The following is a 144,179-nucleotide window of genomic DNA, read 5'->3' on the forward strand; positions in this document are numbered from 1 at the left end:
TTTCTGAAACTTGTCAAGCACTTCGTCCTCGCTATGAATAGGGTAAACCCATACCTTCCAAGTATCATCATCGACAAATGTGACAAAGTATTTCTTTCCTCCTAGAGATAACCCTATCATCTGACATACATTGGAATGTACTAACTCTAAGGGCAATGATTTTAGTGAAAGAGATTTTTTATGAGATGTTTGTGCATGCTTACCATAAATATAATGATCACAGTGCTCAAAATCAGCATGACGAAGACAAGGCAAGTAACCCAAATGAGAAAGTACTTTCATTCGTGTTTGACTTATGTGTCCCAACAGGCCATGCCACAAGGAAACACTTGGATGCTCGATCACGACAACAACATGGTCATGCACACTAGATACATGGAGAGGATACAAAGTATTGCTCTTTGAGCCTCTGGCAATAACCCTAGATCCTCTACAGATCTTCCATTTCCCATTGTCAAAGGTGGAATGAAATCGTCCAATGCTAATCAAGCTCTTCTTGAGTTGAGGTACATGACTTACATTTTGAAGAGTAAAGACAAATCCATGCTAAAACTACTATTGCACACTACCAATGCCTACAATGTCACATGCATAATTGTCCCCAAGATGGACAACACCATGTCAATCTCCTGTATAGTCTGTAAACCACTCATGGTAATCAAGCTCTTCTTGAGTTGAGGTACATGACTTACATTTTGAAGAGTAAAGACAAATCCATGCTAAAACTACTATTGCACACTACCAATGCCTACAATGTCACATGCATAATTGTCCCCAAGATGGACAACACCATGTCAATCTCCTGTATAGTCTGTAAACCACTCATGGTGGGGGTGACATGAAAAGAGACACCTGATTCCGTATCGGGTATCAAAGCACGTGCACTAAAACATGAAGAGACAAAGAATACATCATTCCCATTGTCACTCTCATGGCTGACTACATTCACCTCTTCAATCTTTACACTGCTCTTCTTAGTAGGCTAACTCTCTTTCTTCTCTTCCTTACGATCATCTGTCTTCTTGCCCTTCCCTTTCTCTTTTTTCCATTTATAGCAGTCACATTTGAAGTGGCCCTTCTTGCCATAGTGATGGCATTCAACATCATTACGTGATTTATTGTGTAACTTGCTATTAGTTTTGCCTTTTTGCTGTGATTTGCCTCTAGTATGCAAAGCACTAGAAGACCAATTGGATGCATTGTTCTGCCGATTCATTTCTTCCGTGAGAAGAGCACTCTCTACATCAGCATACAAAAGCATAGCATTAAAATTTCTCATAGCAGTCTTGAAGGTATTCCAACTCTCTAGTAGAGTGCAAAGCAATAACATAGCTTTGAACTCATCATCAATATTGAACTTCAAAGTGGAAAGATGGCTAAAAATGGAGTTAAACTCACTAAGGTGAGTAGACATTGCAGTACCCTCTTTCATATACAAATCCATGAGTTTCTTTAGCCAGTAGACTTTGCTTACATCACTCTTCTAGACATACAATTTTTTCAGTTGCTTCCAAATGTCATAAACAGAATCCAACCCTTCAATGTTAATAGCAAGGCATTAGAAATCGATAGCTCATTTAGCTCATCCCAGTTGCCCTGTTCTACATCAGTTGGTTTTGTTCCCTTTACTTTAATTGGCATTGCTTGCTTCTTCTACAACAAGATATTATAGCACTGCTTTTGCCAAACTGAAAAGTTGTGTACTCCTTCAAGTTTCTTGATATGCATAAGATGATTGTCACTGCTACTAGCCATGATTCACATCCAAATAACTGTATGTCAGTAAATGAGAGCTAATGCCAAGCAATGGAAGCTCCAAAATCCACTCAATAGTATATTAGGAGTATCCCCAAGTATGTAGCAGTAAGAACATATATCATTTCATTTCCCAAAATGCCTCAAAAGCATTCAATGACACTAAACATACCAATTTCTTGACAAAAATAGAGTGCAGTCCTGAAATTCTTGACAATACAAGTGGCTATCCTACAATTCAGGAGTGCAGTCCTGACATTCAAAAAAATCAGTCCTGAAAATTCAGAACTAAAATAACCTCTCAAATTGATTGAGATTGAGCTCCAAAGATCATTCAAAGCTGCTCAAAACATCACCATAATGTTCTTGCATAGAAACATATCAAATTTTTTGACAGTGAGGTATGTTGTCTTGAATATGTAGGAAACTGTCTTGAATGTATAGCAATAGACTTGTAGGTAAAGTTGATCTAAAAATGAGCTTTAGTCACTGCTCAAATGCATTCCAAAATCAAATCAAAGCATGTAACATCAGCCATAAGCATGAATACATGGTTTAGAATGCTCGAGACCAAGTCTAGAAGCAAGACATAATGCATACACAGTCAAATCCAAGCATGTAACATCAACCATAAGCATGAATACATGGTTTAGAATGCTCGATACCAAGTCTAGAAGCAAGACATAATGCATACATAATCAAAATGTCATTCAACCATGTTATTCCAACAGCCAAATCTCTATCAAAACAAAGCAAAATGATGACTCTAATCACCCCAAAATGATTTCTAATCATGGACATAACATCTCCAAGTCATATAGCACCAAATGGGCATCAGGTAGTCATCACATAAGCAAATGATAAGTATTATTCACTCAAGAAATAGTTGCTATCCTGTTTATTACAGATCTGAATACTGTGTGTTTCAGATCTGAAGTTGAATGTATATCAGCCCGAAGTGTAATACTACACTTCAATGCTCAATGCTAAGTATTAGATACAAAGTCTAGAGCACAACCATGATGCCAAATGAAGAGGAGCAACTACTATAGGTCCGAAGCATGCTAAAAACCAAATTTGCATGCCCACGCTAATGACGCCTTCAGCCTTGAAGTGATTGGAATGTTGGTCCAAGTGTTGGGACGCTTCAAGCTTCAAGAAGAAGCTTCAAACCTTGCTATCTTTCTTGCAAACTCTTCACATTGAACTCTTCTTCAAATTCAAGCTCTTGCACCTGAAGAAATGCCAAGCTCCTAATTGCCTGAACTAAGTTGTGATATTAGTTGTTGAGTTAGCTGCAATGGAGCTTCTATGTAGAGATGCAGGTTGAGAGAGAGAAGAGATAGATACACACGATTTGTGGTATTGAAGAGTGTACCTCAATAATGATTTTAGATAGGTATAATATTATGTATTATGTACAACATGGTCCTTAGGTGCAGACACAGGCATTGCCCTTTATCCCAACAATGGGAGGTGGCTATGAGGGGCTAGAAGAACAAGGCCATCTCATCAAGATGCGCATGATGGCTATCAGTAGCAATAGGCAAAGCCTTACCAATCGACATGCAAGGGATGAAGAGGCTATCAGTGGTGATTGTCACAATCCATAGGGAGGGTAATACTTCTCTAGGTGATAGCCATTAATTATAAAGGGATCATCAAAAGCATCACGTCTTGCACTTGGACAAAGCCATTAGGGTTGATAGCAAGCACCTTATAGGGGCCTGTCCAGTGCTATTGTAGATAAGGATTAAAGAAGAGGACATTCCAAAAACTACATTCAATACAAGGTATGGCCATTATGAGTTTATTATAATGTCTAGCTTATTCAACCTCATTATTGCTTTGTATTTCCTTGATATTCTAACTTCTTGAAGATTTCTTGACCTTCAACATTCAAAATGGAAAATTCCAAACCTCCCTTTTTTAGCATTCTTCTATAGTTGCCATCAAAAAACAAAAGTGGTGTCATTTCCTCGTGAATTTGAGGATGTGGGATCAACTTTCAGTTTATAATAGCTGCACATTTAGTACGCTTTTTATAGGTCAAAATGTAAGCCAAATTAGCTCTTGGAGTATCCTCTTTCAAATGAATAAATTTGAATTTCTATAGAACCGTGAGGAAAAGATCCCTAAACAAAGCTCATAAAGTACATTAATCTCTACATAGGAGGGCAATTGACTACAAGGTTATAAACAAGTATATCCTTAGATTTTATTCGAAATAGAGGTCTTGAAGAAAGTGAAGTTCATTATAAAGGAGAGAATAGAAATAGGTGAAAAGATAAAATGCAAAGCCTAACAGCTACAATAGTACTCATGGACAAAGAAGGGTCATTGTACTCATAAGAATGGATACAATGATGTTTAAAGTAAACCAATAATAAATCATTTGTGGCATTCATGTTATTGTAAAGATGATAAATTAGAATCAATATTTGAGCATAGCAAGTGAAAATGGTTGCATATAAGGTTAAGATATATGTGCCCCTCATTACACATGTAAGGAAGTTGAGATGTTTGCCTTTCAACTACAACACATTATTAACTATTCAGAGACTATTCCATTCCTTTATACTAGAGTTTGGTTCATGTGTACTTGCAAGTTCGCCCATAACACATAACACACACACAATGCACCCTAAAATATCATGCAACTAAGAAGAGACATGCATGTCTTATAGCTATTGAAGCACATTGATCATGTATCGATTACATATATGTATCTATAAACACTACAATGATATCATTAGGTATTTCAATTCATACAAATAGCATTAAAACTAAAGGGCAAAGTGGTTCTACACATCATATAGTAACATCAAAATTGAATAAGAAAGTAAAATGAGTGAAGGAAGAGTTTTCAAGGTTAGGGGTGGCTACTGAGCTTAGGGAGACTTCATCTAGATCTTTAGAAGAATCACTAGTACCTTCTTGAAGATCTTGAACAATAGCTAGATTAGGAGCTTCTCAAGAATGAAGGCTACAAGTATATGGAAGAAGGGGAGCTTGAAGTGCAAATTCCCCAAGGATGGAGACCAAGAGTTTGGGGATATCAATGATTTACTACAATAGCTTGCTCAACCAATCGTGTACATCATACAAAGATGGTTATAGAAAGTTTTAAAGAAGGTCAAGCAATATGCATTTGCATATGTAAATGCCACATAGAACTTGGCATCTACTTTGTTGAAGCCATGGATGATTTCTTTTCTAGCACTAGTTGGCCACTATATTGAGGGTTGATTTGACAGTGACCTTTTGCAACAAGTGAGATATTAAAAGCCATGCATTTCTACATGGCTTCTTGTATACCCCTATGCAAGAAAATTTTCATGCCTAAATTTTGAAGCCATAATGCCCTACTTTGGACAACTAGCTACATTCTATTCACATGATAGATAGTGAACCTGATTAACCATACAAGAACTAAAGGTTGCAAGGAAAAGGAGATAGGCAGGGTGAGTGCACAAATTTAAGTTTTTGGGATTGTAAAGCACCATAATTTCATGTGTGCATACAAACTCATTAGGTTAGAGGGAGGAAAGGCTCTTGCCATGTTTTGGAGAAGGGGGGTAAGTGCACAAAGATGTTGTGTGTGAAAGAGTTGTGAAGAAGGTGTATGCTTGGAATATTTGCAAGACTTGGATTCTAAAAATAGTGATGTCAGCTACCGCCTACTAAGACATCATTGTTATTATTGTTGCCATCACCATCGTCATCATTGTTCTTGATTAGTGCATCATCATGATTAAATTGAGAGACCATGGTATTTCTTGCAAAATCTATGATGCTTCCAACATAAGGTCTTTCTTTCTCTCATCTCTTTTTTTTTTGGAATGGCTTCCAATTTCTCTCCTTATCCATAGATATCAAATGTGTTGCATTCATTCCGTCACTTCAGATGATGATGATGCCATTGGCATGCCAAAAATCAATAAGTGCTTGTAGCTTATTATCTAACAAGGGGGACTTGATTTCACTTTTTTTTTCCTAAACCTACAATCCCTTGTTTTAACATTGGAAAGTGAACCAAGGTCTTTCTAAAAAGATTTTCTATTTGGCAACAAACTATTCATCTCTTTTGTGACAACTAGTAATGCCACCATGTGTGCTAATTCCACCATGACCAAAGTCTAACCATATCTTTTTTGTTCAAGAATTTTGGTGTAAAAAAAAAGCTAACAGCTACACACTTAATCAAGCCTTTTTATTATGTCTTGAAGATCCTAGGAACAATGAATAATTTCACTTGTCACAGTGCCTCTTTGTGTTGTATGAGCATGTTCAGTATCATGTTGTTCCCACAGTGCCTCTTTGTGTTGTATGAGCATGTTCAGTATCATGTTGTTCCCACAGTGCCTCTTTGTGTTGTGTTAGCATGTTCATTATCATGTTGTTACCATTAATCTTCTCATATTCCAAACATTGTAGTATAGCTTAGATCATGTTATTCCCATTAATCTTCTCATATTCCAAACATTGTAGTATAGCTTAGATCATGTTTTCCATTGCTATGCTAATCATGTCTACATATAAATGATTCATATACTTGTGTGTTTGAAGTCATGTTTTCCATTGCTCTTGAATGTGTCTACATTCAAGTGACACATATACTCATGTCTATGAAGTGTTAAATAAGCAATACCTACTTCTACATTGTACATTGTAACACTCTCAGATATTGGGCCACTTAGATTGATATACAACTAGGTGTTTAAGATGTATATGCAGTGACTTTCATGGGTAGGATGATGACACTTTAACAACAATAGGAAGCATCATTCTCATCATAGTTTCCTACCCAGGACATCACAACAATTAAGGAGTTGAATCCACAAAAGACTCAAACTACGAAGCCCATAGAGCCTAAACTCACTAAGCCTATAGATCCTCAACAAGTTAACCAATCGAATACGTAGCTTGATGCTCCCAAACTGCCTCAACCTAGTACTGCTAGCATTTCAAGACCCTCACAAGCATCTAGCAGCACAATAACAAAATCAAAAACCATGCCTATCACTCAAGAATCTAAGCCAACCCCTCCCAATCCATAGAAGCTGCAAACATCATTGTCATTATCATCAGTATCAAGGTGGTGTAGGTCAATGCACGTAGGATGCAAGGCCCTCCATGAAAACCAAACTTTACCATCTTTGCCTTTGTGATCACACATCATTGAAATTTGTTGCATTGGAAGGCTAATGCAACTAGTACTCATCAATTGAGCACACTTTACAAGTAAGATGCATCCAAATTACATGATAACATAATGCGGCCAATGATTTATTTTCTTGAGAATGATCTTATGCTTTCCTCTATGATTTTTGCATTTGTATAGCTTGGGATAATGACTACACCAAAGCTTGGAAGATATTTTATCTTAGTCTACAAGGTTTGGAATAGATGTTGGAGCTGCAAAAAAATTAGCTTTTTTGCATCATGCCCAATCTACAATCATGCACATGGATGACACTTCAAACAAGCTCACGATATAGCAATGCAAATAGTGACACAAATAGCAATGATTCTATGGCGATGATTTTACCAATGTTTTTAGCGATGGTAGGGAGAATTTATCCATAGACTAAATACATCACTAGAAATGTTGGTATAGACTCTATACATTGTAGTGAGAGAAAGAGGTGAGATAAATGAGACTTTAGAAGAGAGAATGCAAAACCTACCACTGATGACCATCATGTCATTTTAACTCTAGCTAACTCATGGAGTACCTCCATTTTTGGAGGGACTCCCCATCAAGCAAAAGTTATGATACAAAAGTGAAACCTGCTTAAGTAAACCATACATGCACTATACTTGTAAAAGTAGAATTTGCCTAGGCATATCATGGCTCTTAGTGTGCGATTACACTATATCAATATTCTCTCTTTGATCTCTCATTTTTAATGTCTGATTACATGGATCTCTAAGCGCCCCCCAACAACCCCCCCATACACACACATCACACATACATGCAATGAGTAATGTGTTTTGAAGTATAGCTCTCTCTCATGTAGGGGTGGTGAAAGTGTGAGGGATGCAGATCAACCAAAAGCTTTAGTTTCTCCATGCATGGAAGAGGATGAATGAATAGCACAAGTGATTAGAGTAAAGCAACAATTAGCAACCTAGAGTTGTCTCCACTTGCTAGGAACATGCAATCACCTATTTTCTAGGAGTGGATTTAGGCAAAGCATAAATGGTGGGTTTTGAAGATGTCACTACAACAAAATTGAAGCAAAGACATGGAAGGTAGACATAGCAAACCATGTAAAGTCATGTGTAAAGATGCATAATTTTTCATTCAACAATTGTTAAGATAAACACATTTATAAATATGAATAAAAGCTTCAGTAAATCCAAGGAAATAAATGCATAGTATAAATGCTTGTGTTTTTAAAATATCATGCACTATTTTTTACTTTCCCCTTATCGAATGAACTTTATGAACCTTCGAAGAGAAGGACTTGCTTCAAGCTTAAAAGCTGGAGTTTCTTGTTTTTACTATGACAAATCCTTGTTCCTTGTTGTATACACATGGAAATAGCTTTGTGAACAATGGGTTGTGCTATTTTTGTGTAGAGCAAACCTGGTCTTTATAGTTGCTAAAAACATGTAGCTCTATTGAATGTGATTATTAGCAGGCTTGTAAACACATGGAAACGACTTCATGACTATGATGGTTTGTGCTATTTTTGTGAATAGCAAATGCGGTCTTTATAATTACTCTAAATGCCTATAGCTTTGTTGAATGTGACTATTGGTGGGCTTCTAAATGTGGCCAATGTTTGCAAGTATTCCCATTTGTCTTAATGCTATTTACAATGCGTGTTGAAGCAAGGTTGTTATCACAAATCAAGATGTTTCTCTATAGTCAAAATATGGTTTCTATCATTTGCGTAAATGCACTTTGGGCTTGGTGAACGGGACTATTGAATGGGTCAATAAACCCAATTACTTACTATTCAAGGTATTTCTAATTTTTAAACATGATTTGTCCACATATATATATGCACATCCATATACTTATGTGTATGTATACCTATGGTCTGATATGTACCTACAAGTATACATATGCATATGCATATACCATGTTATGCTACATGTACTTATGGGTATAGTATGCATATGTATATACTATGTTATCCTACACATATGTATAGACACACATATAGGCTATACATGCATTGATATGCATACATGTGCCTATACATATATGCATATGTATAACTATGAGTATATGTATATCTATGAATATATGTATGTCTATCGGGAAACATATGCACACATATATATTATGTTATGATACGTGTACATATGGATATGCATATGCATATGCATGTGTATGCATATGCCTATATTCTGTTATGTTATGTATACATATAGGCACATATATATGCATAGGCTACACATGCACCTATGCATATACATGTGCTTACATGTATACGTATTTGTATGTCTATGTGTATACATATACCTATGAGTATATGTATGCCTACAGATGCATATGCATATGCATAAGCTTATATATGTGTATGCGTATGTGTGTCTATATGTACCTATGGGTATATGTATACCTATGAACATATGTATACATATACATGCATTGTGTTATGTGACATCTAATTATGGATAAACGTATGCATATGCACATGTGCTCACATATATATACATATACGTGTGAGCACATCCACCTATACGTATGCATGTGCTCACATGTATATGTATCCATGTGTTTGTGCACATGTATATCTATGGGTATACATATGCATATGCATAATCCTATGTGTACTAATATGTTATGTTATGCCATTAATACTATTATTTTGAGTTTTTAAATATGTCTCTCTTCATATTAATGCAAATTTAATGTGATGGGTGTCATCATCTTGCGATTTTATTTGTTTTGTGAGTCTAGTATACAAACCAGATTGTGCAAACACTATCATCTCAAGATCTCAACCATGAGGATGAGAGGGCGATAGAATGATGTGGTTGAAAATAAGGCCTTCTTTGGGCATCCCCTACCCCAAATGAGTTATATGAGCACATGACCACCCCTCACCCTTCTCAATCGCAAATTCTTGCACACTCCCTAGTTATTCTAGTAGTATTAGCTTTGCCATGCAAACCCTACATGTTCTCCATCGTAAGAGCTATCCCATGAGAGTCGTACTAGTAGCCAGAAGTGTAAGCACCAAGGTAAATGTTGTTTTGGTAGTAGTTTGATGGAGAGCTCCTCTCCACATCAACATAGAGAGAGAGACTAGTAGAACCCAGCAACATGAAAAGAGGGGGATAGAACCCCAGCTAGATGTGTACCACCAACTAAATCCTAAGGGTGGGTCCTCCAAAATGCTATGATAAAGAAGGCCGTAAGCTACTTGCATATGGTAGTACATGCAAACTACAGATACTGCTTTTTAGCCTTTGAAAACTAGGACTCAAATGCACCCTAGGCAACCATTGCTACAGTGTATCAAAAGTTCCCTAAGCCCATGCATTTGAGGTTCACAGACCATTGGGCTCGAGAAAGAATCAAAAAGGCCATTTCTAATAAGAGGATCAAAACAAATAGCTTTGAAAAATAAGAGGAGGTTAAAGCAAGGCTTAGATCCTAAGCCAGTGCCCATTACTACACATGGTCAAGAGTGAATGGAAGCTCAAAGAAGGGTGGAGCATGGGGTCTTCAAACCACAACAAAGGAAGGCACAACGAATCCAAATGGAGCAATTTGGTTCATTTGCATTTTGGGTTACGAGGTGTTGATACGTGGGAGGCACATTTTTTAAGCATCTAATTTTTTCTTCTAGTTTTTATATGTGACTATGTGCATTGATTATTTCTAATAGTCATGGTGTTTTCATTTTGCAATTGAGTAGCAAACTACCTACTAGCTACGAAACAATTTATAAGCATCATCATAACATGTTTGATATACAAGCACACTGTGGAAAGCAGGCATCATCATAGAGCAGTAGTGGAATGAAATCAGCCTGCAAAGAATTTGTTGAATCATTTCTTTTGTTAAATTCATTGAATGTTTTTAATTATTCTAAGCTTGAATTTTCCACATATATAGGGGCAACAATGAAATGAGGTAGTTGGAGAGGGAGGGAGCAGAGTAGGGGGTGATGTAGAGAGTGAAGAGCACAATGATGAGGAGAGTGATGGCAATGAGGATAAGGAGAGCAGTGAAGACAATGATGAAGAGGGAGGGACTAGTGGTGATAGCTCTTCGGAGGATATATGGACTTTGATGTACATAACATGATCTTAGGTACTACAATCCATTATAGGTGGTTTCAAAATCATGTATATATGTTTTATATATCTTTAGTAATATAAGCCACTTTTTGTCATTTCTATTGTATATATTTAGTTTTCTCAATCCATGTTATTGTGCTATAGTCTTTTCTTAATATGTGGATTCAATTTCTAAAAGTTAAGACTCGACGAGTATGGAGAAAGGGATTGAAAAAAAACCAAGGAGTTGCTGGTTGTAGAACTATGACTAGAGCCAAAGGTTTGCAAAACCAATAACTCCCTATTTTTTTCTACACAAAGTGCATTCATAGTTGCATGAAATGGCATGTGAAAATTGCAAATGTGTCACATTTTGAATTACCATTGAAGTTGTCATGAAAATTGCAAACGAATTGCATTTACAAAAGTGTAAAAAACCACGCTTATTCTTTGGTGAGTGAATCAATTCTAATTTGAGTGAATGTGTGGAGGGGGAGAGAGAGAGAGAGAGAGAGATTTTGAAAAAGTCATTGAGGGATAGCTTTAGATTGCGTAAGCGATGGACACTGTGAGAGACATTGTGCTAATGGTTGTGGAATAACGTAGCTTGGAGTCAAAACATAAAACTAAATGTTATTGAGTCTCGATGAAAATGTTGTTGGTGTTTGAACTAAGATGCCATGTTGCTTAAACAAGAGGGCATGAATTGTAGCGAGCAAGGGAAATGATGAATAGACAAGAGGGTTGAAGGGCATTGTGGGCAGTTCACTAAAGGCCCAACAAGGGACCACTATACACATATGCACACAAAGCTAAAAAGAGAACCCTCCACCCAAAAAAATGCCATTTTCATTATCCTATAATATACACAAACATGTAATTCCAAAACCGATCTTACATATAGACCTCTAGAGAAACTCTTGGGCCCCACATTCCACATGCTTATAAACATGACATCTAATTCAAGTGATATCCATAATTCCATGCTTATTTGTGTTGGGTTAGGAGGATGATTGAGCAAACTTTAAACTTTTCTAGATCGCAAATGAAAGCTTAAAGTTCCATGTTTTTCAATGCATGGTAAGAATAAGAATTCAAGCCTCTTAGACAATGGCTTATATCTTGGGTGCCACCCAAGGTGGTACAATTATGTTCTCAAATATGGTGATTGTTTGGGAGCATTATATTGTTCAAGGCTGATTGGGGATACTTGAAAATCCCTATCGTTAGTCTTTTATGCTTTGGATGTGAATAGATGTATGCAATTGCTACATGAGATGTGAGGCCTTGGGTTGAAACTCACATACCTAATAGACTCAAACCATTAAGCTATGATCCCATTGGCATAATTATTTATGTTTTATCATGCTTCATTCCTTCAATGTTGATGGGCACTTGTTACCATATCTAAGAAACACATGTGGAACGATTTAATCCTTCATGAAACTCAACTTTCCTTAATTAATTTGGTACAGAAACATTGTGTATAACAAATCTATGGCATTCGATATAATTATTGCATCCTTGGTATATTAGTGTTTTTGTTTTTGCTAGGGTCGCAAATAAGGTCTAGTGTCAATGAGGAGCACCAATGACAAACATACTATTATGGTTCTTAGATTTGATCTTTTGGTATTTTTGATTTCTCAATCCAGATCTTGTGGCTAGCAAAGAGACTGGTATAAATTTGATTGTGATACATTGATCCTCTAAGTTTCTCACTCAATCAAGTTATTGATATCCAAACTTTGATTACCATATGAAGAAAATCTTCATAGTAGAAAAAGTAGCCCATAAAGTTAATGCTGATGAGTTTTTATTTTAGAGATAGGAATAGAGAGAGAGCATGTGAATATGAGCACCCACAATGACACGCTCTTGGAATATATCATAACAAAGTGGCATGCTAAGAGGAAATGTGTTTTGTCTCATGAACTAAGAGCAAGTAAGTAGCTTGATCCCCTTTTTTTTCATGAGTGAAAAGGGAAGCAGTCACATGTTATGTGAGGAGAAACCTACAAGTTGCTACATTCCCAAGAGCAACAATCCAACGTGAAGGCCTCCTATATGGTCAACTTCTATGTTAAATCCTTGGTCATCATAAATTACATATAGACATCTCACTTAACTTTGCATGGATATTAAGACATCCTTTCTCTTTTTTTAAACAAATCAAACAACACTATAGTTCACCCAAGGAGGAGTTCTATGTTAAATCATACATCAAGTATACACATCTCAATTAATGTTGCATGTATATTAAGGCATCCTTTCTCTTTGTGTAGACCGATTGAACAACACCATACTTCACCCCAAGGACTTCAAACTTATCCCTTGTATCACATATAGGGAAATACCGAATAATACAATGTCATTTTGAGGTATTCCACCTTACATATTGAGCCTTGCAACCCATGTGGCTAAGGAACTCTACTTTAGATATTGAGCCTTAGACTAGCTAATAATTGGATGAGAGCTTGGGGCGATGCTCCAAGAAACTAATAACATGGTGAGAACTTGGGACAATGCTCCTAAGGTTATATAATGTCTCTTTTGATTGTACAGAAATGAGGATGTGGAAGACAAAAGACGTATACTTCATAAGTTCTTTAACCTCCTCACCCCCTAAAACATACTCCATGTTTAACCATGTTAAGTGTATATGCTTAGGTGAACACTACCCCTTCCCTCACACCAATTATACAATCACATGCACCATACCCTTCCCTCACACCAATTATACAATCACATGCACCATGTCCTATTAGTTTTGTTATAGCTACCTCCATTAAAAGCACCACTTGTTGATAGAGGTATATTTTATTTGCAAAACATTTGTAATGCTTATGGGTTGCTCATGTATGTTGAAGATGCACTTTCCATAATCATCTTGCCCTGTGATCATGCATATTACATTTACTATTTTGTCCATATTGCTACTATGTGCAAGGATATGTGCATGAACACTAGATATACTCAAGATTTTTTGCATGGCATGTGGTCCTTCTTATTCTCAGAGAGACATCAAGTATCCTAAAACTTTAAATTTGATGATGCTAAGTCATGGTGTACTTAAGGCTTCAATATTTCATTATTGTGACCCATTATAAGGTAATGTAGATACTTAAAGCTTCCAACTTTAAATTAGTGATATCTCTGAACTATGAAATATTCAAGTAATTTGAAAATGAAATCATGAACCTTCAAAGTTTTGATGACTTTGAACCATTTTATAATGTATTTTAAGCATCAAGATTTCTGACTCTAACACACCATTTATTTTAAGTAATTAAAGCTTCCATAGGTTTAGTAGTGGCTACCATTGCCCTATTAGTAGCTACCATTGTCCTACTACTCGCTATTATTGTCTTGCTAGTACATATCCCTACCCTAATAGTAGCTATTGTTGTTCTACTTGTAGTTGCCATTGTCATGTTGGTAGCTACAACTATCCTACTAGATACCAATACATGCTAATAGCTACCTCTATCCTATATATAGCTATCTTGTTCTTCTACTATTTAAAGATTCAATATTTGATGACTTTACTACATGACGTAATGATGAAGTACTTAAAGGTCCAACATTTAATGACTCTAATACATGATGTAATGTAAGTAATTAAAGCTTCCTTAGGTTTACTAATGCGCCACCATTGTCTATTAGTAGGCATCACTATCCTATTAATAGGTACTACCACTTTCTTACTAATAGATGCCTCTATCCTAATGGTGGCCACCATTGCATGTTGGTATCTACCTATGCCCTATTAGCAGCTTCCTTGTTCTTTGCCTTTGCATCCTAGTTCAGCATCATATTTTCTTGCATTTTCCTCATGTTTTGTTTCTTAAAGACTAAAAAGGAAACAATGCCCTAAAATGAAAATGGAAATGATACCCTAAAATTGCAAAATAATGAGACAAGTAGCCACCATGGATGAGCTCTCAAGAACTAGGTATTGTCTCCTTGGAAGTGAGGAAAAGCTAGTGTCTCCATGCCCCTCCACACTTCTAGCCACACTTATAGCATCCCCATGACCTATATCACCTCGTTTTGCATGTACATCTGTGAGCACCATTGCATCCATCATTAGTGACCCCAACCATTATTCTACGTATCCACATTCTAAAATGACAACATGTCGTACATCTCCCATGCTTGCCCTCTTCACTTGAGCATATGAGGCATTTCATTAGGCTTTCGATTGTGAACTACTAATTAGATTTGTGAAAAAACAAAGGCACCTGGTTTTAACAAATCCTATCATCAGAGCTATGTTGAACTATGTGGAGCTATATTGTAAGTATGGGCACATGTGATATGAGAATCACATGCACAAGGGCTCCACACATGAACCATTTCTAGTAGTTTCCTCCCTTAACAAACACATTGGATAATTTTTGTGTTATCTAAGAATCCTCCATTATAACTTTTTTTTCAAATGATTTCTTTAAATACTTTTCAATGGTCAAACTATTTATACCATATGGAGCTCACAAAAAAAACATTAGGGTATTTTGATAGTTTTATCAAGCAGCCCTAGTTATGAATGAAGGGTTCATAAAAGAGTGATAGGGAGGGGCCAATAGACTAACACTCAAGGATGCATTACTTTAAGGTTTTATAAAATCCAAAATGAGAAATTTTACATTGGTCAATTTATTAACTCACATTGTGGGGATGAAATGTAAAGGACTAGGAAGATATTAATAATTTGGAAAAAATGAAATACTAGCTAAACTTGCTAGGTATAAGATGTAAGAGATAGGATGGCTTCACCATCCACTAATAGGTATCACATTACTTACAGTAATCATAGGTATATTTATGCAATGTTGGCCACCAATAACCTACAAGTAGAGCTTTTCTATTGGCTGCTTCTCCCCCAAACTATGTGCCATATGGCTTGTCATGGTAAGCGTTCACATGATCATCCTTTCTTTCATGACTACTTTATTCATCGGAAACAATAGAGCCGAATGTTCCATATAGAACTTGAAATGGGTTGACATAAGGTAGTGCCAAATTTTCTCCAATGCAAACTCTATAGCCAAATACTCCAACTTCATTACCATATAATCTCTCTCCTTATCACTAACTTTGTGTCTTATATAATAAATTGTTTGATCCAGCTTTGAAGACCCTTCATGGTAGAGAATGGCTATCAAGCCTTCTACTAGTATATTAGTGAGCACATGAAATTTCTTCATCCAATTAGGAGGCTACAATATAGATGTTTCAATCAAGCACTATTCAAAGTGTTGAAGGCTTCTTCACATTCAAGTGTCTATGCAAATTTTACATCCTTCCTCAAAATATTATATAAGGGAGTTGCCATTGAAATTTATATTTTTGAAAAAGTGATAGTTTTCTTGGGATCTACAATTATTGACCAGCTTTTTAGAAGTTCTATATCAAAGAGGTCTCTATTTCAAATAAGACTTTTACAATGATTTAGTTCATTGTATTTCAAACCTATTTTCCATGAGGAGAAGTCTAGTTTTGGCAAGTGCATCCCTTTTTGAAGATATCAACCACTAGTACATGCACAAATCTTTGGGCCTAATGTCCACCTCCCAAAAGTAGGCTTTAATTCATAATATCTCAAATGAGAACATCTGCACATTTGGGAGGATTTGACAATCGTATAATACTTGTAGATTGAAGAACTTGAGTGTATGCATGTGGTTATGTTGTTTTAGTGCTTAGAAGAAATGATATTAGGCTTTACAAAGGGACTCCAAGATAGGAAAAGAATAGTTGTTTTGGCCTCAAAAAGTGTGCATCTTTTTGAAAATTTTGCCTTTTTTGGGGATTCAAAGTAATTTACCACCTTTTTAGAAATCCTATATAAAAGAGTTCTGTATTTCAAATAGGAAGTTTACAAAGGCTTAGTTCATTGCATTTCAAACCTACTTTTCACAAAAAGAAGTTAAGTGCATACTAGTTGGAAGATATCAACCACTGGGACAAGCACAAACATTTGGGTCTAATCTCCACCTCCCAAGATTTTATGTGATTTTGATATTCAATATTGCTTAGTAAATATTGCCTAGGATTTCAATTTTTGCAAATCTTGGTTTCTTAAAAAATGGATATCTTGCTTTAAATGAGTAAAAGTTAACTATTGCGCTAACCTTGATGGTGGAATAAATCTACAAAATTATGATTATGGTGATTTTGATGGTAAAAAATTTGTAGATTTGTGAGATTGATGGGTCAATAAGCTAGTTGTGTTTAAAAACATGATTTTTTGAGGGGCATGTGTATACTATCAATTGAAAAAATCATGTTTTTAAAGACAAGGATTGATAACATCTAATTTTGTATCCTTATTCACCATTGTCTTAAGAGATGCAAATGTGATTTCTTATACTACTTTGTCTTCTTAGTATTTTTATTTTCATAAAGTACAATGTAGGACTACATCCTTGAAACTTTATCTAGAGCTAAAATAGAGCATATTTAAAGCCATTTTTTAGGCTTTTGGACCTTCTAAGCTCTATTATGGGATGTCAAAATCACTAATATTTGTAGTCTTTAGTGTTTTCTATATAGATACAAACTTTTAAACTAGTCATGGGATACTATTACATCCAACTTATTTTTGTTGTCATTAACATTTGATTTTTTGCAAAGCAATCAATGAAAATAGATCTTGTAAGTCCTTGCAATTTTTCTCATTATTTATTTTATAAAGTCGTTAAAGTATAGCAAGGCCAAAATCAACTGCTAGGAAGAAAAATTATGATCCTAAATGTGATGCCTCATATGTTGGGAATTAAAGACCACATGTGCCTAGCCACCTACATTTACTTGTATACAATACCCACAAACATATACATTGTAGTTGGTAGATGCCCATCACTAGGCAGGTCACACATTGTGACTATTGGAGAGTTCCCACACAACGGCCTCTCTCTTCTTGCTTGAATCTCCATAGTTCTTGATCCTTCTTGCTTTTGATTGTGCTTCCACTTCTAGTTCCACCTTTCAATTAGTATCAAAGTAGGCATTCAAGGAGCTTCATCGGCGTTTACTTAAACTCACGAAGAAAGATTCATTTGTAGCTTCCATGACAGCTACTCATTGAGATATCCATTAGTCCCGTTGCTTCCCCGATCACTTCCATACTTTCTAGCATTGATCACAACCTTTCTTTGGAACTCTTGAGCTTTGCCAAGTGAACATTGAGCTTAGTAGCATCAATAGACAACCATCATCCATCAATGTGATCTACACCTAATTTGTTTCCCTTTTTCTTAACGTTTTTCACCTGTTCTAGCTCTCATTATTCACTCTATGCAAGATAGATCTACTATTCAGACTTGCTGTCTACTTTGTGTAGGACTAGAGCTACTATTCAGAGCTATTGTTTACTCCATGTAGGACAAACTTGCTATTCACAACGTGCAAGATAGACTTGTTATTCGGTGTGTTGCAGACAGACCTTTTGTTCACTATGTTACAATAGACAAACTTGTTATTCACTATATTGAGGTAAGGTTTACTATTTATTATATTTAGGATAGACCTATTTTTCACTACTGTTTAGGATAAATCTACTATATATGATCAAGGCAAGCACTTGAAAGGTGAGAAGGATCGAAGCTTGCTTGGAAGAGCTATGGGTGAGACAACAAGAGCAAGAAAGAGAGAGACCAAATGGGAACCCCAACAGTCATAATGTGTGACCGAACCTTCCTTTATTCAAACTGTCACTAAACAAATAAAGAATAAAGTGACGATAATGGGCACCCGCTACCTGCAGTGTGCAGTGGCGGGTACTATCTCAGTGTAGTAATACACGGGCGGCTAGGCAGCAGCACCTTTACCCCCAACAACCTCCCACTTAAAGGCGAATCTACCCCATTGAGGAGTGGAAAAGAAAAAGGAAAGACAGTACAATGTACACATGTACAATAGGATGAGGAAAAATGTCATCTCTTCCAACGCCCATCAATCTCCTGAGGAAGGCAAAGCGCTCAGTAATAAGGCTTTTCATGAGTAGATCAGTAGGATTTTTGTCAGTGGAGATCTTGACAAGGTCAATAGACTTGTCCTCCACAACCCCACGTATGAAGTGATACCTCACCTCAATGTGTTTCATCTTCGCATAGAAGATCGGATTCTTGGCTAGCTAAATAGCACTCATAGAATCCGAATGTAGCATAGGTATAGAATCAATCTCAAGGTCATGAACCAAATGGCCCACCCATATGGCCCCCTTGCAAGCCTCAATGGCTACAACATACTCAACCTTAGTGGTAGAGAGAGCCATACACTTCTGAACCTAGGCTGAAGAGAATACCGGGCAAGCTCCAATGCCTTTGCTTTGATACTAGTTGAAAGGGAAGTGAAACCTAGGAGGAAGAAGCTTGGCGGTGAGAGCTATGGCGAAATGGAGAGCAAGAGCTAAGAGAGAGAGAGAGAGAATCAAAAGTGGGAACTCCAACAACCACAATGTGTGGCCAGGCCTTCCTTTATTCAAATTGTCACTAAAAGAATAAAGAATAAGTGGTTGTGACGGGTGCCCGCCACCTTCAGTGTGCAGTGGCGGGTACTGTCAGTGTAGTAATATACGGGCGGCTAGGCGGAGGCACCTTTACCCCCAGCAGTCGTCAAAGAATACAAGGATGAAATCATAAAGATAAGGTCTAAATATATCTTGCATTAATCTATTGAAGGTAGCATAATCCAACTGACATTACGATAAACTCGTAATGACCGTACCTTGTGTTAAAAGTAGTTTTTGGGATATCTTCTTGCTTGATTCTAATTTGGTAATACCTTGTAGTCGATTGAGTAGTTCATGAATCCTTGGAATCATATACTTATTCTTGATCGTTACCTAATTTAGCCCTCGATAATCAATGTAGAGATGGAGAGTCCCATCCTTCTTCTTATAAAATAACATCGGAGCTTCCCATGATGAGTTAATACGTCTAATATATCCCTAATCTAAGAGCTGTTTGAGTTGTTCCTTTAGTTCTATGGCTTCCAGAATGGACATTCGATATGGTCACTTTGCAACTGGAGCAGCTCTTGGTACTAACTTGATTTCGTGGTCGACTTCTCTCTATGGTGGAAGTTTAGTCAATTCTTAAGGAAATGTGTCAGCATATTCCCTAAGCCACGATAGTTCATCTTCGGCTTCTTTATCCTATTCAATCTTATTTAATTTGATTAGGTATAAACCTTTAACGATTCTAGAAACTTTTGCTAATTGAATCTTTGGTTTCACTGCTTCTCCTTGTGTGGTCACTTGTTGTCCTACAAGATTCAAGAATGTGACTTGGCCCTTTTTATAATGAGTATGAGCGTCATTGGGGATTAACCAGTCCATTCCTATCAGGCACTCATAGGTTCCTAGGTTCATCACTCTGAATTGCATGTTGGTCTGATTGCCACCCAGATTAAACTCCACCTTACTTGTCTATTGTATTGAGGAAACTTATTTTGCATCAGCTAACTTAACTATCAGCCAAGGTGCATACATTGTGTCTATGCTTAGTTTTCTAGCACACCTTGGTGATATGAATGAATGTGTGCTTCCACAATTAATCAACATTTTAAAGGGTTTACCGTTATAGGTTGATGGTGTTTGAATCACTGAGAACTATCGATTTGGTCCCTTCTTGTTGAGAGAGGCGTGAATTCTCACTCTCTCCATGTTAGTTTCCAAAGTGGGACCTTCATCATCGTCTACTTTCTTGAGGGTTATGCCGGAAACTCTTCCTCTAGATGTGGTTGTCCAACTCTGGTCGTTACAGAACTTGCTTGGGCGTTTGTTTTGTTTGAGTTTTGGGCATCACCTTTGGATGTGGCTAGGTTCATTACAATAATAGCACTTGAAAGTATCCTTATTACCACCAGTAAAGTTCTCCACTGCCGATGTCTTAGCCCTCTTGCTAAGAGTATATTGGAATTGACCTTGGGCTCTTTTTGCATAGCCCCTAGTTATATTTTTGTTTTGGATCTTGTTATTCCAAGGCTTATTGTTTCTTGGTTTGGACTGGAGTTCCTGTACAATCGGTCTTGCTCTTATCATGCGTCTTGGAGGTCGGATGGGCACATTGCTTCAAGCCATGTGTTCAGGGGATCATCCAATCCGTGGCAAAACTTGGATACTTGCTACGCAATATCCATAAATGGTGTATACTTGAGAAGTGTTACAAACTTCAAGTAATAGGCTTCTAGTGTCATTCCAAGTTACTTTAGACCAAAGAACACATTCATCTTTTGCACGCAGTATGCTGGTGGGAGATATCGGCCTCCCACTACATCCTTTAACATGTCCCAACTAATAGATGCTTTACAGATTGCTTAGTCTTTACACCATTGTTTCCACCAAATTTAGGCTTCTCCTGTTAGCTTTAACTTGCCAATAATTGCTTGATTAGCTAGGGTAATTCCAACAGCAATGAAATAATCTTGTCAGAGAGAGAACTAGAGAGAGAGAAGACTGCAGAAGAGAGAGAAAGAGAGTGACAAGGAGAGAGAAAGACTAGAATTGGAGTGAGAAATACAAGAAAGAGAAAGAAGCCATAGAAGTTGTGAGTAAGATGGGAGATAAGGACAATAATTGTATTAATGTGCCAAAAGATAATAAAAATTTACATGTCCTCTCCTTTTTTACTAATGTCAGTGTGACATGGCATAACATCAATATTATTTTACACTAAATCCTTATTCCTAGCTTCTTACAATCCATCCCTTCCCAAAAGTTTTTGCCCTCAAAAACAAACTTGAAAGACCAGAAAAGGATGGATAGACCAGAGTACTACTTTGTTTTTTACAGCTTTACAAATGGAAAAATGAATGAAAAATGACCAACTTATGGACTAAAATTGAAGAACAAGAGTAGGTCTGAGCTATAAACATGATCTGGAATACTTCAAAAGTATATGGAGCCGTAAATTCTTCAACAAATAATCTCAAAATGAAGTAGACAGCTTGCTATGTAAACATACCTTGTTGGACCAAATCTGCCATAACTTCTAGTAGAAGTGTCCAAATGAGGTGTGCCATATATCAAAATGTAGCTCTTGAAGAGTACTTTAAGTTCATGTAGATAGCTTAATTCTGAAAATTAGGCACAATAAAAACTGTTCTAAAACAACATTCTATCCTGATCATGTCTGCACCAAAACTAATTCCATAATCAATAGGCTTCAGCCACTAATGTATCCCTAAAGAAAGGAAACTCATCCAATATAGAATCAGGCCTCCAAGAAGCTTCCTCAGGTGGTGAACCTCTCCATTTGATCAAATATTCCATGATAGAATGAGATCGAAGCTTCTTCTCATGCTAACCTATAACAGCCTCTAGGATGTACTGAATAAGACCTTCTTCATCAATTATATCCACTGGATCACCATAGAAAGGCTTGAGCTAACTGACATGAAAGACATTGTGAATCTTTATGGAAGAAGGAAGCTCTAATCTGTATGCCAAGTCTCCAATGCGCTTTAGGATCCGGTAGGGGCCATAAAATCTATGAGCAAGCTTATTACTAGATCCATCTTTTAATGTAGAGTATCTAGACTTGGGCACCTTCAGTAAGACCGGCTCTCCTTCTTGGAACTCTAAAGGCCACCTCTTTTCATTAGCATACATCTTCATTTAGGCTTGAGCTTTCCAAAGATTCATCTTACATTGCTGAAGAAGGGTTTGCATTCTTTCCAACTCTTCCTTCCCATGAGGGTTGATCCTTTCATTAAAGATGATTGTGGGTAAGGGCACCTTGTAGCCATAGAGAGCCTCAAAGGGTGAAACTCCAATACTAGCATGGGTAGAGTTGTTGCAAGCAAACTCAGCCAAGTGTAACCAAGAATCCCATGAAGTTTGGACATCATAGCAGAAATGGTGAAGATAAGTCTCCGACCATTTATTAACTCTTTCTGTCTGTCCATCAGTTTGTGGACGATAGGCCATAGATGGAGCCAATTTAGTGCCCATAGATGTAAATACCGCTTGCCAATAGTTACTCACAAACTTTGAGTCTCTATCATGAACAATTACTTGCAGTAATCCATGTAGTCTAAAAATCTGCTCCATAAACTGACCGCCCACTTGAGAGGCAGTAAATTGGATCTTGGTTGGAATAAAATGGGTTGCCTTGGTGAGTTTATCTACCACCACATATATACTATTCCATCCCTTCTTAGTAGTAAGCAAGCCAGTAATGAAATCCATAGTAATGTGAGTCCATTTACCTGTAGGAATAGGTAATGGCTATAACAAACCTCTTGGCTTATGGGTGTTATCCTTATTCTGCTGACAAGGCATACATTTCATGACAAAGTCCTTGACATATTTCCACAGTCCTTTCTAATAGAAACTTTTACTGATCCTATCACAGGTCTTGGAAACTCCTAGATGTCCAACTAAAGGTGAAGAATGTAGTTCCTCCATAATTTTTTGTGTACAAGAAGAGGTAGAAGGAATTACAATCTTGCCTTTCAACCAAATAAGGCCATTTTTAAACTTATAATGTGAGTTTTCTTCCATGAGACCTTGCTGTAATTTCTGAAAAATATGGCTGAATTCTTCATCCAAAAGATAAGCCTTCGGTAGTTCTTCAATCCAATCATTATGCAATTCAGTCATGGCTGAAACTTTGCAAGCCCACATACAAGAAAGAGAATTAGCCACTATATTGTCTTTGCCCCTCGTATGAGTGATGTCAAAATCATAATTCTGTAATGTAGCTACCCACTAACGTTGCTTAGGAGTAAGATTGAACTGAGTAAGAAAATACTTAAGAACCCTGTGATCACTCTGGACTCTGAATCGACTACCATACAAGTAATGGTGCCATTTCTTAATTGCATGTAGGATAGCCAACATCTCTTGGTCATAAACATTCATGTCCATTTCTTTATCTGTAAGCTTATGGCTCTCAAAGGCAATCACTCCATGCTCCTGTAACAAAACAACCCTAGTGCCACGGCCACTAGCATCACATTGTATGGTTAATTCTTTGGAGAAGTCTGGGCATACTAAGATAGGAGCAGAGGTAAGGAGTCCCTTTAACTAATTGAAGCTACTATCTACAAGAGCTCCCAAAAGAAAGCCTTATTATTCAACTTGCTAGTCAAAGGAGCTGGAATAGCTAGATAAGACTTGATGAATCAGCGATAGAATGAAGATAGATCAAGGAGTCCTCTAAGAGAGGTAGTAGTAGTGGGTGTTGACCAATCTTTTATACACTGCACCTTCTTGGGATTAGCATGTATCTCTTTTTCGCTGACAATATGTCCCAAGTATTCCACTTCAGTCTACATGAAAGAACATTTCTTCTCCTCAGCAAAAAGCCTATGATGTCTCATACATAAAAAACCCTCCTCATATGTGCTAAGTAATATTGTAAAGTCTTACTATAGATCAGAATGTCATAAAAGAACACCAAGACAAACTAAAAGAGGAAGGGCTGCAAAATCTTATTCATTAGGCTCTAGAAAGTAGCCAGAGCATTTGTAAGCCCAAATGGCATCAGTAAGAAATTATAGAGCCCCCAATCAGTCCTAAAAGTAGTCTTGACTTCATCACCCTCTCGCATGCGAATCTAATGATACCCTAACCTCAAATCAATCTTCATAAAGATTTGAGCCCCCTTGAGCTCATCAAGCAAATCATCAATTCTAGGTATTGGATACCTATTCTTCACTGTGATCTTATTAAGATCCCTATAGTCAATGCACATTCTGAAAGATCCATCTTTCTTTTTTACTAACAAAATTGGAGATGCATAAGGTGAAGAACTTGGATCAATGAATCCCATCTCAACAAGTTCCTTGATTTTCTTGGCTACTTCCTCTCGTCCACACTTAGATAATCTGTAAGGTGGCTTATTGATTGTCTTTGAGTTGGGCTACAAATCAATAGGGTGATCTACTGCTCTCTTGGGAGGCAATGAAGTAGGCACCTCAAATAAATCCCTATACTCCTCAAGAAGAGTTGTCAAGGCTAGGTGGTTTGTTGAATTATTGGACTAATCTTGCGTCTCTTTATTCAAATGCAAAACAAATATTTGTGAGCGCCTCTTGTACTCCCTTTTGAGTTGTTGAATGGTAATAAGCCGAAAATATGATCTACTAGGAATTCCCTGTAAATGGATGAGCTGTCCATTGAAAATAAACTCCATATACAATTGTGAGAAATCCATAGTGATCCTACCTAATGCCATCAACCAATCACAACCGAGTACAAGGTCTATAGGCCCCATTTCCAAAGTAATCAAGTTTACTTTTGCTTCAAAATTTTCAGCCAGCTGTAAAGAAACATGTGGGCATATCTGTGTGCTAATTTCTTCTCCACCATTGGCCACATGAACTCTAATAGGTTGCTGTAAATCTGTGGGAATATAATTCAGCTTGTCCATAATGGACTTATTCACAAAACTATGGGTACTACTATCTATCAGAATGAACACAACCTTTCCATGAATGTTACCCTTCATACGAAGTGTATTAGGGCTCTTAGAACCTGTCCAAGCATCCATGGAAATAGAACAACTAGTGGTAGCAAGTGGCTCATGACAAGTCCCACCTGGATCAAAAGGAAAAGAGCTGACTAGATCATAGAAATACTCTTGCCCAACTTCTTCCTCAAGATCTTCATTTTTAGCATTGAGTGCAATTGCATTAGCTTCATCCATCTCATCTTCAAGATCCTCAAAAACTAACATACTCTGAAGATTGGGCTTGACATTTTTATATATACACTTTGAGGCATGATCAGGTGTATACTTTTTTCCACGCTTGAAACATAAGCCTTTCTCCTTTCTTTCTTTGTAAAGATCCATAGGAATAGACTTAGGATTCATGTTGGTTGAAATGGATTTAGGCTTGTTGTCCCCTTGTTTGAAATCAACTCTAGGACTGTTTGATGTCCTGAAATTACTTTGAGGTCTAGAAACATTGAATGGTGGATAAGTTGGCACCCTTAAGCTCCCATTTGGCACATGATTGTTGCCATAAGTGTTACCAACTTACCCCTGTTTAAAAACAGTCCTTGGCTATCCAAAACCAAGCTGAAATGAAGATTCTCTTCTATATTTTCTTCCATAGCGCTCCGCAAGCTCAATAGCCTTAAAGAGAGAAGTAGGGTTTTGTGCCATGACATCAGCTGATAAAGATGGCTCTAAACCATATATGTACTTGTGGAGCTTAGCCTCATCACTAATACTTTCTATATACATGGTTAGATTGAGAAATTGGTTAGTGTACTCTCTTACACTTAGGTCTCTTTGTTCCAAACCATACCATCTCTGTGCCAAATTTTCTTTTTCAAGAGGGGAGACAAATACTTCAGCCATAAGTGCCTTGAAAGCTTCCCAACTCTCTACAAGTATGTTTTCCCTTTTTATATACCTCCACCAAGTATGGGCAAACCCCTCCAAATGTAAAGAAAAAAAATGAATCTTCATGTCATCAGTTTTGGAGAATATGTCAAAGTAAGATTCCATCTTAGAGGTCCACTCCTCTAAATCAAATGGTGAAGATGACTGACCATTAAACTTAGCTAAAATGATATTATCCTTTAGCTCTCTTTCATGGAATGGTTGCTGTCCCAAAATAGACTAATCATGAGTATCATGCATTGAACCTCCAATTTGAGATGGAAATCTCCCAAGAGGTGGCTGAGAACCACTATGCAATCTTCTTGTTGGTAGAGAACCCCTAGGAAGTTAAGTATTCAGCCCAAAAGCTTAAGAGTTGGCTCCATTCAAACTGCCCAAATAGTCATCATGCCTTTGTGAAGTCTCACCTACTTCATATTGGCTATTTGGAATGCCTCTTTGTCCAATAATTCCATGACCATGACCATTTTGGCTAGATGGTTGAAGTGGGATTGAAGGCTCACTGTTTGAATAGGCATTCTCCTTGGCTTCTTTAGATCCCATTTGCATCTACATCCATTGGGAGAATTGAGCCATAATTTGAGTATTAGATTCCACCAACTTGTCAATAGAAGCCTTTTTTTGAGTCGTTGAATCTACTAACTTCTCAATGGAAGACTTCATTTGATCAATAGACAAAACCATTTGCTCCATTCTTGATAATAGGGCCTCATGACGTTCTCTATGCCTTTGTTCATATACGCACAAGGTATCATTGAGTATAATGATTTCCCCTTGTTGTTGAGGCTCTTTAGGGCTCTCTTGAGGTACATTATCCAACATGGAATCTCTAATTTGCTGAGCATAATCATCCTGGACCTTATTTTTACCCTTATGCCCTACCATAATAGTGTAGTCCTGCAGTACCCCCTGTTTAAAAAATGGCTATAACTTTTGCTAGGGAACTCCGATTTCAAAATTTTTTAGTTCAAATCGAAGCCAAGAATGCCCTCTTTGAGATGAGCTATTATAATAGATTTAGGATAGAAAATTCTGCAACTCAATCTCTGAGTCTGAACTGTTTAGGCCTACACCCTGTTTTGACCTGTAAATGCCCTGTTTTGACCCTATAAGGGAAAATAGTAACCCCAAATGGTTATCAAACCCTATAGAAGGCTGAGTAGGACCAGTGGGTACCCTGTAGTACCTACACCTGTACTTCAGTAATGAAGGGTGTACTTGTAATAACGTGTAAATGCCCTGTAGTGCCCCATAAAATCCCTGTTTTACCCTGTTTTGATCCTGAAGATACTTAAGCCTTTGGAAACTCTTCAATCTTCAATTCTCCACTCATTGTACAAGTGTGAGGGATAAAACAGTATGAGATGCTCCCTACACGGGCTTTGAATCACCGGGAGGTGGGCAAAGTTCCCCCCGAGTCGGTTGGTTGCACCCCTTCGAGATCTTTGATAGTGAGGGAGGATCACCTCTCTTTTGTCCCACTATCTCCTCTGACATCCACCTTTTTCCTTAGTGGGTATATCAACATGGCAATGGCATTCTGTTCTAATCAATCAGTATGAAATGCATTGCTGGAATATTCATTCAGCCCTTTTCATGAGATGCAATTGAATGAAATCTAGAAAATTTGGATAGGGAAAGGGTCATACCAATGCAATTCAGTGACTCACTGATTGCTTTAGTACTTACCATTTTACAATATTTCAGCTTGGGCAAAATAATTCAACCAAAACAAGTCAAGGGTATGCATCAAACTTGGCAAATGACACCTATGATGAAGTTATGATTGAATCAATATTGAAATTCAATGGAATAGGCTGAGATTAAAGGGAAATAACACTAATCTCTGATCTATTGATCAATTCAGAGAATTAATTGATCAATAATCTCTCATCAACAAGTGAAAAAGCATTAGTAAGTGGATTATTGAGAGATTTCATAGATTAAGCGATAGAAATACCTTGATTAAGCTTGAAGAAGATGATAGATATCAGCTCCAATCCTATTGATGGAAGAATTCTTTAAAATCCATCATAAATCCACCATGAATCCACCATGAAGTTTGAAATATCCACTAAATCAGTCCATATGAGCTCCAATATGCTCAAATTCGTGAAGAATCAATGCTCCGAGCTTGCTTGAACACTTGAATACCAAAGATTCAAGCCTCTTGAAGAAAAGCCCCAAAATAAACCTTCAATATGAGCTCCAATGTCCTCCACGGGCTGAAATCTCTACAATGTCTTCAATCTTGAAGTCTATCCGACTTGTACATAGTAGTAGAGAAGCCTTGGAGGTCGGAGAAGTCCAAAATTTGAAGAAATTTAAGCTTCCAGGTTTGTGGCTATGGCTGCCCTACTGTGTTTTAGGGTTTTAAACAAAGGAGATGAAGATTAGAGTTCCCCTCTTGCTGGAAGTTGTTGAAATAATGCCTGATGAAGTACTTCAAAGCATGCAACCAATCAGTAGGAGATGAAGAGCAGATCTGGAAGAGAATTAGATCACGAAAATCGGCGCATTTTTTGGTGCAATTTTTGGGTTGTTGGCTGCTCCATTTGCTACATCAAACCCCTGACTAAGGTACTCAACTTGAAGCACAGAAGAGAAATAATCTTTGCCCCATGGTTTGGCTATGAGAAATGATCATTAGAGAAGGAACTTGAAGGATTTCTTGGCAGCCACCATTGAAGCTTCAGCCAAAATCTTGGAAGAGAGAGAAGAGAAGCTCCCCTTTTGAAAAGTAATTGGAGTTTAACCCCAAACTAAGCCTGGTTAACTCTCCTTTACCCTAATTACCTCTAATTTTGCATGACATTTGATGACGACCTAACACTTTAGCCATCATCCGCCATATCTGACCTTGGAGATCTCCAGATGTAGTCTCTTACTAACTGTAGATGGTCTACAACACTCCACTAGTCACTGTCTTGTACAATACTTGTATGAAATTGATTTTGATGGAAGAAAATAGGACTGAAAATAGAAGGAAAAATGGATCAAAGACCAATGCTCTGATACCACTTGTCAGAGAGAGAACTAGAGAGAGAGAAGACTGCAGAAGAGAGAGAAAGACTACAAAAAGAGAGAGAAAGAGAGTGATGAGGAGAGAGAAAGACTAGAATTGGAGTGAGAAAGATAGGAAAGAGAAAGAAGCCATAGAAGTTGTGAGCAAGATGGGAGAAAATGACAGTAATTGTATTAATGTGTCAAAAGATAATGAAAAATTACATGTTCTCTCCTTTTATACCAATGTCAGTGTGACATGGCATAACATCAATATTATTTTACACTAAATCCTTATTCCCAGCTTCTTATAAAATTTCCATGGAATTGACCCATATTTCTACTTCAGCCTCGACGTCTTTGCCTTGGCCATCAAACTCATGTGGTTTGATTTTCTTAAGCAATAACTTCTTTTCTTGGATCTCAGCAGTATTAAGGGTAGGAATAACTTCCTGTGGTATCATAAGATTTTCTCTAGTCAGCTCTACGAATGTTATCATAAAATTTGCTTGTATCTTCTCAAAAAGAGAAATCATTTCAAAATGATAGAAATAGTTTATATTGAATTTTCAAAGAAGGTTACATCATGATAGAGTTTTTTGAATTAACTTAAGGAATCTAACCATGAATTTCAAATATATCTATTGACTTGTAATTTTTAAGTGCTAGAATGATAACCAATTTCATATTCAATGGATAAACAAAATAATTTCTTTTGCTGTAGGAAAAAAATTCATGGTTTATTTTAGGATGACTGGTTATTTGGGAGAGAAGATTTCCTTAGCACAATCTAAGGATGGCATTTGGATACATCCATTGAATAATAATCAGGCTTTGAAGAATGGATATCTAAAAATCGGTACTTTAAAGGAAGATCAAGAAGTCCATCTTTGATGTAGTTGTGGTGTTTAGAGTGACCAACAACTATAATTTGGTCCGCTGGGATGACCTTTGTCGCTTCCTCGTAAATATATCAATTTAGTTTAACTTCCCATCCTCTAGTGAATAAAGTTGAATTCACTCTGGCTTCGTGGAATAAATAAACCTTCATGACTTTAAGGTTTTTCATCCATCTTATCCTCTTCAAATTGGTTTGAAAGAAGGCAAGATGGTTTGCGTCGATATAACAATATCTACCACTTATAATCTAGCATCTTTCCCAGTATAATAGAGAAGGATCGTAGATGCGATCCAGAATTCGCATTACTTGCATTCTCCATCCATAATCCATAGAATGCATTGTCGATGTAACTAGGAATCGCTCCCAATCTTCGTCTCTCTGGGTAAGATTTTTAAAAAAATACATATCAACAAGAGAAAGGGGAAAATATCTCACATCTTAGGCTACAATTACCAAGTTTTAATTTCCTTTGGATCTGATACCAATTGTAGCATACCCTCCTTGATTATGTGACGAGTAATGTTTTAGTAGTCGCCCAAAGTTTACCTTCTAGCTGTCGCCATTCGTACTCTGACCATAATGATCGGATTTTATCCAAATAACCCTAGGTCTACCCCACAAGGGAAGCGTCCATTCGTACTTTGACCATAATGATCGGATTTTATCCAGCCAAATAACCCTAGGTCTACCCCACAAGGGAAGCGTCCTGCCATTATCCACAGAGAACGGACCTGAAGGTTCCTAATTGACATAACAGTAACCTATCACCAACTAACTCACATTTGGAGGTGTCCTTCAAGAGGCTTCTTGTCTGGCAGGAGCGACTACCATTACCCTTGGTTCATGGAGTACAACACTTTTTTCTAGTAGTAGACTAAGGATTTATGAAATCCCTAGTAATGCTTTGGCCCAGCCACCATACCTTTCCCCTAAGATAATTTACAGTTCGGTTCTAAGACTAAACCCTAGGTAAGTAAGTGAATCGACCCTTCCTAGAGTTTCTTCCTAGTGTTTATTTTTGGGAAACCTCACCGCCAACCAAGACCACCCTACCATAGGACTGGATTCGTCGAGAATCCATCCAGCCGCTTCCCTCTATGAAGTTTCTTAGTTATCTAATTACCTACCACATTACGTGAAACATCTAAAAACAACTTCTTTAATTAAAAATCCCTTTATGCACAGTTGTTTGTTTGCGTAATTTACTCATGGACATACAATCAGAATAAAACAATTTCTCTTGATTATATTCCATAATGTGTGTTCTCTTGCCCATACAGGATAAAAATTGCAATTTCACGTGCTACCTCATTCGGCGCATTTGCACGTCACCAAGATCAAATCCACCTATAGCTAGTGTTTTTAGATATCCCAAGTAGAACTCAGGCCATACAAGGGACCAAGTAATTCCTAGGTGCGTAAAGGATTTACTAGCCGGAGTCCCCTTAGCACCCTATCCACCTCCTACTTAATATGATCCTTGGGAGATATCTCGCCATCGGAGTCGGTTCATGCTTCTATGGTGGTAAAAACATCCCTTCTTGGTATGGGGATTTAACACCTATCCTTGGGGGAGGTATATGGCTCCTCAATTTTTATTTGTTCCAATACTGAATTCAATCAAGATCTAATTTAGAAAATCACAAACAAGATTGATGTCTTCAAGCAATTATGACTTCAAACAATCGTGTAATTTTCAATGATGATTAATCTCGTAGCAATCGACCCTTGAAATTCATGTAGTGAGATCTTCCCCTTGGAATTTAACTAGGGTATCTAGATTTGGGGCCTCTAGCTTCTCAGTTTAAGGTTTATGATGACATTCTTGTAATCCAAGTTTCTTAGCCTTAAGTTAGTTTCTTCAACTTGGAGATATTTCCGATCTTTAAAATCTTCTATCAAAACTGCTAGATTAAAACTATATCCTTGACTAACTTGTTGGTTTCGTTCTTAATAAATTCATCCAGAAAAATTTCTCATGATTTATCTTGAGTTCTAGGATTTTGTAGTTTTCCTAACAATTCTAGCCTATAAGATATTCTAATAATTTACCAAGTGAATACTCTAAGATCACAATATTTCTTAAGAGACTTATCTTATTTCTATTGAATTCGGATAGAATTTTTTAAAGAAAAACCTATGGTATCGCAATCGGTAAAGGGTTGTTATCTGCACTCATGACTCTGTTAGTGATTCCCATGCTCACAACTTCAACCGTTGTTTTCACATTGGTAGGGTCACTCGCGATTCCTGCTTTTGAATTCTTTTTCTTTGGGGCCATGACGGAAATGTGATTTGTAGAAGAAGAAGAACACGACAGTAATTTCGGCTAGCAAAGGTGTAAGACTCTCAATGATGATACAGGATTCGATGATGTAGGCCTCGCGGATGGTTCTTCTTGCCTCGCGGAGAGCAACACTTCTCTCTCTCTCACCTTGGAAAGTAAGGTTAAGAACAAGAGGAGCTCTTTCTCTAGTATAGAGCAAGAGCGAGAGAATATGTATGATCTCTCTCTCTCTCTCTCTCTCTAGTAGACGGAGTAGGAACAAGAGTAGAGGTATGACTTCTAACCGAATTGATAGAATAGGACAGAGTTCTTCAGTGCCTCCTCTCCTAGGATTAGAGTAGAAGAGGATGAGAGACCTTCAACGTATCCCCTCCTTGGGTTGAATGGAATGATGTCTCCTCATCTTGCGGAATAGAGTCTCTTCCTTCTCAATCGGCGTCTTGTCCTCGTCAAGATTGCTCTTGTCTATCCCCCTAGTCATCCCCATGCCCTGAATTTAAAGTTTTGCAAAAAAGAGAGGGGGGGTTGTTGATCAATAGCATGATGTTTTTTTTATGTGTGATTTTTTTTTTTGGGGGGGGGGGGGGGGGTACTATCCTTCCCAATCTGCAGTGCGAATGCTGAAAACTTATAAAAAAAAAAGCTTACATAATTTGTAATACATAAAAACATATTATGTAAGAACATCATATTAAGAGAGATAATGTTCTTACATAATACGTAAGAACATTACACATTTTAAGTAGGGTTTAAGAAATTATGTAAAGTCTTAAGCATGAGCAATTTGAAATGATGGGTGTTGCACATGTGTTCTATGATTTTAGCTTTGCTATAGATGATAAAGGACTTTATTCAGTGTACTCTTTCCATGTATAATGTTGCATTTTTAGATGATTAGTTTACTTTATGTCTTTAAGTTTTCACGAATACCAAACCGCAAATTATCTCAAGTTAAAACTAGTTCAATCCAACATCATTTTCATTTGAACTTCTTGTCTCTATCTTATTCCAATGTGTCTCTACTTTCACTTTATTTATAAGTGGAAAACCACTTTGAAATTACTTGCAAGGTTTCCACCATGAATCCTTTGTCTATGTTTGGAAAGAGGAAAGAGGAGCTTGATGATCCTTTTTTTGGTGATATAGAATTTGCTAATGTTTTTGTAATTTATGTTCTTCACCTTTTAGGATTTACATTTATATTATCTTGTTTTTGTATTGATCTATAATTTATTTAAGTTCTCTTTATGTTTGTGTTTTGTCTTCACTCTTGGTAAAGGGGTCTCACATTCAACATAATGGCTTGAACATATACATATTCAATAAAAGGAGTTCTAATACCAATCTTCTCCTGTAGCAATCTCATAAAGGTTGTAGTTATGTTCATGATTTAGAAATCTTTAGTCTTGTTAAGGGGTCTCACTTTCAGTAGAAAGGTTTGAGCATATAAATATCTAACAAAAGGAGTTCTAATACTAGTCTTTAGTCTTGTTAAGGGGTCTCACTTTTAGCATAGAGGCTTGATCATATAAATATATAATAAAAGGAGTCCTAGTACCAATCTTCTCATGCAATAGTTTGACTTAGCAAATACCCAGACTCTAAATGGATCACATTCCTCATTCTGTTCTAAGAAGAGGAGGTGTTTGCACTATGATTCTTTATCCATATGTTGACAACAATAGGGGGTGAGAGAAATGGAAGGAAGCCAATGGAACTATGCACAATTTGAAGAGTATGTACCTTTCTCCTAGGTTTGTAATCCTTCATAGAAATGCTATGGGGAGCAATAAATGATATCCATGAAAACACATTTGAGTGCAAGCAGCCTCTTCTTGAAACCAATACACCTAGCAAAAAAAGAGCTATGGTAGAGAATTGTAATATATATGCAAATGATTGAGAAAGGGGGAATGTAAATGTATATGTAAGTGTGATATTACTTGTGTGTGTGTAATTTAACCACTAACATTGTAATAATATTTAAAAAAATAATCACACAAGCTTAATGTAGTGATGTAAAGTAGTTAAGGAGAGAGAACTACTAATGTGGGGAGAGAGAGACAAAGAGTGAGTGAGTGAGAGAGAGAGGAGAATTGGTTCTAGTTCTAATGAGAAGGGTGAGAGTAAGATGTGGTGGTGGTGGTGGTAATGGAGGCGCTGCAATGGTGCTTGATATATGCCCAAAAAAAAAGAGGACCAAATGGACTATGTGGAATAAAACTAGAGGTTGCCAAAAAAAGGTTGCTTCAAAAGCTCGCATCTCGCATGCACTCAATGGAATTGTGCACCACCAAGCTAAAAAGAGAAAAATGGCTTTATGGGCAATTGGTGTATTACTGCCCTAAGAGAGGGTCGTGAGAAACTTTAACGAGTAAGGAAGATGGAAATTACAAAGTGAATTAAGAGATTATAAAGTAAATGTTGTAGAAGGTGCATGGAGACAATTGCAAGTAAATATCTAAAAATGGAGACAATAAACTATCCTAAGTTACAATATGGATAGTGTAGACACATGTCCACACGAGGGAGAGTGTATGCGCAATTTTTCATCTTTCTTTGTATTTTGTTTATGATATAGGTAAACTCCTTGGCATGCACTTCAAATGAGCATGTTTGGATTCAACTACCCTTGTGTTTATATTGGTTTAAGAATCCAAGGTAGATGTGTGTGAGAAAGGGACCACTTGATTGTGAGGGGTAAAAGTGTTATTTAAGTAGAATATCAACACCTCCCTAATACCAAGCCACATTATAAAAAGGAGAGTGTCCAATAGCACATTTGAACTTGCATGTGCCCATGGAGTTCAACATTTGTTTGTGAGGTCTAAAAGGATTGTTTAAGTAGAGTATCAATACCTCCCCTAACACAAAGCCACATTATAAAAAGGAGAATGTTGAAGTGCACATTTGAACTTGGAAGTGCCCATGGAGTTTCAAATTAAGTCAACAATGATAAGATTGCGCTTAATGTAGTATATGTTTAATTATAACATGAGAGAAAGGGGACGAGTCTGTTATATGCTCTCTACATGCCTAGCATTTTGATGATAAAGCACATGCCATGAGTCTCTAGGCAATGTTGATGTTTTGCTACAAGAGGATGTTTCAAGTGTTGGTGGCAAGTACATGTATAATATGATAGTAGTTAGAGAACATGACTTTGTTGACTTCCAAGATAACTCTCTCTCTCTCTCTCTCTCTCTCTCTCTCTCTCTCTCTCTCTCTCTCTCTCGTGCAGAATGCGAGCAAACAGAACACTCCCTCTCTCTTTGTTTCTCCTCAATGGGCAGTGGTGGCACAAAAGGGCACTGACAAAATGCTTCCTCCCTCCCTCCCTCCCTCTCTCTCTCTCTCTCTCCCTCCCTCCCTCCCTCCCTCTCCCTCTCCCTCTCCCTCTCCCTCTCCCTCTCCCTCTCCCTCTCCCTCTCCCTCTCCCTCTCCCTCCCTCCCTCCCTCCCTCCCTCCCTCCCTCCCTCTCTCTCTCTCTCTCTCTCTCTCTCTCTCTCTCTCTCTCTCTCTCTCTCTCTCTCTCTCTCTCTCTCTCTCTCTCTCTCTCTCTCTCTCTCTCTCTCTCTCTCTCTCTCTCTCTCTCTCTCTCTCTCTCTCTCTCTCTCTCTCTCTCTCTCTCTCTCTCTCTCTCTCTCTCTCTCTCTCTCTCTCTCTCTCTCTCTCTCTCTCTCTCTCTCTCTCTCGCTAGCATAGAATGGTCAAGGGACATGTAGACAATGCATGGAGGCAGGCTCCAAGGTGCGAACGGCGCAGCCATGTAGATGGTGAACAACAAAGAGCATATGGTGGTGGAGAGAGAGAGAGAGAGAGAGAGAGAGAGAGAATGAAGAGGAGGGGTGAGAAGAGAGATAAATGAGAGAAAAACTAGAGAGAGAGAAAAATAAAGAGAGAGGAAAGCAATAAAAATTTGAAAGGGGAGAGAGAGAGAGAGAGAGAGAGAGAGAGAGAGAGGGGTGAGAAGAGAAAGCGAGAAAAAAAACTTGAGAGAGAAACTTGAGCGAAGAAAGAAAAGAGATAGAGAGAGAGGAAAAAATGCATGAAGAGAGAGAAATGAGAAGGGGAGAGAAGAAAAATATAAAATTGAGAGAGAGAGAGAGAGAGAGAGAGAGAGAGAGAGAGAGAGGTAATAAACATAGAGAGATTAAAAAATAAAATCACACACACAACACAATCTTATTATTTTAGCTATAGGTGTGGGAGGCTTCAAACCTCCACAAAATCTCTCAAACCTCGAAAGGTTCCAAACCTAGAGCCACAAAATTTGAAATTTGAAATATATTCTCCCTCTCTTTTTCTCTTTCACAAAAGTACTCTCTCTTTTTGGTGCCTCCCCCCACCTCTCTCTCTCTCTCTCTCTCTCTCTCTCTCTCACTCTCTCTTTGTGACAAGCACAACTCTCCCTCCATCTCTCCCTCCCTCCCTCTCGTCTCATTGTAGGTAAAGTGGTTGTCATAGAAGGGCAATAGGTTATCATGGGTTGAGATAAGAAGAAGAAGGGGACACACACACACAGAGAACAAAATCTTGAAGAGAGAGACAAAGATGCAAGCAAGAGAAAGAGAGAGCTTTGGAGAGAGAGAGAGAGAGAGAGAGAGAGAGAGAGAGAGAGAGAGAGAAGAAGATGATGATTTAGAGAGGGGGGAAGAGAAGATGAGAGAGAGAGAAGAAAAAGGAGGGGGAAGAGAGAGAGTGTGAGATACTAATAGAGAAATAAAAAATTTTGAAGAGAGAGAGAGAGAGAAGAAACAAATTAGAAATAGAGGGGAAAGAGGAGAGAGAGGGAAGAAATGGATTATCAAGCAAAGTTGCTGTGTGGTAACGTCACGTGTCCTAGCCTAGCATTTCGTGTGTGCAAAGCATTAGTATTTTATTATTCAAGGGATACAACTCGTCCAGAATTACATCAATAAAGAGAATGAAACTTTTCAAGATTCTTGTCGAGTAGAGAGAGGGGCGAGTACCTAGAGAGCACGCATCCTACCAATCGTGCATCCATAGTAGCCTTGCATGAGGCTGCTACATGGCAGCCATCCACCCTGAGCTAAATGTTTGCTAGGAAGAGATTTGTAGTCAACTCAATTACCCCTTGGTCAAAGGTGATGCAAGCAACAAAAATGTGAGCAAGGCAACAAAGAATGATGGCATGGAGGTCAACTATGCTGCAGTGGTGCACAATGAGCAGATCGACATGGGTGTTGTTGAGAAAGAGCTTCGCTGAAATATTCAAGTGTATAGTATGCGTTGCAAGAGTGGCATTACTAAGGGGAAGAGAGTCCTTCATGCAACATTAGCATTCCCACTCCCAAAGCTCAAGTCCAAGTTTGTGCAATATGCCTCAGCTAGCATTTTTTTGTATTTCATGGGAAGGGTGACTCACGAAGATGAAATTGTCAGATGGTTTGCAAGTGCCTATCTCCCTCATGCTTCACTGGTCCAATACACGTTTCTAGGTAAAGGATTTTTCTTTGGTTTATTGGGCTCTGGCAATGAGCATGATTTTGTCTTGGGTAGTGTTGTTGGATGTGTTGGTAACTTGGTCCATGTCGTCTCCTGGTCGAATGATTTCTCTCCTGAGCAAATGCTTATTCATGAGTGCCCTGTTTGGGTACATTTCCCAAATCTCCCTAATTGGATGGAGTCTAAGGTTGTTGCGATTGCTAAAGCCCTTAGAGAAGTCCTCTATGTCCCAACAAGTAGGAATTGTGCAATATGGGCTTAAAAGAGAGTTTGCATTCTATGGGACAGGTGATAGGAGATTCCCAAAGTTCTTGAACTCTTTGATGCCAATGGGATTGAAATCATTTCTAAGGTTCGGTTTGCTTCTTTCCTTGGCACTTGCTACATATGCAAAGCGTCGGGTCATTTTGCCAAAGCATGCCCCTGAAGGATAGAGATGGTGGCACTCTCGACCAACCAAGAGTCTCTTCAACTCAGTAGGAAGAGCAATAGCCTAAGAATGACTTGCAGGAAGTCACAAGTAGGGCACCCAAACAACTAGGCATTATGGTTGAGAAGGGGAAGAAGAAGGAAGAAAACAACACTGAGTAGTAGCACACCCAACCCATTGGCAAGCATGGGCTTACGAAGCCCCCTCATAAGGGTGAAGGAAAGGCAACACAAGGGAGTACAACACACAAGTATGAAGCCAATGCTGATAAGGAAAATGGGTTCATAGCCCCAACCAATTGCACGACAAAAAAGGGTAGAGGCCACTCGTCACTCAAGCAACTTGCCTATACCCCTCTTGTCGATCACAACATATATATGCGAGCTTGGAGGAGATTGATTTGGATGCTTATTGTGGTGAATAAATAAACTAGAAGGCTCAAAATAATTTATTGGAATGTCAGTGGCTACTATACTAAAGCATGGAGGTATGCATTTAAGTCCCTTGTTTGGAAATACAAACCTAACCTTTTGGCCTTGCAAGAAATCAAGATTGGAGCTGGTGATCACTCTAGCACGAAACTGAGTGGTTATTATCTCTTCATAGAAGCCAAGGAGCATGGTAGAGGAGGAACACTTCTCTATGTCAAGAAGGAGTTTAGAGCCACTAAAGTGTGGACAGATGATGAAGGTTTTGCTATTACTATCAAGGGTTGTGTGGAGAAAGAAGACTTCATAGTGGTTTCCATATATGCCCCTAATGTCTCAAGAGAGAGGTCTGGTCGGGGCTGCACTTGGATCTAAGACACTCCATCTTCATCAATGATTGGAACATGATGCTTGCCCCTTGGGATTGATGTAGTTGGCTTGGACCACTCCCCTTTGCAAGTACTTTTCTCTGTAATTAAAAGAATCAAGAATAGGGGCTCTTTGCCACCCTTCAAACTCAATTTGTCCTTCATGCATGATAAATATTATTGCTTAGCAATTCGACTCATATGGAAGTAGTCCTCTAGCTTTGACTTGGCTCGCCAAGATAATTGGGAGCATTGCATGAAAAAAATTATTTCCTTCTCCAAAGGGTTTGGAAAGGTATAAGGAGGAGAAGGAGAACTGCTATAGCAGTGGAGCTTGAGAAGAGCCCAATTCTATGCCTCGTAGTTCATGCAGATGATCATGTACTCCAAAGCCTATTAGCCAAGCAGCACTAAGAGTTTTTTGGAAGCCCAATAGAGATTTAGAGTTGATGAAACCCAATCGAGGTCAAAGTGGGATGCATTTGGGGAGACTCCAAACAAGTTCTACTTTGATCCTTTAAGAAGCAAGCAGAAGAGGGACACCTTGGTTTGCATTAAAAGGATGAGCAAGGCAATGTAGTCTCTATGTTGATGATGATATTGCACAGGCCTTTGACAAGTATATGTTCGGGATTGTGGGGCACCCTCTTGAGGATGATGAATTAGTCCACTTCAAGACCAATAGTCTGCTTGGGTCAATGCAAGCTTCTTTATCAACTGAGCAAGCTCTTTTATTAAATACACCCTTCCTAGAAATTGGAGTTGGAATTTGTAGTATGAAGGATGAAAACTGGGAAGATTCCTCTAGATGGGTTGCAAGATGAAGTTTACCAAGCCTTCTAGGATGTACTTGGTGTTGACATGTGTAGACTTTTAAACCATTTATGGGGCATTGGAGCTCTTTCACAAGAGGTGAATAGAGGCTCGATAAAGCTTATCCCAAAGGCTTGTGGCCATACCAATGTAAGTGATTGGAGGCCACTTACCATGCTGAATATAATATATAAAATCATGGCTAAGGCCATGGCTTGGATAATTAGATACTTGCTACCTAAGGTTGTCCATCCTTGCCAATATGGCTTCATATTTGGCAGAAAGATATAGGACCCGATCCTCAAACTGATCACACTCATCGAGAGAGACTGGCCTTTAAACAACGAGCAAGGCAAGTATGCATTCATCAACATGGACTTTGAAAAAGCTTACAACAGAGTGTCATGGACTTTCGCGATGCAAGTGTTGGAGAGGATGGGATTTGGAGCTGGCTTTCACACAATGGTTAGTGCCCTCTTCCAGAATACCACAGCCAAGGTCTCAGTGAATGGTTACCTTTCTAATGGCTTTCATTTGCAACACAGTCAGATAGGGGTGCCCACTCGCTCCTTTGCTCTTCGCCATGGCTACACAACCACTCATTTGTGCTTTACATGATAAAAAGGATTGATTTGGGGTATGTAGCTCCTAGGCGGTGATCAGTTCATCATGCAAATGTTTGCAGATGATAACTCCAACTTGGTGCTTGCAGAAAAGGAGACAATTAAGGAATTCTAGGAGGTCTATTCTGATATTGGACCTTGCTTCAAGGTCCAAAATCACCCCTGGTTAAATTGAGTTATTATACCTGGGTTGGGAGGCCTTGCCTTCCTGGATTAGCTCCTTGGGCTCAAGGTTATCAATCTCAAGGCTTAGTCCTCCGTTACCTAGGGTGCCCAATTGGTGTGGCTGTTTCCATGACCCATAAATTTGAGTGGTTTTTTGCCAAAGTGCAAGCCAAGTCAAGCCATAGGGGCAATCAATCTTGGGGGTTAGCTAGAAGGTTGGTGGTCCTTTAAAGTATACTAATGTCATATACCTTTTATGTAGATGTAGTATATGCCTTCCCTCACTCTTGCTGGGCTAAGGTTGAGAAACTTCTTCAAGAGTACCTATGGAGCTATAAGGATAGGAAGAGACAGCCCTCCGTTAGCTAGGAGCAAGTCACCTTTCCCAAAAAAGATGGCAGGATGGGCATGGAGCCTTTGGTTGCCAAATCTAATCGGTTGCTATTTATGCTACCCAAGAGGGTGGAAGAGAATCAACTGTGGTGCTTAATCACTTGTCAACTAATTATAGCATCAATCTCCACTATCTCCAAGTTCTCTTCCCCATTGTCATGAGAGGATAAATTGTTCTCTACAAAGGTCAAAATAGCAATCAAAGGCTTAGATTTTGTCAAGTCACTGGTAGGTAGATGAAGGAGGAATCTCGAACTAGTTAAGTGGTGTGGTGATAATCAGGGTGACATTTCTTTACTATAGTCCATTTGGGTCAGCCATTGCACCTTTAAGGATGATTTCATCCCTTTGCGGGATCGCCTGAAGTTGTATAATCAGTTGGTTGCATTATGTAGTGGCTTGATGTTAGAGACCCTAGTGGTTTGTAGTGGAAAGATACAGATTTACTTGCTGAAGACTACAAGTGAAGCCAAGAAGAGGTAAGATGGCTAAGGGATGTCTTGGCAAGAAGAAAAGAGCTTTGGCCAACCTTGGCCACTATCAAGCTCGCTCCATTGCGCCGTTTTTGGGTGCCAAGAAGAGGGGTAAACCTTAATAAGCTTAGAATCCATGGTGGCTTAAATGCACGGAATGACAAGTTTTTAATGAAGCTACAAGTCAAATGGGAGGATAGGTTCCCAAACGATTCCTCTCTAGCATGGGCACACAAGACCTGTAAGGTTCAGATTGCTTCACTGTCAAATAGGTTCAATTTCTTACTGTGGTGGTTGTTGCATCGAAAGCTTCCAACTAAGAAGTGACTTGGTAAATTTATGTAGATTAATCCTTGCTGACTATTTTGTGGGAAGAAAGAAGAATATATTTTTCATCTCTTTTGGGAGTGCCCCCATGTTAGGTGGGTTTAGCGCACATTCGAAAATAAGATAGAGCACGATGGTTTGCATTTGACATGTAAACATGCATTGCTTGGTGACTTGGGTAACGAGAATCATAAGAGTTGGAGAATATGGGCAGTGATTAGGGGGTTTGTGATCAAGAATGTATGGACTACAAGGAACTCTAGGTGGAAAGGTAGGTCCAAGTTTTGTAGGAATGGCATAGATGATATGCTTGTTAAGTGCTTAAATGAGGCCAAAAAGTTATTTAAAGCCTTTAAGGTAAGCGCTAGTGCTTTAGGATAGGAGCCAAAGTCTTTGTTTAAGCTTCAATTTGTAGTTTCCCTTTGTAACCAACGCCCCTTTTGGTCTTCAAGATTGATCCATTTGGATGCTATTACTATCCATTTTTACTTCAATTAATACATATTTAATGTTTGCATTTAAAAAGAAGGTGCAACCCGTCTACCCATGTATGCCAACCTACACTCAAACCACTATGCCATGACTCCTTTGGCTCAAATAATCTCTCTCTCTCTCTCTCTCACACACACACACACACACACACACACACACACACACACACAACTTTGGCTCTTGCATTACAACAGGAGAGATGATAGTCTGATTTTAATCTTAAAAAAATAATAAACCATGTAAAATTGAGAGCGAGAATGTTTACATTTTAATACTAACGATATAGCACATTCAATTATTAGTTTCGAAAAACAATTTCCCCCTCTTTATTCTGCATTCTCTGCGGCTATGGCGGCAATCAAACGCAGAGCACAAGGCGAGGTCGATGATGGACAAGGCGAAGCAGTAAGTGCGCAAATAGCTGTTGTTTCAGTTCCACCATGCTCCTCTTTTACGAACCAATGCAGAAAACAGCTTCTTTGGCTGGTATAGTTCGCAGTTCATTCAGTTCAGGATCTCTGGTACCTAAAACTCGAGATTTGAGGCTTTTGGCAGTTGCAGGTTAGCCACAGGTAGTCGTATTTGAGCCGTTTGCTGGGTAGAGTAGCAATGGCGAGTGGAGAAAACGGCGCGCGCAAGCAATGCAACGGGGCGATACATTCCTTTGTACGAACAACTGAAGCATCTGCTACCTTTCGATTGAACTTTAGACGGATGTTTTACATGAGCAGCCATACGAGAGCCTTTGTTTACACTCCTCAATCCAGTAGCCCGGATGCAGTGGTCTTATCCCTGCATATACCATGTGGGAGTCCGCGTTTGATAACCTGACGGCGACAGGACGTTTACAGCATTCTAGTTCATTGATTATGCACCTCGGAACTTCTGAAACAAGGGTGTTGTAGACGGCTTTTGGACTCCGTGTAGACCTTTTTACATTACATGCCATGCTAGGCTGCCGATTACGAATGAGCTGTCAGCATCAATGAATGCTCCATCAATGATATCAAACAAACAAGCGAGTTGATGAAAGGAGAAATGATGAGCGGGAAAGGCATGGAATGCACTGCTAAACCCAAGAAATGGCAAAACATAGAACATATTTGGATGTCAGAGACGTTTTTTGTACTTGCTTACACCTTGTACAAACATCCTCCTTTGTTCGAAGGTCTATTTTCCAGAAAGATAATCATGTCAGTGAAAAGAATTCGACATACTCACAGGATGAGAAATGTGATATGGCCTTCTGTCGAAACTTGCTGGAGCATTTGGTAAAGCCAAAACACATAATCAAATGTTGGAAACTTGTTTGAAGAGCAGCTTACGTATAAATGAGGAGCAACATGAATCCGATGATTTCTGCTCTATTGCAACTAAAGACAAGCTCCTTGTGATTTGCCAATGAATGTGTGTGAGCGGGATGTGTCTATGTAACAACAAAAGGGTGCAGACCATGTCATTAGATTTACAATCAACAAGTGAATCAGCATGAAAGACCGGAATTAAGATCTAATTAGGTGTTTGTATCTAGACCACAGTAGAATAGTAGGTATGCTCTTCAGTTCGATGTTATACGTAGAAAATGTTGGGCCTTCTCAGTCCCAGACTTAGTTTGTTGAACCTTTATCTCAGCGATTAGGAATCTTTTCACTTGAGTAGTTTTGCTGCTTGAGTTATACATTTTTCGATCTTTGCTCTCTCTTTTGTTTATCTCAACAATCAAGAATCCTTTCACATTAGTAGTTTTGTTACTTGACAGCATGTCCGAGTCACTGTGTGCAGGTGTTGATTGTGATGCTTGTGTATATTGCTACAGGAAAGTTCAAACGCTTCCTAGGTTAACGAGTCTATACATTATGTCCAAGTTGAAATACGATGTTGAAGCCGCTGGAATGTATCTTAAGCTATAAAAATCCAACTTGCGTGTGTTAGATCAGATCAGGCAAGCCTTGCAGTCTCTACCCCTTGAGAAGCCATACAGCTAGACTGGTTTGGATTGATGAGTGGAAGATTTTACATCCAAGCAGAGTGCAAATGGTGAGAAGATGCTCCAATTACTGTTAGCTCCTCAGTCTGGCAAGCCTCTGGTCGCACCAAAATGTTTAGCTTGGGCAGTCATTCAACCAACGACTGTATCAGGGGTCTTGACGCATGCCAAATTTACAACTTGAGCATCCTTCTTAGTGAAATTTTTTATCAAACCAAATGAGCTTTTGAGGTTTTATCAACTAGTGCCCTAATAGTTTTGGGCCACTGTGTCTAAATGCTTCTCCACATCAGCAGCTTTCAGTTCAACAAATTTTGGTGGTTGAGTTGTGAGTCTAGTTGCAATTCTCAGCTGTATGGTACTTAGATTAAGAGTTCCCAACAAATTAGTTTAACAGCAATTTTGATCCAGGTAGGTTTTTGAAGTCTTAGCAACAGTCAGCATTGTTGTGTATTTCAGCAGGACTACACCTACAGTTGGTCAATACGGGGATTCTGGCGGTTTAGGATGGTCAGCAGTGAGATACCACACAGACTCTTAGCAATTCATGTAGCTTGCTCTCAAATTTTCTGTGCAGTTGAAAGCACCTAAAATTTCATTGAGGGAGTGCAACAAATGCATGGACTATCATAGAATTAGCAGACCACCTGCCAAGTCACACTAGCTGTTGGGAGTACAAGTAGGACCCACTACCCCCTGGGCCTTGGCAGAAACGGCCAGAATTGCAGCTGGACTAGAGTGCTTGTGGTGATTGACTAGATCACTTAGTGGCAGCAGAATAGGCTTCTGTCTGCTTTAGATTTGGTGTACAAATCAAAAGTTAATGAATGCACATAGAATTATCCATAGGCTAGGCTAGTCAGCTAATTTTGTAAAACTCCAGTCTCAGTATTCAAATCAGCTCTTCAACCTGCAAAACTCTACTTTGCTCTAGTCCACTTCATCTCAGCATTCAACAATCTTCCGTGTGCAGCAGTTAAGGTGCCCAGGGCCCAATGCATCTTCAAGCTCTCTGCTTTTTTCATCACTGTTTTGTTGCAGCAGTTCCTGTGAGTTATGGACGAAGTGCAGGATTTCATTGTGGTATTGCAGGAGCAAATGAGGAGGTGACACTGAGTTTGGTGGGCAATTCCTTCACAATATTTGCAAAAGTAGTGGAGGTGGAGATGTCATGTAATATAGCTGGACACTTCTGATATACTAACTAGTTGGCCACATGCACTGTTAATTCTAAAGTGTTTAGCTCTTATGGCTTCACATATCCTATGAAGTCTAATGGTCATTCCTTTTTCTTAAAGTAGTGTCAAATCGACCTGCCTTTTCAGCAAGTTCTTATGAGACTTTCTTTCTTTATTTCACAACTGATGCAGTCTAAGATCCTGCGCGTTCCAGCTGAACTCGATGGAGCAAAGGTTGTTTTGTATCAGCAGCATGTGAGGGCGCTGAATTCTCAATTTGCCAGGTGAGTTTTTAATTAGTTTTTGCATTTCCTTCTATTTTTGCTTCATTCTCTCTTTTCTGTAGATTGGATTGTTGAAGGTGGTACAGTTTGTTGTTAATCTTGTCTTTATTATTTTCTTCATTCATCCATTTATGTTAGGATTAGCAATTCAATGGCCAAGGCATTCAGTTCTTTTGTAGTAATCTAGTTTTTACTAGTGATATCACATATGTAAGCAACGCCAACAAAATTACAAGTGGCAAGTGTCAAGCTGCACTTTGCACTAACATTACACTAGTTTTTCTTATCAAGCTGTTGTGATGATGTTATTATGGTTTCAGGTTGACTTTAAATGTGAAAACTATACAATAGAATATAGGGTGGTAGAGGAAGATCCTTTATCTTGGATTTAGCTTAAACATATAGAGAAAATAAGTATTATGCCACCCAACTATGGTGAGCTAGATACAACCAAACATCTTGTAAGACATTAGTGTCCTAAATGCACAACTCATAAAATGATGAGTGTTTGTTGCACTCTAGCTTGTAGGCCATGTTATCCAAAAGACACCCATACTCTAAATCTTGTTGAGAAAAGTGATGAGATGGTAAACTCTCATACCATATTAGAGAGAGTAGGGCTTGCGGGGAGAAAGTTAGAGTGTACGGCAAACATTGAGGTAAGAAAACTCAAAAATGTAGAAGAAGAATGAAGATGAATGATGAACATTGAATTGTGCTGATTGAATTAAGCTGATATAGTGGAGCAAAGCTCAAAGATGATTGCATTATCTTGGTTGATCAAGCGGTAGTGTTTGTAGGGAATGTGGCCAATGAAGAGAGCATCCGCTGAGCAGTGGGGTTTGAAGTTAAATGCTGAATGGTGAAGGACAGTTGTAGAGGGTGCAAAGTGGAGACATTAGATGCTGTCAAAGAGGAGAGAAGATCACAAGCAAAGTTTGAGTGTCAAAGTCGCCAGGATAGTGGGGTGACTTGCTTTGATTGAATCGTAGTAGTAGAAGAGAGCCTCCCAATAGCAAACACAGCATACTAGGGCAACAGACAACATGCAAGAGACATGACAGATGCTGAAAGAGTGCAAGATTGCAAAACACAAATCCTAGCTGGTAGAAAAGGTGTCACTTGCAGCAATCTTGTCAATACCAATTAGTGCGATGATGGGGACCAGCTGTGCGGTGAAAAAGGACACTAGGTAGTAAACAATTACGTAGGATTGTCCACGAATTTAGATGTCCTCCAGGTAGGGGTGTAGACAATTGTGGATAGGCTAAGGAATAATGAGAGGGCTGATAGAATGGAGTTATTTGATAGAATGAGTGAATGGATGAATGAATAACAATGTGTATGGGAGTCAGTGTCCTATTTATAGGCACAAATAGGCTTGAGTGGCGCTCCAAAATGTGGGTGCCTAGCCCTTTTTGGGATTGTAAGAGTGAAACTTGAATAAATTAATGAAAATAAATGTAGTTAATGAATGGGTATCTCAACATCCCCTCTCAGGCCCAAAAAGGAGCCATAACAGGTGTGTGAGATAGAAGATTCACCTTGTAATCCTAGTGTTCCGCCTTTAAGGTGACTTGTAGCAAAGAACAACAGACATGATGAGTTGATAGGATCTGAAACTCAAGCTTATTAGGAGAGAAACCATAAGCTTTGTGCCCATGCTGAAAGGAATATGAAGGCGTAGCCAATAAATCATGATTGAAACATCTAAGGCTCCGAATGTCATGGGGACATGAAATTTTTGAGATGCTTTGCTCTCGCTAGTAACATTTGATTATTTTAATAATCAAATGTGCAATGTTGTAAGGCACATGGTAGCTATTTCATGATAATAGGTCAAGAACCTTGAGGAAGTAGTGGGTGTCAAAGGCAAAGATTGTGACAAGTTATGCCAGTTGCTGTTTGGATGTCAATTGGTATTACTTTTGGCCCTAGAATAGTTAATTGGCCATTAAGTGTTAGCGGTGAGACTAGGGATTGGGCATTAATTAATTAGTGCCAATCTAATGTCAATTAAAGGTGGGGATCACTTGAGGTTGCAAATGGCCAAGCCAATTAAATTGTGGATGGGCACACTTAATTTTGGGTAGGGTCGAAAGGATTGTGATTAATTTTTAGAGTTAATTAATTTTAAAAATTAGGTAATTGGTTGAAAACAGTTAGAAAATGGGATTAGAAGGTTGCCACTTGGGACTTGGCGAAAATGCCCATGCAATGGAAGAGAAGGTTGTTTGGGGGTGGAGAGTCTCATTCAGTTCATTGGTTGATTGTGAGAGAGAGGAGGCTATTATTGATTAATTTTTGGAGTTGTGGGAGGCCATTAGGAGTAGGCAAGAGCAATTTGGAGGTGCCATGGAACAAGTGACATCAGATTTGTGGTGCCTAAGTGTTTGCAGTTGTAGTGAGAGGTTGGCAGCTACATTAAATTGCCTCTAGGCAGCACGTGATTGCATTATTGTAGGTTGGAGTAGGAAGTAGGCAGATTGGAGGGTTTTTTCTAGAGGAAACTTTGATTTCTCTCATCTTAGCACTCTCACATTTTCTAGTTTATCCTTTGAGAATCTCAACATTTCTTAGCCAGTCGAAGGTTTTCTTAGTCGATGGATAATAGTGAGAATTTTGTTGTTCCACCTTGGGACCCGTGCTAGTAGATAGAGATATTGTACATTGAAATCAATAGCTGAAATTCAAGGAATTATCAAAGATTTCGGATGCTAGCCCATTCCATTTGATTTGGAGTAGCATTTGGCTAGTTGGTGGTTCTGTTTGTACAAGTCTTGGGTAAAGATCAAGGGGCAATTCGCTTGAATGGTTGCTATCAGTTGTGACAGCAAGGGGCTTTTGGATCAGCGGAGGAGATTGTGAAATCTCAATTGTACTCCATCCAATAGTAATACAAATTAAAGAACTACCGCGAGGGGTGCTAGTTTTGGGGTCACCAGGGTGTCCAATGTCCAAGAATGTTGTGGTAAAGTGTACATTTTAGTGTATGTTAATCTATTAATTGCTGTAATAAAGTGTTTGATCAAGTTTTACCACTCTCTCCGAGAAGGAAGGCTGGTTTTATGGTTCCATTGTTGAGATACCACTCAATCCTTTGATTTGGTGGGCCTGAGACACTTGATTGCAAGACCAAAGCTTTGTGCTAGTGCTGAATTTTGTGCTTAGTTGAGTAGTTACAATAAGATGTCTTCATACAGTGAGATGGAATCAATTATTGATGAGCCTCATAGTATGGACATTAACATGAGGAAGACGGAAATGTAATGCTTGATCTTGGACAAGGCTTAGATGATAGACAAGAAGTTGAAAACATTGTTGTTGGTCAAGATGCAGGGTCTTCAAGGCAAAATGATGCTGATGACTAGCAAGGGGAGGAGGAATTCGATGACCACTTCAAGAATCGGATAAGGACAACAACAAATCTCTTTGTTGAATTGGCAAAGGATCCTTAGTTTGTTTGATTTTGGAATGCTCCTACGAAGGATAGCAAGGGCAAGAAGAAGTAGTCATCTTCTATACCTTCGGGATAGTAAGGTGCACTGAAGATAGTGCTAAAGCTTTCACTTGAAGCATGCAAAGAAGCCAATGAAGAGAAACAATTGGTACCTATGGAGCAAGGTATGCAAACACAAGGCCATCATGGTAGTGCCAATCCAATGGATTTTGGACAGTCAAGCATGCATGCAACGATGAGGCTGTTAGGATACTTTGATGGTAGCATAATTTTTCATGCAATGGTTGGACAAGGTCTGCATATAGGAATGTATGGCACAAATTCCTATGGTATGCAGCAGCCAGTATATGGTATGCAAGGCCCAATGTATTTGGGTATGGTTGGTAATGTGCATAATTCTATGTATGGCAGCACCAAGTTTGATACTTGGTGAAACCAGTCTTCCTCCTCGGATAGGGTGGTAAATAACCTGATTAAGCACTATTTATAGCAATTAACAAATTCAAAAAGCTGAAATGCACACTATACCATATAATCTTGGACATTGGACACCCTGTTAGCCCCAAAATTGGCGCCCCTTTCGGTATTCCAACTTCCCTTGCTGCCCAAAATGACCAGCAAGTCTGTGATCTGATTTGCCCCTTGGTTCGGGTAGTAAATTGGCCTTCATCCACTTCCCTCCACTTGAATTTGACTAAAAACAGCTTTAGCCCTGTTGAATTCAAGTCTTGGACTTCCAATTTCTGACACACACGAGGGTGTTGCTAAACTCTAATTTTTGATGCAGATTAGGGCATGCAACTGGGAAATCTGAAATTTCTTAGCTTGTGGTGATCTCAATGCTGTAATCTTTAGAGTAAGGCTGTAGAATGCTGAGGAGAGAGAAAATTTAGACTTTCTTTGCGAAGTATTAAAGAAAATCCGTCACTTACTGCTGTTGCTCTGTCTCAATAGCTTATAGATGCAAAGAACTAAAGAAAATCAGTCATATACTGCTGTTGCTCTATCTCAACAGCCTGTAGATGTTGTCACCTGTTGTTGATTGATCTTCTTCTATCCCTAGTTGCTTCAGAAAGTCTTGCAATGGCTACAAATCAGACTAGCAGCATTTTCGGCCTCTCTCTTGCAGGTTGAATACACTAAAATGCCTCTTTTCAGCTTCTAAAGACGGTTTTTCAGTCTTGCATGGACATATTTGATAAGTGGTAGCCTTTTCAAATGGTTTTTTCAGCATTATCCATAATTAAATATTATTTTTCAGTCTTTAAATAGTGAAAATTAATTTAATAATTATTTCAATGCCTTGAAAAAAATCTGATTGGCCAATAATCAAATTGGCTAGGCAACTTCCATTCTTGAGTGTCTTTGTGCCATCTTTGACTATTAGTTTGGGGTTGGTTTACCATTAAACGCCACCTCTCTATTGTTACCAACTGACACTTATGGCCAAATGAATGAACTAGGCTAACAACTGGCACAAGATACCACCAAGTACCTATGCGGCATAACTTATAGCAACTTTTGCCTTCGACATCCTGTGATTTCCTTGGGTCGTCCCAAGCTCATAAATTTACTCTAACCCCACACGTGCAACATTTACTTAACAATGTGGTTAAAAATTAATCCACATGTTAAGTGAGGTTTCAAAAATACATGTCTTCATGATAGCCCTCCCCTTAAAATCCTTGCAATCATCCTCGATTACACTGCTAGATGCGTCATAAGTAAAATAGTAGATTGGAATTTCCACAAGGCATTATAGTTAACACAACAATGCGCATTGTTGCTCAACCATTCCATATACCTAACACATGTTGAAAATTACCAGCCAATCATAATATAACATAAAATTCACAAAGAATCTTAGAAACATTGCCAGATTATCATGTGACATGTCTATTTCTCATGAGCTCAACTCATCTAGTAAAACCAAACCATAGCATAGCATAACCAAGCATAAACCATGGCTAAAGCATCAATGGCGTCATAATATATGCTGTTGTCCATGGAACCAGATGTAAACCATTGAAAACTTAGCATAATCTGATCATAAACTAATCACTTGTTGATCGGAGAATTTATCACAAACTACTGCAAATGTGACCTCAAATTGATCACAAATTCATTGCAAAAACTAACCAGTAACTAGTGTAAAAACTGATGCAAAACCGATCCCAAAAGTGACCATAAATGGTTCTCAAGCTGATTAAAAACTGAGCTAAAGTTGATCAGAGTTTTTGTCTCAAAATTGAGGTAAAATTCATGCCAAGTTGATCATAAGCTGATGCAAAAGTATAGTTTTAGTGCTCGGCTGAAACTCATACTCATATGCATACATCTCATAGTGACTAGTACACTAAGTAGTGACCTCATAGCAAACATACTGTCAACGCAGTACCTTGGATACGAGAGCTGTTCATGACTGGAGGAGTGGAAGTGCTATCTTCCCCTTGAGCATCAGGCAATACTTCAGACCCTGCTTTGCTGAACTTGATGGAGCCTGAACTAAAGTTAGCTCTAATTGAAAGGCATCTAGGTAAAGTTGTAACAATTGAGGATGGTCTGTTAACTCATCCTCTTCTATCCATTTGGCATCCATTGGTGAATAATTTTGAAATTCCATAAGTATCTCTTGAAGACTTTACCTTTGACTTTTTTTCCCTGTACATGCCAAAATCTCCTTGGGTACTAAAATCTCATCCAATTCCTCAACCTCAGGCTGAATTTCAGGAGACATATCCTTTAGCACATCACCATGAAAAGGCCTTAACAAACTGACATGAAAGGCATTGTGTATCCGCCAATGTGGAGGTAACTTCAGTCGATATGCCACATCGCTGATCTTCTCTAATACTTGGAAGGGCCCATAGTTTATCTTTTTCAGCCTTGCCTTTTCAAAATGTAGCAATACATAATCACCCTTTGCAAATTGCAAAGCACATCTGTGGGGCGATTAGTTGTCCTCTTTTGCTTTTCTTGTGATCTCTGAAGTGCATATTTTACCTTTGCATAGGCTACATCCAAGTTTTCCACATAACGATCAGCCTCAAATATCTTATCCTTAGTTTGCAAAATAGGCGGTACCTTCTTGCTATCCTCAACCACCTCAAATGGAGCTTTTGCTTGTAGAACTATGCACTGTGTTGTTGTAAGCAAACTCAACCAAGGGCAAATACTGCTCCCATTGTGTCTTGTGGTTTGAAACATAGCACCTCAAAAGATCTAACACTGTGGAATTTGCCTCCTTAGACCAACCATCTGTTTGCGGATGGAAGGATGATGAAAATTTTAGCATGGTATCCATATTCTCAAACAATCCCTTCCAAAATAAAGGTTATGCGGGGGTCTTGATCACTATTGATCGACTTTGGCATACCATGATACTTAAAGATGTGATGCAAAAACAATTGTGCCATATGATTAGCCTTTAATTTCTTTCTCACTGGAATGAAATGGGCTTGTTTACTAAACCTGCAAACGATAGTCCATAATCCATCATTCCTTGTAGGTGTTTTAGGAAGCTCAAAAATAAAGTTGATTGCAATGCTTTGCCAAGGCCTATTTGGAATAGGCAAGGGTTGCAACAAACTTGGCATCTTTTGCCTATCATGCTTCACCTTTTGGCATATGATGCATGCCTGAACAAACTGTTCTACATCATGCCTTAAAGTTGGCCAATAAAAGAAATGCTTCACTACTTTGACCGTGGCATCAATACCTTTGTGTCTTGCACACGAAAGAGCATGACTTTCAATGATAACTCTAGGTCTTAATTGCTTTGTGACACATGGTTGTCCATGCATAATCAGAAATCCCTCTCTTAGCACAAAGTGTTCGTACGTTTAGCCATTGCAAAGTTGATCATAAACATTAGCAAAGTTCGAATCAGCAAATATATTGCTCTTTCATGGCATCCAACTCAGTGTGATAAACCATGTTGATTGCTGAAATTTGTGGCTTACGCGACAGTGCATAAGCCCAACATTTTTTTTACTCTATGTACAATTTGAAAATGAAACATAGAGAGAAAATTTGTCCATCTCATATGCTTTTGTGACAACTTTGTCTGTATTAGAAAGTAGCTCAAAGTTTGATGGTCTGTTTGCATTGTAAAATCAGTCCCTAACAAATAACGTTTTCACGTAGACAATGTATGAATTATAGCCAAGAGCTCTTTCTCATAGACCTACAAGTTCTTTTCTACACCGTGGAGAATTCGATTCTCATAAGCCACAACTTGGACGTCTTGCATAAGAACAACACCAATGCTGTTACCACATGCATCGGATTGAACTATGAATGAATTCCTTAGATTGGGCAATACATCCACATGATCTGAAGTCATCTTTTTCTTTAACTTTTAAATGCTAAAATTTCCATTGTTGTCCATCTAAATGGCACATCCTTCTTTTGCAAGGCATGCAATGGAGATGCAATTTCAGCAAACCCGTGTACATGCTTCCTCTAGTAAGAACATAAACCCTCGAAGCTATGGATCTCATGCACATTTGTTAGCATCAAGCTTATTCCGAGTTGTCATGATGTCCACCTCAAAAGTACTAGTCAACCAATTCGATGCAAACATTTGCTTGAATTGTACTTTCATCGACGGTGCTCTACCTTGCATAAAAATAGTGGACCACCACTATAATGCCTTCCCTTTTAGAAAAGTGGTTTCCTTTTGAATCTTGGAGGACTCTGTGAAGTTTCCCCTTGGATAGGTTGTATCAAACTGTTGAGTGAAAGTCAAAGGTTTCAGCCTATCTTGTATACCACTAAAGGACTCAAACTTCATTGCTTTTCCACCCTTATCATAGTCTTTTGCTGCCCCTTGGGTGTCAAGATATGCCAAAAGGAGCATTTGCATGACCAACATTCATTCCTTGAGCCCCATAAGCATTCGGGGGTGCAGATGTAGTACCAAACATGCTACTTTGTGCCCCAGGCATCAAGCCAATGCTACCATGTAGAGGGTTTTGCATATTTCTAGCCATACTCGAATAGATTGGGCCTTGCACACTATGCATTGATTGCTACACACCATAGGGATTTGTGCCATACATTCCCGTATGCGGTCCTTGTCCAATCATAGCATGAAAAACCGTGCTTTCATCAAAATATCTTGGCTGTCCCATCATAGCATGTATGCTCGACTGTCCAAAATCCATTGGATCGACACTTCCATGATGGCCTTGTATTTGCATTTCTTGCCTCGTAGGTACCAATTGTTTTATTTGATTAGCATCTTTGGGAGCTTCAAATGAAGGGTTTGGAATTATCCTCGGTGCATCATGCTGTCCTGAAGGTGTAAAAGACGTCTTCTTCTTCTTTTGCCTTTGGTATTCTTCTTTGGAGCATTCTAAAATCGGGTAAAGTGAGGATCCTTTGGCAATTCAGCAAAGAGTTTTGTTGTTGTCGACATCTAATTCTTGAACTGTTCATGAAATTCCTCTTCACTTTGTTGGTCATCAGCCTCCTTATGCCTTGAAGGCTGTGCATCTTGTCCAACAACAACATTTTTAGCTTGCTGCCCATGGTTTGACACTTGTCCAAGGTCAGGTATTGCATTTCCTTCATTCCCATGTGAATGTTCATATTGAGAGGCATCATCATTGCTTGAGTCCATCTCGTTATATGAAGACATTGCTGCAATTTCTCAGTTGAGAGTAAAAATCAGCACTAGCACAATGCTTTGGCTTGCAATCAGGTGCCTCGGGCCCACCAAATCAAGGGATTGAGTGGTATCCTGGTAAAGGAACCGTGAAACCAGCTTTCCTCCTTGGTTAGGGTGGTAAATAACCTGATTAAGCACTATTTACAGCAATTAACAAATTCACAAAACTGAAATGCACACTTTACCATATAAGCTTGGACATTGGACACCTTGTTGACCCCATAATTGGCGCCCCTTTTGGTATTTATTTATCTTAATTGAAAAAAAGGTTGATGTACAATGGGATTCTTCCAATCCCTTTCGACATTCCAACTCCCCGTGTTGTCGAAAATGACCAGCAAGTCTTTAATCTGATTTGCGCCTTGATTCGGGCAGTCAATTGGCCTTCACCCGCTTTATGTCCCAATTCAATGATTTGCTGGTCCCTCCATTTGAATAGGCTAAAAACAACTTCAGCCCTGTTGAATCCAAGTCTTGGAGCTTCCAATTTTTGGCATGCTTTTCGAGGCTGTTGCTAAACCCTAATTTTTGCTGCAGATTAGGGTTTATAGCAGAGAAATCTGAAATTTCTTAAGCCTTTGGTGATCTGAATGCTGTAATCTTTGGAGCAAGGTTGTAGAAAAGTTGGCGGATGAGAGAGGATGCTGAGGAGAGAGAAAATTTAGACTTTTTTTGTAAAGAATTGAAGAAAATCTGTCATTTACTGTTACTGCCTTGTCTCAACAGCTTGTAGATGCGAATAATTGAAGAAAATCAATTATTTACTGTTATTACCCTATCTCAATAGCCTGTAGATGTTGTTACCTATTGTTGATTGGTCTTCTCTTGCCCTTGGCTATCTCAGAAGGTCCTCCAATGACTACAAATCAGACTAGCAGTATCTCCTTCCTCTCTCTTGCAGGCTGAATACACTAAAAATGCCTCTCTCCAGTCTCTAAAGATGTTCTTTAGTCTTGTGTGTGCATTTTTGACAAGTGGTAGCCTTTTCAAATGGGTTTTTAACATTATCCATAATTAAATATTATTTTTCAGTCTTTAAATACTAAAAATTAATTGAATAGTTATTTCGGTGCGTTGAAAAATAATCTGATTGAACAATAAATAAATTGGCCAATAAATTTTCATTCTTCCCGAGTGTCTCTGCACCATCTTTGACCATCAGATTGGTGTCAAGTACCATTAAACGCCACTTCTCTAGTGCCACTAATTGACACTTATGACCAAATGAATGACCTAGGTCAACAATTGACACCATATACCACCAAGTACATGTGCGGCATAACTTATAGCAACTTTTGCCTTTGACATCTTGTGATTTCCTCGGGTCCCAGGATCGTAAATTTACTCTAACCCCAATTACACCTCACACGTGCAACATTTATTTAACCATGTGATTAAAAACACGTTAAGTGAGGTTTTAAAAATACATGTCCTCATGACAGATTTCTTTTGGATTTTTGATGGTGGATTAAGATAGGCCCTTGATTCAAGTTATAAGAAGAAGGGAGTCCACAAGTTGTTTGCCTTGACTTTTCTTCTTCTTATCTCTCAGGCACCATTCGAGCTTTGGCATGCTGGGTTTGGCCACCTCAACTATGATTACCTTTAGAAGGCGTAGGGACAGCTCATTTGAGGTTTGTTGGATATTGTGATGAGCTAGCAACCATGCGTATCTTGCATCCGTGGGAAGTAAAGTAGTGATGCTATTCCCAGCAAGGCTTCAAGGCGGTCTTTAACACCTTTGGAGCTTGTTTCTATCGATCTTTGTGGACTGATAAGGGAGCTTGTATTTCATGCTAATTGTGGATGATTATAGCAAGATGACATGGGCTTAGTTTTGGAAGGTGAAGTTGGAGGCTTTCTCCAACTTCTTGGATTTGTTACTCTTTGAGGAGAACTGATTGGGCTCGAAACTAAAAACCTTACAATTGGATAAGGGGGAAGAATTTGTTTCTAATGAGCTTGCTCGTTTTTGTGCAGATCGTCGTATCCATTAGGAGTTTGCCAACACAAATACCCCTCAAGAGAATTGCATGTTGAAGCAGAAAAATCGTAGTGTGATTGAGATGGCCCGTACCATGATGGAGTATTGATAGATATCTTAGTGGCTATGGGCTAAGGCTGTTGCTATTGTAGTCCACATTTGTAATTGATTTGCTACTTTTGTTGTTGTTGGTATGACACCTTATGAGGCGTATTTTGGATCTAAGCCGGTTGTTTCTTATTTCAAGGTGTTTGGGCATGATGCCTATGTTTACATCCCGAAAACATAGCATGAAAAATTTGAAGCGGCTTCCAAAAGATAGGTGTTTGTGGACTATAGCTCGTAATCTCAGGGCTACCGATTGCATGATCCCGTTAAGTATGGTGTCTACTCGTTGTGATGTTCGGTTTGTGGAACTTCTAGCCTTAGAGAGGGGTGAGGAACACCACGTTCTTGGAGATCTAGGAGGTAGTTGAATGCCAATGATTGTCCCTTTGGAGCTCGTGCCTCTTCAAGATTCTTCTTTGGATGAGGAGCTTAGTGCTCCACCATTGGCCTCTTCGATTGAGCCCCATCAATTTGTGGGCATTCCAAAGACTTTAGTAGATGGAGAGTGATGAGGAGAGGTTTGGCCTCCTCCTTGTTGCGCACGTGACACTCTTCGTGATGCAGGGATTGAGGGGGTCCTTGAGGAGTGGTAGCTACAGGATGGCCCGTAGTATTCTCGGAGGAACCATACACACCACACTAAGCTTGTTTACACTAATTATTGTTTGATGTCTTATGCTATGCAGGATTGAGAGCCTACCTCCGTGAAGGAGGCGCATGATCATTGGTGGAGAGCAATGGAGCAAGAGCTAGAGTCGATTGAGAGGAATGACACTTGGTACCTTGTGCCTAAGTCTTGTCATAAAAAGGTAATTGGAGTCAAATCGGCCTTCAAGTCCAAGCACCATAGTGATGGCACGTTGAACAAGCACAAGGCTCGCCTTGTTGCTAGAGGTTTTACACAATGCCCATGCATTGATTTCCATCATACTTTTGCCCCTATAGCTTGGATAGCTACTATTTATGTAGTTCTTGCCTTGGCTAGCCATAGGAAATGGCTAGACTATCAATTGGATGTGAAGTCTGCCTTCTTGTATGGGGAGTTGGAGGAGATCTATGTTGAGCAACCTCCTAGGTTTCGGTTCTTCTAATTGTAAGGTGTACAGGTATGCCCTTAAGCAGGCTCCTTATGCTTGGAATGAGAAGATTGATTTGTTCCTTCAAGCAAGATTGGGGTATTGGTATTCTACGGCCGACCGCAGCTTTATGTGCACACCTCAGGTGGAGGTCATATGCTGTTTGCCCTTTATGGGGATGACTTGATTGTGATAGGTGACCATGCCTAGATGGCTGTTCATGAGAAGGTTGAGATGATGGATATGTGACTTCTTCACTTTTTTCTAGGTCATGAGATCTATTATACTTCGAGGGGGATCTTTATCTCATAGTAGGATATGTGCAGAAGCTCTTGCTTACGTATGAGATGGAGGGGTGCAAGTCTATTATGGCCCCTATGGATCCGAACTAGAAAGCCACATCCCATTTCAATTCTCCTCTGGCCGATGCTACCCGTTACAGGCAACGGTTGGCTCCTTGATCTGGCTTCTCAATACTCGTGTTGACTTATGTTATGCTGTAGGTGTGTTGACTGGATTCACGAGTGAACCCAAGATGGTGCCTTAGTAGGTTGCTCAGAGAATTTTGCGGTTCCTTTGGGGGACCCTTGATCTTGGGATCTATTATCAAGCAAGTATAGGTGATGCAGGCTTGGTACTTATAGGAGGGAGTGATTTAGATTGGGTTGGCGATGTGGATCATCGGAGGTCCACGAAAGGATATTGCTTTACCTCGGGTGCCAATGTTGTTTCCTAGAGTAGCAAGAAGCAACCCTCGGTTGCCCTATCTTCAATTGAGGTGGAGTATTGGGTGGCGTCTTCTACCACATGTGAGACAATGTGGCTTTGCAAGTTATTGGAGGAGCTTGGTTGCCCGTAGACAGATTCTACTGCTCTTCGGTGCAACAATGAGAGTTGCCTTGCCTTGGCTCGAAACCTTGTGTTTCATTCTAGGATGAAGCACATTGAGATCCAGTACCATTTCATTCAGAAGAAGCTTCTGGATGAGACTATTGATATGGTCTACTGCAAGACAGAGGACAATCTTGCAGACTTGTTTACAAAGGTGGTTCCTCAGTCTTTACTTCACCAGCACTCAAGATCCCTTAGCCTTGTGCCCTATCCACGATTTGAGAGGGGGTGTTAGAGATTGCCATCTCCTAGACAAGCAGTCGTATGTATTCGCGAGCAGTTTTGTGTGGTGGAGCAGGCAAGAAATCCACGTGGTAGATTTCTGTGCAGTTGTAGCAGGTAGGACATGTGGCAGTCTGGTTGCACAGCAGGTGACGTTGGCAGGCAGCAGTTATCACAGGTTCCATGTGGCACAACGGTGCAGTTGGCCAGTTTCTGTGCAGTCGGCTGCAGCCGTTGCCAACCTGCATTATTTTTAGTGTTTCTTTCGGGCTATTTATCCTGCCCAGCCTCCATGTACTTTCAGACATTCTGATTACAGGTTTCCAGATTGCTGATCACGGAGACTGCTTCGAGGTTCACAGCCCTACGAGATCTTCGAGGTGGAGACATATGCAGACATACACTCTGCGCCCGTGTACATATCTGCTTCCTTATACAGCATCCTTCATTGCAGATCTTCTGTGTTCCACTGTCTCTTTCTCTCTCTCTTCTCTCTTTGCTCACTCTTAGTTGGTCATATGCTCCCGCACTGCTTCACTTTGACAGAGCCTTGATTGAAAAAGGTGAGAAACTTACTTGCAATCGCTGTGGCAAGAATGGTCATGAAGCAACAGTTTGCCAGCATAAGAACATGCTAATGTGTCTTAAAGCCAAAAAGGTAATACCAATGTTGGACTAATCAAGCCAGTTTTAGGAAAAAGAAGGGTTCTACAAGTCCCCTCTGGCTGAATTAAATCGTTTCTTTGAGTCCTTTTATTTTGCAGCAGTCCAAATTTAGTGTCCACTAACCAAGAAGAAGTTGTAGAAGCCATTAAGTCACGAGTCTTATTCTGTAGCTAAGATGGCAGCATGAAGGGGGAGAATCTACCCATGAATGGGGTGTTGGAAAACAAAGGTAGTTGTTAGGAGAGCTGATTTAGGGTTGCCATTTTGGGCTCATATGAGATGTGCCTTTGCCTAGGTAGGGCATCACAGTTAATACATGCATAATGCAGCCATTCTTTCTCTGATTTTCTCATGGTGCTTATCGCTTATGATCTTGGTTAGTCTTCTTCCACAAGTAATGGGGGCCCCTGATAGGGATGGGGGTTGTGGGGGGAGAGACCTTGGCACCATGGAAAACAGAATATTCCTTAGAGTATCCCTTGGCATAGATAGGTGGGTGCTGGTGGGTGTATTGTGCAGACTGTGTGGTCAATAATGTGTGGTCAATAAGTCTGGTGGGACTGCCCACATGTGGTTATATGATGGGCTGACGTTTAGCACTCTATAGACACGTCATTGCCTCCTCTAGTACATCAAAGCTATTAAGCACTCACAATTTTTGAACTCACGATCTCCTATCAAGCATCTATCCAGCTTACCACTACCATTGAAGGTTGTAGGAACATTGTGGACAGAGCTATCAACCTTCTCAAAGAATCTTCAATTTTGTAAAACAGAAACTTTTACACTCCCTATTCTCTCTCTCTTGTACTTGTGTTCACTGTTGTCTTTTAGTGTGTCATATTTTCTTTCAAACCCTTGGGAAGAGTGATTGCTCCACCAATTTATGAGTAGTGATCACTTCACAATTCTTTCTATGAAAATTGATTGCTCCATCAAGTTTCAAATGCTTTGTTCCATATCCCTAACGGTATTTTCGTTTCTCTGCTTGTCTTGATAGAGTAATTGCCTTATCACGATTCAAGGTGCTTCACTGTTTTGCTTAAGTGCTTTCGTTTTTGGTCACTCGACAAATTTCCGAGTGCTTGGATTTGTGGCTTGGTGTCGTGTGGTTTACTCACTTCTTTTTGAAAAGATCTAGACAAAAATTTGTTTGGCAGTTTGGCTGTTATGCTAAAAGAAGAGCCTTATCATGATATTATTGAGAAAGAATTGTGGTGCAGCAAAAGAACTCATGTCAAGTCTTGTCAGGATTTCCTGCCAAATTGTTTAGAAGATTAGATTAGTCCTTTCAGCACGTCCTGGTTTTGTCAGAAAAGGCAAATCATCAAACTGATTTGCCAATTTCATTTTGTTGCATCATTAAATCGTTATTGTTTTTGACATTGAGAGGGTATTTCTTAAATGAATGCTGGCTGTCTTTTCTATTGGAATAGTTGGGTACAACAGCAGTTGAAAGAACATCCTGGTGCTCTTTGGAAAGAAGGAGTTCAAGATTATCTTCAATATGCCTCAAAAATATTGGTATGGCTTGGAGTTGTAATGCGGCCTTATTTCTCTGTTTTTCTGCTGAGTTCTGGAAACTCCACTTTAGAATCATGCACACGTGCAAAAATAAAGCTGATTACCATTTTTCTTGTCCACTGGCTTCTCATCTCGTTATTTATTGTAGTGCTTACCCACTTGGATCTCTGTTCTATATGTGCATTCTTCCAAAGCAGCAATTGGGATATTTGCCCTAATATGCATTGTGACTCTTTTATAGGAAGATTTCAGGGACGTGGTTGGTTCCAACAAGGACAATGCAAACAGCAGTCTCGTGTCCTCCAGCCCTCAAAACATTGGTTTTTGGGGTGCTAGTTCTGGGTCAAATCTTGCAAACAAGCAGGGACCAATAAAGTCAAATGTTTTTTTTGGTCAGCCTGTACTTCCTCCATTTTCTCTCCCTCCACCTACAGCAACCTCATCTGGTGAGAGGTGGTTGTTGAGCAGTTCTCTATTCTGAAATTTGGGTGCTTTTTCATATCATGCAACAGAAATGCAGTTCGATGTTTTTCCCCCCTTGTTAATATCAATTTGTTTGGCCACAGGGCTGCCCACGTTGAACATTCCAAGCCAAGGAACAACAGCCCAGCTTGCCTCAATAAACAATGGAGATGATACCCAGGAGGATGGTCTCTTTCTTTTGAAAAAATAATTTGGTTGATATTTATGTGGTTTTTGGTTCTCTAGAGATGCCATTGGCTTCTATTGTTTCATGATCCTTTTTTTTTGGTTGCTCTTTTTAAATATTTATCAGATGGAATAAAGAGTTGCATGAAAGCTAAAATTGAGAATCGTTATTATAAGAGTTCATCATCAAAGCTTATAACTCATTGCCAATCTTGGCAAAGTGTGAAATGACAGGGCAACTATTGTCTAGCAGTGCAGGAAGTGTATGCTTTAAATAGCTCACATCTGGTTTATATAACCCTTTGGTTGAATCAGTTAATATGTAACGGCTATGGACATAACTATATTCCCTCTTTGCATCATTGAGTTAATAGCTACAGCCGTTTAAGCTGTGCTATCACATTATCTAGCTAAGATACACTCTAGAAACTTTGGAGCAGTGAATTGTGCTGTAGGCACTCGGCAACAGCTGTTTAGCTTTCATGTTGACTGCTAATCTGGAGGATTCAGATCCCTTTCAGTCCAAATTGAAAGCCTCTTGTTAGAATACACCCCCCTTAATTTACTTGGAGCAAAAGTTATCCCTACTTTAGGAAAGCCAAAGCAGCTGTATCTAGGGACAAAAGAGAGAAGGAAAATGGGAAAAAGAAAACTAACTTGCAAGAGTAATTAACACCAAAGAAGCTTGCTTGGTTGCTTAAGTAAATGGTACGAGGGCATATCTTCCTGTACTGTGCCTGCAGTCAGCCTTAGTTGCTTGTCACCCTGAAAGGCAATCGATCTTTGTCGCCGAGCTTCATCCATGCATGTGAAAGGTCTTATACTCTTACATGTACCACAGTAGTCCTACATGCATCATGGTCAGGTATAATATCGAGAATGCCCACAGACAGGCACTGCTTTACCAAGGGTGGATGGATGGAAAGATGAACGACTACTTTGAACCAGCTTTTGCATAAACAATCATATGATCATTACAAGCTAGCTGGCTGTTACAGTGTCAATGCAAAGCTAACTTTGAAATTCTCGACCTCAATAGGCAAATTCTCAAGCCATGGCACAAGCAGCAAAATATTCTTACTCCTTTACACATAAGAGGTAAGTTCTCTCAGCCAAGTGTAAGAGCTTATTCAAACAGAAGCTGTTTAAAGTGAGACTCAGTAATGATGTCAGAAGTTCCTAGTTTTCTTACACCACATTCCAACTCCAAAATAGTGATAACATAGAGTAGAAGCCTTTTAATTCTTGTTCCAAGGTTGCATCACTCTCTTGGGTAAGCTCTCTATGTATAAGTATTTACCTTGATCTTGATGGATTGTTCCAAAACCTTTTGTATATGCAGACTTCCCACATAAGCAATTGATTATTGGTCAATCAATACCTAAGTATAAACCATGAAAGTATGTCTGTAGGTGATTATTATACATGAGAGGATGTATTCTAAGATCAGCCCATGATAATATGTGTTCAAACTCAAGACTCTGTTAGATGTAGGTGATTGACATGCATTCACTGATGAAGGCATCATCCAAACTTTGTTGGAGAATCATGCCTTGGCACATCATAGATTCACAACCCTTGAAATGTCCACCTAGGGTACAACCTGCAGACGAGATACAATACAAGCTGTATCCATGACAAAGAATGTAAGAGGAATGAATGTTAGACTAACCTCCTTGCCATATAGCCAAGCAGGCTACCTGCAAAACTAGGAGCTAGCAGCAAACCAAGTCACAACCGTGTCCCATGAATTGGCATCCTGTACCACCAGCCCACACCATCCGAGTGTACGGACATGTTAGCTTATGGGACAAGGGTCCAAGAGTGGTGATTGCAAAATGATGTGCGCAATAGGCCCTTGGGTCCTATAAATATAACTTGGTTGTCCTAATCCCAAAGTGCCCATAGTGCATTCACTTTATGACCATTGTGACCAATGGTACTAGTGCCCATCTAAATGTCCAAGGGTGTAGCACTTACCCCTCATGAAACATTACTGTCCTTAGCAATATCTTGAGGAATGAAGTGGAAAAAATGAATTTTCAATGAACATATCGACTCCCATGCAGCCTTTGCCTCAGCAATATCAACTCCCATGCTTGCTTGTTTGTGCTGTTCAACTTCATTAATTTGATACTCCAGGCATTCACGAATGTAAGACTCAACCGAAGACTTCATGTCCAGCAAAAAGAAAAAAAAAGAGCAACCAAGGCCAAAGTATACGTATGCGATAGTGTCTCACTCTCAATACATCTTGACACTCGTATAAATTGTTTTGTGGATATCCTCATCCTCAAACACACACACTTTGCCTAGTTTAAGTGATAATCCATTACGTATGGAATACTTTTACACCATCTTTCTCATAGTAGCTAGCTTTTGGGCCAAAGCTTATTAGGTCCACCTAGACTAATTGTCAGGTCTCACCAAAGTGAGGATTGTTTTGGCAATGCCCTCTGAGCAGAAGATAGAAATTAGTTGAAATTTTGGAGAAGAACAAGGTATTGACTTCGGAGATTGACTAAGTGTATTGACAATCATATTAGTTGTGCCCTTTTAGTAATGGATCTCAAAGTCACAAACTTTTTCCCATCTTGCATTATGGTCTTGAAGATTGGGCTGATCATAGAGGTACTTTAGCCAATGGTGCTTATTTCAAATAATGAATTGAGTGCCGTACAAGTAATAAATGTTAAGTACATGGATGATCTCATAATTCTTTTTCTTGAGTGGTGTAATGTGTGTGGGTATCCGTGAGCTTATGGCTCCCCAATGTGATAGGTCAGTCATCCTGATAAAGAACAACATAACATTATCACTTGTATCCATATGAATCTCAAAAAATTTATTGGGATTAATAATCTGCAACATCGATGCAGTAGTAACTAGTTGTTTCAATGTTTAGAAACTTTGATCGAGCTCACTAGTCTAAACAATCGGGCAGACTAACATGCTTCTTCTTGCATCAGATATCCTTATGCAAATGTATCAAGGGTTCACCAATGTGAGCATAGTCTTTAATGAACTTTCGAAAGAAAAACTTGTAAATCCTAACAAAGGTTTTAGGTGCCTTATGGTCCTTGGAATACACCAATCAAGCATTACTCAAAGTTTTTTAGGGATCACTTCCGATGCCATCAAGCAAGATCATGATGTGTCCAAGATACAAAAGCTTTGTGTGAAAAAATTCGCACTTAGATAGTTTGCATGTAAGCGTTCTCATCTTAAGAGATGTCAGACGGTGCAGATGATTTGCATATTGCTCTAGAGTTCAATAAACAAGTATGTTGTCGAGGAAAACAACTTTTTTGTTTCCAAGATACAAACCAAATAGATCATTCATCATCTGTTGGAAAGTAGTGCGTTGAACTTAAAAATGCATTATAAATCGATTAGCTCTTTAATACAACCTCAAAACAAGCTTATTACCAAACTTTCTGAGAGAGTGTTTGTGTCCTATAAGCCAAACACTAATTTGGGAGGATCCACATCTATAAATAGGTTGCTACCCTTTCACTTAGTCTATCTCATTCACTCATTGCAAGTCCTCTTCTAGCTAGCATCTATTTCTCCACTACTATTTGCACCTCTTCATGGCGGATACCTAAGTTCATGTTGACAAGTCTTGCTATAGCTCCTGGCAATCAGTCTATAGTCTCCAAACCTTGCGTTTGGAGCTGATGGCAGTTTTTAGTCTACATACATTGTCTTCCAACCATGGCCTATGGCTAAAGAGCCTCTAGATACTTGCGTTTGTTGTTGCCAGCCCCTTTCTGCTTACATTTGCAGCGTGGTAAAAACGACTCTTCAGCAAACGTATTGACTCCTAGGTAGCCTTCACTTCCAGGTGGTTTTATCACTATGATCAATGCTATTAGCGTCTATCTAGATCTCTAAGGATATGTCAACCATGGGACTTTCTTAATCAAAACAAAGTAGATGAACTCAAATTTCAGACGGTAAATCTAGCTCGTAGGATATGCTACTTATCTTCTTGGTGATCTGGAACGAGCCACAATATGTGAGAGATAATTAGGTAACACTCCCAATCAGATTGTCTATGGGAGATATATGTATGCAACATATCCTCCATAGTTTGATTTGTCCTCCCAGTTTGTCCATTAGTTTTAGGATGCTTTGAGGACAATATGGATAATCTTGTTTCTAATTTTGGAAAAATGTTTGCTAGAAATGGCTAGTGAACTTAGGATCCCAATTACTAAGAATTTCGTCGAACAAATCTTCGAGTTTGTAGAGATGTTCAACAAAGAGAAGATCCAACTTGTGGCTTTTCATGGTTGTCTTTTTAAGAATGACTTGAGCCATTTTTGTCAATTGGTCGACAATCCAAATTGTATTATGACTTTGATTCATAGGGTGTAATCGTACTATAAATTCCATAGAAATACGACTCATCTTTCTATTCAAAATTTGTAAAGAATGGAATATCCTTGCTTGTTTGTGCCGCTCAATTTTATTAAGCTACCACTGTGGGCAGTCACGCATGTAAGACTCAACCATAGTCTTGATATGCAGCCAATAAAAGTAGTGAGTGATTAAGGCCAATGTTTGGTGTATGCCAAAGTATTCAACACTCCGTGTATCATGACACTCATGTAAGATCTTGTGGATATCCTGATCATTAGGCATACACACTTTGCTTTGTTTAAAAAGTAATCCTTTATAAAGGTAATAGTTTTTTGCTATCTTTCTCTTAGTAGCTAGCTTTCGGGTGTTCAGACTCCAAAGCTTACTAGATTACTAGGTCCCTCTTGAACTAGTTGTTGGATTGAATATCTTTTTGGTAATACCCTTTGAGAGAAAAATAGAGATCAATCGAAATTTTGTAGAAGGACAAGGCATTAACTTTGGGAATCCGACTAAGGGCATCGGGAACCATATTAGTTGTGTTTGTTTGATAACAAATCTCAAAGTCAAATTCTTGCACAAGGTGTGTCTATCTCACCTTGCGGCCATGAAGGTTTGGTTGACCACAAAGGTATTTCAATGAGTGGTGGTTAGTTTAAATAATGAACCAAGAGTCATACAAGTAATGATGCCATATTCTAAGTACATGGATGACCGCCAATAGTTCCTTCTCTCGGTTGGCATAATGTGTTTGTGCATCAATGAGCTTACGGCTCTCTAATGCAATGGGTCAACCATCTTGATAAAGAACAACGTCCATAGCATAATTACTCATATCCATATGAACCTCAAAAGGTTTATTTAGATGGATAATCTACAACGTTGGTGTAGTGATAACGAGCCATTTCAATGTTTGAAAACATTGATTGAGCTCAATAGTCCAAATAATTGGTAGGTTAGCATGTTTTTTCTTGCTTCAGATACCCTTTAGCAAACATGTGAAGGGTTCAACCACATAAGCATAGTTCTAAATGAACTTTTAAAAAAATCTAGTAAATTTCAAAAAAGATTTTACTTGTCTTATGGTTCTTGGAATAGGCGAATCAGATAGTACTTGAATCTTTCATGATTAATTTGAGTGCCATCACTTGAGATGATATATCTAAGATACAATAGCTTTGTGTAAAAAGATTCGCACTTGGATAGTTTTGCAAACAATTGGTCTCGTCTTAAGAGATGTAATGTTATAAGGATGTGAAATTTTGATACTTTGCTTAGCATTTGATTAAGACGTAATCAGATGTGCAAATGTGACTTGTACATATGATGTGCAAGATAGTTATTTCAAAATGTGGAATCTAGGAGATATTAGTTGGTGCCAAAGGCAAAAGCTGTAAGAAGTTATGCTTGAGATGTGCTAGGTGGTACTTGGTGTCAAAAATTAGCCTAGACCATTTAATTGGGGATTGATATTAATTAATTAATTAATTAATTAATGCCAACTTCTAGGCTAATGAGTACTCAAGATTACTTGGGTAAAAAATTGGCTTAGCTAATTTATTTGTGGGTAGTCAGATTTTTTGTATGAGCAAGAAATAATAAATTTTAGAATTAATATTTTGAAAAGTAATTAAATAATTCAAGAAATGCTGAAAAATGGATTAGCAAGGTTGCCACTTGGTAGAACTTGCCCAAACAAGTGGGAGGATGGTTGGCGAGAGGCTGGGAGGAGCTCATTCGAGTTTGATGGGAGCAGAGAGAGAGAGAGAGAGAGAGAGAGGGGGGGGGGGAGGGGGCTGTACATCTAGTTTACAAGCTGTAGCAGTCATCAATAAGCTTGGAGTAGTAGGCAACAACCCTATAAGACCTTGGGATAGTAGGCATGTTGCGATAGCTGGAGAGACTCCCAAATAGCAAGCAAGTGCAAGTTGCGGCTTTGGCGACAACCCTATGGCACCTTGGGATAGTAGGCGAGTTGGGAGAGTTAGAGAGGTTGCCAAATAGTAGATGAGTGCAGATTGGGACTAGTGATAGCCATTTTATGCCTTCAAGCACTAGGCGATTACAGAGAATGCACTTTAGGACAAGGTAGCAACTGATTTGATCAGTTTTTGGCAATGAAAATTTGAAATTTCTCTCTCTACAACACTCTCTCATCCTTCCTCAATGAATTCTAGCAATTCTGGTCATAAGAGGTGGAGATTTTGGTGAATCTTTGTCGTAAACCCTACTTTATGGTATAGATCAAGGTTTGACAGCAACCTCGGGAAGCATGCTCAGAAAAGAATTTCAATCATTTGAATCAGGGATTTCAAGAGATTCAAGTGGCCATTCAGGAGACAAACATTTGGGGCTGAATTTCTCACTGAAGGAGCACTATTGAAGCCCCAATTCTAGGCAAACCAAGGGGTACATTGGTTTGAAGGTTCTCTTGTCATTTTTGATAGCAAAATGGACATGGAATAGTAGAAGAGATTAAAGAATCTTAGTGTACTCAATCCATTTGCAATAAAAGATAAAGAGGCACTAGTTTTGGGGCCAACAAGTTGTCAATTGTCCAAGATTAAGTGGTAAATTGTGCACTTTAATTTGCGTGTTTTAATTGCTTGTTGTAATTATTGATTAATCAGGTTATTACCCCCCCCCTAGAGAAGACGGCTTGTTTCATGGCTCCATTGCCAAGATACCTATCAATTCCTTTGACTTGGTGAACTTGAGGCACTTGATTGAAGGTTTGAAGTTTTGCTCTAGTACTGAAATTGTTTTCAACTGAGCAATTGCAACAAGAATGTCTTCTTAAGAGTGATATGGGATCAACTAGTGATGCAACAAGAAAATGTGGTTGTTGACCAAGAAGTGGGTATTTCTATGCGGCATGATGTGGGTGACCAGCAAGGAGGTGAATAATATGACGTCCAACTTAAGGTTTGGTTGAAGGTAGTAGTTGATTGCCTAATTGGCCAAAGATCCCTCTGAGATTTTTGAACTCTCCTAAAAAGGACAGCGAGGTCAAGAAGAAGATGTCATCTTCAAAGGCATTGGGATAGCCAGATGCCCCCAAAGGGCAGCAAGAAGCTCCCTAAGATTAGCTACCACAGCCTAAAGATGCATCAAAGACTAGTGATGAGCAAAAGCAATCGATACGTGTGGGATTGGATATGCAAATGCAAGGCTATATTGATAGTGCCAATCCAATGGGTTTTGGACAATGGGGATGCATACTAGTATGGCATAGCCAGGATACTTTGGTGGTGGTTGCATTTTTCATGCTATGGTGGGTTGGGACCAGATACAGAAATATATGGCACAACTCCTTATGGTTTGTGGCAACCAATGCATTGTTGGGTTTGGGGCTCACACTTGTGATCAGCAAGCTATGGCGGATGGAACTCCATGAAGAGAGAGAGAGAGAGAGAGAGAGAGAGATACTGTTTGGGGCCTGCGGAAATCACTGTCATGGTGGCAGGCAACGCTGATGGAGGGATGGCAGAATAAGACACCTTTCAAATGCAAGGTCTTTCTGTGGCGGGTAATGATTGGTGGTCTTCCTCTTGCCTCGGCCCTTTCCAAGCGTCGAATCTCGAATGGCAATTGCTTTTTCTGCACCACTTCGGCGGAATCGGCCCGACATCGTTTTCTTTCTTGCCCGCTCGCCAAGAATATCTGGTCACTCTTGTCGCAAATCTGGCACGCGGTGGTGGGGTCCTCACTGACTCCTTTCGATTGGGTTTTTGTGCGCCTGAAGTATCCCACACCGCCACCGTTACATATGAAGATCCTATTCCATTTTTTCAGATACTGGGGATGCTGGCACATTTGGACCACCCGAAATGCTTTTCTCTTTGATTCGGCTTCTAATGTACCGCGACATATTGCAAGGCTTAAAGGGCTCTTTCATTGGCAGCTAGATCTCATCAGGCACTTTGACTTGCTCCCTCGGGAGGATTTGCATTCCTGGCATTTGGCAATTGCCTCTGGGTCCTTGCCATGATTGGTGTAACCTTTTAGTACCCTAGTCCGGGGATTTCCCACACGTTGGCCTCCGGCCCTCGTGTCTCTTGTACTCGTGTAATCATGTAATCTTGTACTTTTTTCGTAATTAATACAATTACCTTTTACGAAAAAAGAGAGAGAGAGAGAGAGAGAGAGAGAGAGAGAGAGAGAGAGAGAGAGAGAGAGAGAGAGAGAACTCTTGTAGATTGATAATAATAATTAAGAGATGTGTGATGAAAATACAAGTGATAGAGCACGAATATATAGGCTCAATTGTGTAGCTAATCCTTTGATCCTTATTTAATTCTAAGGGGTGTAAAACGTGCTCACACCTAAACACACTTTTTTACACATAATAATGCGTGTTCACACTCGAGGAAAAATAAATCCAACAAATCCCCCTTCAAGTCATGGATGACTGAAGCTGTGACAAGAAGCATAAAGAAAGGAAATAGGGAAGGTCTTACTTGCAAGAGGTAGTGTCCAATCCCGTACAATGATTTTGGAAAAGGAGATACACAAGTAAGAGAGATACAGCATGAGGCAGGTCATAACATGGTATGGCGACAAGCTCATGGATTTGATGTAAGACATGGTTTAGAGATATGCATGCATGGCTTAGAGGTTGATCAAAAGCCAGCGTGGCTCAAAGGCACTGGGCACATGACCAAAGGCCGTATATGTGGGTATAGCTTTCAGGATCATCTCAGAGTTCACGTGAGAAGTGGTTACAATCCCCTTTGAAATATAGCTCCTTTGTGCATTGAAAGAAAATAAAATTAAAAGAAATACAACTCATTTTGGATTAAAGTCCAAGTAGAGGATCCCACACAATTATTTAATAACTGATGGAAAGGTCTTAGCACATGTATGTGCATGGCCAATGTCTAATTTGAGAAACATTTTTATATTTTAAGTTTTATTATCTTTAAATTTAATTTTAAAAGTTATTTTTATTTTCATAAATTTAAACAAGACTAAAAGTCTCTCCTCGACATCGATATCGAGGACAATGCGGTCCACGTTGATGGCTTGCGACGGTGTTACCAAGGACTGACGCCGGATCATTTTTCAATTGATGTTGAAGGTGAGAACTCAGGTGGTCTTCAGTATGTTGATGGAAGCTTCGATTTGATCACCGAGTGCTTGAATGTGAAAAGCCCCAACATTTGATGTTGATGGGTATTAGAAAATAGAGGTTACGCAATTAAGTAAAAGCTTAGAAATTTTGAGAATTTTAATTGGAATAAAAAATCCCCCAATTGCATGTGAATTGCTTGAGCTTAAATTGAGAGTTATTAAAGTCAAATGAATTCAAACCTTATCTTGCCACGCGCGATGACATGGTGTATCAAGAGGCAGGTGGCGAAGGCATGTTTTTGCTTTTAGCACTTCAATCAATGGGAATTGTTGGAAAGGACTTGTGAAGATATGCTAGGGTTTGCATCGAGGAAACATAGCATGTATAACCAAGACCAAATCACAAAGACTTAGACAAGGACAAACCCTAAACACAAAACGCAAAATAGAAAAACTCAAAACTCAAGCACAAAGACAAACATAGAGAGAAGAAACTCTAAAGTGAATGAATGCTGTAAATGACTAAAAGAGTGTACAGAATGCCCAAGGGTAGAGCAATGCAGTATCAGAGAGTGATGTCTGTTGGAGATGGATCCTAAGTGTTGTGACTACTTGTCGGAGTGTCTGAGAGAGGAAGATTGTTAAATGCAGATCCCAATAGATGCCAGAGATGTTGTTGAAGGTTGTGGAAGATGGAAGAGAAAGATGGCAGCACCAGAAGGCTGCAAACGCAGCTGAGTAGGAGATGCTTGGATGAGGAGTGTCGCCATCTGCCACCTAGAGTGGTGAAGGCCAAACACAAGTAGTGGAAGGTTGCTGGAAGGTGTGGGAGATCATTGTTTGCTGTTGCCTAGTGAAGGAGTGTTCGAACACAAGCTGGAGGGGGTAGACCATGTGTCGGGATGCTAGAAGAACCCAAACGTAGAAGGGAGAAGGGCGCTAGACAGTGGGCAATAGCCAAGGAGAAGGTGCCAGGCACTGCAAGGGTTGATGGAGTGGTAGCAGTCGCGAAGGGTAGACCACCACATGGGTGAAGACTGATGGCTGAAATTTGCATTGAAATAATGAGATGAAACGGTGGGCAACTTGTCTATTTATAGATGTTGAAGGGTGTCCCAAAAAATTAGGATTTTGGGGAACTATTGAAATTCTCGCGAATTGTGCGCAAAATTTGCGTTTTTAGTAATGAAGTGTGTTTTGGGTCTGCTTAAAAATGCTAATCAACTGTAAATCATGTTTTAGCTCAATACCACCTCTTAGGCTCAAACTTGAGCTTAATAGGGAAGGCATGCAATGTTTACCTCAAGCCATCCCACCCCAAAGCAATGAGGGCATCGGACAAAGGGTGCATGCTGGTTGCCTAGTGGCCTACCAAGGCTACAAAGGCAATGGTTATCGTACCAAGGGAGTCCAAGTAGTCACTCGAGAGAGGATAGGACATCGAACAAAGGGTGCAAGTTGATTGCCCAGTCGTCTACCAAGACCTACAGAGGCGGATGAAACCACATTGAACTTTTTTTTTGGTGGTCTTGATGGAAAATTAATTTTAGGGGTGGTGGCTGATTAAGTAACAATGACCTAGAAGATGGGAGTAGGGATGGTACACCTAACACATCACAAAACAGTACAAGCTTATCCAACCACTCGAGGATGTCAATGACGAGGGAAAGGTGATGAAGTATCATGTGAAAAAGAATGGTGGTGTAATGCGTTGGTGGAAACAACTTAGGATCCGTCGAGTGGTGCTTTGGACAATGGGATGCATTATATGCTATATGCTGAAGAATGCTCATGCAGTAGGTGCTACTTGGACAGTGTCCCTTGTGGAAAAATTGTTCACTTGTCCGAGCGCCCCAGTATAGAGATAAGGAAATCATGCAATGTATATGGAAAGGTATAATTGAGGGGGGGGGAAGGGAAGGCCGATATCGAAGACAAGTGCCAAAATAATGATGAAGCATCCCTATTGGAAGAGCAAGGATAGAAGACACCGCCATGATAGCATCAAGAGAGATGCTGCATGATCCATCGTGGGAGGGAAAGCCTTCATATTGATAGAAGAGCAAAACTCCAAGTAGATGGAACCATGAAAGGAACGATGCACATCTCCTATCTCTAGCGCAGGAAGGACCGATACAAGCCTGTATGTTAGCCCTACACTGAAATACAAAACTCTGTAAAAGTGATCAAAATTTGCAAGCACAAAGGTGAGTAGTGAGATGCTCCAAAAAACAAAATTGACAATAAAAGAAAGTAAAGTGAAGTGCAATGCAATGAGAATATAAATGTGCAGCAGAAGTCTAAAAAATAAAAGGCTAAGTATGTGGCTACCATTGTGTACAGTGAGGTGGTGAAGTTGTCCTAGAAGGTGCAGTGGATGCCATACAACGGATGTGTAAAGGAGAATAGGTGAGCCACTAGTAGACCAATTAGCTAATCCTTTAGGAGTAGTGAAGGATAGAGGTTGCTGAGGTTGGCTGTGTGCCACATATTTAGTAAGTTGCTGGGGTAGATGGTGCAACAACGGAAGGCATAGCTTCATTGGACTGGCCAACTGGAGTGGAGGAAGACCCTGGGCCTTGATAGGACACTCCTTGTTTATATGGCTCAACCTATTTTCCTTAGGAATTTGTTGCTAGGGGTCGTGTTTCTTTGGTTCTGTCGGAGGAAGAGATCTCACCCTCGTTTTGGCTTGCCTTCGTATCACGCGAGCTTTTGGCACTATTGGTTTTCCCTCGCAAAGAAGAGGCAACCAATCCTTGCTCCTTTGAATGGAATTGTGTGGACGAATTCTTGTGGATTTGATCATGTAGCCTTGCGTAATGCAAGAATTGACACTCAAAACTCATAGAAGGTTGGCAATCTAGGTAGTGAGATATTGTGTTTGATAAAATGAAACTATTTGTTGGGTAACTTGTTCAAGAAGAATGTGACTTGCTCGCCATCTAACTTCAGGGAGCTAGTAGTGGTAATCTTGGCTAGGAAACACCGATACTTGGCCAACTTGACTTTCAAATCATCCTCTTTTTTAATGAAGAACTCTTGAAGCTCAAAATCGAGATTGATACGTCAAGTGCGATGTCGAGCCACATTCCGGTCAATGAGATGACTCCAACGCTATAATGTGAGGGAAAAATGCTGTAATTGAGAGTGGAATTCAAGAAGCAATCCTTGCATTAACTCAACATTGGCTGTGGCATTGTAGGCTCTCCATGGACAGAAGTTATCAGGAGGAGTGAATGGAGGGTTCGACATATGGTACCAATGGTGTAGTCCCAGAGTCCTTGAGATTCAAGCACTTGTTGCATGAAGTTTGACCAAGGGGTCCATATGTGGTCAAGGGCGGATTGGGTATGGGTATGGTAATCGCTTTTACGAAGCCCAAGGTGGAGAGATAGGGAGACGGGGAGCAAAGGATGGAAATCCCCATGTGTAGCAGTGACCCAAGGGATGTGTGACGACAATCCATAAGTAGAAGATGGAGATCCTTGCATATGAAAGGTCATGTGGGGGGATTGTGAGTGTTTAGGGGAAGTGAGGGGGGATGCCCATCACAATCGTCCTAGAGTGGAAGGATGTGGTAAAGTGGGGGGTATGTGGAAGGTGCAGTGTTAAAGGGTGGAATTTCCCCTAACGGTGCACCAAGCAGTGGAGTGAATGGAGGGTAGGTAGATGGCGGGATAGAGAAAGAGAAAGTGCTAGGAGTTGAGATGGAAGATCCAACCCCTGAAGTGCTTTTAGCAGAAGTGGAGTGTAATCCAAGATTTTGAAATGAAGATGAGACTAGATTAGAATGTGGAGAAGATACTGGTGGGATGGGAGGGAGTTGAGAAGTGTGGTTTACTTGCTCAAATGAAACATATGCTAGAGATATACTTGATGAAGGGTATTTGTTTCGAGACCCTTCTCCATAAAAGTTAAACATTCAAAATCATCCGAATCATACACAACAAAAGAAGAAACAAGACAGACTTTTGACACATATGACTCAAAAGGCTTATATAAACTTGATATAAAGTCTAGCTTAGATAAAGGAGATGAATCGCTAGACACACTGTGAAACCAACCTTCCCCCTTTGATAGGGTGGTAAATAACCTGAACAAGCACTATTTACAATAATTAACAAATTCACAAAATTGAAATGCACACTTTACCATATAATCTTGGACATTGGACACCCTGTTGGCCCCGAAATTGGCGTCCCTTTCAGTATTTATTTAACTTAATTAAAGAAGAAGTTGATGTACAATGGGATTCTCCCAATCCCTTTCGGTATTCCAACTTCCCTTGTTGTCCAAAATGACCAGTAAGTCTTTAAAATGATTTGCCTCTTGATTCAGGCAGTTAATTGGCATTCACCCACTTTGATGAAGATGGAAAATGACCCAAATTCATTGATTTGTTGGTCCCTCCACTTGAATTTGACTAAAAATAGCTTCAGCCTTGTTGAATCCAAGTCTTGGAGCTTTTAACTTGTGGCACGCTTCTTGAGGCTGTTGCTAATTGTTGCAGATCAGGGTTTACAGTAAAGAAATTTGAAATTTCTCAACCTTTGGTGATCTCAATGCTGTAATCTTTGGAGCAAGGTTAGGAGATGAGAAAAAATGTTGAGGAGAGAGAAAATTCAGACTTTCTTGACGAAGAATTGAAGAAAATCTGTCATTTATTGTTGCTGTTTCCTTGTCTCAACAGCTTGTAGATGCAAAGAATCGAAGAAAATCAGTCATTTACTGCTGTTGCCCTGTCTCAACGGCTTGTAGATGTTGTCACTTGCTTTTGATTGGTCTTCTCTTATCCCTGGCTGGCTCAGAAGGTCTTTCAATGGCTACTAATCAGACCAACAGCATCTCCTCTCTCTCTCTTGCAAGTTGAATATACTAAAAATGCCTCTCTATAGTCTCTAAAGACGTTTTTTAGTCTTGCGTGGGTATTTTTGACAAGTGGTAGCCTTTTCAAATTGTTTTTCAACATTATTCATAATTAAATATTAATTTTCAGTCTTTAAATATTCAAAATTAATCTAATAATTATTTCGCTGTGTTGAAAAATAATCAAACTAGCCAATAAATAAATTGGCCAAGCAACTTCCATTCTCGAGTGCCTCTGTGCCATCTTTGACCATCGGATTGGTGTTAAGTATCATTAAATGCCACTTCTTTGGTGTCTCCAAAAAATGGATACTTATGGCCAAATGAATGACCCAGGCCAACGATTGGCACGAGATGCCACCAAGTACCTCTGCAGCATAACTTATACCAAATTTTACCTTTGACATCTCGTGATTTCCTCAGGTCCTGGGCTCGTAAATTTACTCTAACGCCAATTACATCTCACATATGCAACATTTACTTAACCATGTGGTTAAAAATTAATCCACATGTTAAGTGAGGTTTCAAAAATACATATCTTGATGACAATCCTCCCCCTTTAAATCCTTGCAATCGTGCTTGATTGCAGTGCCAAATGTATCAAAAGCAAAATAGTGGATTGGAATTTTCAGAAGGCATCATAGTCAACACAACATTGCGCACTATTGCTCAACCATTCTATATGCCTAACACATGTTGAAAATTTCCAGCCAATCATAACATGACATAAGTCTCATAGAGAATGTTAGAAACATTGTTAGATTATCATGTGACATGTCTATTTCTCATGAGCTCAACTCATATGGCTAAACCAAACCATAGCATAGCATAACCAAGCATAAACCATGGCTAAAACATCAATGACATCATAACATATGTTGTTGTCCATGAAACTAGATGTAAACCATTAAAAGGTGAGCATAATTTAATCATAAACTGATCACTTGCTGATCTCAGATTTGATCATAGATTGCTGCAAATGTGACCCCAAATTGATCACAAACTCATTGCAAAAAGTTGCCAACAATCAATGCAAAAATTGATGGAAAACTGATTGCAAAAGTGACCATAAAGGGTTCTCATACTGGTCAAAAATTGAGTTGAAGCTTATCAGAATTGTTGTCTCAAAATTGAGGCAAAATTCATGCCAAGTTGATTATAAGCTGATGCAAAAGTATAGTTCCAATGCTCGGGTAAAACTCATACTCATATGCATACATCTCAGAGTGACTAGTATACTAAGTAGTGACCTCATGGTAAACATATTGTCAACACAATACCTTGGATGCATGCTGAATACATCTGAGATCCACTACATACAAGAGTTGTCCATAAATGGAGGAGTGGAAGTGCTATCTCCCCCTTGAGCATCAGACAATACTTCAGACCCTTGCTTTGCTAAACATCCTGGAGCTTGAACTAAAGTCGGCTCTAATTAAAAGGCATCTAGGTAAAGCTGCAACAACTGAGGATGGTCTACCAAGTCATCCTCTTCCATCCATTTGGCATCCATTGGTGAATAATTCTGAAATTTCACGAAGTATCTCTTGGAGACGTTACCTTTGGCCATTCATTCTTTATGTGTCAAAATCTCCTTGGGTATCAAAATCTCATCCACTTTCTCAACCTGAGGTTGAATTTCAGCAAACATATCCTCTGAGACATTACAATGAAAGGACCTCAACAAACTGACTTGATAGGCATTGTGTATCCGCCAACGTTGGAGGTAACTTCATCCGATATGCCACATCGTTGATTTTCTTCAACACCTTGAAGGGCCCATAGTATCTCATCCTCATCTTCGGATACAATCTTTCTCTTTTTTTCATCTTTTTCAGCCTTGTCTTTTCAAAATGTAGCAATGTATAATCACTCTTTGCAAATTGCAAAGCATGTTTGTGGCAATCAGATGCTCTCTTTTGCTTTTCTTGTGATCTCTGAAGTGCATATTTTATCTTTGCGTAGGCTACGTCCAAGTTTTCCACATAACGATTAGCCTCAAAGATCTTATCCTTAGTTTGCAGAATAGGTGATAGCTTCTTGCCACCCTCAACCATCTGAAATGGAGCTTTGCTTGTAGAACTATGCACTCTGTTGTATTAAGCAAACTCAACCAAGGGCAAATACTACTCCCACTGTGTTTTGTGGTTTGAAATATAGCACCTCAAAAGATCTAACACTGGGGAATTTACTTTCTTAGACTCACCATTTGTTTGCGGATGGAAGGATGATGACATTTTCAATGTGGTACTCATATTCTCAAACAACCCCTTCCAAAATAAATTGGTTATGCGGGGGTCTCGATCACTAATGATCGACTTTGGTATACCAGATTCTTAAAGATGTGTTGTTAAAACAATCGTGCCATATGATTAGCCTTTATTTTCTTCCTCATTGGAATGAAATGGGCTTATTTGCTAAACCTGCAAACGATAATCCATATCCCATCATTCCGTGTAGGCATCTTAGGAAGCTAAAAAATATAGTCCATTGCAATGCTTTGCCAAGGCCTATCTGGAATATGCAAGGGTTGTAACAAACTCGACATTTTTTGCCTATCATGCTTTACCTTCTGGCATAAGATGGATGTCTTAACAAACTGTTCTACATCATGCCTCAAAGCTGACCAATACAAGAAATGCTCCATTGCCTTTACCGTGGCATCAATACCTTTGTGTTCTGCATATGGAGGAGCATGGCGTTCAATAACTCTAGGCCTTAATTGCTTTGTGACACATAGTTGTCATGTATCATCAGAAATCCATCTCTTAACCCAAAGTGTTCATGCCTTTGGCCATTGCAAAGCTGATAATAAACATTAGGAAAGCCTGAATCAACAATATATTGCTTTTTCATGGCATCCAAACCAGCGTGATTAACCATGTTGATGGTTGGAATTTGTGGCTTACGTGATAGTGCATCAACAACAACAATTTTTTTTACCATCAATATGTACAATCTGAAAATGAAACATAGAGAGAAAATTTGCCCATCTCATATGCTTCTCCACTATCATGATAGTCTTTTGATGTCCATTTGGGTGTCAAGTTGTCATACATTGGCAAAAAGGGTGCATTTGTAGAATTTACATCAAAACTAATGCCAAACAGAGCATTTGCATGACCCGCATTCATTCCTTGAGCCGCATAAGCATTCTGAGGTGTAGATTTAGTATCAAACGCGCTACTTTGTGCCCCAGGCATTAAGCCAATGCCCATACATAGTGTTGTGCATATTTGTTGCCATACCTGAATACATTGGGCTTTGCACACCATGCATTGGTTGTTGCATATTATAGGGATTTGTGTCATACATTCCCGTATGAGGTTCTTGTCCAACAATAGCATGAAAAATCATGCTTCCACAAAAATATCTTGGCTGCCCCATCATAGCATGCATGCTTGGTTGTCTAAAATCCATTGGATTGACACTTCTGTGATGGCCTTGTATTTACATTCCTTGCTCCATAGGTACTAATTGTTTTATTTCATTAGTATCTTTGGGAGCTTCAAATGAAAGGTTTGGCATTATCTTCAGTGTATCTTGCTGTCCCGAAGGTGTTAAAGACGTCTTCTTCTTCTTGCCTTTGTTGTCCTTCTTCGGAGTATTCAAAAATTGGGTAAATTGAGGATCCTTTGCCAATTCAACAAAGAGATTTGTCGCTGTCCTTATCCGATTCTTGAACTGGTCATGAAATTCTTGTTTACTTTGCTGGTTATCAGCTTGCGTATGCCTTGAAGGCCTCGCATCTTGCCCAATAACTTTTTCATCTTATTGTCCATGGTTTGAGCCTCATTCAAGGTCAGGCATTGCATTTTTTTCATTCCCATTAGAATGATCATACTAAGAGCCATCATCAGAGCTTGAGTCCATCTCACTATATGAAGACATGTTGCTGTAATTTCTCAGCTGAGAGTTAAAATCAGCACTAGCACGAAGCTTTGGCTTGCAATCAAGTGCCTTGGGCCCACCAAATCAAGGGATTGAATGGTAATCCCGTGAATGAAACCATGAAATGAGCCTCCTCCTCGGATATGGTGGTAAATAACTTGATTAAGCACTATTTACAGCAACTAATAAATTCACAAGACTGAAATGTACACTTTACCATATAATCTTGGACATTGGACACCCTATTGGCCCTAAAATTGGCCCCCCTTTGAGTATTTATTTAACTTAATTGAAGAAGAAGTTGGTGTATAATGGGATTCTCCCATTCCCTTTCGGTATTTCAACTTCCCTTGCTATCCAAAATGACGAGCAAGTCTTCAATCTGATATGCTCTTTGATTTAGGAAGTCAATTGGCCTTCACCCGCTTTGATGGAGATGGAAAATACCCAAAACTCATTGATTTGTTGGTCCCTCCACTTGAATTTGAGTAAGAACAGCTTTAACCTTGTTAAATCTAAAAATTGGAACTTTAATTTTTGGCACGCTTTTCGAGGTTGTTTCTAAACCCTAATTTCTGTTGCAAATTAGGGTTTACAGTAGGAAAATTTGAAATTTCTTAGCTTATGGTGATTTTAATGCTGTAATCTTCGGAGCAAGGTTGTAGAAAGGCTGGGGGATGAGAGAGAATGCTTAAGAGAGAAAATTCAGACTTTCTTCACAAAGAATTGGAGAAAATCTATCATTTATTGGTGTTGCCTTGTCTCAACAGCTTGTACATGCAAAGAATTGAAGAAAATGAGTCATTTACTGCTGCCGCCCTATCTGAATAGCCTGTAGATGTTGTCACCTGCTATTGATTGGTCTTCTTTTGCCCTTGGTTGTCCCAAAAGGTCCTCCAATGGCTGCAAATTAGACCAATAGAATCTCCTCTCTCTCTCTTGTAGACTGAATACACTAAAATGCCTCTCTCCAGCACCTAAAGACGTTTTTCAATTTTGTATGGGTATTTTTGACACGTGATAGTCTTTCCAAATGGTTTGTTTAGCATTATCCATAATTAAATATTATTTTTCAGTCTTTAAATAGTAAAAATTAATCTAATAATTATTTCAGTGCTTTGAAAAAAAATATGATTGACCAATAATCAAATTGGCTAGGCAACTTCCATTCATGAGTGTCTCTATATAGTCTTTGATTATTAGATTGGGATTGGGTACTATTAAACGCTATCTCTCTATTGTTACCAATTGACACTTATGGCCAAATGAATAGCGTAAGCCAACAATTGGCACGAGATACCACAAAGTATCTATGCGGCATAACTTATAGCAACTTTTGCCTTTGACATCTTGTGATTTCCTTGGATTTAGGGCTCGTAAATTTACTCTAATCTCAGTTACCTCACAGGTGCAACATCTACTTAACCATGTGGTTAAAAATCACATGTTAAGTGAGGTTTCAAAAATACATGTCCTCATGACACACTAAATGTCGTAGTCCCTTTAAAATCAAAGAGGTGGCTAGTCTTACCAATTGGTCTAGATGAAGTAGTAGCACTTGTTGGAGTAGTGTAAATCGAAGTATACGTGATGTCCAAGTGCTCCTCAAACTCTTCATTTGTAAGATAACCAAAACAAGAAGAAGAAGACGATAAAGGTGGAGGTGTGTCTATCTTCTCCTTGAGACCATAATGTCTTCTTGGAGCCTCCAATGATGGAGAATCTTAATAGGGCCTCATAGAATCTGTAGAAGAAGGTGGTTGAGATTGTGAGTCAGAATTGAGTTGCGTATAAGTCTTGTACAAAGACTAGCGTCCACAATCACTGTAGGATACTCTTTAGAAGAGTATCGGCTTTGATACTATGTGAAGATATGCTATTGTTTGCACTGAGAAAACACATCACATATCACCAAGATTGAAACATAGACTCAAACAGAGACAAGCAAAACTCAAAAGCTAAACGCAAAACTAAAAAACTCAAATCTCAAATACAGAGGCAAACATAGAGAGAAAAAACTTTGAAGTGAATGAATGCTGTAAATGAATGTAAGAGGGTACAGAATGCCCAAGGGTAAAGCAATGTAGTGTCAGAGAGTGACGTCCACTTGAGATGGATTCCAAGTGCTGTGACCACTAGTCGGAGTGTTAGAGAGAGACTGTCAAACATAGATTGTCTAAACACCAGTTGGAGGAGGTAGAATGTGTGTTGGGGATAGCAGAAGAATCCAAACACAGCAGGGAGAAGGACGCCGGACAGTGGGCATCAACGAGGAAGGTGCTAGGTACTACAAAGGCGGATAGAGGAGTGACACTTGTGGGTAGAAGGCTGATGGCTGAAATTTTCACTGAAAGAATCAGATTGAATGGTGGTCAGATTGTCTATTTATAGATGTTGAAGGGTGTCTCAAAAAATTAGGTTTTGAGGGACCATTGAAACTCTTTCAAACCACATACCAAATTTGTGTTTTTCATCTATTAAGAGTGTTTAGTGGCTATTTAAAAATGCTGATCAGTTGTAAAGCACGTTTTAACTCAATAGGACCAGCCATGTGTCACAAGTTGCAAGCGTCAAGCATGATAGGTCGTCAATGTTGATGTTTTGTTAGTATCACCACACGCGTTAGGCAAGTCGTAAATTACGTGTGGACGATGATGCATTGGGGACGAGCTTGTTGGCTAAGGTACCAAAATAATGAGGAAGAACTAATGTGACAATAGAACATGTGAGAATTGGCAAGTTTATTGGCAATTTGGGAGGTGCTTGGAGATGAACAATGGTGCAAGACAGATGTGTTGGGCTACATGCGTGGTTGTCTTTGGAAGTTGCTCAGATGGAAATTCTATTTGCGTCAAAGGCTTCGAAAATTTGGAAGGAACACTTTTTTCTTTGATAGCTATCTTAAATTTTTAACCGTTTGGGAGATTTTTAGAGTAGAAGGTTTGGAAGATTCTTTCTATAGAAAAGTGACATGTGGCATCTAGAATAGGACATGTGTCATTTGGAAGAGACAAGTGTCCCTATACTTGTCATTTTCAGCAAAAACTTCTCATGTCGCCTTCACTTTTCACTTGTGAGCAACCCCTAAGCCCCACATCTATATATTGGAGGTCTCTTTCTTCATATTTGGAATAAGCTCTCATACTAAAATTGTAGCCACATGCTTTGTACTCTCCTATCTATTTCTCATCCAAGAAGCACTTTCTTTTAAGCTTGATCTAATCCAAGCACTAAAGAAAAAAATCAACTTGTTGCTTGGAGTTTTGAAGAAATTAGGATTTCAAAAGCCTAATTTTTAGATTTGTAACAAATCAGACCTTTTGTATATGGTTGAAACACTTGGTGCTCGTAGTTTTGTTTTGATAAATTCCTATAAAGGGGGAGGGGCTGGTTTCCCTCCCAATCATAGTTGCACGAAACGCCATTTCTGGCCCTCAGAAACAGCGTATCGTTTCTTGTCGTTTTTTCTACGTAGAAACACCGTTTTTGACCTCCCTCCCCCCCTCCCCCTTTCTTGACTTTTCAACACATTCTTTGCAGGTCTTTTTAGGCGATTTTGGCCTACGTTTTTGAGCCCCCACGTGAAAAAACGAGAGCCTTGATTTTTTAAAATTGTTGCAGCCTACGCATGCTTGTTTCTCGAATGCTGCCGGCAGCCATGGGCTTTGCACACACCTGCGTTTTGGCATGCTCTCTCTCTCTCTCTCTCTAGACTCTCACACACACAGAGTGCACACACAATCGTGGGCACTGGAGTTTGGGCCTTGGCACTTGCAAGTTGCTCTCTCTCTCTCTCTCACACACACACACGCGCGCGCACGACACAACAAACTCAGGATTTAGGTGGGATTCGAGAATAATCAACATGCCAAAGGATCAAGCATGGAGTCATGTCACAGTGCTTCAAGCTTACGGAGGTGGTGGTGGCTCCAAGCGGTGGCAGTGCAATTATTGCGGCATCCAAAGAGGAGGGGCAGCCACAAGAATCAAATATCATCTTGTCAATGTGCCCAATAAAGACATTGGTCCATGTGAACATGTGCCTATTGATGTTAAGGCTTCCTTGGAGCATTGGAGGCTCAGCCGCTTAGCTCTTACACGTGCATCTAGTACAGGAGAGGGAAACCATGGAGATGATGAAATTTCAGCAACAGGAGGTCCTATAAGGAGGAGTAGAGGAGCTTTAGAGACTGACACAATGAGTGGTGCACATACAGCGGGTTCTACTAGTGGAGCACGCGGGACACCTCAGGCAATAAAAGGTTCATTGCAGGGTGCTAGTATCAAAGCGGGCATACAAAAGCAAGCCATTGCAGAGGCTACTAGAGAGCTCACTCGATTATTCATCAGTGTGCAATTCCTTTCCATGTCTTGCGCATGCCGAGATGGAAATCAGCCATGAGGGCTGTCAGCCGCATTGGATGTGAGTGGGAAGGGCCATCGTATGAGGGTATTCGGACAAGAGAGCTTAAAAATGAGAAAGCCCGCATAGAGGTTCAGTTGTAGCCATTGAAGGCCACTTGGGTGAAGTATGGTTGCACGATCTTGTGTGATGGGTGGTTTGATGTACGTAGACGAAGTGTCTATAACATTCTAGTCTCCTCTTGCAAGGGGACAATGTTCTTGAGGGCCATTGATGCTTCGGCGCCAGGCACAGTGGTCACTGGCTCATATATTTGGCAGCATATACGCAAGGCGATCATGGAGATAGGGGTAGATAATGTGGTTCAAGTAGTCACAAACAATGGGTCCAATTGTGTTTCCATGGGTTGCATGCTTGAGGCTGAGTTTTCGAAGATAAGGTGGACCCCGTGTGCTTCTCATTCTTTGGACTAGCTTATGGAGGACTTGGAGAAGTTAGATTGGGTTGACAGGATTTTTCAACAGCTAAGTCCATGGTGCATTTTGTCACAAAGTGGCCTAAGGTGCAAAGTATCTACTGTTCATAGAGTGAGTTAGAGCTACTCAACCCTCAAGCACAAGGTTTGCATATATGTCTATTGTTGTGGAGAGGCTTGTGCGAGTGCGCAAGGACTTGATACGCATAGTGGTGTCCCAAGAGTGGTGTGCTTTGGAGGATAGCCAAGATGCAAAACACATATCTTTCTCACGGATGGTAATGGATCAAGGATGGTGGGAGGAGGCTGAAGCCTTAGTGAAATCAATACAGCCCATCTATTCTGTATTGCGCATTACTGATATGGAGGGGGGCACCATGGGGCTACTCTATGAGTAGATGGATAAGATTGGAGAGCCCTTGGACAACAATACCTGCCTTCCTCGTAGAAAGTAAGTGATTTTTATGGTTTATGCAAAATATGTATTATCATTTATGGTTTGCAAATTTATGTTTATCCACCATAGCTTCAATTGCCCATCTTGAATCCAGGATCGAGGAGCTTCGATGTGTATGGTAGACGCGATGGAATTGGTTTCATAGACCAATCCATGCAGTTGCACATGTATTGCATCCCCTATGGCGTAGTGAGGATTAGCCTGCTGATGATGAGCTAGAGAACGGTATTCAGGAGTACTTTGAGAAGTGGGCAGACAAAGATTTGCAGATGGTCACGAGGCTTGAGGATGAGCTTCTCTTGTTTTGTAACCATAGCCTCTTCTTTGGTTGCTCGACAGCCCAGCTTCGAGAGACACAGTTGCAGCCTGTGTCTTGTTGGGAGAAATATGGGGCATCTGCACCTACCCTAGTAAGTTCTAGGCTGAGGCTCTAGCTTTTAAGTACTTAGAATTCATACATTGCGCATTAGAAATGTTGTGCAATCTGAAATTTCTTTTCTTGTGGATCGTGATAGAAATGTCTTGCTATTCGAGTTCTTTCACAGGATTGCAGCTCGGCCCATGTGAAAGAAATTGGAGCACTTGGGCCCTCTTCCATACAAAGAAGAGGAATCGTTTAAGCATAGGTCAGCTGGAGAGGTTGGTCTTTTGTCATTGCAACCTTCGCCTTCTTGAGCACACCTCTACCTGTCCTGAACCTCGCCAGGTGAACGTCGACAAGGTAGACATAGAGAAGGTGAAAGACATACCAAATATTCCTAGTGAGGAGTTGGACATCTACACCATGTTGTATGAGGAGATGTCAGCTCATGCCCATCGCACACGAGCTTCACGGAGGGCCACATCGCGACGGGATGGCGCCAGCACTTCAGCAGTTGCAGCCTCACCCTCTTCTACTAGCTCTCATTTTGAGTTAGATTCTACTTCTTCTAGTGCATTTGCTAGTGATGCAAAAGCCGAGGATCAGGATGATGAGTAGTCACTCCAGAGTCTAGATTCTAGACATGTTTCAGACATTTCAGCTATTTATGATTGTATCGAGGCTTAAGCCTTAACTCTTTATCTTTTTGGTATTTTGCTTTGATGATCCCCTAACCATGCATGATTGCACATGTTCACAGTATCTTGTACTCTTCTTTTTGAAATGATATAGATACACATGGATGGTGGCAAGTACACGTGTACTGTGTAATCTCTCTTGAACTTTAATTTGATTAGTGTTCTGTGATAATTGATTGTTGTGGACTATAGTTAAGAGTCTATGAACTTATGAAGACTCTAGAGGGCCGAGTGGCCCATGGGAGAAATCAAATGATATTCATCTTTGCTTTGGATTTGGATGGTCAATTGTCTACAATGATTAATGAAACTGTTTAGTTTGTTATATTTTACATGTTTTTCCCATTAAATTGTTTTCGCCGTTTCTTGTCGGGACCGAAACTCCGTTTCTGCTGTTTCCCACCTGTTTCCGTTGCGCCATTTTGGAAACTCTTGGCAACTATGCTCTCAATGTGGTATCGACTCTTTTCTTTCTCTCTTTCTCTCCATCTTTTAATTTTCATGGTGATAATTAATTAAGTTGGTCAAGTCAAATTTTAGCCAAAACCCTAAGATGGGGAGCGGATCGAGAGAGTTAAGTGGGAGAGGATCTAGAACCCTAATTTTCTACAAATAGGCAGTCAACCCTCCACTCTTCTTTAACCTCGTTTTTGCAAATTTCAGGTGTTTCAGCTTGCTGCCCACAACCCGTTCGCGGAGGACATCTCAACCGAAGCTGTCCATTGCGCTGTCTCCATTAGTTGATGCTTGATTTTCAGCCCTCTTTATGCAGTTTGGAGTTGATTCCAACCAGATGATTGTTATTCTTGTGCAGACCTGCTGCCGTACAGCCTGCCACGTCATCACAGTCGTGTTGCCTTCGTTTATAGTCTTTCTCTCTCTTGCAGGTTGTCCTGCCTACGTTTTTAGTCTTTCTCTCTCTTGCAGACTGTCCTGCTTGCGTTTTTAGTCTTTCTCTCACTTGTTGCCTACGTTTTTTTCAAATTTTCTCTCTCCTGTAGGCTGTCTTGCTTGCGTATTTAGTCTTTCTCTCACATGCTGTGTGAGTTTTTAGCCTTTCTCTCTCCTCACTGTTGTCTGCATTAGATCTAGCTTCTCACTGCTGTGTTTGTTGGTGTTCGACATTCGGAGGCTACCTTGTTGCGATTCGGGATCCGTTGGGAGTACGACACACTCTCTAGCTCATTACCCGTGCCTTGATTCTTGAGATACAAGAGTTCGAGGTTCATTATTCATTCATTGTGTAGTGTGTTTGCTGCATGAGCATCGTATATTTAGTAGTTATATCACTTCATTTATTTAATGTGTTCATTGTCTCTAAGTTATCCTAATCCTAACTGTGTTCTTTTATCAGTCTGTGCTTTGTCGTATGGTTTTCGTTTATGTTTCTGTGTTAGGGCATTTCTTTACATGGTGTAGGACAGATGTGTTGGGTTGTATTCGTGGTTGTAAACGAGACGGCGTTGCTAGCATTTGATGGATAAGTCAACAAGGCACTTATGTAAGTGCAATGGATCAATTGTATGACATGTTGATGGCGTGAGGCCAAGGCGGACACTGCCTCCTTTTTCTTCTCCTTCTTCGTCTTCTACTTCTTTTTCTAGGCACCGAAGGCATTAACCAAAAGTTCATAGTAACGCGGCAAGGGGCCTGGGTTGTAGAATAATCATATAACACCTTTCACAACTAACAGTGCTGGATAGACAGCATAGAAGACCATTGGGCAAAAAAATGGTATGTCATAGCTCAAGCTGAGTTGGGTGTGTTGCGATACGAAAGATGGCTTGAACTGACAAAGAAGACCCATAGGTTCATGGGGGAGGCGGTGGCAACGTTGCTAGCTCTGATACCACTGTTGGCTATGGAGCTTACATGTGTGATGAGCAAGCTATGGCAAATGGAACTTCATATATATATATATATATATATATATATATAGAGAGAGAGAGAGAGAGAGAGAGAGAGAGAGAGAGAGAGAGAGAGAGAGAGAGATGTGTTATGAAAGTACAAGTGATAGAGCCTAAATATAGAGATTGAGCTGTGTAGCTAACCAAGTGATCCTCATTTAATGCTAAGTGGTGTGGAAGGTGTAGACAAATATGCACTTTTATAGACAATAATTTGTGTTCACATACAAGGGTAAATAAAGCTAACATGCATGGTTTGCAAAGCCTAATGTATCCGGTTATGGTTAGTAGTATGCATAACCCCACATATGACAGCATTGGCATGGTGCTTGGGGCACAAGTGGTATGTGGTAGAGCATTTGTATCCCTTGGACCATGGTGCTTATGGGGCTCAAGGAATGAGTGTTGGCCATTCAAATGTTTCTTATGGTGCTGGTCAAATCATGATGTAAATACAACACATGCACTCTTTGTATAACAGTCATTGTATGATAACTTAACTCCCAAAGGGGCTGCAAAGGTCTATGATTAAGGTGGAAAAGAGGTGAAGTTTGAGGCCTTCAATGGGACACAAGATAGGTTGAAAGATTTGGCTTTTGTTTAGCAATTTGATACAACTTATTTGGACAAAATTGCACTGAATCCTCTAAGATTTGAAAGGTAGCCACTTTTTTGAAGGGGAATGCATTGCAATGGTGGTCCATGCTCTTGATGCAAGATAGAGTACCATTAACATGGGTACAGTTTAAGCAAATGTTCGCTTCAAATTGGTTGACATGTACTTTTGAGGTGGATAATATGGCAACTTGGAATAAGTTTGATGCAACGAAATGCAAAAATCTAGAGTAGTAAAATAAGATGTTTTGGAATGCCTTGTTGCCAATGACTTCTTATCATCCAATTCCTCTCCATGAGCAAATGGAAAAACATGTATGTGGGCTGCCAAAAGGAATCAAGGATTTTTACATTAAATCCACTGTATCTAGTATGTCTTAGCTCATAGAAACAGCTAGCACAGCTGATCCATCGCTGCATGGGAAGGATTCGGGCTTCCAAGACACAGATGGGAAACCGAATAAGAAGTTTTCAAGGGCTGAAGAAAGGGGCAGGTTTTAAAATCAGGTTGAAAAGAGGCCAAAACAGCAAGGAAAGGGCTGAAAAATACCTGCACAACGTAGGGAATTAAGGGTTGGAAATAAATGCTTAGTTTGTGAATAGGAAGGTCACATGGCTAAAGGCTATCCTAATAGGCAACAAGTTGGAAAATCAAAAAAGCAAGGAGATCTATAGGGAAAGAAGCCCAAAATGTTTGTTCCTTCTTCCCTCTTGTGCTTGGTGGATGCTGTACAACTCAAGCTGCTGCTGCCCACCTTGGAGTTGCTTGGACTTGCCGCCTACTCAGTTGGATTTGCCACCCATGTTTGTCGGCTATCACCCAGTTTGAGAGTGTCAGCCCATGTGCATTGTCAGATTTTCCAACATCTGTAGGTTGTCACCTACTGCCAGTAGCCTCCTGCGTCGTCAATATTGCAGCCGCCATCATCTATCAGTGGCTGCCACTCATCATATAGCTGTCGCCTATTAGGTGCACGCCTACTCAGTTGGATTTGCCACTCACGTTTGTCGGCTATTGCCCAGTTTGAGAGTGGCAGCCCATGTTCATTGTCAGATTTTCCATCATCTGTAGGTTGTCACCTACTGCCAGTAGCCCCCCTGTGTCATCATTATTGCAGCCACCATCATCTGTCAGTGGCTGCCACTCATCATATAGCTGTCACCTATTAGGTGCAAAAGGTATTCCTTTCCTATAGGCTGTTGCTATCATCTGAGGGCTGCACACACATTTTTTGCTGTTTGTGCTGCTACAGATGTGGTGCAACTTTTGCAACAGTTGCCTTACATCCAAAAGGCCCTATCCACTTGCATACATTTGTAATTTTGCTACTAGAGGTCCTTCCATCATCATAAATTTCATTTTGTTACTGCAGTCCTTGAAGTCATTTTTGTCATTCTTTTGCAATAGTCGGTTTTGCTACTAGAGGTCCTTTCATCAGCATACTTCGTTTTGTTGTTGCAGTCCTTGAAGACATTTTCGTCATCACCTTCACCTATGGAGAACTAGGTTTTGCTCTCTTCATTGCTATCTTCTTCATCCATGGTCTTCTCCAACATCTACTTGGAGAACCATGTTTCCCTCCCTCCATAGTGTTCTTGTTCACGAGTGTTGTTGCTTAATTAGCAAGGATAGTCGTCTTGAATCACTCTATCAACTCCAGACTTTGCAGTTTACACCTCAGCCCCGATCCTAGGTATGTGGAAGCCAAGGGGCCCCATTGTATCATCATTCATTATTTCGTCCATTCTTTGAGTTTTGCAACCTGTTGTCTCCATTGCAAACCCTACCATGTCCTTACAAAAGATGCAAATGTGTGGGTGCTTAAAGAGTGGAGCTGTCCAACCACAACCATGGGACTCTTTTGGTATCAGGCTGAATGAGAGTGTTGGAGAGATGTCCTCCATGAATGGATCTCAAGTGCATCAAACCACCAATGTAGAGGTCAATGTAGAGGATTGGAGCTGATTGTGATGAATGTAACAGCTAAGGGCCAATCAATGTAGATTCTAGAAGATGCTGTCAAGGAGCAGCTGGCAGCCAAAGCACATGTATGGAAATCTGTGTAGAGTTGTAGACAGCAAGGGTGCCAGCCTGAAACTCCAAAACCAGCAGCAGTAGGACAAAAGGCAGTGGTTGCAGGTCAAAAAGCAGGTGGTAGATTTTCTTCAAGGGCAGGGCAGCTGCAGCTGCAGGTTGCAACAGCACAAGCAGCAGCAGCAGTTTGGGCTGGGCAACAGCAGTGGACTGCTGAACAGCACCTTGGACATCTGGGCAGCAGCACTTGTTGATGGCGATAGTAGACAGCAGCAGTGGGTGGTACTAGTGAATTGCTGAGCAGCACCTTGGACAGCTGGGTGATAGCATTTGTTGGTGTTGACAGAGGGCAGCAACACTAAGTGGCAGCTTTTGAGGCTGGACGATTATGATGATCAAGGTGATAGAGAGCGTGGCATTGAATGTGGAAATGAGGGATGAAGGATAATAGTGCATGTTGAGTCCCTATTATAGAATATTCTGAACTAGAAAAAGTCTTGAGTGTCATACAAAAAGCAAAAATGTCTTCTTAATTCTATTTAAATAGCCATAAAAATATGATAATTTGAAAGGAAATTTCAGGTAGCTTAACACATCCCTAGGATGAGGGATGATGGATTCGCTAGAGTCCAATGTCATTGCAAAAAGGTTGTGCTAGTCACTCTCAGCCTCGTGCTAGGGCCACTAGGGGTGTTGAAACCAGCCTTTCTCCTCGGATAGGGTGGTAATAACCTGTTTTAACAGTAATTACAGCAAGTAATTAATTCACATAAATTGAAATGCTCACATTATCTCTTAAATCTTGGACAATAGACAGACTATTGGGCCCAAAAATGACGCTCCTTTTGGTATTCCAAATGGATGGAGTGCAAATGAGATTCACTAATCTCCTTCGCTAATCCAAGTACTACTTGTCATTAATGATTAGCAAGCCATCAAACCAATTTGCCCCTTGGTTTGCTTGGGGAATTGGCCTTCACTCTACTCCTTGCGAGACAAATTTAGACCCAAATTGAAATTGGCTGGTTGGTCTCTTGAATTTCCTTGAAATTCCTCAATTTCAGCTGTTGGAATTCAAGTCCTAGGCCCTCTACTTTGAGCACACATTTCAAGATAGTTGGCAAAACACTAATTTTTGCTGCAACAGCAGAGATTGACTGAAATCTCTTCCTCGAATGACTCAAATTGTTGGAAAACAACGAAAAATTAAATTGGCGACCAATTTGTCTCCCAAGTATCTACGAGTAGTTATTAACCCTTAGATTGGCATTAATTAATTAATTAGTGCCTAGTTTTTAATGTCGCCACCATTGGCCAATAAATTAGGCCCAATTTGACATTAGATACTTCCTAATACTTGTCAAGCATAACTTATCACAACTTTTGCCTTTGTCAATAACTGATATTTTGGGGTCTTGGGTTCCACGTTGTGAAATAATTAACATGCACCTCACATGTTAAGCCACATTTGCACTTTTGATTAACTTTTAATTAAATGTTAAACAAAGCAATAAAATTTTACGTCCTTGTGACAAACACACCATCAGAGAATGACGTCATGGAGCAACAAAGGTGAAATGCTCCTATAGTGCTTGAAAAAAAGAAAGATGCATAGTCATGTATCTAGACTAGCATATGATGAAGAGACATGTGCAGCTGATGGAGCCTTAGTTATTGTCGTAGTTGAAGCATGACTCTCACATAATTCCAATAAGTTTGCCGGTTTGGGTTGCACTTGATTATATAATCTGTAATGTCTTGTCCTAAGATGTATAGGTTTCAGTCCAGGAACCCGAAGACCCTAGCTTGAGATTTAAATCTAGATTGTCATAGATTGTTGTTGCTGGAGAAGGATGATAGGATCATTTTATTGAAGTTTGACTTGTGTGGATGCTCCAACTGGGCATGTACCACACTGATTGTATGGTGTTTTCTGTCATGCTCAAGATCATGATCTTCGCCCAAGATTGTAAGACATTTTAAATTTGGGTCATCTGTTTTTCTGTAAGCCGCAATATTAGTGTCATGTTTTGTTAAACAATGCCAATCAGAACTTGCAGGAGTAATTTGAATATTCTCTGTATGTCTGTAGATGATGCTCAAAATGAACCAAGCAGTCCCTCAGTGAAGCGGATTGATGAACCTGGCATCAAAGTTGTTCATGAAATAAAGTGCAAGCTTTATATCAAGGTGAATGTCCTCACTATAATCTTCTGTGGCTGAAATCCTTATTTTCTACTGCAGATGAAAGAGCTGTTAAATCCATTTCTGTGTCTGAAGAATTGAACTTTTTTAAATGATTGTGATGTAATACTTGGAATAGTTAGTTCATGGTACCCAATTGGATATTAGATTTTGTTTCTTTGGGTTCTTGAGTCAGTGAAAAAGTTAACAGGAGTTAAAAGAATATTTTGTTTCTATGTGAGGGCATATCCTCAGTTCTATTCTGCACATTAGATAATTGATTCTGGGTGGTCATAACTCATGATGTAGAAAAATCCTGTCTACAGAGCGAGGTGCTGTAGCTCTAAATTATAATGTGAAAGCTTGCTATGAAGATACAAACGATTGTCTATGTTTTGATGTGGAAGCTGATATTGTTTTCTGTTAAGCTTCAGTTACATATTTCAAGTACTTTCTACTTGAAAACAGGGAGACCCTCAGAGTTTTCTTTTTACAATTTCCTGAATTTTACCTCCATTAACATCTGAAACTTGAATACTGGTAGTTTCTGATTGCTACATGTGACTACTTTCAATGAGGTTAACAAGGATTCGAAAAATAAGTTGTTCCTATGGATTGCACATATATGCCTTATTCTCAGTCCTATCTTGTCTTTCATAACTGATGCTTGGTGGTATAAGTCATCATGTAGAAAATAATCATTTACAGAGTAAGTTGTTGTAGTTCTAAGTTACAATGTGAAAGTTTGCCATGAAGAGACATTTCACTATTTGTGTTTTGATGTGAAAGTTGATATTGTATTTCTGTTGAACTTCTGTGACATATTTTTCTTTCTACTCATAGAAAAGGTCAAAATGGGGACATAAGCATTTATGAACTCCTGAAAGAGTCTTGTCTCTCCATTCTAGTGAGCATAGTTGAGATTTTGAGCATGGTTCGTATATATAATAAAGTTCTTTATGACTGCGAATTGTGTTTTCAGCTGTGTCATCAGTGAGTGGTCTTATGATAAGTACTTTCAAGTGATATCTCATATTAAGAACCGCCAATCTTCTCAGGGAGAGGCAGGGGATGACAAAGCTTGGAAAGACATGGGCATGGGCAATCTGATTCTGAAGTGTAAAGAAGGAACAGACAAAGGAACAAAGGAAGCAAAAAGTACTATTGTAGTTCGAAATGAAGTGAGTCTAGTAGCTCTTGATGGCAGTCATTTTCTTCTATGTTGTTAAGGCTGATTTGGATAAATTTATTCATCTCATTCTGACTGCTTCGAAAATCTATTTTTCTATTTCTTTTGCCTGTTAAGCACAATTCAAGATAACCATGTCAGAGAATGTAACATAGTGATTGGAAAAGAAGAGAGGGGGATGAGGAAGTCAAATGGGCGGACATCAAAAGGAGAGTGAATGGAGAGTAGTAGATCCTTTGGTCTTATAAACCTCTCTCTCTCTCTCTCTCTCTCTCTCTCAGACATACACTGCTTTTCCCCTTTCCAGAAGGTTTTCATTTCAAAGCATGCTAGACTTGTAGAAGTTGGTTGGTCTTTCTGGTAAAGCAAATGTGACAAAGATGTTAGCATTCATAAGCATCAAAGCCAGCTGCAGTCTGAAATCATGGCAAGATTGCCCCCATTTAATACTTATTATATGTATGAGCGTTTTTGTGCATGTAGCTCAAGTAGTGAGAACCCTTGTCTCTATACGAAGATACTAGGATTCAAACGTCGTGGGAGTGCAATCAATTGTTGATGCGGAAGCCACTATTTTCACAGAATAAAGTGTCAATGGCCTCTGGGGCCCTGGTCCCTTTGTGGTGGCTGAAGTGACCTTCCAATTGTTGCACAAGCAGGTGTGCTATCTATTGTGGAGATAGTATTGCGAGTTGCAATTATCTGGTGCAAAGATATGGGCTACTCTATTTGGACAAGCTTCTTTGTTCACTATGTATTGAGCTCTCACTGTTGGCTTTCAGTAAATTCCCAAGCAATTGGATGGATGTAGGGCAGCATGGGGATGTTGGAGGTCAAAGAGTCAAATAATACACTAAGGACTTCTTCCCTCCCTGGTGGTGTAGGGGGCTATTCTTAAGCATCACTAGGGATATGTTCAAAGAGTGGAGATAATCAGAGGTTCTTTACCAAGGCAGGAATAAGCGTTAGGCAATAGGAGTAGCATGAGCGAATGTCCGCTGACAATAAAAGAGCCCATCTCTACAGCTCAATCAATCCCACCTTCTGATATGCAATGATCAGCTTATCACCTTGTTACCACAAAGAACTGCCATGAAACATGTTTATAGAAAGTATTGATAGAAACCTTATTGACCTCCTGTAGGCTTACAGGTTAAGGACGACCCTTCAGTCCCTTGAACTCCCTTCATACGCACTCTATACCCTTTTTTAGACATCACTATTCTTCACAGCCACTACACTCGGAGTTATGAGTACCAGCTTTAGGACACTTGAAAATAATGACCCACCCTACTTACTTTCGACTGGTTTATGCCCCTTTGTTTTTTGAATGAGGACATCTGACACTCTTTGTAGTTGCAACAAGGAGATTCTTCAAAGGTTAGGTGTGTTTAGTGGGTTTCTTGTCTTATTCAGACAAAATTGAATAACACCTTTAGACCATTCTCCAAGATGGTTACCTGGGTACACCTTTTTCACTGCACATAGGAGACTGCAATGGCGTCCTGATCATTGACCATGGGAGCTTTGCTACCATGAAGCTTCTCCAACTCATCACAATTTTGTCAACTCAATGGCCTTTGTAGTAGAGAGCCAGTCCACGTGGAGAGTAAGTGATTACTGAGGTGAAGCATGATGATGGCTTGAACCCTTTCATCATTCTCTCTAGCTTCTGGATTCTTGAGGTGAGTCTTCATACTACTGGTAACAATAGGCCACAAGCTTCTGAAAATGATCAACAATGGCTTATAGTGGTGCCATGTGCTGCCAAAATAGCTACATATGGAAAATAGTAATGGAGATAATTTATAGTATAAAGCCTTTAACTTGAACTTTGATGGCCAAAAGTTATAAGACCCTAAAGAATCTCAAGATGAAAGAGATACAGTGCTAAGAAACAACCTTGCGGAAGTGCTTGAGAGGAGGTGTTTAATTCAGTCCCCCAGTAATGAGTACCTCATAGCTTCGTGAGCTTGAGCTTGATATATGTTGGTAGAGCTGGTCTAACCTCCAATGACTTGTTGCAGGTAGAGGTTGAGGTTGTATTTGCCTGCTAGAAAAGATTTAAACTCCTGGGACTTAAAAAACAAAGTTTTCGAGATACTAGTGGCTTTACACAAGCTTTGGCTTGCATGCAGCTTTCAATGTTTGCGCTTAGTTTAAGCAACTAGTAGATATCAATTCTAGGAGCATCTAAAGACTGATCAGTTTTTGGGTGTTAGGGTACCAAGTGTGAAGGTCTTAGGCGTTCAGCTGTCCATTATTTTGTTTGCAAAGGTATGATGACTATAGCACGCAATACATTGCATTTAATGGCACATTTCACCTCACCATGTTAAGCGATGTAATTTGACAGTAGTTATTCAGCATTTGTTTTTTGGAGCTAGGATTCAGCTTGTATTGATTCCGAATGTATCAGTACTGCTGTTAAACATATATTACATGTCTCAGAATGTAGCTTATTTACCTTTTTGTACCGTCAATATACGAATGTAGCTTATTTACCTTTTTGTACCGTCAATATACGAATGCAGGTTGGAAGAATACTTCTTAATGCACTTCTATATCCAAAAATCAAGATGAACATCCAGAAGAACACAGTTACGGGGATCTTCCATTCTGCTGTAAGTATCAACCAAATTTTGGCATCCCTTTCTAGTGGTGTTTAGACAACTCCCAGACTGTCAAACTGTCATTGACAAAACCTTTGTGAAACTGTTCCTTGCCAGTAATATTGAGTCATTTCGTAACTGCTACTTTATGATGATTTAGCTTCGAGATACTGTAGTGTAATGATCTCCGCAGTATTACAGTTGGGCTATAGCAGAGTTCTACTTGCCAACTCTGATGGCTATAGAGAGAGGGAAGCCGCAAGACGTCTGCTCTGAAATGAACGGCTTTTGCAAATATAAACGGAATTTCATTTGGTGGGCAGCGCATAACTCAAAGGAACTAAAGCTGCTTACAAGGATCTATATAGAGCTCAATGATTTTCATACCCACCTTGACCACATTCCTTTATAGAAATACGTGATGAGTTGCTGTAGCAGGTCTGATTTTCACATACACATTTTTTCTCTCCTCACAGCTGGGAAAGCTCCCAGATTGTTCGGATAGGTGAAATGTCACTTTATACGCATTCAAAGAATTACATTTGCTGCTTGTTATTGGAAATATCAACTTGTTAAATGGAAAGGTAGCTGTTCTTCCCATTAGTTTCTCGTTGCTTAGAAGGAAATTACTTTTTAATGTCTGATTGCACTCCACCATGTATTGGAATTATGTGTCATGGGTGTTGTTTGAATAGCCTTGGAGCATGTCAATGCAATGCTGTGCCGCCCCTCGTTTCAAAAGTCGTAACTGTTTCTGTTGCATGGTATTGACACCTCCCCGATTCTATAACAGGAAACAGAAAACAGAAGCCCGGCAGGGAGCGCACAAGAAAGTGAGGCGTCTAGAGGCAGGCTTTACTTATTTAAGTTGAAGACCGCAAATGATGCAGAGAAGCTCGCAGAGGCCATCACTGGAAACGCTCCAGCTGGGGACTAAGACACCATGAAGGGATGAGAGGATAGAATATCTTCCAGTCATCCAAGTGGTATATACAGATTGAATTCTAAAGGACCATGCAAGTAAATGGCAGCCAGGGTTTTGCCAATCAAGCTAGGTCAATGAAGAGAAGAAAGCCAAGACAGACAGGTTTACTAAGAAATGATAAAAGCCTCCAGAAGTTCCTGGCGGCAATATCCTTGAAAGGTCAAGTAAGAAGGTGCTGGCATGTTGCTCGGAAAACCAAGGTGTTGTTGCTTTGGGAGCGATTGACGTGACGCATTGGAAATGAGGGAAATGTGGTTGGGGGACATTTCTGCATGTCAGCAACATGGTCTGTGTGTTTCAGGAGATGGAGGTCTGGAGTCCAATCCAATTAGGTTGTTAGAGGATGATGGGGTTTGGAAGTACCAAGGTCATAAAACTAGGTCATACTGGGGCATTTATTTAGATTTGAGAGCACAACTGATGAGGTGATCTCTCAAGGGTAAGTGCTCTACTCTACTGCACAGCCCTGGTTTCTGCTGAGTTCTGGAAGGAACTGACAGCTCAATATCTATCATATGTAGTAGGTTGTTCCCTTGTAGCGAATGACCATCATTTTGTAGGCTTTTATGTATTCTTGAGATGTCAACCAGGATGCCTGTTACTATGGTCAGAACTGAAACGCGAATCAATGGAAGAAGGTATGTTGAAAGCCACTCCGTCTGCACTTGCTCCCTCTTGCCACCCATAAATAAATTAACTCCAAGTCTGTCCATGCTTTAATCCTTCCTCTCTATATTGCTTGGGGTGACCACAATCATGAGCATAAGGGGGGGTATCGCTTGGTTGAGACGATGGCTTCAATGCTTGTTTGGCGTGTCCAAATTCATCATAATTTCTTTTCTTTCAGGTGAATAGAAATCAACTCACCCTTACTGTAATTATGTCCTGACATATTACCTCATTTGCTTTTGCATAATTTATTTCAACTAGGTTGACACATTCATTTAAGTAAAGGAGTATGAAGTTCCATATGCAATTCTTGCATGTTTGTTATGTATCAGTCTTATTGATGGTGTTTATACATGTGGTTGTAAAGAAGATTTTACGTTCTTTAAATACAAGGAGAATCTCGAAAAGAGAATATATAGACTTATATAGTTCAGGTCAATGATCATGAGTTTGAATATTCACTCCTATGTTAAATGCGTTTTCTTCTCTTAAAAAAAATATATATATTTTACATCTTGTTGGGTCTCCATGTAGGTTGTTGAACTCTATTACGATTGCATTTCTCTTACATATGGTGGCTTGCTCAAATTTTCTAGCTTTGTCTATGCTATCAACTATTGCTTTTATGTTAACCTCGAAGTTATTCTCGAACAGTTGGAATACTTTGTTTTTAAAAAAAAATTTCTTGATGGGATTTCTTCAATGTTGTTGGATTCTTTTTTTGATATTGGTTGTCTGTTTTATGTACTATGTTGTTTTTTTAATATCTTACGTTGTAGATAAAGTATTTACTTTAGTGTCTGTGTTGATACTTTTGGATTGGTTCGTGGATTTTGGTTGTATACCATGCTAGATGATATGAAAATACTTGAGCTAGTGGCAAAACTTGCAATGATTGAGATTGCAAGTTTGGTGTTGGCAAAAGTTTGGTTTGCTTTTGTTTGCATTTTTGTTGGAAAAGTTGATATTGTTAGTTTTGTTTTTGTTATTTTTTAATGTTTGAGAAGAAGTCACGTTTGAGAACTTGTTTGTTACGTAAATAATGTTAAATGGATTAGAGTTGGAATCTTGTTTTTGGGTGCAGATCTCTCTACTTAGTAGTTATGTGACCTTCTATATTGTAATTGCAGGATTGTTTCGATTGTGATTGTAGTGGTTTTTTTTCATGTAATCTTTAGTATGTCATTGGTTTTTTTTTTCATGACTTCTACCAACTAGTTAAGTGAGATGTTAAATTTGAAGTATAACAACTTAATTGGGTATATTTCAATGTTTGTTTTTGTGTCCAAAAGTGTTTGGGCCGTGCTTGTTCATAGTGGATTATCAATCGAGTCTTCATATACAAGTTCGAGTCTGTTGAGTACGTCTTTGAGAAATCCTACATGTTAAGTGCATATGAGTTAGTATTGTTTCAAGTAAAAATCAAGGTTGTGAGGTTTTTATGAGGTTGTGTACCAATTGCGAGCTTCTTGTTTGATGCAAGGCGCTCTTCGTTGTCGAGAATGAGTGGATATGGCCATTAGTTTTTGGAGGTTGATGTATGTTGTGAAGCCGCTGTTGTATGTTGGGCTTTGTTAAGCGATGTTTATCATTCTTATATGGTTTGTCATTATGTACTTGCAATTCTATGTATTTGTATGATGGTTCTTGATATGATGTTGGGTGTTCTTGTGGTTTTGAATGTATCGTTGGAATGTTTGCATGCATAGGTCAATGTGGTTAGGTGAAGTAATATATTTGTGTTTTTATACATATTAGGTATCGTTTGGATTGTGTGTACCTCGTTCGAAGTCATCTTTGCCTTCACATGTATTGCATATTTGTAAATGTGAAAATGAGAAAAGCACATTAGTATGTGAATAAATCTATTTGTAGAAGAAAATTAAAAAAACATTAGTATATTAACTAATAACATTTGGAAGAAGGTTTAGAAGATTGTTTTATTACTTGCTATAAGAAGCTTATAAGATTGTTGTGTAATGGAATGCGTTGTGTTTAATCTTTGTTTTTTGTTGAATTGTGTTGTTTCTTTACTTAAGTCATGATGCCAAGAAAGGTGTTGGAGTCCAGGCAGATGGATCTGGAAAGCCAACAATATGCAACTTTTTTCTTTCGATTATGTGGGAGAGCATTATGTAGACTAGTTTGGGTGCGAACACACTTCTAATGTATGGAAGTGCTTTTTGGTTCATTGTGGCTCCTTGTGACTTGTGATCGATGATCGCGTATGTGAGTGTCAAAGCGAACATGGATTTATGGTACCACTTGCTATTCATTGCCTTGCATTGGTGCTTGCTATGCCACACGGTGAATTGTTGGTTCCTTGAATGGATTGTGATCTTGATTCTTGATATCATTTTGTCGTTTGATGTGTCGATACGATTGATCCTAAACATTGCATTGTTTGTTGCACTTATGGTGAGGTCAATGTTCTCATTCATTTGAACTTTGACGGTGTGGATCTATTCAAATGTGTAGTATGTGTGTAAAATCTGCTTGTTGTAGTTGCAGACATCTTCCTTGTGTGTGCATATTGTTATTTTCTAGTTGACAAAACCTAGGATATTCTTCTTGTTGATAACACACTGTTGTTTTTTGGTTGACGAAACCTATGATATCTTTCTCGTTGGTCGCGCATTGATGTAAGCATTCATGTATCTCTCGCTTTGTTGGACAATGATGCTTGATCAGTTGTAGAAACTGTAGAAATGGTGGGTCACGTGCATGTCGAGCTGAGGTTTGGAGAGTGTTGCATTCCATGCGTCCACAATGATGAGGTGATGTAACATTGTTCACAGAACTTTGTTTGATGGTGGTTGCTGATAGGCAGTAACTATGTAAGATCGCCAAAAAGGATTACGAGCTTCTTGTTGAATTGACCAAGGAGTGAATCTTGGAAAACACACTATTTGGCACACTATTATATTGAAAGGTGTCCTTATTAACATGGACATCTCATCGATGATGATTACGTCAGCTTGTCTTATTGCAATGTAGTTTTCGTTCGTCTCTTGCAACTGTACTAGATATTGTTGTGCACATACCGGTATCTTCAACTAGTAGTAGATCATGGTAGATAGGTTGCATATAGTCTACTTGTAGTTGCTATTGTGCTTGCTGTCAATAGCACACTCTTATTCTTGGCAATGAGTTTGTAATTATAGTAATGTATGAGGAAGCTCTTTCCATTGTCTAGTGTGCCGCTAATGATGTATACGCTGCATGTCACATTAATGAGGTGGTTGTAGACAACATGTTGTTCTGTTGTTAGAGTAAACTGTCAGGATTTGTTCGGAACTCTTTGGTGAGCTGTAACATCTTTATTCATATTGATGCAACACTACCTTCGTAATCAAAAGCTGCTAGAGATATTGTGAATGTCCCTGGATTCTCTTTGATGAAAGATATCTTTTGAATGATTATGTTCATCAATTGGTGGGTTCGGTTCGAGGCAAGTAAGTATCTTTACGTGTAGTTCATGATGAACATTTCAAGGTCTTCCTCATTGGCCACAAGACCACATAGTTGGCACTCAATATAGTATGATCGTGAGGAGTGAGGAGTTTTCGACGCTTATTATTTCTATCTCTGACCTAAAGGTTGTTCGTTGCAATAATGGGTTAAAGAAGAAACCTTTAGTTTGGTGGCCTGGGTGAAAATTAGTGAATCATACTAGTCTTATATATTGCTCCATGATATTTCCATAAGCATCACAAAGAGTAGGTTCATTGTTAACCCCAACACGACGAGAGCAAAAGAAAGCAGAGAAGACGCAGGGCAAAGGCGAAAAGAAGGTAGCCCGACGGAAGGAAAAGAAGGAGAAAAGCCCAAGAGCGCAAGGACAACCGTTAAAGACCAAGGCAACCACAAAAAGGGAAAGGCGCATAAAAAGCGCACCCTAAAATCTTGTAAAAGAGTGCCGAGCTCTCACCCGTGCTATTTGTAAATATAGAAGGGCAGTGAAAAGAAAGCAAGGAAGAGAAAAGAACAATGGAAAACAGGGCCTGGGCTATGACCGGCCATGTAAAAAAGGGAAAAAGGGAATGACCGCCCAAAAGGGAAGTAGGGTTTTGTATATAAAGTTGAAAAGTGAATGAAGAGCTCATTCTTTGGTGTGGCAAAACTAGTCTTCTTCTTCCTCTCTTATTCTCTCCTTCTTGCTTGTGTGTGCTCTTGAGAGAGGGAGTGTGAGAGTGTGAGGGAGTGAGTGTGTGAGAGAGTGAGGAATCAAGTGGGTGAAGCTCTCCACCATCTCCTCTCCCCTTCTCCTCTTCTCCTTTCTTCTCTTCTCTTGCGTGCGCGGCTATGGAGGATGAGGCTTGGAGATGGAGGAGGCTTGAGGATGCTTGAGCTAGCATCAAGAATCGTGGAGCTACCGAAGTGTGAGAGAGAGGAGGGCACTCGATCAAGCATCAAGGTAAGTTACTGCATTCGTAGGATCGACGGCGCGTCGGCTAGGTGAGAGATAGCCATGAGAGCTCGCTTGGAACGCTTGAAACAATAAGCGGTCCATGGGTCTTAGCGGTTGAGCGAAAGCTCCCACATTTTGGTTCCGTTGCCGGGATCGACGGATTCAAGCTCGAGCACTTGCGCGCCCCATATCGAGCATCGAAGTAGGGCATTCACCCTGAAACGGAGCTTGAGATAGGTAGGAAGTCTGGTGTTTTTGATCTTCAGAACATGTAAGTGTTTTGGAACAATCTGGTTATTAATGACTAGAAAACATGGAGAAATTGGTTCAGTGTTTTGTTTTCGATTCAGGATGTGTTTAGGATAGATTAGCAGTAGGAAATCACACACGAAAAGGCAGAGGGCTGCTGCTGTGAAAAAAGGGAGAAATCACAGGAACAAAGGGAAAAAAAAATGGAGTAGATGCAAGGTAACGGCATAAGAAACACCAGGGAAGGAACCTGTAGGGTGTAGGGCAAAACTAGCAGAGTATAAAACTCTGGGAGGGCAGGAGGACCCCATTTCCAACCAACGGAGAACGAAAGAGACAGAGAGTGAGAGAGTGAGCGAGCTGGGCAGTTGTCCGATCGACTGGAGCTAGGAGGACATTGCATTCGGCGACTTCAGGTAATCGATCTTGTCTGCCCCACTCCAACTCTGTCGCGGGGTAATCGCACGACCAATAGGATAATACACCTAGTGAAAATCGAGCAAGTCGGTGTGCGCGACCCATCGGACCGGCGGAATCGGACGGCCAGCCCAGTGTCCGATTCCCAGAATCGGACACTCAAACAATCGTCCAATCGGAACAACCCGTTCAATCACTAGACTCGGACTAACTGGTCCGATCGGACGTGCCATGTGGCACTCGGACCGACCGGTCCCTTTTGTTAAAATCGGACGCTCGGACCAACTCGTCTGACTCAACTACTCGGACTACTCGGACGCCCTGACTCAGACCCACCCGGTCCGATCGGACGGAGTAATACACGTCACCAGTCGGACCATGTCCGATCGGACCTCCTAGAATTGGACCGATTCCTCACACACTCGCCCGTCCGATTCTTGAGAATCGGATACGCGGACCCTAAGACCCCCACTTCGCCCCAACATACCTGGTCCGATCCCCACAATCGGACCACTGGTAAATCGGACGGCCGACTCCCAGAGTCAAACCAAACCAAACCTGACCCATCCAAGGACACATTGGGGCACTCCCCCAGTGATCCATAAGGCGGCCAGGACTAGAGTGGCAAGCCTGTCACGCCCAAAACGAGCAAGAGTAAGTAAGATGCAGGGAAAGCACTCACAGCACTCTGATTGAATTTCCGCACTTGAAGAACACTTAGAAAAGTCGAAAGCCTGTTTGAGCACGAGTGCACGAGGATAACACACTTACGAGTGACCCTAAGTTGAGCACTGTATTCAAAAAATTAAAAAGAACTCACTCAGATAAATTGCCAAAAAAAAAAACCCACCACTAGGAGAAAACCCAAGCGTGACAGACGCACAGAGCGCAGGGCAGGATCAAGCAAGGAGCAACAACGACAAGGATTTGATTGACAACCAGGCGTGAGGATTTCACCATGACAGAGGGAGTTTCAGATCATCGGTTTGCAGGGGAGCTAGACGTTAGCACATTTCCGGAAGCCATACAGGAAATGGTGAGCAGTTACGATGCGCACGCCCGGTACGAACACCATGGCAGGACAGCGGAGGCAATTATTGTAGATCTAGAGGAGGAGAGGAGGCTAGCCTGCAAGGCATTGCAGGGCATAGCAGACTATAATAGGGACCAATAAGCCAGGAGCCTAAGGCAAAGCATGGAGCTGCATGAGATGCAGCGAGTGTTGAACTTGGCTGGCCAAAACCGAATAGACCAGGAAAGAGCACTTGAGGGAGACCTGACGCTGGGCGAGCTCCTCATGAAACAGCTGCTCGATAACATCGCGGCGGAACAAAATGCCGCTGCACTAGCAATCTCGCTACTTGTAGGACTAGGGGCAACCCAGGGTTCAAAGAGCCAAGCCAAAATACCTATTGTCGCTAAGCAACTCGACAAGTACCAACCACCGGACGACCCGTACAGCTTTGTCGAGCAGTTCGAGTAGGTCTGCGAAGCCAATGGCCTCAACGACCAGACCCAACGTTCGCAAGCATTCGGACTTTGCTTAAGCGATAAGGGTAGGACGTGGTATACAAGTCTAGATGATATAGAACAAGCCAACTTCAATAACCTCAAGGACCTCTTCGTCAAGAGGTTTGCCGAACCCGGATACTCTGACAACCTGCTAGTGCGTCTGATGAACGTCAAGCAGAAGGAGGAGGGCATCCGCGACTACGTGACCCACGTTAGAAGTCTCCTTAAGAGAATCCCCTTGGGCGAAAGACCGACCGACAGGGCAGTGTCAACCGTGTTCATCAGCGGGATTCGGGATGAAGAATTGTACAAAGCACTAGCGGGCAATTCGAGCCTGCAAAGGGACGTGGTGGCTAGGGTTTTTGAGGAGGCCATTAGGGTCGATGACCAGCTGAGGGAGCGGAGCTCCAGGAGCTCGAACTCGGAAGAAATCAACCCACGGAGTTTAGAACGAACGCCAATCTCTAGTGAGCGATCCAACACGTCATCCCATGATAAGGGGAAGGCCGCCGAGGCAGACCATGGCTTGGCCGAGGTCAAGACAGAACTGGCCAAAATACAGGACATGTTAAGGCGACCTACGCGTCCGCACGCCTAGTGCGTGTACTGCGGAGGAAACCACCTGCCAGCAGAATGTCAGGACCCTAGGTCAAGACCCTGCACTAACTGCGAAAGGTTCGGCCATGATGCCGCACATTGCAGACTACCATGAAGACTACCGTACACGCAGCCCTACGGCCAGCTCTATCCGGCTAACAGGCCACAGCCATTCTACGGAAGGGGAGCTCCTCTTGCCCTACCAGCACCTAACGACACGAAGCCAGCGGTCCCTAGGCTGGACATAAACCCTACCGGTATCCCTAGGCTGCCTAGTCCCTATGTGACCCACCCACCGAGCGATGCTCCTGTGCATTACGTAGAGGAGCGCAGTGACGAAGAAACCTACATATACCCGTACGTCTCGCATGATGACGAGGGCAATGCAATCCTCATGGATTATCGACCAGTACCGGTGATGGCACTAGGACGAGGACGGGGTAGAGGCCTGGGAGGGTAGCCACCGGATCCAGTCACTTGTTGGACATGTGGACATCCCGGTCATGTCTCATCACGGTGCCCAGAAAGAGAGCAGCAAAATAGGGACAAAGCCGGCCAAAGGTGTGCAGAGTGCGGAATCACTCATCTTTTCATAGATTGCCCAAAGCGGAAGCCGCCTTCTGGTACAACTAATTTGTCGTCTGTCCCGCTGGGACTGTTTGGTGTTGAAAACCCCGATGGGGAGGCCACACCTATCCCCCTACGAGTGATGACCTGAGCACAAACGAAGCAGGCCGGCGTCTCTCTGCCAGGACCTAGCAATCTCGATGCTACTTGTGTAGGAAAGAAAAGCCGTAGGCAGAAAAAGAAGAGGTCAGAGGCTAAGGTCGCACTAAAAACCGACAGCATCACGACCTTGCCCCACGGCAAGAAAGTCTCAGACGTAGAGGCAGAAACTTCAGCCCCTAGAACTGCGCAACCGGAGAGCGCTAAGGTGGGGGAATACCCACATCCCAGGCGGCAATTGGAAGCCATAGAAAAGGTACAGGAATGGGTGAGGGAGGCTCAACAGCACCTCAAGGACGTCGAGCCCATCACAGAGGATGAGATTGAGGACCTCTCCAGCATGAGTGCGCCGTCATCGGTACCCTACCCTAAGTCTGCCGAGGCGGCTACGCCACAAGCAGTACCGACAAGGACAAGGCCAGGCCTAGACGTAACAGAACCACAGGATAGCCGTGGCCATTGGGCCAGACAGTCTGAACATAGGGTAGGACAGGTGTTTAGCAATCTCCTAACCACACTAGTGACCACCCCTGTAATGGTTGCACTAGGAGAGCTGCTCAGGCAGCACTCTACCCTGTGGCATGACCTCAAATGGTGGATCGAAAGACCACATGAGCAAGCCCCAGGAAATGCTCAAGACCAGGATGCGGAAACGCACTTGCCAAGTTTGACGCTACACTCAAGCCCTAAGTCCTTGCACATCGACGCCTTCTGGGAGGGCTCAGAAATGCACGCAGTCCTGCCAGTCCTAGCCTTGGGGGACACAACGAGAAGGGGGATCGTGGACACAGGAGTGGGGGTCAGTGTGCTCAACTATGCAGTGCTACAGAAGTGGGGAAACCCACCCGTCGAAACCGCCCGGTTTAACGTCACACTAGCAAATGGCATGCGAGTAAGACCATTCGGGGTCTTGAAGAATTGGCCAGTGAAGATTGCAGGAATCCAGTTCTCTGTCGACTTCATCGTCATGAAGGGAGTGGACTATGACATCTTATTGGGTCGACCCTGGATGCGCAATGCCAGAGTTATCGAGGACTGGGGTAACAACCTGATCTTCTTGGGCAACCGAACTGACGCTGTGAGAATAGAGATGGACACTTGGAAGACCTCACCAGTTGACCTGGATACCATCTCCACTCTACTCAAAGGAACCAACCAGAACAAGGAACCCCGCGGGTCCTTGACGAAGTATATCCCTTGCCCAGAGGATGAGCGGGATTGGATGCACGTTCTCGCTACACTTGATTTGCCGTTCTCAGATCATGAAGCGTACGAGCAGGCTGTGAAAACAGTTGGCAAGCCAAGAGAAACACAGCCCACACCTGTCTACATGATGGCAGCAAGCCTCCATGACGGACCTAAACCTGTCGCCTTCCAAGTGCCAACCAATAGGAGAGAACTTCAGGGAATACTGGGGCATCTAACGGACCGACTAGAGCGCAACGCAGCCGCCAACCTCAACCCGCTCCAAGACCTCTTGGAACAACCCGAATGGAAGTGGACCAGAGTGCACGAACTAAATCTCAGATACAACTGGGCATTGGTCCCCGACCAACAAGATAAGGCAGAACAGGCCTTGGCGAACGATGAGCAGTCTAGCGAGGCGGATTCCGGCGACGAATACGAAGATTGCCAACCCTTCGATGAAGAAAGTGAGGGTGAGATGGACACGATAGAATATGATACCGAAGGGCAAGAGATTGAGCAAATCCGAGCGGATGCAAAACCACAGCCGAGGCCGGCCCTTTGGATGGACCAAGGGGTCATGTGTGCGAAATGCGATCGTACTTGGTTGGAACAAATGGGGGCTGTGGATTTTAAGCAGGCCGGCCTGACCCAACCAAAAGCGGCAGCCTTGCTTAGAACCGAGTCGCCCTCCGAACTGCGGCCGCTAGGGGAGACCACCTCCCCTAGTGAAAATGAGGAATTCGACTCTGAATCTGAAGTTACTTCGGAGGATGACCTAGAAATCCCTAGGCCACCCACGGCCAGACGCACCAGGGGAGATCTACCCATCCACCTGAGGCGCCGACGACTACGACAGAATAAAGTAGAGCGCCCCAACGACGTGCGATCGGAAGAACAACGAAAGCCGCGAGACCTCCCTAAGCGCTTTTCGAAATTCAAAAGAGGGGACATGGTGGTGGTTCTGCTAAGTGCCAAACGCGAAGGGCAAATCCGTGAACCCATCGAAGGGCCAGCCAAGGTCAAGGAGATAAACCTAGCCCTGGAACAAGAAACACCCCAACCGGTGTTCATTGCCGAGGACCTGACCACGGAGGAAGAATCCAGCCTCATCACTCTTTTGTGGGAGTACCGGGATGTGTTTGCTTGGTCTCTAGACGAGCTACGAGGGGTAGATCTGAGTGTTGTGACTCACAACATACCCATGATGACGGATGCAATGCCGGTCAAGCAGCGACCATACCCCATGAATCCCAAGCACGCCCATGCTGTCAAGGAGGAAATTGACAAGTTGATGCGAGCCGGGTTCATTTACGAAATCAAGCACACGGACTGGGTATCACCCATAGTCATTGTGATGAAGAAAAATGGCAAGATTCGAGTGTGCGTCAATTACAAGAAAGTAAACACAGCGACAAAGAGAGACAACTACCCCTTACCGTACACCGAACACATGCTTGAGAGGGTGGCAGGTAAGGAAGCCTACAGTTTCCTGGATGGCTTCTCGGGATACAATCAGGTGCAAGTGCACCCTGCAGATAGGCACAAGACCGCCTTCGCCACTGAGTGGGGCATCTTTGCCTATGTAGTCATGTCATTCGGGCTAACCAATGCCCCCGCCACCTTTCAACGCCTCATGTGCACCATATTCAAGGACATGCTTCGCAAGGAGTTGGAGGTCTTCGTCGATGACCTATGTGTCCATTTGGCCTGGAACCAACATCTCGAAAAACTCCGTGCGGTCTTTGAACGGTGTCGTTTATATCATCTCTCTCTCAACCCCCTGAAATGTCAGTTTTGGGTAAAGCACGGTTGCATCCTGGGACACGTGGTATCCAAGAACGGCATTGCCACGGACTTCTCAAAGGTCAAGGTTATCGTGGACCTCCCACCCCCAAGTAATTACAGGGGGGTTCAATGCTTCTTAGGTCACACAGGATACTACCGGCGGTTTGTACTAAACTACGCGCTGATCGCTAGGCCATTGTACAAGCTACTAATTGCCTTCGAGTGGACCGAAGCTTGCCAACGAGCCTACGAGGAACTGAAAAAAGCCCTAACAACAACACCTATCCTACAACCCCCAGATTGGACTATGTCGTTCCACGTACACATCGACGCCTCTAAGTTCGCCGTGGGGGCGGTGCTGTGCCAACCTGGTGAGCATAACTTAGATTACCCAGTGAGTTTTGCAAGTAGGCAGCTCACTGAAACAGAGATGAACTATTCAACAACAGAAAGGGAGGGATTAGCCATGGTGTTCGCCGTGAAGAAGTTCCGGCATTACCTGCTTGCCACCCCCTTCACCTTCTTTGTCGACCATCAAGCTCTGCTCTATCTAGTCAACAAACCTTGCGCTACAGGACGTATAGCACGATGGCTTCTCCTGCTCCTAGAATTCGACTTCTTAGTGGTAGTACGGAAGGGAAAACAACACTACATGGCCGACCATCTGTCCCAAGTACCCACAGGAGAAGCTGCTGGACAAGGCATAGTGGACGAATTACCAGACAGCCACTTATTCCGCATATCCAGCGAAAAAGACCTATTCAGGGCCGACCTGACACCATATTGGGCAGACGACATAGTCCAAGTACTCGAGCATGGGCTGCCCGAACGACCAATGGAACGGGCACGGCTTAGGCAATTAATCCTAAAAATCCAGCCCTATCAGTTGATTGCAGGCCAGCTCTATAGGCTGGGGCAAGACGGTCTGCTACGTAGATGCGTATGTGAGCATGAGATGCACGATGTGCTCTCAGAGGCGCACAACGGCATTGCAGGAGGACACTTTAGCGGGGATACGACAGCACGGAAGGTGTTGCAGTCCGAGCTATGGTGGCCCACGCTCTTCCGGGATGCCTCACAATTTGTCAAACACTGCGATGAGTGCCAACGGACAAGGGTCCTGGTCCGTAAAGATCAGATGGAGTTAACCCCGGTCATCGCTCGCCAACCTTTCGAAAAGTGGGGTATTGACTTCATAGGACCCATCAGCCTTGTGGCACAATATTCACAGGCTAGATACATAGTGGTAGCCACGGACTACCTCACCAAATGGGCGGAGGCGAGGGCCACACGGAAAAACGACACTAGGACAACTGCCAAGTTTTTATGGGAACAAGTGATCTCGCGTTTTGGGTGCCCCATCGAATTGGTTAGCGACCAAGGAACACATTTCATCAATGAAGTGATAGCCCATCTCCTATCCACATTCCTCATCATCCATCGCAAATCCTCACCATACTACCCTCAGGCTAACGGCCAGGCTGAGTCAACCAACAAAATTCTCATCACTGTCCTGACCAAAGTTGTCTCAGCCTCACGAAGTGACTGGGATAACAAGTTGATGGCAGCCCTGTGGGCCTACCGAACAGCTTATAAGACGGCCGTCGGACAAACGCCTTTTAGGCTAACCTATGGGACCGAAGCTATTCTTCCATTAGAATTCTTTGTCCCTAGCCTGCGGATAGCACTACAAGAACGATGGGAGGGGAGGGAGGCATGGACGCAACGCTTAGTCAAGCTAGAACGCCTATCAGAGGTACGTCTGCTAGCCACCCACGCGCTTATTTGTGAGAAAGCTAGACGCAAAACCTGGTTTGACAAGCACGTCAAGCAATGAGAGTTTGAGCCGAGCGACCTAGTGCTCCTCTATTCAGTTAAAGGACACAAACAGAAGATGAAATTCAGAGGTCTTGGGCCCTTTAAGGTCCGCGCAATCAGCCGTACTAGTAATGTCGAGCTGGAAACACTGGATGGAGAGGGAATCGGCTTCTTTAACGACAGTCGAATCAAAAAGTACTATCCGCCCACGCACCCACTGCATGAACAACCAATGGTGGAAACACACGTTAAAATACGAGTAGCCACACTTACGGAAATCGGAGAAAATGAGGACGAGCTTGTAGAACCCGCCTACCTCCGCATCACGGTCACGGCCAAGCAAACGTGCTCCTTTAATGCCCTGATCGATGAGGGGGCGGATTTTAACATCTTGACGCATGAGCATTGGACCCAACTTGGCACACCAACACTTCATCCCACAACAGCCAGATTGAACCCATATGGGGCCCAATCCTACCCACTCCTCGTCCAATGCAGGGTTGCCGTTTCTATCGAGACTGAAACTATTCCCATGCTGTTCTATGTCCTACTCGATGCCAGGGAGGCAGGCATAGAGTCACTGCTCGGGCGAACTTTTAAAAAGAAGACCCGTTGCAATGTTGATTATGAGTCACAACGCATCCACCTAACAATCGGGAATGTGGCTATTGTCACGACTTTCAACCAGCGCCTCGTAACCCCAGCATTGCTCAACGGACCACCATTAGAAATAGTTGCACATAGGACTAAGAAGGAGGGCCGTGCATATTTACTACACCCAGATCCCCATGCACCGCAACCCGCCAAACCTAAGGCAAAACCCCAACAGACTCGCTTGCATTGGGTGCCGAAGGAGCCTCGGGATCAGCCTAGAACTAGATGCGCGGGTCCGCGAAACACATACAAACCTAAACCTAGAAGACCAAAACGCCATCATCACAAGCGCCGCATGGTTAAGAAAATATGGGTCCCCAAAATCCTGCTGCATACACAAGGCTACTATGAAGGGAATGCCTTGCTGTGGGTCCCCAAGGTCCCAATTGACACGGGCCCTGCTCCTACGTCAATCACAAGGCCTTGTCCTCTGACACTTCAAGACCACGAACCGCAGAATCCACCCCAGTCATCCGACTCCTTTGCGAGTCATCCCACAGGTGTCATACACGCCCAACGGCCCAAGCACCGGCCACTACTGCCGGCGGTATCACCCAACCACCCTGGCCCGCAACCCAGCAGCCTTGCCGACCGCCCTAGCATGGTCCCTAAGATCAACCCCGACCCATCCATTCGACCGTTGGCCAAGCTGCTGACTCAAACAGGCCCCCAGCACAGCAGCTCTGTGCCGACAAAACCTCTAGCCCCAGCAAACCTCAACCACCCGCCGGCCTTAAGCCTTCCTATGAACGGAAGTCATTCCTAATGCTGGCCGCGGACCTCGCCGAGGACACGGGGGATGACGTTGTGGACTGCATCAAACAACTCGACGCCACCTTTGTGGCACTGGCCCTTAGCTATGACCGCCTAGACTTGGGGACTGTTAGCGGAATCCCTTGCAACGGACATGCGCACCATGCCTTGCTCTTGGGAGACTTTCGAATTCGCCTTCGCACAAGCTTCACGCTCTGCCGCTGAGCTACTCGCTCGCGAGGTCTCCAAAGAGCAAGCCATTAAGCAACGCCTCATCCCATCGTTTGATCCGCGCACGACGTCCGGCCTCACTAGCCAAGAAACAGCAAGGTTGTCCCACCTCGCGGACACCGAATCTCCCTTCTTGAAGCGATGGTACACTCTTCGATTAAAATGGGCAATGGAAGGATGCTGCATAATGACCAACGCCGAACAACGCTGAGCCATCAAGACGGCCGAGTATGATCCCGCATACATTGCGTCCACCTCGTATCGAGTGTTAACCACTCTTCGAGGTCGAACCATGGACGATCATATCTTAGGACACCCCTATCTCGATTGCATCCTGACAGAAGAAGAGCTCCACATCGCAAGTCGGATCAACTCCGGAGATTTCCTCACCGATGTCCTCACATACATCACCCACGTAGGCATCCGACCCTGTGACCTGGACCACTCTGCACACCTCGAATATAACCCCAACTTCTACGATTGGCTCCTCCACAAAACAACCTGAATGCCTTGGACCCACACCCCAATCCTAGGACGAATTTTTCTTTTCCACAAGGGGGATGGGGTAGTAAATCAGTGGGGCAGTAAATAAGTAAATCTAAAAAGCAAACCAAGCATGAAAGTTAGAACTAAAAAGTGAACCACGCATGAAAAAGCTCCAAATTAAAATGCTATGCAGGAACATGTGATAGAAGTTTAAAAGGAAAAAATCATGATTATAAATGATAAAATCTGCTATGGTTGTCCTACAAATTGGTTGCCAAAAATACTAAGGAGCGAATTGACTGAATGTACAGGTAGTGACCATGGCAGGCCAAGACAAAGCTGGCAAACTCCCTTTCTCGGAGGAGGAACATGTGCGGTACGGCCTCACGGTGGAAACCAGAGCATTCAATCAGCTGAAGTTCCGCCACATATTCAATTTGGAAGATGTGGTTATTGAGGAACCAGCGGTGCGACGGATCATGGAGCAATGCCACTTACAACGCTACCTGGAAGCAGTGGGCCGGATAATAGACTATGCCCTATGCGCAGAGTTCCTATGCACCTTCAACAAAAACAGAGGCACCATCACAGTACGGGACGCGGGAGCTACCAAACAGGTGGAGGTTGAACTAACCCCTGAACTGGTAAAAAAAGCTCTGGAACTTCCGAACAAGGTGGAGAAGAAGCCGAAAAGGGACGTCTACGCCATGTTGGGAATGGAGAAAGTGAAAGTCCACACCAACGACGGAGTCAACTTGGCAGACATCCCTGATCCAGAGATCCAGCTACAGGCAAAAATGATGCATACCCTATTTTCGAGTCAACGGTACAATAGCATCATGTCCAGGATAAATGTGCCTTTACTCGAAAGCATCACGGCTCAGGCGCTGGATGAGATGAACCTCAACGGCTTCGTGAGAAGGACAATTGAGGCCTCAGCAAAGGCCCTGGCAACAGGAGGAAGGGCCGTAGCAGGAGAGTCCCCCTCGCCTCAATCGACCCGCAAGGCCTCATCCTCCAAGGCCTCCATCGTAGGTTTTGGAGGTGTCCTCACTGCGATTCTCCACGAGGCAATAGGGTAGGGATGTGCTGAAGAGGACAAACAGGGAGGCGGCGGAAAAAGAGGCGACTCGCCGTCGCAGTCCCAGCCCCAGCCGGAGGAACAGTCGGATGAAATAGAGACGGGACACCAACAAGGAGGAAGAACGCCAGGCTGCACCAGAAAGGGAAGCGGAGCAACGGACCAAAGCCCTGCATGGAAAGAGAGAGGAGGAGCGAAGGAGAAAAGAGCAGGAGGAGCTCGAATGGGCCCGAAGAGAGTCTGTAAGAGAAGAAGAGGAAAGAAGAAAAAGAGCTGAGGAAGAGCTAAGGAGGAGAGAAGAAGAAGAATTGGAGCTGGCAACGCGTCGCTCCATCGAGGAACAGCGTAGGAAAGACATAGAGGGAGCGGGCAGGGCATACCAATCCGAATCTGAAGTACCCGGCCCCAGCACTGGTGCGCCGGAACCTGTGCCGCTACCTCCTACAGAAGGGAAGGGAAAAGACCCGATCAGACCCGTCTCCCCTCTCCTCGCACCAACCATGCAAGCCACTCCCCTCAAGGTGATGCCCCCTGACACAGCCGCCCTGATGCACACCGCAAAGGTAGATGAAAGCAATGTAGTTACCTGGCTACAATTCTTAGTGGAACGAGAGTTGGCAAGGGAAGCAACCGGGGCCACCCCAGTCTCAGGGGCCAAAAGGGCAGCGACGACCGAGCTGGAGCCAGGGCCAGAGGAGAAAAGACAAAAAGTGGAGGAGACTGCCACCACTACGATCATGCCCCACTCCCCACCCCCAACATGCCACTATGATGACTATGTAAAGGAGCTGCTCGCGCAGTTGCAAACAGCCAGGCAGGAAAGGAGGGTGGCGGTGGAAGAGCTGGCAGCGGAGCGCGAATCGCAAGCTGCCCTCCAACTGGACAGAGGAAGGTAGATAACAGAATATCAAAAAGAAATTGCTGTGCTTAAGGAGGAGGCCAGCACCAAGGAGGTGGAGGAGCTGAAAACCCTGAAGGAGAGCAACGCTACCTGGGAAGGACAAAGGAAAATCCTAATGGAGCGTCTCACCAGGGAGAGGGAGACAAATGCCCACCTTCAGCGCAGAAATGACCAGCTATCTGCAACCAACTTGGAGGCGCAGAGCCAGCTCGAAAAAATTAGACAAGACGTTGCAGAGCTGGATCAATTGAGGGCAGAACAGGTGCGCAGGTTACACGCGACGCGGGACCAACTCAACGAGCAGATTGCAGAGCAGCACCGAGAGCAGTCCCGCTTGCACCAGGAGCTCGAAGCCCAACAACAACAGCTCATGGCAATGACCCTCCGACAAGGGGAAAGCCTGGAAGACATGGAGAAGCGGGCAAAGGAGTGGGCAAATCATAACGAGTAGAGAGTGCGGGACCTAGCACGCTGGCTGGCCAAGGCGGAGGGCGACAAAGTGATGGCTGAAAACCAGGCAGAGGCAGCCCAACTTGCTATGATGGCTCATCAGCGCAATTTCATCAACACGCTACTCCACACCACCCACTTAGAAACAGAAGAGGCCAATGATCAATTGCAGAGAAAGCTAACCACTGCGCGCAAGGCCCTTACGGCAGGCCTGTGTGTACCACTGCAACTAGGAGGTCCTCCGCAGAGCCTGGAGGATCAAAGGAAATGTCTGGCACGAGCAGGATTGACAACACAGGAAATGGATGACCTGGGGTTCACTGAGGAGAAAACACAGGAGGAGGAGCAAGCGGAAGGGGGTGAGCCCGAGCTTGAACTAGGGCCTCAAGACGAGGAATATGCCCCGCTACCCCCTCAACCCCAACAAACTGAAGTGCCACCCCATGACACACCCGCCGAACGAAGAGCGGCCCACACCACCCGAAGGAAGGAACTGGTGGAGAAGGCAAGAAGAAAACTCAAGGCCAGACCCGCCCTGAAACAGCCTGCCCCTTTCCCGCTGCGCACCCAAGACTCCCCCGTTGAGTACCGCGCTGAGATGATTATCTGGGAGCAGCAGGAGTATAGCCGAGACCCCTTTGACCTACGCTTCGAGTTTCCCACCGCCCTGAATAGGGTGCTGCCCATTCAGTTGGTGGAGGATGTCATCGCCATGGGGGCCCGGCTCAAGGCTAGATGGTTAGAAGAGCGTGAGGCCCACCCAACTGCTTGGGGGACCGAGGACCGCGAATTTTGGCAGGACAAAGTCCTCCACGTACCTCGCACCATGGAAGGCTATAGTTCCCAACCCACCTGGAGGCAGTGCATTTTTGACGTCAACCTGGAGGCATGGATGGCGTTTTGCAACACCCTCCCTTCGGAAAGGAACGACCCCACCTTTATGCCGTTTCCTCGAAGGGTAGGAGTGGATTTTAACCCATCCATCCATGGTAGGTTTGACTTTCCCGTTATTTATAATGCCAACTCCACTTCCCATAGGAGCGCTCTTCTCTTCACCCTGCCCGACTTGTACAGCTCCATAAATAAATTCCTTACTGAATTCTCTTCTTGCCCTGACCCAGCCTTCATCACCACCTGTAACTACCTTAGATTAATTAGAATCCTAGTACACCAGGAACATGCACCCCAAGAGCGCCACCTTCCGCCCCTTTATTTTGATCCCAATGCCATAGACAGCACCACCATGACTCGTCTCATGATGTGCGTTGCCCTTTTGCCATCCTTCTGTGGTGCACTGCTGGAAGACATGAATGACAGCAAGTTCACACAGTGCAGTCACCCCTTTCTCTCCACCACCACCCTTAAAACCCGCCTCCATACTAAAGGCTACTTGCTAAGCTGAAAGTTCCTCAACAAGGCCCCCCGGCCTCCGCCCACCCTTCCCCACCATTCGGATGATGAGGGGTAGAACTCCTGTTATCCCTTGTATTGCTGCCCCCATGTAACCATGGCAAAAATAAAAAATAAAAAAAATCCTGAACATAGTCAAAGGTGTACTTTATCTCCCCATTACCACCCTTCTGCTCCATGCGGCCCCCGTCACCCAGTCTCCTAACTACGTAATATTTAAATATGCACACGCACGACACTCATATAATACCTACACAGAACTAATTCACAGTTTGGGTCCTCAAGTGCAGGACAACACTCTCAGCTTGCTCAGAGTTCGACCTGTCTCCCAACCTAAGTCTTGTGCACAATACAGAGACTAGCACCACCCCTAGGGAGAGACCACCTGACATGTTTTCAATTGCAGGTATCGACAACCACAACCCAAGTGGCATTCATTCTTCATTAACCTCCCATGCTAATTACCCACCCAGCATCCAGCGAGCCGGCAAAATCACCCAACACGGCATCCCCAACCAACCCCTGCATACCCAGTCACCAGTGCAGACCCCAAGTCCCTGTCCCCCTGAAGTCTTCAGCGCCTACCACCACTTGCTCCCTGTGCCAGTAAGTGCCATGGGACTGGCACTCGTCTAGGAGGGGGGCAATGTTAACCCCAACACGACGAGAGCAAAAGAAAGCAGAGAAGACGCAGGGCAAAGGCGAAAAGAAGGTAGCCCGACGGAAGGAAAAGAAGGAGAAAAGCCCAAGAGCGCAAGGACAACCGTTAAAGACCAAGGCAACCACAAAAAGGGAAAGGCGCATAAAAAGCGCACCCTAAAATCTTGTAAAAGAGTATCGGGCTCTCACCCGTGCTATTTGTAAATATAGAAGGGCAGTGAAAAGAAAGCAAGGAAGAGAAAAGAACAATGGAAAACAGGGCCGGGCTATGACCAGCCATGTAAAAAAGGGAAAAAGGGAATGACCGCCCAAAAGGGAAGTAGGGTTTTGTATATAAAGTTGAAAAGTGAATGAAGAGCTCATTCTTTGGTGTGGCAAAACTAGTCTTCTTCTTCCTCTCTTATTCTCTCCTTCTTGCTTGTGTGTGCTCTTGAGAGAGGGAGTGTGAGAGTGTGAGGGAGTGAGTGTGTGAGAGAGTGAGGAATCAAGTGGGTGAAGCTCTCCACCATCTCCTCTCCCCTTCTCCTCTTCTCCTTTCTTCTCTTCTCTTGCGCGCGCGGCTATGGAGGATGAGGCTTGGAGATGGAGGAGGCTTGAGCTAGCATCAAGAATCGTGGAGCTACCGAAGTGTGAGAGAGAGGAGGGCACTCGATCAAGCATCAAGGTAAGTTCACTACATTCGTAGGATCGACGGCGCGTCAGCTAGGTGAGAGATAGCCATGAGAGCTCGCTTGGAACGCTTGAAACAATAAGCGGTCTGTGGGTCTTGGCGGTTGAGCGAAAGCTCCCACATTCATGAACAGATGCATTGATGGTTTTGGTGATGCTGTAGTTTTTGTAGTAGTGATAGAATGTTACATGCTCTAAGCTCGATGGTCGGGCACAGTAAAGGTCTACACAGTGCATGATGATATTCCAGGTCTTTGTGAGCTTTTGTTGTCGTATTTATGTAGGAGAGCTATTGTTATACTCAAGGGACTCGCTTCGTGTGACTATCAAGATTTGCATGTAATTTAACGCCACTTTGGTGGGCGACACTAACTTGCACAATATTTCAGTGGAAATTACGTTCTATTTGTTTGAGTCTAAGTCTTGCAGTCCCAGTCTCTTGGCATCTTTTTTCTAGATGTTTAACTTTTTGATTGTCTTCGCCTTCATTACGTACTTGAGCAGGTAGTAAGAGATGGAAGAGTTTGTTACTTGAATATTCATGTGAGCTTCCCAAAGGAGCAATAGCATTGGGTGATATGGCACAACATTTGAGTGTTCATCTCTAAGACGATAGTAGATACATCATTGAGTTTCAGGGTCTATTGTTGATTCCGAATCGTCATGTGGTGCATACAGAAATCCGTACATACATTTTCCATGGTTGTTGCTTTTGCTTATGCAGCAGGCATGACAACACATATGAATTGGCTTTGCCATGACGAGGGCTCTTAGTTTTCTTGCCTAACTGCACCAATCATCGTTGGATGGAATGTATGCACATATCTAGTTTGTTATATTTTCAATGTTTGCATCATGTAACCATAGGATTAGGAGTACCTATATTGGATCTCATACCTAATGATGTGGTGCTAGATGCGTCCAACGCAAGTAGCTCTGCCAAGAATGTACTGGTTGAAGAAAAGGTGAAACTTGGTGTGGAACAGGATGGCGCACTTGACAAGGCAATCTTTCCATGAGAATTCGCGATTGAACTCCTTTACAATGCATTCCAACTTGTTAATCTCGGCCCATCTTGTATTGGTGGTGACCTTGTCTTTGCAGTGGATGTAAGGAAGAAATGAGGCATGTCCCATAGGTCAACCATTGTGATAAGGTTCTTCAAGTTAAACTGGTGCGTGATATTAAAGCGAAAATATTATAGCAAAGAATATGCTTAACGACCTCCTCATTGGAACTCTACTTGTTTGCACACCTGTAGTTGTCGATGTCCCTTTGTAGGCAAGTCGTGCTTGTGCTGTTTGCAATCAAGACAACCTATTTTAGTTGGTATAGAATCATGATGTAAGGCTTGTGTAAGGTGTACACAGAGAACATGGTTGATACCCCCATCTTAATGTATTCACTAAGATAGATGTTGCCATCGTAAACACCATGTCCAAAGTGGGAATAGGAACATAAACACTACATTTTCCAAGGTGATATCTTGGTAGAGTGAGCTTCTTGCAGGCAATCTGTCCGTCCTAAATGTCATTGTCTTTCTATGAAATAGTTATTAGTCCATATTATGATGCATGCAAACTCGTGTCGATCGGCTCTTTGGAATGCATGTCATTAGCTTGGCTCAACTATATTGTCAAGCAAATTGTAACCTCTTTCATTCTCGTGTTCTGTATGGAGCATTGGGTTGAATGGAGAGCTTTTATGATGGAGCTCTATAATCCTTTCGATGGATTGCATGTTGAGGATGCAAAGCCCTGTCCTTGGATGTGGATGTTCTGCTATAGCCATATGCTTCTGGATCAGTGGATTATGTAGCATATTGAAAGCGAACACATATGCACTATCAAATGTAGTCAAGTCAATTCTAGTAGATGGCCATGAAAGCGATCCATCATTCCAAGAGACTAGAGGGTTGTCAAGAATAGATCGATGATCCAAGATTCCATTCACAATTGCACTTGTCGTTTTAGAGACTGAGATGGATGTATCAATGATGCTCAATAGTTGAAGCTATAAGGGCTTTGCATTGAGAATTCGTTTAGTGTAGTTCAATAACAGTGAGACTACATATTTGTTTATGTCTTTATTCAAAAGACATAGTCAACATTTCATTATCATCATGTTGACTCCGTGTTGTTGGCATGTAAGGATGAGAATAGTGTTTGACAAAGCTGTTGTTACTTGTATTTATTCTTTGGTGGAATGTTCTTTCGCGAGATGATAGAATGATGTTGCATTGTGGCTATACCACAAGATGCAGACATTGTTAGTCTTCCAATGGTGCTTTCACATTCTGTCGCCCAAGATGATTCGAACTTGTCTATATCATACCAAGTTGCAGCAAAGGGTTTTAATGATGTTTTTCTACAAATCCTAAAGGATGCCCTATGACATTTTTTTTGCGTAGCGTCCATTGATATTGATGAAAACAATATGTTTTTATCATTTAACTACACTACACTTGTTCATGAAAATAACATCCTATACTTCATAATTACATATTTAAAAAAAAACATTAAAAAGCTTAGTTTATATGTTTTACGTGTGAGAATGATGGAATAAATAAAATCAATAAACATTAAAATGAACAAACATTTAACAATACTTCAAAAAGTAAATGAAATAAAAAAACATGTTATATAGCATGTCGAAGAGATGGCATGGGTCTCTTTGTATTTAAATAATTATGGGAGAAGGTGCCATTCTCCCGCCCATCAAAATATCACACTTGTTGAAGATATACGGTTTTGTTTTTTTTCAATATGTTTAAAATATTGTTATGGTTTTGTTTTTCCTATATGTTCAAAATATCAAATTCTTTTCCTTTCGTTTCACTACTAATTAACTATTAACTACTACAAATATTACTGATACTACATAAGTATAACTACTAATAATGCAACTAATAATTAACTATTAACTAGTACAAATACTATTAATACCACATAAGTTTAACTACTTAACTAATACTACATAAGTCCATACTAATGAATATATTTACTAACTATAGTAATCTAATCTAATCGTTTAAACTAATTATTTAAAACAAGATGACAAAATATAGTCTAATTGTTTAAACTAGTCATTTGAATTGAGACAAAACTAATTATACGAAGGAAGGACAAAGACTAACAAATCATGTAAACTAATTATAATAAATTAATTGTTAAAAATAATCTTTACGACTAATCATTAAGACAATGAGGAAAGGATGAAGACAAATTAGAAAATCGTTCAAACTAATCCTTAAAAACACAAAGGTCGAAGATTCAAATCTAACATTCTGAATTACACGCGCGATGAATGATGAACTAGCGTACGTGTCTCCACATACTTGTGTATGATCTTGCTCCCTCCTTACATTCTCCTTTTCTGCTTAACTTGTCCTTTACCTATAGATGATGCCACAAACGTAGGATTATGTGGATTGGCTTTGCCAAAATTTGTCTCCCTATGATGTGCATTCGACTCAAGCATCAATGGGACTAGCTTCTCTCAAGTAATAATGTCCCTTGTATGAGAGGTGTGAAGATAGAGCATATTTCATTGACAGGAGATGTGACAGAAGTGTTGTAACTAGGTCCTTCGAAGGAATGATCTTTCCAAGGGATACAAGCTTATCTCGAATATCCTCCATCTTGTTGATGCGATCTTCATCATATGGAAAATCGTGATAGTTTTCCTAGCTTCAAGTTAAGGGATATGTGATGCCCTAATGTCAAGATCTGGTACAGAGATGTCAATCTCTTCCAAACATCTACGGTGATGCACATGTGTCTTGCATGCACAAGCACAAAATTTGGACAACTCAAAAAGAGGAATGCCTAAAGGGCTTTGGTAAGTCGATCATCCCAATCACGTGATGTGCGGCAATTGTCCTAGGCCTTGGCATTTAGTTGATCCCATAATTTGAGGTCACTCAAACATGAGGATCCATGGTAGGTTAAGGAATAGGGAATATCACAATATCCCAAAGGTCAAAAGTATCAAGGACGTCGTACTCAACATTACATCATCATGAAGGGTAGTTCGCCCTATTCATCTTCTTGAATGGAGGTTGAGAGGGTAGAACATGCACTTGCACACAAGGGGTGCCATACATGCCAATTCAGGACTTGTACCCCAAAAGATGAAGGAGAGAATTATGAGATGGTGGCCTACCCAAAAGGAATTGACTCATGGTCAATCCTATGATCTTCATAGCTTGGCTTAATAATGAACACAAGCCTTCACAAACTTGGTCCTTGCTTTCACAATCCTCATAGTCCCAATCCACGCCTTTAAGAAAAATTACAAAAAAGACAATAAAAAAGAGAATTGTTGTGAACGTCCTCCACTTATTCACGGTTCAACAATCTACTTGTCAACAAAGGTGATATGCAACATGCACATGCACAAAAGGTGCCATATATGCTAGTTCGGGACTTGTACCCCAAAAGATTAAGAAGAGAATGATGAGATGGTGGTCTATTGAGAAGGAACTAACTCACGGTCCATCCTATGATCTTCATAGCTTGGCTCAATGAACACCAGTCTTCATAGACTTGGTCCTTGCTTTGACAATCCTCATAGTCCTAGTCCACACAATCCTCCCAATCATATTCATCGGCCATAGATGTCCTTCAAGAAGACTTGCAAAAAAGACAATAGAAAACAATATTTTTGTGAGTGTCCTCCACTTATTCAGGGTTCAACAATTTTCTTGTCAGCAAAGGTGATGTGTAGTAGTGTAGAGGAGTATTCAAGGCTGAAGGGGTCGCACAATGTCACTGGATAGGGAGAGTGGACAAAAAAGCAAGGGTAGCAGGAGGTGTTTGTAGCAAATAGAGCCTACAAGAGGCTGAAAATTGTGCTTGAAAGAGTTATACTTGCAAAAATTGCCTGAAAGAAGTCTACCTTGCCAAAACTAACCAAAAGGAATCTACCCATATAGTTTTGCCATGCACATCAACTCCAAAAGAGGGGGCTGTTCAACTAAGATAGCAGATAGAAGTGGAAACTTGGTTACTATAGCACCTTGCCACTAAAAAATATAGCTAGATATAGGAGGGTTTGCTCAAACCTCAAACTATATAGTATATGTTGTATGCTACAAAAGGTTGCCTAGCAGCAAGTAATGACACCTACAACACTAGATGTGTCATCTAGCAAGGAGAAAGGCTCCCAAGCACAAAATGCAAGCAAGGATATCTCCAATACTAAAGGTAGCGCTAAATGGGCTATAAATAGGCCATATTGTTAGACATAGATGAAACGTAGGGTCTTCAACACACCAAAAGATGTTGTGCACTGGTTGTGAGATGAATAATAACTATAGTTCATCCCCTTTAGCTCCCACCAAGGCTTTAACATCATGTGAGAAAGTGAAAATGGAGAGAATGGAGAAGAAATGCCTATTTGGTTAGGCCTTCAACACTAGAGGATGTTGCCCAACCTATTGTAATACAAATAATAACTCCACTTCATAGTCTTTAGACCCATAGAGGCTCTTAACACCATGTGAGATAATACAATAGAGACAAGTGAACACAAAGAGAACAAAGAAGAAGTAGACTAAAAGAAAATGAAGAAACAAACTGATTGATGGGCTAAAAGATGCAAGGCTACAATGGTCAACCCCAACATGCAACAATAAGCATCAATGTGGGCACCATATGGTGAGAGAAGTATGAGGACGTCTAGCTGATTTAATAATTACAATGGTTCTTTTTCTTTTTTTTTGGGGGTGGGGGGGGGGGGGGGGGGGAATCTACCTATAAATAAAATAGGATGAAATTGGTACACAAGTGACCAAGCCCAATATATAGGGGTCCAAGTCACCCCCCCTCTCCCCATTTGACCAAAGTGATCAAAGTTCCTAAAATGAAATGCACTGATATATGCTTCATCTAAAGCATCTAAAACACATAAAATGACAGACAAACACACTGTCAAAGCTCCTAAGATCCTTGTCTAGTTCAAACGTGGTAAGATACGTGAGACATATGATTGCTAGAAATTAAGAACTTCTACTTAACTACCTAATTAGACAATTGAGATATAAACAATGTGCAAAAATTCCTTCTTGTATTAATATTGTTCAAGGCTTTGGATAATCCATTCATCCATAATATGTGACAACATTAAGATATCCTTTCTTGGGAGTATGGAATATACCTTTAGACACAGTTGATAATGTGATGATTGATTTGTTTATGTATAAATTTGGTTTTGTTGACTTGTCAATAGCAATAAGATCCCATGACTACTATTGATAACTTGTATCACTAATATGTTTAAAGATTGTAGAGTAATGCACATTCTTGTCTTGCATAGTTTTCTATGAATCCTTCAATTACTTTATTCTTTATGCCTAGTAGGTAATCTTGGAAATTCAAAGTTAGCTAAGTTTGGCTAGCTTTTGTGTCCAAAAGTGTTTGAAAGGAATAATAGTACTCTTCTTTGAAAGAAATGAGTACTACAAGGAAGTAAGTTCAAAATATGAATCACTTGGACAAAAAACACTCATAATCAAAGTTATTATGTTGTTACTAAACAAAAAATTTAAATTCAATGATTTGGGTGAACATTCAGTGGTATTATATTTATTTATTTAATATTTATTTTATGTTATTTAAAAAAATATGTGAGAAATTTGAAATCTGTTAACCCTCAAAGGAACAAGGTGGAGAATCCAGAAAATATAAAGCAGAAGACAAAGCCAAGGCAAAAGCGGAATGGAGAACTCAAGCACACCAAGAAAATTCGGGAAACACAAGAAGTGTGAAAAAGTCCTAAATCAAGGAGAGGCGCTCAAGAAAAAGCACACATCAATACTTTTGCAAAAGATCCCAAGGCGCATTGTGAATTATTTTAAAAAGCGCCAGGCTTTGACCTATGCAAATTATAAATGTAGATGGACTGTAGGAAGGAAACTAGGAAGATAGGAGGACAATGGAAAAAAGGGCCTAGGCTATGACCGCGGCCATGTAAAATGGGAATGACCACCCAAATGGAATTTAGGGCTTTGTATATAAAGTTCAAAAAGTGAATGAGTGCTCATTCTTTGGTGTGTGGCAAAGTGGACTCTTCTTCTTCTTCTCTCCTTCTCTTCACTTGCTTGCTTGCGAGTGCTTGAGGCAGGGAGAGTGAGGGAGTGAGCTTGTGAGAGTGAGGGATCTTGGAGGTGAAGCTCTCCACCTTCTCCTCTCTTGTTCTTCTCTTCTCTTCCCTTCTCTTGTCTCACGTGTGGCTATGGAGGATGGAACTTGGAGGTAGAGGTTTGAGGATGCATGAGCTTCTATTACGCATCGTGGGGCTATCGGAGTGCTTGAGGGAGGAAGTAACTCAATGGGGCATCAAGGTAAGCTCAGTAATCTTGTAGAGAGGAATAGTGCATCAACTATGTGAGAGGTAGCCATTAGTGCTCCCTTGAAACACTTGAACAATAAGTGGTCCGTGGGACTTGGTGGTTGATCGTCTCTACATTTTGGTTCCGTTGCCGGGACAATGGATTCAAGCTCAAGCACTTGCACGCTTCAAATCGAGCATCGAAGTAAGGGTTTCATCCCCAAATCGGAGCTTGAGGTAGATATGAGGTTTTGGGTCTTTAATTCGTGCTACAAGTAAGTATTTTTTATATTTGATGGTTAGTTTAGTAGGAGAAATTAGTTCAGTACATTGCTTTCGATTCTTGTTGCATTTAGAGTAGGTTAAGGTTAGGAAATCAATTTGAAAAGTGTAGGGTTTCCTGCTGTAAAACACGCCAAATAGGGTACAAATCTGTGGAAAATGGGAGGAAGGAGAGCTGAAGGGGGTTGAGACCGACAAGCAAGGGGGCAAAAGTGGCAAGAAGTTAGTGAAGTAGGGGTTTAACAGCCAGGAGACCCAAGAGAAGCTCATTTGAAACCCTGGTTGCCTAAGAGAGAGAGAGTGAGAGAGAGCTTCATTGCATGGACTTGATTTAATCTCATCACCGACAAATTCATTGCCCACTACACGTATTCCCACACCTTCTCTTGCATGTGTAGTTAGAATCTGGAGGTGCTCGAGCAGTGTGAAGGCTTCGATCACTCGGTGTGACAAATTTTGCATCAACTAGGCTAAAACGCGCCACGCTCAGCCCGTCCGAGTGATGGCAATTCTGGGTCAAGTCCCAAAATCGACCCTTGGGCCACCCTATATTTGGCCACTCAGCCCACTAGACTCGGGCATTCACCGCTCGACCCATCCAAGTCTACTATTCGGGCACACTTGATATTCAGCCCTCGGCCCTAATGACTTTCCCGACAAGTTAACATTTGGCCAATCTTACTCAGATGCTCAAAAATTTAGCCTTTGGTTCTATCCACTCATCCTCGGCCCACGCGATTCAGCCCTCAAAAAACCACACTCAGATTGTCCAAATTTGATGGTTGGACCAATTGCATTCTGCTCTCGACCATTCGGATGGGCTGAATCGGACATTTGACCTGTGCAATTCGGACATGTTGGGTCAAGTCTGATTTTTGAGAATTTTTGAGCATTGGACTAGATCACCTAGGCATCGACTTTCTTGACATCTGAAGACCATACAGACACTAGAGAAGCCCTTTGGCACAAGGAACAAGGGGATCAGTGAGACTCGGGCATAAAGGCAACATTGGCTGACCATCTAGAGATTGTGCCCAATAGCAGCATAGACTGGAGCCTAAAAGCACTACCGAGTCATGACTGGGCGGGGAGACTAGCAACGAACCCTACAAATCAGCAAGGATGGGGCCAAAAACTGAGTATACCAGCTTAAGAGGCTAAACCCACGACAAGAGCGATAGAGTCGTTTAGGCACTTGTCTTCTCACTCACTCTGAATTCCAACCCACAAAGCACGAGGGAGAAAAGCTAAAAGCTTGATTTTTCAGTGCATAGAAAGGAGCACACACACACACACATGCACAGAGTGAGGGTAAATTGAGGATTGGTTGTAAATAACAAGGAACACACCCAGACTTAAACACTCCAAGGAACCCAGTAGTAAGAGAAGACCCAAGGACATAGAAGGGAGATCGAATCCCCAAGAGTAGGACCAAGCAAAGGACACACCCTAAAATCCGAATGCAACAAGGGCAGGCAATATCGTGGAAGTGGAACTGCCCAGCCTTATCAACTTGATGGACAACTTGGCAGAGCAGGAAGTCCTAGACATGGAAGAGGGCAACACACGCCGTACAAGCAACAAGGACCTTAACTTAGGAGACTTTCCTGAGGTTGTTCAACATTTAGTGAACCAATACAATGCTCAAACCCGGCTAGAACACCATGGTAGGCCGGTAGAGGATATTATAGCAGACTTGGAGGAAGAGAGGAAACTGGCCCGCAGGGCTCTACAAGGCCTAGCTGCATACAACCAAGATCAACAAACTAGGAACTTGCGCCAGAGTTTAGAAATGCGAGAGATCCAGAGGGTGCTAGAACTAGCAAGTAGGAATCAATCAGAGAGAGAGAGAGCGCTAGAAGAAGATCTCACACTTCTAAGCAAGCTCTTGATAAAGCGGCTGCTAGATAACACGACTGCACAACAAAGCGCTGCAGCATTGGCAACATCGCTATTGATAGGGTTAGGAGTCAACCAAGGCTCTAAGAGACAATAAAAAATCCTTATGATAGCAAAACAGTTGGACAAATACAAAGCTTAGCCGACAAGGGTCGGACCTGGTACACAAGTTTAGATGTTGGAAAGCATGCCAATTTCAATGGCTTGAAAAATCTATTCATTAAGAGATTTCCCAAACCTGGATATGACCCATGTGAGGAGCCTCTTCAAGAGAATCCCCATGGGTGAGAGACCAACTGAAAGGGCGGTATCCATTGTATCCGTCAACAGAATAGGAAGCAAGAAGCTCTACAAAGCCTTGGCCAACAACTCAAGCTTGCAGCGAGACGCGCTAACGAGGGTCTTTGAAGAAGCTATTAGAGTAGATAACCAGCTCAAGGAAAGAAGTGCCAGAGGCTCAAATCAAGAGGAGTCCAGTGCCAGGAGCTCCGAGAGAGCCCCAACACCGAGTGAGAGAGTAGACTCAAGCACTTAGGATAAAGGGAAGGGCAGTGAGTCCGGACAAGAGCTAGCTGCGATTAGGATGGACTTAGCCAAACTACAAGAGATGATGAGATGACCAATGCACCCACATGTCCAATGTATGCATTGTGGTGGAAACCACTTGCTAGCTGAGTGTCAGGACCCTAGATCACGACATTGTGCTAATTGTGGTAGGTTTGGCCATGATATCATGTATTTTCAATTACCTCGGAGGCTCCCATACTCGCAGCCTTATGGTCAACTCTACCGAACTTCTTTGGAATGGGACCCCACTGGCTCTTCCAGCACACCAAATGATACTAAACATGCCATCCCTAGGGTTGAAATTAATCCTACGAGTATCCCTAGACCGCCTGGACCCTATGTGACCCATCCACCAAGTGACACCCCAGTCCACTATGTGGATGAGCCTAGTAACGATGAGCCTTATGTAAACCTGTACGTGTCATACGATGAGGAAGGCAATGCTATCCTCATGGACTATAGACTAGTACCGATGATGGCGTTGGGAAGGAGAGGCACGGGCCTAGGAGGGCAAGCCCAACAACTAATCATGTGTTGGACTTGCGATCACCCATGACATATTTCTTTGCGCTACCACGAGAGGGAGCAAGCAAATAGAGATAAGACTGACTTGACATGCACCGAGTGTGAAATCACTCATCTCTTTGTCGACTGCCCTACGCAGAGACCATCCTCTAGTTCGGCAAACGAGCCATCGGTTCCATTGGGATTGTTTGGTGTCGAGATGCTCGACGAAGAGGCCACACCTATCCCATTGCATGTCATGACCCGTGCACAAACGAAGCAAGTCGGCATATCATTGCCAGGGCCCAACAACCTTGATGCAACCTTAGTTGGAAAGAAGAGTTGGAGACAAAGGAGGAAGAGACCAAATCACTCTCAAAACTGAAAGTGCCACAACTCCGTTGGTTGGAGGGAAAGTCATTGACGTAGAAGAAGAGATGTCGGCACCTTGGACGGATGAAAAGGGAAGTGCTAAGGTCGAGGAGTATCCCAACCCGAAGCGCCAACTCGAAGCTATCAAGAAGGTGAAAGAGTGGGTGAAGGAGGCTCAGGAACACCTAAATGACTGAGCCCATACTAGAAGACAAGATCAATGATCTCTCAAGCATAAGCACGCCAATCTCTCTCCCATGATCAAAATCAAGGGAAATGAAGCACCATAAGTAGGGCTGCCTAGACAAAGCCTAAATGCTCTGGGCCAACAAACCAGTCTAGGCCATTGGCCAAGAATTGTAGACTTAGGAGAGAGGCAAGTGACTAGCAACCTCCTAAATACACTGGTGACCATCCCTGTAACTCTAAGCTTGGGCGACCTGCTTAGGGAGTATCCAACGCTATGGCTAGAGCTAAAACATTGGGTCGAAGAATCAAATGAGACAATTATCACAGACTTTCCTAAGCACGACGCAGAAACTCAAATACCGAGTCCGACCTTGCACTCCATGCCTAAATCCTTACACATCAATGCTTTTTGGGAAGGCACGAAAATGCATGCAATCCTCCCAGTCCTAGCTCTGGGGGACGTCACAAGAAAGGGAATTGTAGACAGAGGGGCAGGAGTGAGTGTGCTAAGTCATGCAATACTCCAAACTTGGGGTAACCCACCGGTTGAGACTACTAGGTTCAACGTCACTCTAGCTAACGGAATGAAGGTGAAATCATGTGGTGTTAAAAAATTGGCCAATGAAGATCGCAGGAATCCAATTATCGGTTGACTTCATAGTCATGAAGGGAGTGGACTACGACGTTCTACTAGGCCGACCCTAGATGTGCAACGCAAGAGTCATAGAAGACTGGGGCAACGGTCTTATCTTCTTAGGCAATTGAACAGAGGCTGTAAGAGTAGAGATGGACACTTGGAAGACTATGCCAGTCAACCTAGATGCCATCTCCACCATGCTGAAGGGTGATGGATACCAGACTAAGGGATCCTATGGGACTCTTACCAAGTATATCCCATGCTTTGAGAAAAAGCGAGATTGTATGCACATTCTTGCTACCATTGACCTAATGTTCTCGGATGATGAGGAATACGAACAAACCATCAAGGCAACTAATAAGTTCAAGGACACACCTTCAGTGCCAATCTATGTGGAAGACCCACTCATGTTGCATTCCAAGTCCCAAGCAATAGACGCGAGCTCAAAGAGATCGTAGGATACTTAACCAATAAGTTGGCTGGCAATCCAACAATGAACCTTAAGCTACTCCAAGATCTCTTGGATGAGCCTGAATGGTGATGGTCCAAGGTGCATGATTTGAACTTGAAGTACAATTGGGCCTTACTTCTCGACCAACAAGAAGGGAATAGTCAGAACCAAGAGAATTAGAACCAATCGGACAAAGACAGCTCCACTTCCGATGAAGAATATAAGGACTGTTGTTTCTTCAGTGATGAGAGAGAAAAGAAAATTGATACCCTAGAGTATGACACTAGGGGGCATATAATGGAACAAATACAAGTAGACCCTAGACCAGGCAAGCAGAGTGCACTTAGAGGTGGAGTCAGACATAAGGAATGCGGTCGAACTTGGTTGAAGCACACAGGCACAATCGATTACGAGCGGGAAGGCCTAGCCCAACTAAGTGATGCACCAATGCTGCAAATGGACTCACCTTCTGAGCTACAACCACTAGGAGAGATCCCCTCTTCTAATGAATATGAAGAGTTCAATTTCGAATCAAAGCTCAGCTTAGATGGTGACACTGAAATACCTTGGCCTCCCAATACTAGACGCACTAAGGGGGACCTATCCATCCACCTACGACACCGACGATGAAAAGAGAAACAATAGGCACAGAACCAGGAAACGCAGACGAACGAACAATGAAAACTGCAAGACCTGCCAAAATGATTCACAAAGTTCAAAAAGAGAGATAGGGTGGTGATCTTGCTGGGAGCCAAATGATAGGGGCATGCAAGCAAACCAATCAAGGAACGTGCCAAGGTTAAGGAGGTCAATTTAGCCAGGGAAGAGGAGACCCTACGACCTGTCCTTATAGCAGATGACTTGGCAGAGAGAGATGAAGCAAGTCTCGTTAATTTCCTGTGAGAGTATATAGACGTCTTTGCTTGGTCTCTAGAAGAGCTCAAAGGAGTAGACCCAAGCATGGTGACTCACAACATACCCATGATGCCTACTGATGCAACACTTGCCAAGCAGCGACTGTATCCCATGAATCCAAAGCACCCCCATGCTGTCAAGGAAGAAATTGACAAGATAATGAGAGTATGATTCATCTACAAAATTGAACACACGGATTGGGTCTCGCCTATAGTCATCGTCCTAAAGAAAAATGGAAAGATTCGAGTGTGTGTCAATTACAAGAAGATGAATGTAGCTACAAAAAGAGATAATTATCCACCGTCGTACACCGAGCACATGTTAGAGAGAGTGGCTAGCAAAGAGGCCTATAGTTTCCTGATGACTTCTTGGGATACAATCAGGTGAAAGTGCATCCTAACGATAGGCATAAGATGGCATTCGCCATTGAATGGGGAGTCTTTGCCTACATAGTCATGCCTTTTGGATTTACTAATGCACCAACCACTTTCCAACGACTGATGTGTTCAATATTCAAAGACATGATTAGGAAGGAGTTGGAAGTCTTTGTGGATGACTTGTGCATTCACTTTGCTTGGCAAGAACACTTAGGTAGGCTCCAAGCAGTCTTTGAACGATGTCAGCTATACCACCTCTCATTGAACCCATTGAAATGCCAGTTTTGGGTGAAGCATGTATGTGTCCTAGGACACGTGGTGTCAAAGAATGGCATTGCCATAGATATCTCAAAGATCAAGGTCATTGTTGACCTTCCACCCCCAACTAATTACAAGGGTGTTCAATGCTTCTTAGGACACACCCGGTACTATCGACACTTTGTGTTAAACTATGCATTGATTGCTAGACCTCTATACAAGCTATTGATTGTATTCTAATGGACTGCAGAGTGCCAATACACATATGAGGAACTAAAAAAGACTCTGACCATCGCTCCGATACTACAAGCCCCAGATTGGACACTCACATTCCATGTGCACATTGATGCTTAGAAATTCATTGTAGGAGTCGTATTGTGCCAACCTGGTGAGCACAACCTCAATTATCCAATGAGCTTTGCTAGTAGAAAAAACGCTGAGACTGAAATGAATTACTCAAAAATGGAGAGAGAGGGCTTGGCCATGGTGTTTGCTATAAAGAAATTTCGGCACTATCTTTTGGCTATGCCTTTTACCTTCTTTGTTGACCATCAAGCCTTGATGTATCTGGTTAATAAACCATGTGCTACAGGACCCATTGCTTGATGGCTTCTTCTACTTTTGGAATTTGACTTCTCTGTGGTAGTGCGTAAGGGGAAGTAGCGCTACATGGTTGACCATTTGTCTCCTATCCCCACAGGAGAAGTGGTTGGCCAAGGCATTGTGGATGAACTACCAAATGCACACCTATTTCACTTATCCAATGAAAAAGATTTGTTTAGAGCAAACCTGACTCTATATTGGGCAGATGACATAGTTCAAGTGCTTAAGCAGAGACTCGTCGGAGCGACCAATAGATAAAGCCCGACTTAGGTGGCTCATCCTAATAAAGATCCAACCATACTAGTTAATAAGAGGCCAACTTTACAGGATGGGACAAGATGGATTATTGCGTGGATGCATGTGTGAACATGAAATGCATGACATGCTAATAGAGGCACATGGTGGAATCGTCTGAGAACATTTTTGCGGAGAAGCGACAGCTCACAAAGTACTGTAGTCCTATAGCTGTGGTGGCCTACCCTATTCCGAGATGCTACTCGCTTCGTGAAACACTACGATGAATGCCAAAGGACCAAAGCCGCAATTCGTAAGGATCACATGGAGCTAACCCCAATTATCACATGACAACCCTTCGAGAAATGGGGGATTGACTTCATCACACCCATTAGTCCTACAACACAATATTCACAAGCCAAATACATTATTGTGGCTACCAATTATCTGACAAAATGGGCAAAAGCGTGAGCTACAAGAAAGAATGATGCTCGAACCACCGCTAAGTTCCTATGGGAGCAAGTGATCTCACAATTCGGCTACCCCATCGAACTAGCTAGCGACCAAGGCACCCACTTCATCAACGAAGTGATAGCTCACCTCTTGTCATCCTTCCTAATCATGCATCGGAAATCCTTGCTTTATTACCTACAGGCAAATGGTCAAGCCAAATCAATAAATAAAATCTTAATCAATGTCGTGACTAAGGTTGTCTCGGCTTCATGCAATGATTGGGATAACAAGTTGGGATAACAACTGTACGGCTTACAAGATAGCTGTGGGACATACCCCCTTTAGATTGACATATGGCACAAAGGCAATCCTCCCCTTGGAATTCTTCATACCAAGCCTCATGATTGCCCTTCAAGAAAGATGGGATGGAAAGGGGGCATGGACGAAACACTTGATTGAACTCGAACGCTTAACGAAAACTTGGCTTCTAGTCACCCATGCGCTCATATGCGAGAAGGCGAGATGCAAAAACTGGTTTGACAAGCATGTCAAGCAGCGCAGCTTCAAATAGGGTGACTTAGTACTGCTATACTCAGTCAAGGGACATAAGAAAAAGCTGAAGTTGTGGGGCTAGGACCTTTTAATATTTGGACTATCAATCGAACTAGCAACGTAGAACTCGAGACCCTAGAGGGTGAAGGCATAGGCTTCTTCAATGGCAACCACATAAAGAAGCACTTCCCTCCCACGCACCCATTGCATGAGCTCCCAATGAGAGCACCCCATGTCCACGTACGAGTAGCCACTATCACTAAAATAGATGATGAAGATGAGTAAGGAGTACCACCAGCTTACCTACGCATGACGATCAACGCTAAACACACATGCACCATCAACACATTGATCGATGAGGGAGCTGATTTTAGTATCTTGACTCATGACCATTGGACCCAAATCGGCAAACCACAGTTGCAGCCCACTAATGCTAACCTCACTCCTTATGGAGGCCAACCCTACATGTTATTAGGAAAGTGCAAGGTTGCAGTTCCTATCAAGTCTAAAAGCGTGCTGATAATCTTCTATGTGTTGCCCAACACTAAGAATGCAGGCACAGAATCATTGTCAGGACGGAATTTCAAGAAGCAAACTCGTTACACTGTCGACTATGAGTCGCAGTGCATCCACCTAGCTATAGGCACCGTTCGCATTGTTACAGCTTTCAACAAGGGTGGCGTAACCCTTTCCAAGTCTGTAAAGCCACCGATAGAGCGACCTACACTTAAGAAGGAAGGTCATGACTTGTCACAACCTATCCAACCTTTGAGGCCAATGACCCACTAGAACCACCATTGAAACCCACTAAACAAGGAGCCCCACCTAGGAATAGAAACCCACGGCCTTGTGAGGCTAACAATCCGCACCCAAAACCTAGGAGGCCAAGGCGGAACCATAAACGTCAACGCATGGTCAAGCTACCGTGATGGGTCCCTAAGATCTTATTGCACACATAAGGCTACGATGAGAGTAACACCTGGATTTGGATGCCTAAAACCAGACTGACCAAAGGCTCTATGCAAGCGCCACCCTCAAGCTTCACCACCCACAACATCATGCTAGAAACACTCAAACCGCCGCCAGTGAATCAGGTCGCTAAGCCCATAGAACCTCCGAAGCCTAGCTCTGCAAGGCCTGAACCAATCTATTGCCCATAATCGCCGAATGCCACTAACAAAATGCCAAGTTTTAGCACACATGATGTCACTTAGATCTCACATGCATCTAGTGGCACAACAACCGTAACCACCACCAAAACCACCAAACTGGAAACCCAGCTTCAACCTAAAACGCAAACCATATCGCAACTATTACCAACTAAACCATCTAGCCCTATCAAGCCTGGCCTTTGACCCTCTTATGAACAAAAATCAATTCTAATTTTGGCCGCAGACTTAGCTAAAAATACGGGGGACGACTTGGTTGCTTGCCTCCGACGTTTGAATGCTACTTTCATGACCTTGGCTAAAAGCTATGCACGACTAGATTTAGGCCTCTTGGAAGAACCTATAGCAATGAAAGCCTGAACACTCCCTTGCTCTTGGGAGGAGTTGGAATTTGTATTCATAAAGGCTTCCGAAGTAGCTCACGAATTAATTGCAACTGAGATATCCTAGGAGCAAGCCATCAAGCAGCGTCTCATTAAGTTATATAACAAGAATATGATCTCGACCACAAATCAAGAAATTGCAAAGTTGAGGCAACTTACCAACCACGACTCCTGCTTCTTGCAAAAATGGTATGCTCTATGCCTCCAATGAGAATAAGAGAGATACCAAATAATGACCAATGCTAAACAGCGATGTGCAATCAAGAAATCCAAATACGACCCAACCTATGTCTCTCCAACTTCCTATAGAGTGTTAACTTCTATTCGTAACTAACCCCTAGAAGAACACATTGAGGGCCATCCATATTTAGATCGCATCATCACTAAGGAGGAGTTTCATGTCGCTAGTCGAATGGACTCTGGTGACTTCCTGCTTGACATCCTCACTTATATTACGCACGTAGGCATCCGCCCTTTTGATATGGATAGCTATGCTAACCTCAAGTATAATATGAATTTCTATGCGTAGCTTATATGAAGGTAGAGCACTCACATTGTGTGCTAAACGGCCCTTATCCTCTAACCCCTTAATCATAGGAAGGATTCTTCTCAATTCCAAGAGGGGGAGACATGGTGAAACAAACCAAAACATATAACAAGAACCACAAAGGCAAATAACACATGCGGGACATGAGGGACCTCAATGGTAGGACAAAGCAACTTGTGATTGAGGAATTAACAATAAAACTTGAAAGCAATGGACTTAGATTGTTGAAGGAAAAAGACTAATCATGTATTAAAAATAGGTTTATCTGCCAGGCATGAAGTCTGTTCTTTCAATAAAGCTAGGTGGAAAATTACTAATGGCAAACCATGGCTTATGACAAGAGTTGAAGATGTCGCAGCAAGACCGAGCCCACTACCTACCTTTCATGGAAGAGGAAAGAGCAAAGTACAGCCTATCCCTTGAAAATAGGGCATACAACCAGCTCATGCTTAGGAGCATCCACAACATCGAAGGGGTGGTGACCAGCGAAGAAGCTATTAGGAGAATTATGGATCAGTGCAACCTCGCCACGTATATTGAAAATTTCATAAAAGAGCCTGACTACACTAGGTGTGTGGAATTCCTAAGGACGTATGACCATGACAAGTGGAGTGGGACAGTGTCCTTGGCAAGCAGGGAAGGAACTAAGCAGGTGAAGGTCCCACTCAGTAAGACCTTAGTGGAAAAGGCACTGGGATTGGAACTGAAGGTGGAGAAGAGGCACAAAAGAGACATCTATGCCATGCTAGGGATAAAGAAGGAAAGTATCTTAACAAATGATGGCATAAGCATCTAGGACATCCCCGACACACACATCAGATTGCAAGTAAAGGTGATCCACACCCTCTTCTCCAGCCTAAGGTACAATTCGCTCATGCATAGAATCAGTGTGCTCATGTTGGAGAGCATGGCGGCGCATTCAATACAAGAAGTGGATTGGAGCAGCTACGTCAAGAAGACCATAGATCAATCAGTCAGGATGTTAGCTCTTGGGAGTAGGCCGACATGCGGAGAATCCCCAGCATCAAAGGGGACTAACAGGAAGAAGCCCTCGGCTAAGGCCACATTCATAGGGTTTGGAGGAGTCTTGACTGCCCTTATCGGAGAGGCTCTAAAAGGAGGCACAAAACGGAGAAGATGGATTAGGTGAAACACCTAAGAAGTCACCTGCTCGTCACAACAAAGAACATCAAGTGAGAGGACGATTAGTGAAGAAGAGGGAGAGCAAGAAGCTCAATCCAACAAGTGGAAGGTAAGGATGCCTAAAAAGAAGGCAACGAAGAATAAGCAAGAGGAAGGGATGAAGAAAAAAGAGGAAGCGGACCTACTTAAAGCCAAGGCTAAGACAAAAAGAGCTGCGGAACAAGAAGAGGAGTTAAGAAGAAAAGAACAGGAGGACCTGACACAAGCTGTGCACATGTCCATTGAACATCAGTACTACAGGCAGGAGGAACTAGCAACAATGAGCTCGTCTAGGCAAGACCAGCACCTAAGCGGGAGAAGACTGTCCTTGAAGAAAAGGGCAAAGCCGTGCTCCACTCAAGCCCGCCTACCCTCTTGTCCACTACCCCAACATCACAGCAATTCCAGGCACCCCAACCACAGTGGACGCCAGCAACCTCATGGCATGGATATAGTTCCTAGTCAATAAGGCACATACCCCAATGCCCATCTCCAATGCGGGAATCCCAACTACAAGAGTGAAAATATCGGCTACTACAAACGTTGAATCTCAACAGGGACCCAAGCGACCAAATGTAGATGCTATCACCATGGAGCTGCAGGCCGCAGACCAAGACGAGCATGCCAAGGAGCTCTATGCTCAGTTGGAAAGGGCAAAGGAGGAGAAGAGAGCGGCAGTGGTGATGCTGGAAACGGAAAGGGAAATGGAAAATGCCTCCCAGCTAGAAAAGACCCGCCAAGTGGCTTTGCAACAGAAAGGAATCCATGCACTGAAAGTAGAACTAACGGCCAAGGAAGACGATGAAGAATAGTGGCGAAAAAGACTAGAGAAAGAGAACCAGGAGTTGGTTGCAACACAAAGGGAATACAAGCTCCTGGTTCTACAAAAGGTGGAGCTCGAAGCACAGGTGAGAAAACTTCAAGCGGACATGGAAGAGCTCGCCACACTAGAAGCAAAGAGAGCACAAGAGCAGGAAGAATGGAGAAAAGAGAAGGAAGAGCTCACTCACATAGGAAAAGAACGAGAATCAATCATAACATCTATAGCATGCAGGCAGGAGGAGAGCTCTAGAGAGATGGCAAAGAGAGCTGAAGAGTGGGCAACTCATGCTAAAGAGTGGATAAGAACCTTGGCACGTCATCTAGCTCAAGTTGAGAAAGACAAAACACTTGCAGAAAGCAGAGCAGAGGCTGCCCGTATGACCTTCCAAACGCAACAACGTGCCTTCTTAAATACCCTGCTAGACATCACTTAGGTAGAGGAGGGAGAGCCCATGATGGCCGTAAAGAAGAAACTGGGAATGGCTCATAGAGTACTGAAGGTCGGACTCCAGATGCCGCCACCACCTAGGGGAGCAAGCCCAAGCCAAGATGAACAATGCCATTATCTCCTATTAGCTAGCTAACCTCTCAAGAAGTGGACGCACTTGGGTTCCTCCAAGATGAGCAGCAAGAGCCAAACCGGCAGAGGGAGGTGGGAGTGAACTTCGAAATGGGACCACAAGAAGAAGAACTTGTCCCATTGCCTCCTTCCTCGAGGCGTGAAGAGCAGTGACATGTAGACACCTCCAGAGAAAGAAAGGCAGCACTGAGAGAAAGAAGGAAGTGAATGGTAGAGGAGACACGAAAAAAATGGAACACCAAGGCAGTAAGGGTGCCCCATGTAACTATCCCACCAAGCGAGGATGATGACTCGCCAAGTTTCCATGCCAATATTATAGTCTAGGAAAGATAAGAGATCGTCAGGAGCCCCTTCGACCTCAACTTCTGATTCCCCACCACCCTGCAAAGAGTGTTATCCATCAAGGTGGTGGAGGAGGTGATTAACATCGACAATAGACTTAGACAGAGATTGCTGGAGGAGAGAGAGCAAAACCCCACTGTATGGGCTACCAATGATGCTGAATTTTGGCAAAATAAAGTTTTTGAGGTGCCAAGGTATTTACCACTTGTAATTACCTTAGATTGCTTAAGATACTTCTTAGGCAAGACCCCACCCTGCAGGAACGCGGCCTCCCAATGCTCCATTTTGATCCTAACGCTATAGATAGTTGCAGATGGCTCGACTAATGATGTGTGCCACTCTATTGCCTTCACTTTGCTTAGCTATGCTAGAGGATATGAATGATAGCCACTTCACCCATTGCAATCATCTGTTCCTCTCCTCCACCACCCTTCAAGTCTGCCTAAACCTCAAGGGGTATCTCCAAAGCTACCAATTCCTTAGTAAATCCATTACGCCTCCTTCTCCACCTCACTCCAATGATGAAGATTAAACTTTTGTCATGACTATGTAACTTTATTATTATTATTATTAGTGGCAAAATAAAAATAAAAATCACACGTCTCCACTGCAAGTTGCACTTCCACCACAACCAATGCATCTAGGGGTCCTCAAGCTAGGTGCACCCAGTGGCCTCGGTCATCGATCGGCTCCGTCCCTAACCCCCTAGCCTCATTTTGATCCCCCACTTCTTTGGCACATCAAGGGCAAGACACACCCAAGGAGGTAACACTCGCCTAGACCTGTCACCCTAAGCTCCATCCCACTAGCATGCACACAATGCACCACACAACAATAGCACACACCCACACAAACTACACCTTTATTTTCTTTCCAGGTACAGCAAAAGGCCCCACCACCTGCTTCAGCGACCCCATCATCCATGCAATGTGCTCCCCATCCTTTGAAACATCCTACCATGTCGACCCACCAAACCAAGGGCCAAACGCAATAACCACGCTTGGAAAGTGAATGAAGAAGCTCATTTGGAACAGCGCAGGTGAACTCATCCCCGCAGAGAGTTAAATGACGGATCCACCTAACACCATCTTAAATTTCAAAGAAGGATCTATCCACAAGCCATTCTCCAAGCGTGGATCCATCTAACACCATTTTGAAGTTCAAAGATGGACCCGCCCCCCTCAGCAACCCTCCAACACCCAGGATCATATCCAACCCAAGGGCCCTACAGTTCCATAAATCCCTCCAACACGAACTCAAAGAGCTACTTGGCTACTCCAACAACAGAGTTTGACTCATCCCCCAACAAGTGCCATGGGACTGGCACTCATCTAGGAGGGGGATAATGTTAACCCTCAAACGAACAAGGTAGAAAACCCAGAAAATCTAAAGCAGAAGACAAAGCCAAGGCAAAAGTGGAATGGAGAATGAAGGCACGCCAAGAAAAATCAGGAAACACAAGAAGTGTGAAAAAGTCCTAAATCAAGGAGAGGCGCTCAAGAAAAAGCACAAGTCAATACTTTTGCAAAAGAGCGCAAGGTGCACCGTGATTTATTTAGAAAGCACCAGGCTTTGACCTATGCAAATTGTAAATGTAGATGGGCGGTAGGAAGGAAACTAGGAAGATAGGAGGACAATGGAAAAAAGGGCCTAGGCTATGACCGGCCATGTAAAATGGGGATGACCGCCCAAATGGAATTTAGGGCTTTGTATATAAAGTTCAAAAAGTGAATGAGAGCTTATTCTTTGGTGTGTGGCAAAGTGGACTCTTCTTCTTCTCTCCTTCTCTTCACTTGCTTGCTTGTGAGTGCTTGAGGGAGGGAGAGTGAGGGAGTGAGCTTGTGAGTGAGGGATCTTGGAGGTGAAGCTCTCCACCTTCTCCTCTCTTCTTCTTCTCTTCTCTTCCCTTCTCTTGTCTTGCGCGTGGCTATGGAGAATGGAACTTGGAGGTAGAGGCTTGAGGATGCTTGATCTTGCATCACGAATCATGGGGCTATCGAAGTGCTTGAGGGAGGAAGCAACCCAATGGGGCATCAAGGTAAGCTCACTACACTCGTAAAGAGGGATAGCGCATCAACTATGTGAGAGGTAGCCATTAGTGCTCGCTTGAAACGCTTGAACAATAAGCAGTCTATGGGTCTTGGCGGTTGATTGCCTCTACAAAATGTGAAGGTTCATCAAAACAACAATTTTCTTGCATGAAAGCATCATAGATCATGTGAAGCATGCAGATGATGAGTAGAGATTAGGGTCTTTCATAAAGAACTTTTGGTGTAGATTTGGTTTTCATTTATGGAATAAATGCTTTAATTGAAGGAAATTTTGGTTTGATGTAGATTGAGAAGAGAGCAAAGTCGAGGCCTTTCATAGCAATGTGAGAGAGAAATTCAACCACATTGTTGTAGAGTCCACACAAGTATGTAAAATACGAGAGAGAGAGAGAGAGAGAGAGAGAGAGAGAGAGAGTGTGTGTGTGTGTGTGTGTGTGTGTGTGTGTGTGTGTGTGTGTGTGTGTGTGTGCGTGTGCGCACATACACGTCCTTTTAGAGGCCTCAAGGCAGATGTAACAAAGAGACATTCATCAAGGTTTTAGTTACAAACCCACTTTGAGGGTGCAATCAGCAAAAAAATACCACCTCTATGTGCCATTAGTACAAAAAATAATAATTTAACTACTAAACTTCAAAAAGTTCCTAAAAATCTATCATGACCTAAAAGCAACTTAGTGCTTAGGCTTTCTAAAGGCCTCTATCCTTGTTAAATGACCCATTTTCCCTCCTTTCTAGATGTGTTCATCTTCGAGATTTTACTTGATCATGGTTTGAGTTGTGTTGGTATAAGTTCATCTATTATCCATACTCTGGGTCCTTGAAACATTTTGATTTCTTAACATTTTGAATTGATCTTGCATGCTTCCAAGCTCCACCATTATTGATTCTTTCCTTGTAAATGACTCTCCATGGTAACATGCACTTAAATCCCTTTCCTTCTAGAAATTGACCTTGGTATTAAAGTCTTTTGAGAGGCCTCAAACATGTAGAGGACGAAGAAACATGAAGGTTCTAGTTGCAACCTGTTTGGAGTGCCATGGGCATAAAAAGATATAAAAATGAAAACCAGTTGTGAAAGATATAAAAGTTACTAGACATATCATGACCCAAAAGAAACTTGGTGCTTAGGCTTTCTAAAATCCTCTATAATGACTTCGCCACATCCCTTGGAACATTCCATTGCTTCAATACTATGACCTTAACTTGCCTACTTCCAAACTCAAAAGTTACCCGATTCTTTCCGTGCTTAATGATCTTCAATGGTATCATCCCCTTGAACCCTTTTTCTTCCAAAATTAACCTTAATGTAGTCACAAGTATGTATGTCTCTAAACCTCCTTGGTAGTCTCAATCATTTGGTTTCTCATGTTTCTTTATAGCATCGATCAAGGCCTCTTAAGCCTACATGGAATGCAATCGTCTTTTACAATGTAGTTTCATTGACTACTAAAAAGATAGTATCAATCACCTTGTTTATCTACCCCCTTTGTTTCAACTTCCTTCTTGTACCTCTTCTTGATCATGATTTCCTTGACCTAATCTTAAATCTTCTTATTAGTTGTAGCCACCTTCGTTACCAACTTTCCTTCTAACTCCCCCAAGCACATAAGCACTTTGGCAAGTGAATCCTTCAAAACCACATTCTCTACTTCTAAGTTGCAAACTCATTGATGCAAGTACTTCCATGGATTTAGCTCTCGATTCATAATTAGCATTAGGCATCAACTTGCTTGGATGAATGCATTCCAACTCATAAAAGCTCAACATATCCAAATACACTTTGAATGACAATCTTAAAGAAATTTGCATTCCCTTATCAAAGATGGAGAAAGAGACATTGAATAAGCACAAACAAGGTTTTAAAGCCCCACGAACCATGGTAAGAGAAACCCTACTAAAAAAAAAGGAACTTGGAAATACAAGATTTAGATGATCCACCTCATCTCCATAGTGCCTTCTATACATAGCAGCTGCAATGCTAGCAAAAAAAGGTTAAGAAACCTTGGCAAAAATGAGTGACTTTGAGAGACATTATTTAGAGACCCATGCTAACGTCATAAAATGACATCACAAGTTGACATGGATATAAGAGTACTCATGCTAACATCATAAATTGACATGGATAAAAGAGAGGGATGTTTTGAAAATGCGCAAAAGGAAAAAATCATCTAAGAGGTTGGAAATGACATGTTTGGTGAAATATAACTGCTTGGAAGTGCTAAAAATAGGGTAAATGTCAAAATGGTAAAAAGGTACAAGGTGTTCAGAAAAACAAAAGATTGCAACCCATGTACTTCATCATAGGTGATCTTTGCTCAATCTTGCAATGTCACATCTGGATGGATCATCTTGTGGAGCCTTTAACCTTGGTCATCAATCTAAACCAAGCAATGCATCCCGGAGCAGCTGTTCAGATTGGGTCAATAGCAATGGCATTGAGTCCTCTTAGAATGTTCATGGGAATTGTTTGCAACTTGAAA

General features: G+C 41.5%; 1 protein-coding gene and 1 pseudogene across 2 annotated transcripts; both read left to right on the plus strand.

Annotated features, from left to right (window-relative positions):
- Positions 1 to 42,837: 42,837 nt before the first annotated feature.
- On the plus strand, positions 42,838 to 99,236 carry LOC148031563 (Pleckstrin homology (PH) domain superfamily protein). Of its 2 annotated transcripts, none has more exons than XM_087685113.1 (9): positions 42,838 to 42,952; positions 45,905 to 45,996; positions 61,514 to 61,601; positions 61,843 to 62,047; positions 62,168 to 62,251; positions 93,454 to 93,551; positions 94,604 to 94,726; positions 97,269 to 97,358; positions 98,140 to 99,234. In XM_087685113.1, the coding sequence occupies exons 1-9, from the start codon at positions 42,896 to 42,898 to the stop codon at positions 98,281 to 98,283; spliced, it is 981 nt and encodes a 326-aa protein (XP_087541239.1). In that variant the 5' UTR covers positions 42,838 to 42,895; the 3' UTR covers positions 98,284 to 99,234. The 2 variants fall into 2 exon arrangements, with proteins under 2 accessions (XP_087541239.1, XP_087541240.1); XM_087685114.1 differs by lacking the exon at positions 42,838 to 42,952 and adding an exon at positions 43,025 to 43,213 and having other exon boundaries at positions 98,140 to 99,236.
- On the plus strand, positions 84,316 to 86,943 carry LOC148031564 (uncharacterized; annotated as a pseudogene).
- Positions 99,237 to 144,179: the final 44,943 nt, after the last annotated feature.

Source organism: Lygodium microphyllum, chromosome 9 (assembly GCF_053477565.2).
Source record: "Lygodium microphyllum isolate KBCC chromosome 9, Lygodium_microphyllum_v1.1.10, whole genome shotgun sequence".
NCBI classification, from domain to species: domain Eukaryota; kingdom Viridiplantae; phylum Streptophyta; class Polypodiopsida; order Schizaeales; family Lygodiaceae; genus Lygodium; species Lygodium microphyllum.

Excerpts from the sequence above, each read along its gene's own strand:
- LOC148031563 (XM_087685113.1), top strand. The coding sequence starts at position 42,896 with ATGGCGGCAATCAAACGCAGAGCACAAGGCGAGGTCGATGATGGACAA. Across the intron at positions 45,997-61,513 it reads CTGAATTCTCAATTTGCCAG|TTGGGTACAACAGCAGTTGA; the intron begins GTGAGTTTTTAA and ends CTATTGGAATAG. Across the intron at positions 62,048-62,167 it reads ACCTACAGCAACCTCATCTG|GGCTGCCCACGTTGAACATT; the intron begins GTGAGAGGTGGT and ends GTTTGGCCACAG.